At 44.9% G+C, this 144,179-nt stretch overlaps 1 protein-coding gene across 1 annotated transcript; it reads right to left on the reverse strand.

Moving 5' to 3' along the window:
- Positions 1-38,069: 38,069 nt before the first annotated feature.
- RYBP (RING1 and YY1 binding protein) lies at positions 38,070-113,138 on the reverse strand. The gene is made up of 5 exons (XM_079933982.1): positions 113,023-113,138; positions 112,153-112,278; positions 42,736-42,912; positions 42,543-42,641; positions 38,070-42,100 (listed from the first exon to the last, which is right to left on the reverse strand). The coding sequence occupies exons 1-5, from the start codon at positions 113,052-113,054 to the stop codon at positions 41,848-41,850; spliced, it is 687 nt and encodes a 228-aa protein (XP_079790108.1). The 5' UTR covers positions 113,055-113,138; the 3' UTR covers positions 38,070-41,847.
- Between the last annotated feature and the right edge of the window lie 31,041 nt (positions 113,139-144,179).

Consider the following 144,179-nt stretch of genomic DNA (forward strand, 5'->3'; position numbering starts at 1 on the left):
GAGCCACCCACTCTGCCCCGCCACACACACTTCTGTCCCACAAAGTCCCTGTGGAAGACAAACTCACACGAGAGATCAGGAAAGAAAACTAAAAGTGGCTTTTTTTATTATGAGCTGGGCTGGTGCCCAGGCAGGCAGAGCCCTTGGCCAGGACGCCGAGCTGGAGCATAGGCGCGGGCCCACGACCTCCATGGGCTTCTCCACTGAGCCCCGGCCTCACGTCCTGCTGTCTGCTGGGTGGATAAGACCCGGATGTCAGAGATGCTCCTGGGAAATGGAAAACAGAGAGGCCAGGGTGGGCATGTGGGCCCCAAGGGGGCAGCCCAGGCTCTGTTTGGCTATCCAGCCCCGTGAGGAGGGAACCAGGGCAGAGGAGAATAGACTCTTGTCTTTATAACCATGCCAGTTTCTTGCAAATCTCTAGACCTGCACTGTCCACTCAGGCAGCTGCTAACCCCATGAGGCCACTTACATTTAAATTAAATTAACTAAACGATCCCACTGCCCAGCCACACTCAACCGCCTCACGTACTCGATAGCCACGTGTGGCCCGTGGGTACTGTACTGGGTGGCCCGGATGGAGGGCACCGCCATCGATGTGGAGACTTCTAGCGGGCGGTGCTGCTCCAGGCTTTCACAGTAACTCCCAGTGGAGGGACTGCGGTGTCCGGCAGAGGCTGCCCTTCGTACTGGAGCGCGGGCAGGAGCCACAGACCTGAGTCTTCCGTTGTGAACGTGGTTAACATTTAATTTCAAAATGTCTGTGATGTGCAGTATCCCAGGAGGCCTTCGAAGGACGTCCACATTTCAGCCGCGCTTCACGGGGGCAGGGGGCACTGGCCTCACGCTGGCTGCTCTGTCCCGGCCCCATTCTCTTCTAGGGGCCGCCCTGGTCTGAAGCAAAGACACTGCCATCTGTCTCCCCTGGGTTGTCCCTTGCAAGGAAGGTGGAACCCTTTCGGTACAGGAAGGCGGAATCTGGCTTCTGCCCCTACCATTCCGCAGAGCTGCCTTGTGAGGCTCTCCTGTGAGGCCCTGAAGGCCACGTTTCTGTTCTAAGACCCTTGGCCCTCGCCTGACGTTCAGCACTTCAACCCACTGCTGGCTGAGCGTCTCAACCTCCTGTGCCTTCGGCCACGCAGCACCCCCTGTGACTCCATCCCCCAGGTTCTGCCTCAGGCCCTTTCCCTCATGATGTCAGCTGATTGCCCATGGGCTGAATCTGGCTCACAGACAGGCATTCTTTGGCCCATACCGCACTTTTGCAAAGCTTGAATAAACTATCTCAAAACAACAATGAATTTCACATGAAAATCCAGATTTCCGGCTTCCATCAACACACCAGAAGGTCTTACAAGCCCAGACCTGTCTTCCCACCTGGCAGTGAGCCGGCGGAAGCCGAGACAGGCTCCATCTTCTCCCAGCAGGGACACAGGCACTTGTGTTTGCTACAGGCCCCAGTCCTCCCTCATGTGACCCACCTGGTTCCTGGGGGCCTCTGTCCTCACTGTTCTCTCTTTGTTCTCACAGTCCGATCCCTCGGGGCTCCACCCTCCTGGGATTCCCAGGATTCTTCCATGCCGGGGCTTTCCACTACACCCCGTCCTCACTTCCGTCACTGACCTAGACCTCACTTGGACACCCCAACAGAACCTCCACCTCATCCCACACCAACACAGCATCTTCCTCTCCCTCCACAGCCAGCCAGCTCCTCCCGCTGCGTCTCCAGGGAGGGGAGGCTCCCCGCATGGACCAGAACACCAGGAGTCATCATCACGCTTCCCGCCCGCCACCAGATTCCACACCCCTCACCTCTGTCCTCACCTGGAATAGCTCAATAGTCTCCTACCTGGGCCCCCTGATAATAACAGCCAACAGCCATTCATTCATCACTTGGCAAGTATTTATTGAGCACCTACTGTGTGCCAGGCACTCTCCCAGGGGCGGTGAGCAAAACAGACAAAGATGCCTGTCCTCACGTGCTCACATTCTGGGGGACGGAGACCAGAAAACAAGGTGAATGAGAAAAAAAAGACATCAGTGTGTTTTGTGGTGACGGGTGCCATGGAGAAGAATGAAAAGGGGGAGGACAGTAGAGAAGGGGACTGTCATTTTATTTGCTTTTTGGTTTTCTGTGGTTGTTTTTGGCCGTGTGGCAGGTGAGGTCTTCGTTCCCCGACCAGGGATCAAAGCTGAGCCCCTTGCAGTGGAAGTGTGGAGCCCTAACCACTGGACTGCCAGGAAAGTCCCAGGGGCTGTCATTTTCAACAGGTGCCACCAAAAGAAGGTGACATTTGAGCCATGGCCTGAAAGAGGTGAAGTAGTGAACCACGTGGACGTCGGCAGGCAAAGCAATTCAGGCCGAGAAGCAGCCCAGGATGGGCCGGCTCGTTCTAGGAAGAGCAAGGAGCTCCTGTGATTGCGGTAAGTACAATTGGGCCTGGCGGGCATCTCATGACATGCGTCAGGGAGGAATGTAATGACGAGGGAGTCGCAGATCACGTAGCACCGCGCAGGCCATTGAAAGGACTTGTTTACGCTGACGGAAATGGGCCGTTCCCAGAAAGTCCGGGGCAGAGGTGAAAGATCTGACTCAGGTTTTATCAGGATTTCTCTGGCTGTTTTGTTGAGAAGAGACTGAAGGGACCAGGATGGGAAGGAGGGAGAAGGAATGACTTTCTGCATCCAAAGGAAGTAGCACCAGACGGATGTGCAGACATGTTAGATGGGTGATGGGAGAGGAAGAGAGCATGGCGGCTTCAAGGCAGCCCGACTTCCTTAATGAAGGTTCAAGGCTTCAGAGGCACATGGCTCAAGAAAGGCAGAGCCAGGAGGAAGCTGTACCGCCATCCTGATCTAGTCTCAGAGGTCACATCGGCCATCTCTATCTCATTCTACTCTTCAGAATCCAGTTGTTAATCCCAGCTCATATTTAAGGGAAAGAGAATCAGACTTCATCTCTTGAAGGGAGCATCAGAGGATTTTCAGGCATGTTTTAAAACCATTCTAGGACTTTCCTGGAGGTGCTGTGGTTAAGAATCTGCCTGCCAATGCAGGGGACACAGGTTCGAGCCCTGGTCCGGGAAGATCCCACATGCCGCGGAGCAACTGGGCCCGTGAGCCACAACTACTGAGCCTGCGCTCTAGGGCCTGCGTGCCACAACTACTGAAGCCCATGCGCCTAGAGGCCATGCTCCACAACAAGAGAAGCCACCGCCATGAGAAGCCTGCGCACCACAACAAAGAGTAGCCCCCGCTCGCCGCAACTAGAGACAGCCCGCGCACAGCAACAAAGACCCAATGCAACCAAAAAAAAAAAAGAAGAAAGTTAATAAAACCACTCTAACAACTTCTGTCCCTCAATTTCCCCGTCTGTAAAGTGGAGAAGATGATGATAATACCAGTCGACCTCAAAGAGCTATCGCAAGGATGAAATGAGATATTTCAGGTGAAGGATTTATACAAGGCCCCGTACATAGCAAGTACTTTTTAAAAAAAAACACATGGTTAATCATTTCATTCAGATCAAAACCAATTAACTTTCAAGCCAACAACCTGCCTTTTCCTAGATTTTTCAGGCACCCACCTAGGTTCTGGCTAAGATGCTCTGAATTCTTTGCAGGTGCCTGTCAGCCCTGGAAGAACGCCGCAGCTGAGTGGCACCTGGCTGGGCCTGGGAGTTGGGCCCTCCAGGTTCTGCTGTACACCTGGCAGATCGAGGTTAATTCACTTCCGGCTTGTTAGTGAATTCAGTTGCCGAGCATAGGTGCCAGGCTTCCAGCCAACCTCCCCCGCTCTCCCTCAAGGAACCATGTGAGAAGGGGAAAAATAATTAGTCATTAAAACAAGTGCTTCAGGAACATGACAAACGTCAAGACCCAGTCTCCCAGCTGGGTGACATCCTGACATTTAAAACAGTTCCACAGCCCCCTCTCGACACACGATGCGTCACCCACCTGGCTTCCCAAGTCATGGCTGGTGGCCCAGAGAACCCTCAGGCTGCCCTGCTGGCTGCAGACTCCATGTGCCCTGGGCTTCCGTACATACCTCACCCTTTGTCGTCTACCTGGCAGAAGTGGCGTCACACACAGAGTGCCCATGCTAACAAGGCCAAAGTCACGGACCTGTCTCCCACCCACCCAGCTGCTTATCTAATCATACACCCACCGACCCACCCAACCATTTCTCTATCTATTCACCCATCCATCCAATTATACACCAACCTACCCATCCATCCATCCATCCACTCATCCACCTATACTCCCACCCATCCACCCAGGTACTCACCCACCCACCCGTCTCTTCATCTACTCACCCATCCACCAACCTACCCAACCAGCCACTCTACCATCCAATCACCCATCCATCCACCTACAGCCCAACCCATCCAGCCATCTACCAGCCAAGTCATTTATTCACCCAGCCAGGCAAGAAACACTTAATGAGCACCAACTGGCCATTCAGGTATTCATTAATATATCCAGCAAGCCTTTATTAGTAGCTACCATCTATTCATTCATTCAACCAACACGTCTAGAGAACTTACTATCTCATTCATTTATTCCAGCAATGAGCACCTGCTCTTTATGCATTCACTTAAGAGTGATCAGGCAACAACCATTTATTCATTCACTCAACAAACATTTAAGTAACCATTATTCAGTCAGCCAGCCAGCTAGCAAGCATTAATTGAGCACTTACTAATGCCAGACCCTGTTCCGGGCACTTGCGATGCTATGAGTTAGGACAAAGTCCATGCCTTTAAGCAATAAACATTCTAAGCCCGCAGACAGACCCATCAAAAGATAGCTATTCTACGAGGCTGCCAGTACACTGATAAAGACACACATGGAGTGTAGTGTGGAATCCAGTGTGGAACCTGCAGGGGAGGCTTCCAGGGGAGTCAGGTGAGCTGTGACTTACCTACGGGCTTGAAATTCAGACCACCTTAAATCCCAGCTGTTCTCTAGCTCTGTGACTTGGGGTTATGACTTGCCATCTGAGTGTCAGTTTCCTCATCACAGAATTGAGTTAGTGACAGTGGATAGAATGTAAATAATAACAGTGCCTACCACATAGCATTGGGGAGAGGGAGGCCTATATGGTTATTCATCACTAAGCAGTCATTCTGACTACCTACACTTAAAACGTGAGTAGCAGTTAGCCACTGCTAACTGGTGGAAGTGGGGGGAGGCGAGGCAGCAAGACCCAGATCCAGGCCAGAAAGTCTTATCGACGGCAAGGCCAGGGCACTGTGGACTAACAGTGATGTAGGGCGGCTACAAGAGGTGATGCGAACGGAGAAGGAAGGGAAGCAGCGACTCGGGGAAAATATGGGCCACAGCATCTAGGGCAGCGGTTCTCAAAGTTTGCTTCCTGGAGCACAGTGTCCGCATCTTGTGGGAATTAACTAGAAATGCGAATCCTTGATTCCAGCCCCACACCAGAGCCTGGATGACAAACTCTGGGGCAGGGACCAGCATCCAGTGATTGACAAACCCTCCAGGTAACTGTGAGGTACTCAAGTTCGGGAGTCTGGAGACTGGTCTAGCGGACTGGGAGTTATACTGGGAGGAGGAGGGGCGGAGGTGGGGGGAGCCCAGCAAGCTTTCCATGGGAGAATGTTTGTCCACGGGTTTACTTTCATTACCAAACAACAGAATACCTTTAGTTGCAAGCTGTTGACAGGAGAACAAGGGGTAGAAAGTGTAGGTAACAGAAAAAACCCCAAAAAACCAAACATCTTTCCTGCTGGCAAAGCAATTCCCTGCCTGCTCCCAGGTGGAAGGCTGGGGTCAGAGGGTCCACACGTGGAGAAGCTCTTGCCTTGGGGTCCCCCTACTCCTGAAGGCGAGGGGCGGCTTCCGGCTCGGACCCAAGGGCACCAGGCTGTGGAGCTGACAGCTGTAGGGCCTCTGCCTCCCCCGTGCCCTCACCCTCTGCCTGTCACACGCGGGGATGTCACAGGAAACAATGTGCTTTCGCTAACACCCTGGCTGCGTTGGCGGAATGACTCTCATTTCCTAGGAAACAGGGAGTCGCACTTGTACCTTTGCTGGGAGCCTCCGCATTTGGAGCTGTCATGTGACTCGGGGAGCTATTTTTAGCCTCCCCCAGCCCTGTGTTGTAGGAAGAATGATTTGATGAAAATACTAAACTCATTAAAAGCCTGGGGGGTGGGGACGGGAGGAGGGGCTGCTGGAGCAGAGAAATTGCAACCTGCAAGCTTCTGGTCCAGGCTGAGCAGCGCAGAGGGAATGACAGCTGGGAGCTGGCATTTCCTTGGCATCTGTGCCCTGGGGAGGTGGGTGGGGGAGGGACGATTAACTCTAGTACCTGCTACTGCTGCTATGAACTGTGGACCAGGCACCGGGCTCAACACTTTACCTGCATCATACTATTTCCACCTCACAATACTCCTAGAAAATAAGAGCTAACAACATCCCACTTTGCAGATGAGGAAACTGAGGTTCAGAGGGGTTAAAGAAGTTACTCAGGGTCATTAACTAGGAAACTGGGAATTCAGGATTCAAACGCAGTCCACTTGACCCTAGAGCTTGCCCTGTACTCATCCTGCCACAGAGAAGTCCATCTGTTCAAAGCAGGAGTACAGAGCCAATGACCTTACAGGTGTGTGACCCAAGTGGTCACACAGGTCCTGCACTTAGAAGGGCCACGCATTCAGTTTAATGCTGTGCTGTCGCCATCTTGAAATTCTCCATCGTTTTGTAACCAGGGGCCCCATATCTTCAGTTTGCAAATTATGGAGTCCAGCAAATTATGTAACCAGTCCCGCTGGAGAATTCTCCTGCCCTCTTTGCAAATTCCTCTGAGCTGCGTGCTAGACTACTTCATCACTTGGTTTTTCCTCCTGTTCAGAATATAGCAAGACTTTCTTTTCATTGCATTTGTGGAGAAGATCCATATTGTAGAGTCACCCCCCCAGACATGGGTTCAAGCCCAAACTCTGCCACTTATTAGCTGTGTGTCCCCCCGGGAACCTGCTTCTCCTTTCTAAGCCTCAGTTTCCTCATCTATAAAACAAAGGCAATAATTGTCCCTACCTCATTTCATTGCTGCGTGGATAAAATATGATTTTTTGTGGTAAGCACTCAGCATGGTGCCGAGCACGTAGTAGACACTCAGTCAAGGCTAGTTTTTGTGAGTAAAACAGCAAAGCATTGGGACTTCCCTGGTGGCGCAGTGGTTAACAATCTGCCTGCCAAGGCAGGGGACACGGGTCCCAGCCCTGGTCCGGGAAGATCCCACGTGCCGCAGAGCAACTAAGCCCGTGCGCCACAACTACTGAGCCTGCGCTCTAGAGCCCACGAGCCACAACTACTGAGCTCGTGCGCCACAATCACTGAAGCCCACGTGCCACAACTAATGAAGCCTGAGCACCTAGAGCCCGTGCTCCACAACAAGAGAAGCCACCGCAGTGAGAAGCCCGTACCCCGCAACAAAGAGTAGCCCCCGCTCGCCGCTACTAGAGAAAGGCAGCACGCAGCAACAAAGACCCAACGCGGCCAAAAAATAAATAAAATTAATTTTTAAAAAAACTATTCTATTAGGGCTTCCCTGGTGACACACTGGTTTAGAATATGCCTGCCAATGCACGGGACACGGGTTTAAGCCCTGGTCCGGGAAGATACCACATGCCGCGGAGCAAGTAAGCCGCCCGTGTGTCACAACTACTGAGCCTGCGCTCTAGAGCCCGCGAGCCACAACTACTGAAGCCCGGGCGCCTAGAGCCCATGCTCAGCAACAAGAGAAGCCACCGCAATGAGAAGCCCGCACACCACAGCGAAGAGTAGCCCCCACTCGCTGCAACTAGAGAAAGCCTGTGCGCAGCAACAAAGACCCAATGCGGCCAAAAATAAAATAAATTTTTTAAAAGAGGCCCAATGCCTTCTTAAAAAAAAATCTGATATTAAAAAAACAAAACTACTCTATTAATTAAAAAAAAAAAAAACACGGCAACCGTCGTGTAGCTCCACCCCCACGGCACCACCAGGACCCCTCCTACTCTGCCCTGTTTTCCTTGGGTGTGGTGAGTTTCACACAGTCTTATGAACCTGCTGCCTCCAGAGTTTGCCATGGACACCCTCCCCTCTGCAGCTCCTCCTCCATCAATCTGCATTGCCTGGAGTCTCGGGAGGGGGTCCTCAATCATGTCCCCATTGCCAAGATGGCCAATAGCGTGTGTGCCTCTCTGGATCCTCAAAGGCTCAAATCCTCCAGGAACACACCCCTAGAAGCCTCGGTTCCAGGCTGCAGTGGGGGACACTCTTCAGCCCACTGCATCATTTACCAAACGCATGCAGATCTAGTGCCATGCTCACGTTAGCCCTGTGGGGTAGAGGTGAAGAACTGGCCCCATTTTACAGATGCAGAAGGATGAGCCTGGAGAAGAAAGTAACTTGTCCAAGGTCACGGCCAGAAGGTAGCTCAGCCAGGCTTAGAATCCAAGCCTGACATCAAGTGCAGTGCCGAGGTCAGGCCCCATCCTGTGCTAAGCAGACAGCTTCTCGCCTCATCCCACAGAGAAGGGCGACCTCAGTTGCTGCTTGTAGCCCCTTGCTCCGAAGGACCCAGAGCCACATGTGGGGCTGCAGGGAGGAGCTGGGGAACGCAAACAACAGGCCAGTGGTTCGTGCCCCACCTCCAGACACCCGTGTAGGAAACCTCCCTCTCCTTTAGCCAAAAATGTTTTAAATGCTCTCGTCCAAACTGGCTCCTCCCAGACCTGTCCGCCAATTTTCCAGCCGGCCCCAAATCTGCAGAGGCTCCGGTGGGATGACCTGGTTCAGAGGCTATGGGGAGAAAACGCCGGAGAAGATGGCAGCAGGAGGAAGGTGGGCTCAGACAGATACCCATCATTCTGTGGGGACATTCAGACTGTAAGGGAGGGCGGAAGACCACAGGGTGACCATGTACAGGATCATGTGTTGCCTTTGAAGGACGTCCAGAACCAGGGAGCCCTGAGAGCCCATACTGCACCCATAGGTGCTTCACCTACATCCCTGCTCTGACACCCAAAGGCTTCTCAGGCAAACACCTGGGCTCCCTGTCCACGGGAGCCCCTGGCCTCTGGAGTGAGCCTGGCCGTGCAGAGTTTATGCCCTTAACGTCCCCAGGAGCAGCCTCAAGCCAAACAGTCGGGAGGTGCGGACCGAATACCCAGCTTTCTCACACCTCACGAGGGACAATTCTCCCGGGGAACCAATGGCACTGAGCCCCAGCTGCCCACAGCAGTGACCTGTTCGTTAACGTACCCTGTCTAGGCTGCTTCCCTTCCCTGTCTCGTTTCTCCACACCCCTACCTCTGTTTTCTGGGGTCCTCCCCAATCTTGGCATCAGAGTCTGCTTCTGAAAGGACCCCAGCCTAAGACAGAAAACATTCGTTCATTCATTCGTGTATGTCACAGGTCCTCCTTGCATTTCTGCCTTTGTATGGCCATAAACAGTGATTTCAAGGAGCCCTTCCGTGGGCCCTGCCTCTGACCCAACTCCGTTTCAGGTGCCTGGGAGGCAATGGATACGCATAAAAGTAGACACCTTTACAGAGGGTGTCACGTGTGCCGGGGGTGGTCCTGAGCAAAGACCTCCACACGCACCATCTCCTTCCCTACCCGCAGTGAAGCATCCACTCTCAGACTCCGTTTTCACACAGGGAATTGATTCCTCGGGGAGGGTAAGTGTTTTCCCAAGGGGACACGACAAGTAAGTGGCACGAGCGAGGGCTGTGGGAATCCTGAGTCTGTGGGAGCTTGACGTGGTCACCAAGCTACACTCTTGGAAGCCGGTCACCATGCTGTGAGGAAGACCAAGCGGCCCCATGGAGAGTCACGCGAGAAACCAAGGTCCCTGGCTCCCAGCCCTGGCTGAGCTCCCAGCCAGCATCTACTTGCTGGGCACACGAATGAGTCACCTTAACTCCAGCGTCAGTCAAGCCGCTTCAGCATTCGTCACATGGAACCGAGAAAAACTCTCCCCACCGAGCCCTGCCCGAATTGCAGATTTGTGAGCAAAACGTATGATGGTTGTTGTTTTAAGCCCCTAGAATTGGGAGTGCTTTGTTGGCTGCAGTAGATCACTGACTCAGAGGAGGTGAAGGGACTTGCCCAAGGTCACAAAGCTGGTCAGTGGAATAAAGCCTTGAGCCAAAGTCCCCAGCATCCTGGAGCAATGCCTTTCCCTTTCACAACCCTCGTTGAACACATGGGAAAAACAGGGTTCAGAGAAATTAGGTAACACACCCAAGGTCACAGAGTAATTTTAGGGGTTGAACTGTGTCTGCCCCAAAAGATACCTTGAAATCCTAAGCCCCAGTACCTCAGAACACATACAACCTTAATTAGAGATAGGCTTTTTACAGAGGTGATTAAGCTAAGATGAGGTCATTAAGCTGAGCTCTAATTCAATATGGCTGTTGTCCTTATAAAAACAGGACATTTGGACACAGAGAGACCACACAGAAGGGAGACAGCGCAAAGACACCGAGAGAAGGGCATTTACAAGGCAAGGAATGCCTGAGGCTCCCACAAGCTAGGGGAGAGGCACGGAACAGCTCACAGCCCTCAGAAGAATCAACTGGGCTGATGCCTTGATTTTGGACTTCAAGAACCCAGAATTATGTGACAATAAATTTCAGTTCTTTGAATCACCCAGCTTACGGTACTTTGTTACAGCAGCCCTAGGCAACTAATACAGCCAGTAAGTGGGAGTCTAACCCAACTGTGCCTGAACTCCTAGCAGTTATAAACTACTGCCCCTCCCCTGAAGCATTCTGGGAAGGTTTCTTGGAGGAAGTGACGTCTCGGTCCTGAGGGCTGCATAGGAGTTGGCTAAAAGCTAATGGGAGGGAAGAGTGTTCTCTAAAGACGGGGTAGCTTGGGGTGCCAGGAGACCTGTTCCAAGGACTGAAGAAGTTCTAGTGGCTGGAATAGGCTGCATGTGACAAGGGCACAGGCTGGAGCAGTGCCCAGGGGCGGGATGAGGATGGCCTTTGTGGATCCAGCAGGCAGGCCATTTGGATGTCATCCCGAGGGCAGTGGGGAACCCTCTGCCTTTTCCTTCTACCTTGTCACCGCCGCAGGATTCCTCTAAGAGCATTTCACACTGTGGCCTGCCCCTCCTACTTGGAACCTGGAAGCGAGGGAAATGGTGGGTTTGCACTCAGCAGGGGAGGAACCGTCTTTGCAAAGCCCCCTCCTCTCGGAATTAAGGGCTTCTGACGCTGCCTTCCACCCTGCAGGCCCTGCAAAACGTCTCATCACTGCCAAGCGTGAATCGAAATAAAGGCCTCCACGGAGCTGCTGGGGACAGGAAGGGGAGCAACGTTGCTGGAGGCCACCAGACGGTCCCTTCGAGAAATCTCTCCTACAGGGCAGCCTCATCTCAGGAGGCACTGGGTGGGATCCTAGGCCCTTATTGCTAGTGGGCAAGTTTACAGATTAAGACACAACCCTCACCCCCTGCAAAGCTGGGGCCTGTAAAGAGCTGCTGTTAAGATTCCTGTTGTCTGGACCAAGGCTCACATGATGTGGCGATGTGGACGCCGGAAGCCTTTCTCCTACCACCTCCTGCACACCCGGAGGACAGCTTCTCTGTGTCTCCCAGTCTTTGCCTACATTCCTTTCATATCCAAATTCCTCAGCCAAACCAGAGTTTCTGAAGTGTCCCTGGGGCTGCCATGTCCCCCTTCCCAGTCTCCCGAGGGCCTTCTGTCTCCACTGATATCTGCTCAACTGTTCACCCACCCCAGGTCAGCAAATCTCGTCAGCAAACATCCTACCAGGTACCTACGAGATGGAGCAGAAGCCTGGTGGGGGGTGGGGGAGGGAGGCGTCACTGGGATAAGGAAAACAAGCACCCAGCCCCTCCGCAAAGGCCCCTAGCGCTCTTTCCTAAGAAAAGCTTGAGTTGTCTTTAAACCGGGAGACTGTCCAAGTGGAGGCTGTCAGGAGAGCCTAGACGGCTGGGTGGTGGTCCTGGCGGGAACCTGGTTGAACGGTGCTCCCACGTGGGCCCGCTGCACATCCCCTGCAGGACACAGGGGCTGCCTCCCACACCTACACCCAGACAGGGGGCAAGGCTCAACGGAGATCAAGGGCGTGCAAAACAGGGACTTGGGAGCAGAGAGAAGGAAGCGGGTGGGGAGATGTTTAACTGAGGCCTCTGTTTATGTATGTTTGTTTTGTCTCTGCTGCCGGGAAGGACCAGAAGGGAGGAGAGCTGTTTGTGCTGGTTCACAGTGGCTCCAGCAGGCAGCCAGGCCCTTCGGGGTGACTGCAGGGCTTGGAGACAGCCTCTGGCTGCTGTGAAATCTAGAAGATGAGGCTGGGCTCCCCCGAGGGAAGAGAGGGGAACACTGCCTAGGAAGGGGAGGGAATGGGAAAGTGCTCCGGGCACCCCCAGGGTGGTGGGCGGGGCTGGAGTGAGCACATGATGGCCTCTCCGTGGGGTCCCTAAGGACACTGATCCCCCAGATCTGATACCAACAAATGCCAGACCTGACTGTGGCTTAGAAGGAACAGCCCTGGGAGACTTCAAAGGATGGGCTGGACTTGGCGATGAGGCGGCCAGGGTGGGGAAAGGCTGGAGGCGGCCCTATCGTGCAGACAAACCCTGCAGGAAAGATGCTGGGAAGGCTCCATGGGGACTGAGACCACGAGACGATCTCCCGTCCCACGAGCATGCAGGCTGGGGCTTGGTTATCTTACAGAACATGCAGACGTGAGGGCGGCTCCTGCACACCTGAATTCACCAGAGGAGGAGGGAAGGAAGAAAGGAAGGGGGGAGAGCTGAGAGGCAGGGAAGGGAGCCGGGGAGGGCCGGGGAAGAAAGGCCGAGGGGCAGGGGAGAGAAGCTGAGTAAGGACAGTCCCAGGCCCCAGAGCTCCCGGGCAAGCACTCCACAGTCCCCTCACACTGTGCCTGGGGCTGGGCCTGAGGACTGATCCCCCTGCTGCCCCCGGCGCCAGGACTGGTTTACACGGTGGGAGTGGAGACTGAAACCCCAGTCCACACTCAGGTCCCGGGGCTGCACTTTGCAATCTACACAGAGCCAGCCACTGGCCCAGCCCTGGGCCACCGGATCCCAGGCCGAGACAACCAAAGGCTTTTTCTGATTCACAGAAAAGCCATCCTGAAGTCAAGGAGCAGGCCGACTTTGCATCCTATCAGCCCTAACACAGGCTACACACTGCGCTGCAAGGGCAGCTGGGGAATGTCATCTCGATCCCAGGGCGTCATGTGCCCACCTAGTATTTGGAGGTTCCATTTCTTAAAAAGAACAGATATTGAAGAACATGAAGCAGAGAGCAGAGCCCCGGGGAGTGGGAGCCAGAAAGAGGAGTCAGGAAGAAAGGGAGGCTGACAGCGAGGCTTCTCCGGGGAGGAAAGACCAGAATGAAACGTTGGGGGCCAGCGCATGGGGTGTGCATGTGGCTCTCAGTACAGGGGGAGGCGTCCCCTGGGCCTTAGGAGTTGGACAGTCCTGGCTCTGCCGCTCACCACTGTGGCTTTGGGCAAATGACTCCAGCTCATGGAAACTCAGTTTCTTCTTCTGTAAAATGGGCACAGCAAAAGCACGGCCTTCGTGGGGTTACTTTGCGAGTAAAAGGTTGACAGCCCATCCAGCGGCGCTGGGCACACGGGAAGCCCTCAGCGACTAGAACTGATGACAGGGCCCGCTGTGTGGTGTGTGGAACCAGGTTGAGAAGGACCATGGGAAGAATCTTCCAGGAGCCCCTTTGGCCTGGGCCGTCAGTTTGCCTGCTTAGAAAACATTAGTCCCAAGTCAGCAGGGACCTAATCCCTTTCCGTGTTTTCTTAATTTCATCCCCACCCAGACCCTAGGAGGTAGTATCTGATCTCTGAAAACCAACTACTGTGCCCAGTGTTGTCACAAGCCAGTAAGTGGGCGAGCCCAGGTGCTAGAAGGGGTCCAGAGCCGCCCTGCCAGGAGCACGCTCCACTACAGCAGGAAGCAGCCTCCGTGCCTCCGAGATGAACACTCCTCCCCTCGGGCTGAGAAATCCTGGTTGACGCCCCAGCTGGACTGGAGCCAGCGTTTGCCCAGTAATGAGCACCGCTGCCTGGCTCCAGGGAAAGCCTGAGGCCAGCACAGGAACTCAGGGAGCAGGACACCACCATCCCGGGCTTTTCCTTGTCATCCCTCTCCTCCAGGAGAGCTGGGAGGACGAGGCTTTGCAGCAGGAAAAGCTGCAACCTGGCGCCGATGCTCATGCCAGGAGTGGGTCTCATAAGGGCATCACCAGGCAGCAGAATCCATGAGAGCAGAAAGGGAGGGACAGGGCGCAGCGGGGGTCTGAGTGTCCTCCACCCCGGGCTACTTGGAGGCAGGCAAAGGAGAGAGGTGTGCATGCCTGTGTGTGTGTGTGTGTGTGTGTGTGTGTGTGTGTGTGCGCGCGCGCGCGCGTAAGGGAGGTGAGGGGCACCATGTCAAGGACAGGATCTGAAAACGGGAGAGGGGTGGGCGTTGATCTGGGCAGAGCAGGTGGGAGGTGAGGATGGAGGAGGGAGTGGTGAACAAGAGGTGGGGAGAGGCACGAGGGAAAGGAGGGCACCAGGGATGTCAGGGGCATCTCCTGTTCCCATTGTTCCCCCCCTTCCTCTGGGAAGAGCACTGGGGTGCTCCCTGCTCTGAGAAAACCCCGCAGAGCATAGAGGTGGTGCGGGTCGAAACATGTCCCAGGGTCTCCTGCCCTTTCCCACTGGCCTTCAGCCTCTCTGCCTGACAAGTGGGTTCCACTGGAGTCCAAAGTCAGCTTCCTTGCCCCTCACCACCCCCCTTCCTGACAAGTCAGGAACAAAGGCTGATTTGGGACCATTATTTCTGGACACTGTTGAAGGCGGTTAAGCCATGTTTGGGGTTTGATTTAGGATTTCTCTCGGATTTGCTAGTGATTCATTTGGTTCTGTAAGAAGCCGGCCTACACCTCGGTGTGGACAAGGTTAAGTGACTGACTGATGGTGGCCAGCTGGCTGGGACTGGGATGGACCTGGCCTCAGACCGTGGGAGCCTGCAACGAGCTACAACTGGCTGGGCTGCCCGAACTTGGGCTGATGGATGGAGCCTGACTGGCCAAGGGGCGGGGTGACCAGCGCACTGACTCAGGGACTTCGTGACTGACTGGCTCCTAACGATGGGCCTGGTGCTGGGTAGTTGGCGGGTTGGTTGCCTAATCAGACTGAATGGATAACTAGGAACTTCCCGGGACTTACTGTTTCGACTGCCTGAGTCCCGTGGCTGACTAGTTCCGTGTGGCTGGTGGCTGGTCCAGACCAGGTGACTGGGTGACTGACTGCGACCCCCTACCCAACAGCCTTGATCGGTGATCTTGCCTGAAGGACTCTGGCTGGGGGAGGGGTCGTCTCTTCCGGACTGACTAGACGACTGGATGTCTGCCTGCGACCCCAGGGCCTTGGCTGGCGCTCCTGCTTGCACCCCTGACTCTTGGAGACTGACCGACCGGCTGGCTGGTGTTTCCTTGGGGCTGGAACCGACCTGGCCACGGACGATGGCTGCCGGTGACTCAATGTTCAATGGATAGAAACTGTGCCCAACTGACTGGTCTGGCTGAGTGGACCGACTGCCTGCCTCAGTCACTGAAAAGTGACCGTCCAGCCGCCTTGACGGCCGTGGGCGGCCCGAGATGGACCGGACAGACGGATGCCCGCCTGCCTGTACAGCTGAGCCTGGCCGTGAGACAACGTCCTACCAGCTGACTGACGGGAACGTGCTCGCTGGCTGACTGACTTCGATGGGCTGTTGGAAGACAGAGGATGAAGTGACGCAGGTGATTGGCGGGCTGTTGGAGGTGGGCTGACCGACCTGGCCTTGACTGACCGACTGGTTGGCAGGAGGCCCGCTGACCACGGCTGTGACCCACAGTGTGAGTGGCCGTGTCTGCCCGGGGCAGCCCTGGCTGTACAGAAAGCAGCAACGGACTGGCCGACTGACACCGGCTGGGCCAACAGCGGTGACTGGGTGTAGCCAAGTCCGTCTGTGAGTCACGGCCCGCCCGGTGGAGGCTAGCCAGGCGCCCGGCTGAGCGCAGCTGTAACTGGAGTCCTGAGGGGCCCTGCCTCACCGTGCGGCCCTGGTTGTGCGTCGGGGGCTGTGACACACAGACCGCCTGCAGACACAGTCCCTACTTGTCCCAGAACCGTCAGGGGCCCTACAGGGAGCCGGCCCAGCCCAGGGTACCCAGCGGCTCCTGTGGAACAGCGGGAGAAGAGAACAGGCCCTGCCCAGGGCTGGGCCCAGGTGGAAAGTTCTGCATGTTACTTAGCCGCCTCACCGGGGCTGGGCCACGGGCACACGTGCTCTGAGCTGTGTGTCTGGAGTCTTACAGCTCCTTTATTAGGGGCAGGGGAACTGGGGGGAACCTGTAAAAATGCTGAGCCGATAACCCCCCCAGAGGACACCCATTACAGGAGCTCGTTGCGGGGAGGGGAAGGAGGAAAGCCAGCTGGGCCCCCGGGCTGCCGGTTATATACAGGGCTTGGACGGGGGCCACACACGGCCCTAGAAAACGCAGGCCTCGTAGCACAGGGCTGGGGAAAGCTTAGGAAAGAGCGCGAGTCTGCCAGGCGCACCTCTGTTACCGAGGCCATTCTACAGCTGAGGAAACTGAAGCCCGGGCCCGGGGCATTTCCCAGAGCACAGCCCTCCTGGGGCCACGGGAGCCCAGGGAAACAGTGAACCCCAGGCCCCTCTCACTCTCCCGCAAGGCACTGGACCGCAGGTTTTCAGGGGCAAAGTTCATGACCTTGGCCAAGGCACTCTACCTTCCTGAGCCCCAGCTTCCTCATCTGTTAAACAGGTATTTCTAGTCGGAGGCCGTTTGGTAGAACCTCGATCGGGCTCACAGAGGCCTCTGCTACTTACTGAATACGTGGTTTCCTCGCCCACCAAGGGAATAATATCAATCATGGCTCTTACTCTATAAGCTTCTCATGAGAGAAAAAAAAAACCAATCCAGATGAAGACTGCAGCGCAGGGCCTGGCACCCAGTAAACAACCGAGAACGTGAGCTTTCAGGATTAGGCGCATTCCTATCACAGGAGCGATACTGGGATCAGTGAAGATCTTTGAAGGGAAGCCGGGAAGCTCAGCCCCAAAGCGCTGGGAGCAGCCCCTCAGCCTGGCGACAGACCCTTGACGGAGCCCAGCCAGGCCCTCGCTGGCGGCCCTGAGATGCCCCCTGGGCCCCCAAAGGATCCAACAGACTCTCTGTGGACACCAGCTGCTGCTGCCACTGCAGCTACTGGGCCTGGCCCCCGAGGGACAGGGAGGTAAAAACAGGAGGAAATTCTCAGGGGTTCTCCTGGGAAGAGGCAAGGGCCCGGGGGTTTTGAGTAGCCGTGGTAGGGCAGGGGCTTCTTCCAGAAAGGCCCAGGGTCTCAGGCCCTCCAGCGCCAGGAGAAAACGCCAGGCTTGCCTCAGAGCCAGGGCAGACCGAGGGGTGGGATTTCGCCAGGAGGCTGAGCAGCGGGGTGTGAACCCAGAAACACCCACTCCCCACCCCCATGCTGCTGCCCTGTTCTCAAAGTGCTGCCGACGCGGCCTCACTGGATCTTCAGAGCCACCTGTAGCTGCGAATTCCAACCAAGCAGGATCAAACAGCCTCCAGGGCACAGCCAAGGAACTCAAGTTCCCCTCCTGACCCTTTCCTTCCTCAGTCATTTCTTCCTGAGGCTTAAGACCTCCGACTCGGGAGCTGGGCAGACCCGCATGTCTGAATCTGGCAGCTCAGCCAGCGGCTTCTCCCCTGAGTCTCACTTTTCCCATCTTAAATGGGGGTGACGGTAGCATCAATCTCACCGAGTCCTGGAGAGGACTGGACAAGATGCTCCGTCAGTGCTTTACAAACGTAAGGCTGACGGAGCTGAGAGTCCGTCCCTTCTCCCCCACACCAGCTTCCTCGTCTGCAAAATGGGCTTAACCTCACCCTGCAGGTCACTGCGGTGAGTAAGTGGTCGCTTAGCACAGTGGCCACCACCTTGCACGGCTCCAGACGGTACTATTCACAGCCTACTCGATCAGCCACGGCCTCCGCAGCTCTTCACAGCGACCCTGACTGCACGCAATAAAGGCTGTTTGTCTTCCCCTCAGAGGGGAAAGCAAAGAAGGAGATAAGCCTTTAAATACCAAGGGTGTGCTAAGGGCTGAGTTAAGGAGGGTGAACATGCCTCCACTTAACAGAGGAGGGAATGAGGAAGGACTAGACGGGTCACAGACATGTAGGGCTAACCCGAGGCCCAGGCTATGCCAGCTCGGGGGCTTTGGCAGAGGGGACGCCCTGTGAAAGGCCTGGAGGCTGGAGAGAGCAGGACATCTGGGGCCACGCGGACCAGCTAGGGGAGCCGGACCTGGAGTTCCAGGGGGACGGGGCAGGAAAAGAAGCCCTAGGTCTGTGGCTGGGGAGGGATATGGGCAGAGTGAAGGACCTCACTCCTGGCCCCCAGAAACACCAGGGGAGGGATCTCTTCCGCAGTGGCCAGGTCAACAGGCAATCTCTGGGCAGCTCCCCTGCCTGGGAAGGGGCTGCTGGGTTCCCCGCACCCCCAATTCTACGGCCCCTCAGGCAGGAGCTACCACTGTTCCATTTGACCAAAGAAAAAAGGAGCTACTTCTTAGATTCATCTGCTCGGGACGCTGTTAGAAATTGCCACAAACGTGATAGTTTAAAACAACACAAACGTACTCTCTTACAGTTCTGGAGGTCCGAGGTCGAAAGGAAATCAAGGTATCAGCAGGCCTGAGCTCCTTCTGAAGTCCTCAGTGGAGAAATTGGTGCTTCGTCTTTTCTCGTTTCTAGAGGCCAGCTACCTTCCCCAGCTTGTGGCCCTTCCTTCGATCACGCGAACCTCTCGCTTCCCTTTTCATGCTGCTTTCTATCCCGCCAATCTCCTGCCTCCCTCTTAATGACGACCCTCGTGATTAACTGGCCTCACCTGGGGAATCTCCCATCTCAAAATCATTAAGTTAATCACATTTGAAAGTCTCTGGTGACCTCAGGGCCTCTGCGCTTGCTTTTTTCACTGCTTGGCATGCTTTTCCCCCAGACAGCCTTTTGCCTCATTCCCGCACCGCCTTCAAGCGCTCGGATGAAACGCCTCACCCACATCCTGGTACTCCTCATTCCTCTACCCTGCCTTACTTTTCTCCATTCCACTCATCACCAACTGGTGTCTTAGAAATTCACGTATTTGTTTATTGTCTCCTCCAACAAGAATGTAAACTGCACAAAGACTGGGATTTTGTCTGCCCTGTTCACTGCTATATCCTCAACACCTGCAATAACCAATAAACAAATGGGGCACCTGAAGTTCAGAGAGGTCAAGTGACTTGCCCAAGATCACACAGCTACTAAGGGGCAGAGCTAGGGATCTGAACCTAGGTGGGTCTGGCTTCCATACCTTCCTGGTTTGGCTCAAGGATGCCTGTCAGCCTCTTAAAATTCACTTACGTAGATACCAGGCCATCAGGCCCTGCCCTCTGCCTTCTTCTGGCTGATGATGGGGTAATTGTGGGCTGCTGGGTGATTCACCCTAGGAAATAACCAGAGGAATAAAAATAGTTTCTGTTGGCCCAGGGCATTAGATTTCACAACAGACTGAGGGTACCGTGAGAGCAGGGAGCACGCCTGTTTCACCCGGCGCAGCGTCCTCATGCCAGACAGTGCCCGGAACATGGCTGGTGCTCGAGTCGTCTTTGCTGTCGAATGAATGGCTGTCACTTGATTGCACAGAGAAGACGTGCTCTGTATCTAAGTATCTACGTGTCGATTACCTATCTATCATCTATCTATCTGTCTATCATCTATCGCTCTATTCTTCCATCTGTCATCTCTCTCTCTCTCTGGGTTTGGGGACCACCCATTTTTCTGCCCTGATGTCCTGGCCACACTCCTTGTCTCTCCGTGCAGTCTCCTCACCTCTGCCTCTCTGAGTTTCACGACAGGGTCCCCCCCAGCAGTACCTCAGGAGGAGCCCCGCCCTACCCTGAAGTACATGTTCTCCGATGTCAGTGCCCATGGTAATGACCCCCAACAGCAAGGGGAAACATGCTGGTAAAGGCCCCACATGAGCCTCCCTGTCTCTCCTGAGCCGTCCCCCCGGATCGGCCAGAGCATAAGGTAAAGGGGCTCTCCCAGACTCTCCCATACACTTTTCTGTCTTACCTCCCCCTTCCCCAGCCAGGATTTTCAAGAAAAACAGACCCTTACCTTTCTCCGTAGTTTCTTTCCAACGAAGCTGCCGGAAAGAGAAGTCGAGAAATCTCCCATGATGAGAGAGGGGGAAAAAAAGGCACAGGAAGGTATGAACAAGGATTATGGAGTTAAACCCCATCTGCAGCCCAGAGGGGCAGCATAGTGGCAGCTGTGGCTACAAAGATATCCCCCCAAAGGGGGAAGAGAATGCAGGAGCTGGCCATGGCAGGTGAGTGATGCCACACTGAGGAAAAGGGAGGAAAACATGCAGAAGGAACGTCGTCCCCACTGAAGAAGAGGCTCTGACCCACGGCACCGCCAGCTTCATGCAATTCCATGCTCAAGCATTTCAATCAGCCACTGAAGCACCACGACGACCAGCAGGTGGTTAACGCTACTGACCCCATGCTTTCAAGCCTTCGCTTTACACATTCAACCACCTGGTTCCATGCGGTAAGAGAGCAGCCGCCGGTGTGGGGCCACCATGTGTCCAGCTCCAACCACAAGCCCAGGCTCTGCGCTCAGCCCTTTCTCTCCATTAATACTCAGACATTTCACAAATGTTTCTTTGAGGTAAGGTGTGCCCATTCTACAGATGAGACAACTAAGGCTCGGGGAGGTTAGGTCACTTACTCAGAGCCACAGTGCTCTTCTCGTTTCCACGCCGGTCCCCCTGCAACAGGAATCAGCAAACCACTGCCTGCGGGCCAGTCCAACTGTTGCCTGTTTTTTTAAAAAATAAATTGATTATTTATTTATTTATTTTTGGCTGCGTTGGGTCTTCATTGCTGCGCGTGGGCTTTCTCTAGTCGCGGTGAGCGGGGGCCACTCTTCGTTGTGTTGCACAGGCTCCTCATTGCAGTGGCTTTTCTTGTTGCGGAGCACGGGCTCTAGGCGCATGGGCTTCAGTAGTTGTGGCACACGGGCTTAGCTGGCCCGTAACATGTGGGATCTTCCCAGACCAGGGCTCGAACCCGTGTCCCCTGCATTGGCAGGCGGATTCTTAACCACTGCGCCACCAGTGAAGCCCTGCTGCCTGTTTCTGTCAAGCTTTATTGGAACACAGCCACACCTGGTTGCTTACAAGCTGCTTCCGGCTGCTTCTGTGCTATAGGACAGCAGAGCCGGTAAGTCACGACAGAGATCTGATGACCCCCAAAGTCCAGAATATTTACTCTCTGGACCGTTACAGAGAAAGGTTACCAACCCCTGCCCTGTGGTCTATTCTCTGCCCGTTCCCCAGAGGGATCCTTCAGAAAGCTCACTCGTCACGACACAACCTGTTTAAAATCTTTTGAATGAAATCCAAATTTCCTCCCACAGGCCCAGCAGGATTTATCTCCTGCTAACCTCCTCCCCTCTCACCCCCACAGGTTACACTCCAACCTACTGGACAGTTTTCCATTTATCTAATGTGCCAGGCTCTTTCTAATCTCAGGACGTTTGCACATGCTGTTCCCTTGTCTGGAATGCTTTTTCCCAGCTTTAAGTCTTAGTTCAAATTCCATTTCCTCTGAAAGGCCTCCCCTCTACTCATGCTCCATCTCCACACTCAGTCTGTTTCCTGGCTAGCAGTGATAAAAGTTCGTCATCATTTTAGCTATAGGTTCCCTTTCACTCTCGTTTTGGCCGGCTGCCAGCCCCGCGAGGGCTGGCCTCTGTGTGCTTCAGTGTTCTCTCTCCACTGCCTGGCACCTAGTAGGTGATCTACGAATGTTTGCTGAGTGACAGCAGCACAGACGTGTTAGCGTCCAGGCCTGTGGGGCTCCCGAGCCACGTTCCTCACGCAGATGCTCCCATCCCTTCTGCCTTGCCACGAGCACTCAGAAAGCCATATTCACAAACGTCTGCAGAGGGGCGAGGCGACTCCAGAGAGGTGGATGAACAGATCCGTGCCTCAGTGAAGCCCCGGGGACTAAATCCTCCCCCGGCCCAGCTCCCTTCCCCCTTCTTCAGAACTGCTGGCCAGGGAAGAGGGGCCCATGCTGGCTGCCCCCAGGTAGCCCCGCCCCAGGAAGGAGTCTGCTACTCCTCACTCAGACCCTACCAAATGTCCCCAAGACTGTCACCCCTGAGAGGCTCTGGGACATAGCTGGGCTTCCCTGGAGAAGGTGACACTGCAGGACTGCGGTCGGTGCTCGACAGGGTCCAGACCCCAGGTGTCATAGGCTGGACAGTGGCCGCCAAAGAGATAGGTCCAAGTCTTAAGCCCCGGAACCTTGGCGGAAAGGGTGTTTGCAGACGTAAGGAAGGATCTCAAGATGGGATCACCCCAGATTACCAGGGTAGGTCCTAAATCCCATGGCAAGTATCCTCTTCAGAGACAGCAGAGAGGAAAACACACACACAGAGGAGAAGGCCATGTGAAGACAGAGGCCGGGATTGGAGTGCCGTGGCCACACGCCCCAGAAGCTGAAAGAGGTGAGGAAGCATCGTCCCCTGAACCTTCAAAGGGAGTGTGGCCCTGCCTACACCTTGATTTCAGATATCCAGCCCCCAGAACTGTGAGAAAATACATTTCGGTAGCTGTAAGCCAGCCAGGTTGTGGTTAATTGGTTAAGACAGCCACAGCAAACTAATACACCTGGGAGAGGCGGGCCCACTTCTGGCTTCAGCCCACAAAGAATCACAGAGTATTTTGCTAGAAGGGACATGGGGTCTGAGTCATCCGGCATCGCTTGGCTCCAGGCAGCCAGTCTCCACCTGACCGCTGTTTCCACCTCCACACACACACGCTGCCGCTCATCCCTTAATATTTATCTTCAAACCGACCTAAGATCGTCCTACTCAGATGGATTTCCACAGAGAACTTGAGCTCTGAGTGGGGAGAACCAGAACCGCTGGCCATGTATTCGCTCTACCCTGTTACTCCCTGATTCAGTCAACAAAACATTCATGAAGCGCTGACTGTGTCTTGGGCAGTATTCAAGGCTCTGGAAACACAGCAGGGATGAAGCAGACAGGAACCGCTCTCCTGTCGAACTGGCTTTCTCCTGTGGAAGGGGCAGGTGGGGATCATTACCCCAAGAAATACAAAGCTGCTGATATTAAAAACCTTCACTGGCATGTGCCCTAAAATTGTCAGTGACCCCTGCGTGGGCACGTGCTGACGAAGTCCCACACCTTCCCTCTCAGGGAAGGAGCTGAGGGAGGGGGGGCAGGGCGGTGACGGAGAACAGGGTCCGGATTCTGGGTGTGCGCTTCCTGGCTCTAGAAGAGCCTTGAGGGCCTCCATCTTCCCTCCACCAGAGCAGGACTTCCCAGGCTCCCTAGTTCCCCGTCTCTAAGAGCCTGTGGTTCTGGAGAGGGAGAGGCCTCCCCACCAGGCACAGAGCCAGGGCGGGTCTGTGGGGCTGGGACAGCAGAATTTCCAAGATGCTGAGCCCTGTGGGCCAGGAGGACGGGCCGGAAGGATGGGTTGGGAGGATGGGTCGGGAGGACGGGCGAGAGGGAGGTTCTCGGAGAGAGGGTGCAGCTGCCACAGCTCAGAGCCCGTGCCAACCCCATCCTCCCACAGGCGACAGGAAGGGCTGTCGTGTGACTTGCGGGATCTGCGGACAAACAAACCGTGAGGCTGGACGCTGGCCCAGGGAGGACAGGAAGCCTACTTCTGAATCCTCTGGTTTTAACAACATCGACCATTCACTGAGTACCAACAACTTGCCAAACCCAGACAACCTGTTTTATATAGTTTAGCAGCACAACGATCATCAAACCGATTGTTACTATTCCCATTTTACAGATAAGGAGGCTGAGGCTCAACAAGGCCACGCAGCTCTCAGGGGCAAGGCTAGCATCTGAACCCAAGGCTGGTCTTAGCCATCTCACTCTACCACATTTAGCTCTAGTTCTGAACTAGTAAGGTGTTTTCAGTTGCAAGGGACAATGGTCCAATTCAAAATGGCTTAAGCCCACTTCCATTCCCCAAAAGAATTTATTGTAGAGTTTAGGGCTTTCAGGCACAGCTGGATCCAGATGCTCAAATGATGTTCTCGCAATTCTGTCTCATCCTTTGGTCTTCTTTTCCTCGGTGTCAGCTTCACCTTACAGTACCAGAGGTACAAAGATGACTACCCAAGTCTTCAGTCTTCTACTCTACTTCACGGAATCTCTGGAAACATGACACTCTGTTCTAATAGTTCTAGCACGAGTCCTGAGTATCAGTTGCATTGACCCAGCTTGGGTCACATGACCAGCCCAGAACCAATCATTTGGTTAAGGGGATGCAGTGTTCCCACTGGCCAGAAATGGATCAGGTGTCCACCCCTGAAGTTGGCAGGTGAGGACAGTATCCCTACCCCCAAATCACAGAGACTGAGAATGAGGCAAGGGACTCACCAAAGCGAAATCGAGAACCACTTACTAGCAGAATGGATTCTTGGCAAGTAGAACCAACAGACGTCCACTATAGCCTCTCTGTTTCCTCCTTCAGTCTTTGGTAAATTTCCTTTGGGAAATCTCCAGCCTTATCCTCATAGAAAGAAGAGGCAAAGCCTTTGCCCACTGCAGCAAGGCGAGGTGGCCTTGGTGTCAGTCGCCTTAGAATGGCAGATGGGATTGGTAGAAGAAGTACATTGTACATCTCCCCACATTGATGGTGTGTGTGGCCATTTGACTGCCTTTGGTCAGCACAGTGTAAGTGAGTGTGTGCGAGTAGAGGTTTTAAATGTCTTTGCTTCATTTCACTTGGTCTTCTGTGCTTCTGCCATTTACCATGAGACATCCTCTGGGTAACCACTTATTCCAGAACAAAGAAACACCTGGAACATACCTGACAATAGACCCAGAGCCTAAAGCAGAGCTACCCCAGAAGGCCACAGACCCAAGAGCAAGATCCATGTGTGGCTATGGCTGTAAGCTCCTGAGATTTGAAGGGAGTTGTTTGTCATGCAGCATCATCATAGCAAAATCTGACTATCACACTTTGAAAGTTTAGGAGGTTTTATGTTGAGGGAGACCACTATTCTTTGAAGTAAACAGTTTTTCAGGGCCTTAGTACTCTGGGCTGTAGCCAGTCGGTATTCTGCCAAGATGCCCTGGGAACCCAGAAAGGCACAGCCATCAGATTTTAACACAACATCATATTTCAACTGGCACAAAGGCCAGAAAGAGTTTCAGCATCTTTTTTTGGAGCCCTGCAGCTGCCCTACCCTCCCTCCAGGGTCTCTGCATGACCTTGGACAAGTCATTTGCCCTCTCTTAGCCTTAACTGTCAAATCTGTAAATGGGAATAAGACTAATCCTTAGCTTTGGAGGGGAGCTGATCAAGAGAATATATATAAAACACAGTTCCTGGTGCATAGAAATAGCTCAGTAAATGATAGCATTCTATTTATTTTTAAATTACAACAGGAGTAAAGATGCGTTTGAATGTTGAGTCTGCTCCTCTGAGCCTTGGGAACATCATGCAATAAGCATGTCTGCGCCCCTAACAAGAAGCCCCCGGTGCCTGAAACCTGGCAGAAGAAGAATCTAGAACATGACAAGGCAGGTTTTTCTCTTTTTGTTTTAGTTCCTTGAAATCACACAGTCTATTTATTTTGATCGTTCATCACACAAATAAAAATAAAACAAATCCTTGAGAACAGCGACAGCATTTGCTGCAACTCTGATCCATGAGAAAGAGCCACGCCAGGAGGAGAAGTCACAATTCCTTTCAGTGGGAAAACATTGAGTTCCCACGCTTCCTTTCCAACGGAAATTTCCCGTGAGGTGGGATTTTCATGCAATTGACAGACCAGCCTCGGTCCAGCCCTCTTGAGGCTCTGCCTCTGGGGGCCTCCTGTCCCCAGCCCTGCAGTGTGAGCCTTGGAATGCAGGTGGTGAAGCGGTGGTAGCTGAGCGCGAGCTAATTCAGGGCTTGCCGGGTGCCAGGTGCCACATTACATGCTCGGTGTGCAGGCTCACTTTGTTCTCACCACATCCTGCCGGGCTGCTGCACCTCTTATCCCAGATGAGGAGACTGAGACTCAGAGATTTTAGGTCATGTGCCCGCATCCCACAGAAAGCCAGGGGCAGCTCCAGGACTTGAACTCAGCCCTGATTCCGAAGCTTATGCCCCAAATCCCTATTTTAGGCTGCACTGCCTGGTCCTGGGTGTATGGTCCTGGCCCTCTTTGGGGAGGGATGTAGCCAGAGCTGCAGCTCCTCCAAGCCCCTGGCTGGCCACATCCAGGAAGGGCATCCTCCAAGCTACAGCCTTGTGCCCTCAGAGCAAAAGGCCCCACCCCGGGCTTCTGTGGCAGTCGGCCTTCTCCACTGCAAAGAGCCCTGGAATAAGGGGCTGCATACCTGCTTCCCATTCTTGGAACGACCTCTTCCCAGCTGTATTGCTCAGGCACTCACTAATCTCCCCGAGCCTCAGTTTCCCCATCTGTAAAAGTTTCCCCATCACACACTTGGCTCAGTGGTTTCCAAACTCTTTCAGGCAAGGACAGCACGACTGAACGAGCACGCAGACCCCCACATGAAAAGCCGATGAAAGAGCAGCTGTTGCAGATAATAGAGGCCTGGGTCTTGGCGCCCCTCAGTCTCCAGGGGAGCTGTCTGCACTCGACTATCCCAGCTCAGCTCTGTGGCTCCATTCAGCTCTGCCATTCTGTGTTTCTCAGATCCTGACACATGCCCCCCAAGAAAGATTTTTCTTACCAGATGTGTTCATCAAGACAGTTTTGCAAGTGACACAAACGATTCAAACCAAGTTGAGCAAAAAGAGAAACGTAGAGGCAGGGTCCCTAGAATTCCTCTTTGGCTTTCTTAAACTTGGCCCTCTCTTCCTTAAAGGCTTCTTGGCTTTCCACAGTCCCAGGGAAATTATGAGTGCCTTCCTTTAGCCTGTAATTCCCTGAGCAACCTGGCCCCTGGTTTTCACTCCAACCTCATTTTGAGGCTTCGTCTCCCTCCTCCGGGCCTTTGCACATGCTGTGCCCACCAAGAACTTCCCCAGATTCGTCCATAGCTGACTCATTCTCACCATGCAGGCTTCAGCTCAAATATCACCTCTTCAGAGAGGCCTTTCCTGTCCATTCCAACTTAGGTAGCCCCTCACCTCTCCCATCACCTCGCCTGGCTGCATTTCCTTATCACAGTCTGGAAGGACCTTATTATCTATGTGCTCCCATGCTTGTTGTCTATCTCCGCATTAGAATGTCCACTGGATAAAGCTCTGCCTTGTTTACTGCGGTATCCCTGACAACCAGCACTGCTCTTGCCCTGGACAAGTACTCCATAAATAGCTGTGGAATGAGCGAGCACACGGTTGACAATAACTTCATGCTTTACTGAGTCTAGACTCCTCTGCCTGAAATGCAACAGCTCACCACCAACCAGACCCTCTTGCTTCTCTCAGAGGGAAGCCACCCCCCTGCCCCCACCGGCTCTGCAAGCCAGTCCCTCCTTGGTTCCTCCCTCCCACGCCCACCCACCCATCCCCACGTCCTGCCAACTCTACCCCTGACCTCTCAAAGCCGACCGCCCCTCCCTGTCTCTACCACCACCCTCCAGGCCCAGCTCCCATCTCTCTCCTCGGGGCGCCTGCTGCAGCTTGCCAGGACCTCTCCTGGAATCTCTTCTTGCCCCAGTCCAACCTGATCCCCTCAGCACAACGTTGATTCTGTCAACCTCTGCTGAAACACTACCAAGAGCATCACCCGGGACACGGGGAGGAAGCTCAGCTGCCTTCCTGTGGGCCACAGGCTCTGCAGGCCTGCCCTGTGCGCCCACCTGTGCCTTCCTGCCCCTCTCTTTCTGCTCCAGCCCCAGGTTCCCTGGGACCCCCAGCTGAACAGAACACTTTCTGCTCCAGCCCCAGGTTCCCTGGGACCCCCAGCAGAACACTCACCAGTGTTGGTTCACACACTTCTCCTGGGGCTACTGGATCCAGTCTGCCCTCCTCTAAGCTCATCGGGGCAGGTACCTTGCCTGGCTTTCCGGGCTCAGCCCAGCCCCATTTCTGGCCTTAGGGCTGCTTAATAAATATCGGTAAGTGCATGGATGAATCAGTGTGGCTGAGTACCTACTATGTGTCAGACATGAAGCGAAAAATGTAAATATGGTATTTCATTTTCTCAGGAATCTTTTTGTTTTTGGTCACGCCACATGGCTTGTGGGATCTTAGCTCCCCGACCAGGGATCGAGCCCAGGCCCTGGCTGTGAAAGCGCCAAGTCCTAACCGATGGACTGCCAAGGAATTCCCTGAGCAATCTTTCGAAGTAAGCACTGTTATGTTCGATTAAACACACGAATGAACGAACGAACTTCTAAATGAGGGCAGGGGCACAAAACCCAAAAGCGTACAGAAGCCAGGAGGGAATGTACTTCGTGAGAGGCACCCAGTAAGAGGCACCAGTGGAAAGACAGGGCCACGGCAAATGTAGCACCATGGCATCCTCAGGAGCTGAACTGTGTCCGCTCAAAATTCATGTGTTGAATTGTACCCCCAGGACCTCAGAATGTGACCTTATTAGGAAACAGAGTCCTTGCAGATGATGGAGTTAAAATGAAGTTGTTAGGGTGGTCCTCACCCAGTGTGACTGGTGTCTTTATAAGAAGGGGGAATTTGGGGCTTCCCAGGTGGCGCAGTGGTTGAGAGTCCGCCTGCCGATGCAGGGGACGCGGGTTTGCGCCCCGGTCCGGGAAGATCCCACGTGCCGCGGAGCGGCTGGGCCCGTGAGCCATGGCCGCTGAGCCTGCGCTCCGCAACGGGAGAGGCCACAGCAGTGAGAGGCCCGCGTACAGCAAAAAAAAAAAAAAAAAAAGGGGGGGGAATTTGGACACAGAGGGACTGACACACATTGAGGGAAGATGATACAAAGAGACACTGGGAGAAGACGGCCACCTGCAAGGCAAGGAGACAGGCCGGGAACAGGCCCTTCCCTCACAGACCTTGGAGGAAACGCTGCCAATACCTTGACCTTGGTTTTGCAACCCTGAGGAACTGGGAGATTTCTGTCGTTAATCCACCCGGTCTGGGGTACTTTATTACGGCAGCCCCAGCAAAGCTATTACAGCACAAATGACATCCACACGCAGCAACACTTTGCAACTCCTGGGGGCCCAATAAGACTTGTCCGGAGGCTGCGTTCTGCCCAGGAGGGCGCAGGTGGCAACTCCTACAGCCTGTCGGGTCCCCAGAGCACACTGTCCCCAGGGAATCGGCTCCGGGGGAAACTGAGGTCAAATGGGAGTTCAATTATGGCTTGGAGACAAGTCCCCGAGGTCACAGATGAAATGAGGCCAGACATCGGAACCGGGCCCCAAGCTCCAGAAGCCGAGCGGGCGCTCCCACACAGAGCCAGGCCCGGCCCAACCTGCTTGTAAAGTACAGGAGAAAACCCGAATTAAAGGGAAGAGACAGACTGGATCAGAGACGTGCCTCTCGACCAGTACCCCCAGCATACGGTAATCAATACTCTATAAAGCACACTGGAACTTGTTTACAAGTATCTGTTAATTATTAAAATCGAATCTATTTTTTCTCCCCTCCATTTAGTTGAGAAATCTCACGTTACACAGAAAGGTTAATTACACACCGACTTCCAAGAACCCTTTGTTGGAAGCTTCTGTTTCATTTTCTCCAAGATGAATCCTTGAACTCCACGTTTGGGAATGTAGACGCAGGCCAGCTTAGTGAAATCGTTTCCTCATTCTAGCAGCCCCCAGCTGTAGCCAACCTCTCAGATGGCCTGATGCAGCTGGGATTAACCAGAAACCACTTCAAACCCCCCCCAAACCGTCTAAAATGTGGTTTTGTTGCTTTTTCCATTGAGACTGAAGACCACCATGTTTTCAACATGTTATCCTGGTTGCAAAAGGAAGAGGGTCTCCAGTCCTGGGACCACAGTGAGAGACATACAATATCCCAGTGGCTACATCAATTAGGTCTGTTTGCTCCCGGCCTTGGGGAAGGTAAATGGCCTGTTACTTGGAGGGTAATGCGTACCACATGGCATTCCTCAGCCTCGAGGAAGCCGGAGAGGCCTCATTTTCCTAGCGAGAACTGGAACGGTGCAGTAGGGAGTAGGCCCCCAGCACCAAGGCTCAGCCCTTCCCCACCATTAGCTGTGCCAGTGAGCTCCCCTGCGCACCATGATCCCTTGGCAGCCATCCCAGATTCACTTCTCTCCAGCCGCGCCTGGAAATCTCCTTGTAGCAGGTGGGGTAGTCCCAGCCACCGCCTAGACTCTCTCCTTGGCCAGTACTGAGACTCATCAGGTTGAGGAAGTTGTCTTCTTCTCCTAGTTTGTTGAGTGTTTTCATCATGAAGGTAAAAGTTAGTTTTAAAAAGAGACCTTGAGGGGCTTCCCTGGTGGCGCAGTGGTTGAGAGTCTGCCTGCCAATGCAGGGGACACGGGTTCGAGCCCTGGTCTGGGAAGATCCCACATGCCACGGAGCAACTGGGCCCGTGAGCCACAAATACTGAGCTCTGTGCGTCTGGAGCCTGTGCTCTGCAGCAAGAGAGGCCGCGACAGTGAGAGGCCCGCGCACCGCGATGAAGAGTAGCCCCCACTTGCCACAACTAGAGAAAGCCCTCGCACAGAAATGAAGACCCAACACAGCCAAAAATAAATAAATGAATAAATAAATTTATAAAACAAAAAAAAAGAGACCTTGAGGCTTTCGCATAAAGATCTCCATCTCCATTTACATTCAGCGTTTCCCAAAAAACTGTACACGCATATCATTTTGTTCCCTCTTGGCATACCATCTAAACTAGAGTCGAGGTTTTTTGGTTAGGGTTTGGGGGCGGGGGGTATTTTTTGTTTGTTTGGCTGGCTTTTTGTTTTGTTTCAGCAAAAAAACAAAAACCAAAACCCGAAAAACAAAACAAACACACACAAGTCTGGCAGAATGAAGAGGAGACAACGATAAGAAAAGGTTTTAAGCTGGGAAATAGATGGGTAGGTGGCCACCGCCTTAAGAAAGCCAAATCTTAGGCCAAGTTGCAAACCAGCAATCAATCAAATCCTTCCAAAGGTCAGGAATTTGTTCCTCATGTAATTCTAGAAGTCGAGGTGAAGGGTAGGGCTGACTTTATAATAAGGAGAACCGGTTCAAGTTGTTAAAGAAGTGGATGGTTTCCCAGATGGGCTCGCTGGGCCCACCTCTCACTCCTGGAGGCAGGGTGCCCTCTCCTCCCCGACTCCACCCTAGCATGAAGGTTTATTCCCCCAAGAAGGTGAAGCAGATGATGCATGGCCTTACCTGATGAGGACTGAGGCCCCAGACTGTTCCCGGTCGGTCTTTACTTCCAGACGGGAGTTTGGAAGGGTTTGAGACTCCTGAGGTGGGCAGACCTAAAGACATTTACATTCAGCGTTTCCCCAAAAACAGCGCCAGCACATCCCTCGACAGATAACAAGCTCTGCTCTGGGCTTGGTGTTTCAGCTTTTCAGCCCGCCCCTCTTCAATAGGAGACACCTGAGGAAAGCCTTTAACAGGGCATAGAACAAGGACCTGAACAACAGAGACTACTTCTGGGGAAAAAAAGCTTTAAATCATCATTAATTTTCTCAGAGAGACGAGAGAATATACTACAGGCATGATATAAGAAGAGGATGTGACAAAGTAAATATACAGAGAAAAAACACAACAACAAAAGGCTCTTGGAAATCGGAAACATGACAGAAGAAATGAGCTTCATAGAAGAACTGGAAGGCAAAGAGGAGGTGTGTTAGTCTCTGGGAGCTGCTGTAATAAAGTACCACAAACTGGGTGGCTTAAAGCAACGTAAACGTATTGTCTCACAGTTCTGGAGGCTGGAAGTCCAAAATGAAGACGCTGGCGAGGGTTGGGTCTTTCTGGGGACTGTCAAGGGAGAGTCTGTTTCTTGCCTCTCTCCTCACCTCTGCTGGTTTGCTGGCGACCTTTGGCATTTCCTGGCTTGTAGAAGCATCACTCCAATCTCTGCCTTCATTTCCACGTGGCATTCTCCCTATGTGCATGTCTGTCTCTACGTCCAAATTTCCCCCTTTATAAAGACACCAGTCATATTGGATTATGGCGCATACTACTGACCTCATTTTAACCCAATCCTCTGCAAAGACCCTATTTCCAGACAAGGCCACATTCACAGACACCGGGGTTAGGACATCCACATCTTTTGTGGGGACATAATTCAACCCATAGCATGAGGATGTTTCTTTCTAAGAAAAACAAGAACATAAAAAGATAGAACACGAAAGAGAAATCACAAGAAGATCAGAGGAGGTGATTCTCTGAATATCTGAATAACAGGGGTTCCAGCAAGAAAACGGAGAGTAAATGAAGGGAAGTCATAAGCAAAATATTTCAAGGAAATCTCTGAACACTGAATGACTCAAATTTGGGGTTTCAAAGGGTCCACTGGGCATTCGGGAGAGGGGTGAAAAGAGACCCACACAAAGAGCACAGCCATGAAATATCAGCACACTGGGGACACAGGAAAGTTCTGTAAGTGTCTAGAGAGAAAAAATCGGTCCTGCGCACAGGTCAGGAACCAGCCGGTTTTGGGCTTCTCATGAGCGTCACCAGCTGTGAGGGAGGAAAATGACTTCCAACCCAGAGATTGTGCCAGGCAGGTGTGAAGGAAGAATAAACATGTCATTGGTCTGGAAAGGACTCAAAGAATATGCCTCCTACACATACACTCTTTCTCAGGAAGCTGCTGGAGGATGAGCTCCGCCAAAATGAGGGAGTAAAGCAAGAAAAGGAAGACTGAGGTGATTTACACAATCAGACCCCGAATTCTCAGGCCTTTAGACTCAGACTGAATCAAGTCACCAGTTTTCCTGTTTCTCCAGCTGGCAGGTGGCAGACTGTGGGACTTCTTGGTCTCCATAACCACGTGACCCAATTTCTATAAAAAATCTCTCTAGATAGGTAGATATATATAGATATACATATCTGTCATCGATCTCTCTATCTACACTTGACCCTTGAACAACACGGTTTGAACTAGTCGGGCGCACTTATATGCCGATTTTTTTCAATAAATAGATACGGCAACACTACACGATCTGCGATTGGTTGAATCTCCGGTCGGTTGAATCTGCATTTGCAGAACCATAGATACAGAGGACCGACTGTGAGTTATACTTGGATTTTTTACTGCATGGGGAGGAGGCCTGCATCCCTAACCCTCCCGTATTGTTCAAGGGTCAACTTGTACATTTCCTGTTGGTTCTGTTACTCTGGAGAAGCCTAACCAATACAGAATGGCTTAAATAAAAGTTGAGGTCTCACCTGTGAGAGGTCAGGAGCTGGGCAGGGCATCCAGGCTGCTGTCTTTCAGCTCTTGTTATCCTTACTGTGTAGCTTCCATCCTTAAGCTGACCTCATAGGCCGAGATGACCGAGGACCAGCCATCACATTCAAGTTCCAAGCTGAAAACTTGAGGAATCAGGCAAAGCTCAAGGACGTTTGCCTCCCTCTCATCATTCAAGGACATTAAGGGTCTCTCCTGCATAACTGGCAGATGTTATTGTTCTTATACGCACTTCTGGCCCTTCTGATAAGACAGGCCTGGGCTCAGGCTGGCTGTGCCCTTTGTGACACTGAGTGAGTGTTGTCAAGACGTAAGGACAGTTCTGTTTGTGTACGGTCCACAGCAGTGGTTTAGCGGGAGGCCAGATCAGACTGTCATTTCCAGGGTGGGCTGACATCTGACAAAGAGAAAAGAAGCCAAGCCATCCAAACAAAACTCAGGAAATAAAATGTTAAGTCTTTCAACATGACGGCGGGAGGCTGGCCACCATCCCGCTCTTCCCACAGGGCCTGTGGCTTCTTGGGATGCGAGCTCCTGGCAGGACTGGTGGCCCTGGAGTGGGAGAGCCTGTTCTCCAGGAGAACTGTAAGGCGAAGCCAGAACCTTCCTTGTGGGGAGGAGTGGGGAAGGGGGGGGGAGGGTATCGGCTAGCCGCTGTCCTGGAACTGTGTCCTTTACCACCAAACAGCAGCAGAGTCAACGCTGGGCTTTGAGAGGGGGGATGGCTTCATAGCGGGAGAGACCAGCTAAGAACAGAGGGAAGTTACAGGCCGGCTTTCACGTGGTTGAGTGCCAGGCTTTTTAGAGGCACTCAGGCGGATGTGTGAGAGAAGGCCCTGGCTCTATCTGCCGACTGCCGGAGACCAGAAAACGCCCGTAGCAGGGCCTTGGAGCCCACGCCTTGTCAAATATATATTTACCGCCTTCTCCCTCCTCTCTTCAGGCTAGGCTCTGTGCGGTTGGGAGCAGAACAGCTGGCTTCCTCAAACTTTTCAACAGAAGCACCCGTCAAGGCAGCAGAGTATACGGAGAATGTGAAATTTCTTTGAGGTCCTGCTTTTACTGTGAAAATTCACGCTGAAGTACTACGTCACCAAACCCCAGGCTTCCGGAATTGGTCTTGTGAATTTCGCTCCTCCTGTGCGCCAAGCGGCCTGCCCCCGCCCCTCACTCCCCTCCAGCAGCACCAGCCTTTCCCAGGCAGCGGTGCCCGGGAGAGGGGGGGCGAGGGGGGGCCCGGCTCAGGCGGAGTGGGGCTGACGCTGGGCCCGCCAGCCCAGCACACCTCCCTCCAGTGGCGGCCGACTCTCTTAAGCAAAATCTTCAGATGTCTGGGTCGCCGGGCGGTGGGGATTTTCGCAGGCACTGAAGTGGATGGTCCCCGTCGAGAGGCTGCCAGCATCTCACCTGCTGTCAGGAAGAAAGGCTTCTGGTGTCCAGGGAGTCAAGAATGACTCACTTAAGCAGGAGTGTGACTAAGATGAGAGAGGATTCAAGAGCACGGCTGACAGCCGGAGCAGACTGTTAAATCCTCCCTGGTTAAGTGACGGAGGACAAACCCACAGGGAGAGAGCCGGCACCCCGCCAAGGCCACAATGCTGGCACGCAGATGTTCCAGGAGGATTTCCCCATCTGCAATTACAGCGCCAGAACCTTCCCTCTTCTGTGGTGGGAGTTCCGGTTTACAGCTCTGAATGCTCCTATCTCTGCAACTAATTGGTACCTGAAGGTGAGACGAGCGATCCCCTTGCAAAGCTACCGTGGGTCCAAATGTGGCCTCCATGGTGGGAAGTGGCAGATAGAGAGACAGACAGATAGATAAAGGAGATATTTAAAAACAAGATAAGACAATCACAAAACAAAACAAACCCTTCTCATTCATTCCTGGTGTTAACATCATGAAGCATTATAATGAACGTTCCGGAAAAGTTTTGCTCTCCATTATTAGAAACATAACAAAATACAAGCAACGACTGGGCCACGGGAACAGGGCAGGAGAAATTTGCTTCAGAGGTGAGGAAAATGAGCCTGAGGAAGCTGACTTGCCCAAGGTCACCCAGTCAGGTGGAGGTGGGAGTCTCACCCAGTTCTGGCTCCAAAGGTGTATCCTGTTGCTTCCAGGAATCACACCCGTTTGGTGTTCTGCCCTGTCATCTGAGAGTCCCCGAGTTGGCAGAACCGGTGTGACAGCCTGGGCAGGTCCTGCTCCAGCCTCCAGGGCGGGCCGCTGGTCTGGCACTCAAAGCGACAGTGCTCAACGTCGGCCTCCTCCTCTGGTCCCGTTGTGAACTGTGTTAAGAGTTGGTGTTGGGGCTTCCCTGGTGGCGCAGTGGTTGAGAGTCCACCTGCCGATGCAGGGGACGCGTGTTCGTGCCCCGGTCCGGGAAGATCCCACATGCCGCGAGCGGCTGGGCCCGTGAGCCATGGCCACTGAGCCTGCGCGTCCGGAGCCTGTGCTCCGCAATGGGAGAAGCCACAACAGTGAGAGGCCCGTGTACCGCAAAAAAAAAAAAAAAAAGAAAGAAAAAAGAAAAACCGAGTTGGTGCTGGGTATTTTGTTCTCTTCTTTCCGGACTCCTTCAAGCCTCTCGGCTGCCTTCTGCTTGGAATCCCTATGGCTCCAGCAAGTGCTCCACAACTGAACGGTTGATTCCAAACTGCCTTGTAGGGTTCCCTGATTGCTGTGGGTAAGGATGCCTGAGAGCTGTGTTGAGGTTTCAGAGGCTGAACTCAGCTGAAAAACAGTACCGTGATCAATCTGTGATGCCTGGCACAAGCTCGAGGTGGGGAGAACAGGGTGGGTGGTCCAGGTCAAAAGCACCCGTGCACCAATTTCAGCCCGTGCCCTTGTCTCCACACTCTGCCCTATTCGCTGTTTTTCAGAACCACGGTGGATGTGTAACCGGGCACTGGATGCCTTACAGCTTGGCTTCCGCCCCAGCCTTGCGGTTTATGCCTGGAGAGAAGGCAGGTTGACCAGGCAGAACACAACAGCTGGATGCCTACTTTCACTCTAGGGTCTACCCGGACCTGAGCCCCCTCCCTTCAATCTCTCTAGACATGGCCTACGATCTCTTCTAGAGAAATCAGAGCCTTCCCTGCAGTATTCAGTAGTTCGTTTCCACTGTGCTTACAGAGCCCAGGCTGCCGGGATGAAGACTGTCCTTTCCTGACAAACGTCATTAAGGGCAGCCAGATTAGAACCTGGCTTCTCTTGACGATTAACAAACAAGATCTTGATCAAGAGCGTTTAAGCCTAACACAATGGCTCTGAAGCTTTCCTTGCTATGATGTTAAAATTTCAGACGAGCTCTTCAGAACTGCTGGGAGGTCAAGGATGAAACAGATGCAGGGCCTCCCTGACAGCCCTCTTCTCCTCGCTGCCCTTGTTTCCATGTTACAGGACAAGGAAAGCAGAGCACGGCCTGGTCACTTCCTGGCTGAAGACATCATCCTACCCTTGACCAAGATTAATTCAGCAAGAGCTTCTTACCTCGATGGTGTCACACCCCGGCCACGGTATTCCTCAGTAGGGGTCTGGACATGCGGTATCAAGGCTGGGGTTTAGCTAAGGACAGGAGGGAAGAAGCCTTCCCCTCTCTTCTCATCTTCACAACCGGAAGGAATCCACTCTTCCTAAAAGACATCCTTGCACTTTCACTGTAGGGACCAACATCTTGCGGTACACCTCCATCTGGTGTGGGAAGCAGCCTCCGTTCTCCTCAAAAGGTGCTGCCAGTGTCACTGGCAGCAGGGACCCTCAAAAAGGACTCCTCAGGTTTCAAGGAAAGCTGACCGGTCAGGGTACAGCCCATCACTTATCTGAGAGCCCTGGGAAACATCAAAGACACACCACTTGCTCCCTGCTCTTCGATCCTTCCAGATCCTTTCCAAGATTCCCGAGGAGCCAAGAGCAAAGACAAAAAGGAATGAAGTTTGCTAAGTTTTCTTTTACCAGGACAAACCCAATTTCCAATTACAGTCCTGCACCATTTATACTCTCCTCCTCTCCGTGCTAGTTCAAGTGCAGACTCAGGCCAAAGAACAGTAATCACAGATGACTCTTAGGAGTGCTGTAAGTGACTTCCACATTCTTTGGAAGTGACTGTCTCAGCAGCAGTCTCCCTAGCCCCGGGCAATAAGCCGGCTTTGTTTGTGGGGCTTTTAGGTTTGACACTGCATTTCCTTTACGTCAGAGTCACAACTTACCTAACTGCAGTTGGCCAGAAATGGGTTGTCTTCTGAGGGTTTTCAGTCATGCACTGAATTAATCATCGTTACCCATCATCTCCACTTCCTTCCTTAAATCACTGCAACCTACCTCAAAGGATGCATTTACAGACACTAGCTCGCTTTCTTCCAAAGTTCGGCCATTCTTTGGTTCCATTATATTTTCTGCTGCAGCTCTGAGCCGTGCACTGAGACACCCAAATCAACTTCAGCATACGATAAACTCAAGTTCTTGGCCTCCTGTTCTACGGGGAATATTACACAAGTGAAGAATCTGAGTACAAAAGTTAACTGTTTTCCTATGGGCTGAAGTCTACACAGACAAAAATAAAGATTTCAATGTAAATTTTACTATTTTATTTGTGAAAAAACTACAAGCAGAATTCATAAATAGACATTTCTATTTAAAGCAGGAAAACGATAAAGTGGCTTCTAATAACATAGTCGTGCACATGCCAGTAACAGGAATATATTAACATCTTTTATTTGCTAGACAAAGAGCAGTGTCCAATATAAATTTCCCCCAAACATTTAAGACCTGTGAATTTCTGACCAGTTCACAAAACCACCGACACTTTAGCATGAAGAAAAAAAACAAACCTAACAGACTGTCAGCTCTAAAGACGTTACAGAGCAGGAACTTCCAAAAGCGTTATACAAGCTGTCTTTCTGAGCAAATGAAAAATATAGCTCGTATAATACATTAACAAAAATTCACAAGGTAAGATTATGTTTTGACATACTTAACAAGCATTCTCTATTTGTCTCCAACAAACAAAGCTAAGGAAATAATGTAACCATCTTTACACAGTAAATTAAGGTTACAAGTCATACACAAGAACAGAACTGCTTGCGCATTAAAAACTGTTCAGCTCCATTGTCATACTCTAAATGTTGGCTCTTAAACCATTTTCGGTTACATACAAGCAAAGGTTATTATATATTCAGCAATTAATAAATTTTCAATAATTTAAGATACGGTAGCTTAAAAAAGTAGACTGAGAATGGTCTTGATAAGGCAGGTGAAACATCTTAGTGGAACTAAACTCACAGAAGCTTCTGCCAATGTTTTGAATATCCAGATTGAAACTGAAAGATTTTGATTAAAATTTTTTGTGGGTGTCAAGATGTCTTTACCTTAATATTACTATTATTATTTTTTGAACTGCATGACTCAAGCAGAGCAGGTCAGATAAGCTCTGTGCGCGCACGCACGAGTGTGAAGGATTGTGTGGTATTAAAACAAATGGAAACTTGCAAGCGTAACACTGTGCTTTTGTTTGTTTTTATAACCTGCTTACTGTGCCGCTGAATACCAAGTATTTCTGGTTCTCTTTTAATATGTATCTTTATCACCTACACTAGTGTTTTTACACACTGCCTACTAATTGTAGGGCAAACTGCAAATGCAGAAAGTTACAGGAATTCCATTTCCAGAATACATGCCTGAGGGACGTCATCAATTTCAGAAATTAAAAGCCTAAAGTACCTACCACCTCACTACCGTAACAGAATTACACAACAGCAGCTAAAGGATGGGCCCAAGAACATCTGATTGCTGAGAGCAGTCCCACCATGCGCTGCAGTTTCTACCAAAATGGCCATTTCATCCTCTCACCTGTTCTAAAGCAATCCTCCCCCTTCCTTCACCCCTCCCCATTCTTTAATTTATTCTTTATCATGGAGGCAAAACTGAAAAACCAAGACATTGGCAATGACTCAATTAGCAGCCTCTGAGTAGCTGGTGAACCAGCTTTTCCCACTAATCTCGGGGTCCAATCACTTTACATGAAACTAATTTTGAAAAAGTACACAGTGTTTCTGAACAAAGTGCAAACCAACACTTACTGGTTTCAAAAGCAGTGCAACCCACATGAGTTTGGTGACTTTTAAATTTTTTTAAAAAGTTAATTAAAAAACAGCAATTCCTTACACCTCTGGAAAATAAATATGGCTGACTAATTCACCCTCCCTGAGACCCTTAATAAAAGGAATATTAAAACTTTAGAAGGAATGTCTTTGCAATACCCCACTAATATTAAAATGTGGATTTAAAATTCATAGTCAAATCACTATGTATTCTATATCCTGATGCTTACAGAAAGCATCTGATTTCCTTTGGTTCATTAATAAATACTTTAAAAATGTATTTAAAAAGGTAAGTATAGCTTGCATCCCAGATGAAAGCAGTATTTTGAAAAGAGGGGGCGCACTGTCCGTGCATCTGAGTACAGGACCACAGCAACAAGTGGCACTGCTTTATCATCTATACCTTTGAGAGCAGAATTTAAACGATGGTACATTAGTGACTACGGAATAGTTTTAATGTAAATGTGAAAGGAGCCTTCCTGTTGGCTACTCAAATCAAGCTGTTAATTTTTCTGTTTACTTGTTGCCTCCACAGACAGAAGTTACTTCTATTCTTAAGCAAACCAGGTTTTTCACACCAAAATGTGGCGTTTCATTACTAATCTGCTGCCCTCCCAGAAGTACCGTCAAATAAAGGAAGGTGACATCAAGTTCCCATGCTTGAAATGACTCTCAAGTCTATGAACTCTGCAGATATGAATGTAAGAGTCAAAGAGAAGACAGACTCTAAATCTAAACAAAGCAAAACAGAACATTTTTAAAATGAGGAGGGGTGGATTCATATTAGCGGTCTTTTTTTTTCCCCCCTGTTTTTGTTTGTTTTTGCAAGACAGTTTTTAAAAAGAGAGAGTGAAAAGAATCTTTTTTAAAAGAGAGTTTTACTCAAGCCATCTTTATGTTGAGGAAGAAAAAGATCACAGGCTCGCAGGAAGTAGGAGTTTTCCCTGCAACTCTGGCTGCCAGCACTTCAACCATTTATTCACCACTGAGTTCCTTCCCACAGCAGGGAATTGAGACATGTCTCCCAACACTGAAAAGCTCCATGTGGGGACTGGATGTACTGGTTGATAACCTTTGTTCAGTAAAACAAGACTAGATTTTAAGAAAGAAAAAGAATTCTCACAACTGAAGGGGTAGGGTAAGGGAAACGAGGGGAAGTGAGGCAAACAAAGTTCCATTAAACAGAACACCACATGCAAAGTGGAGACAAGGATTTGCTTCTTGTATGGACGAAAAATACAGGTTACACAGTTTGAATCCTAAAACTAAGAGACAATTTATCAATTTACCTCAGACATGAGTAGAGGTCTGGAAAATGGATGGAATTCGAGTTACAGAATACCATATTTTCATGAATGCTTATGTAAGAACAGCAATGTTAACATGTAACCGTAATTTACACGAATACTTGGCATTCTGGAGCTAGTTTCGTTACTTTTGACTGATCAAAGCCCTCCCAACTAAACCACTTGTGATTTGTCAGTTATTCCATCGCAAATGCAGGCTATCTGGAGCAGTCTTTAATTTGAGATCACATTGTTTAAAAAATATATATTTTTCTATCGTCCAGTACTCTTTAGACAGATGAGAAAGTCAAGTTCCCACGTGGGTTGGAACATACTTCACGTAAGACTGATTTTAACTTAATTTCAGCACTTTCATAGAAGGGACCGTCCCAGATCTGTAACTGTTCAATGTTGTATTCACTTCACAGTGTATCAAGCACCAGCGTTGCCATGGATTGGTTTCAAATAACCCTTTATATATAATTTTATATTTATATATATATAGTTATATCAAAACTGATAGTACATAGTATAACTGGAAGAAAGAACTAAACTTAAAAGGATATGCTGAAAGGATGGAGTCTGTGAACACAATAAATAAAAGCTCCCTCCCCCTCCCACCCCACTCCCCCCAACAAAACAAAAACAAAAACCAGTTGTAATGTACATGGAAAATTGTGCACAGCAGATTTTTTTTTTATATAAAAAGTAGATTCAGGAGCACATCCAATTATAAATGATTGTTAGGAAAATCATATAAAACAATGGAATACATAAAAGTGTCAAGAGTAATCGTCAGGGTGCGAAATTCCTTGGGGGCCAGATGCCCATGGCAAGCAGAAATTATCCTGGCAGCATCACTAAGAGGTCGATGTCCACAGAAGATTCTCCAGGGGTGCAAGCGGCATGGGCAGGTGGAGGATGTGAATTTCATACCCTGATTCATAGTTTTCACAACTCCATGTGCAATTTCAGAAAGATTCATCATTTACTGCTGACATGTCGCCCTTTGGCGTGGAGGAACGGGAGGAACCCTTGTCTGTGCTCTCCGACCCCGAGCTGCTCTGGTTCTGCTGTTCTGACCCTGCACTGGAGGTCACTGTGGATGAGGAGGTCGAGGAGGAGCGAGTCTTTTCCTTAAAGTCTGTGATAATGACGGTGACGTTGCCCACAGTTACTGCCAACTGCTGTGCGGTGCTCCTGTCCACGTTTTTCAGCCGGGGCCTGAAAGCAACACCACAGGGGAAGAGCCCATGAAATCGGCTACGGATGCAAAGGACTTCTGGCCCAACATCACCCCGCCACACACACAGACTGCATGACGCTGTGGCAATGAATCTAGAACGCCAGCACGGATACCAGCGCTTACTACCATATCTGCCGACTAAGAAGCGTAGCAAGAAACGAAACCGCCAATCAGTTAGCAAAGCTTCGGATCACTGCAAAATTATGATCAATTTATCTTTCTCCTGTTTTGGACTCAGTGATATAAAAGCAGCTCATATCTATGTGCATGTACTTTGAAAGTTAACAGTCCCACTGCCCCAGCTCTTCACCCCACCCCTTCTTAGCCTACAAACCCACAGGCACAAAACCACCCCTGACTCTTGATTATGAGCAGGTGAATCAGGGCAGCGATGTGGTATTTCACTCTAGTTTCAAATACCTTGAGGTGTGATTCGTTTCACTGGTCTTTGTTGTAGCATTTGCAGACTGTATACTGTTCGCTTCGCTAGGAGGATCTTTCAGAATATCGGACTTTGGTCTAAATGGGGAGACAGAAAAAGAGGCATTTAAAAGACATCTTTGATTCACCTGCAAAATAACATAGTACTGTACTGAGTTACCGAAGAACTTACTTTGTTTTTTTGTTGGTATTTTTCTTGGTAACACTAGGACTAATTTCTTTATCTTTCTCGGGTTTCTCTTTGTCTTGCTTTTCAACCTTCTCCTTCTTCTCCTTTTTAGGGGGTGGTGGAGTGGCATACTGTTGGGCCACTTGCTGGGCCACCAGCTGAGAATTGATCCGAGGTTTTCTAAAACATTCAAGAAAAGATGTCTCATTATTTGCTTTTTAACTGTTTCTTTAATTTTAAAATTTTGGTCTCATAATTTTTAGGTATTCTATTACTGGTATCCAGCAACTCAAACTAAATTATATGGTGTTTTATTATTTCCAGATAGTATGGTTAAGTCCATAAAACTTTTCCTCTTTCAAATCCACTCTCCGTACATCCACCTTTAATGACATAAACACACGCGCTCACGCAAACATACATATCCCTGTGCAGTCAAGACTTTCAGCCAATTAAAACATGACGCTGCTTCTAGGAGAAGCAGCTTCTGAGAACACTGCTTCTTTTGAGCTGTCAAGATTATACTGACTGACAGCTTTCAAATACTTCTGCCGCAGAGGGTTAATCTCATTTTATTAAATGGACACTGGTAATCCCTTGAAAAGAGAATGAAATTAGAAGTGTGACATTCACTCCTCAATCTAATTATTCCGACTTGGTCTGCTCCCCTGCTGCTCTGTGACTGGCACAGACAACACGTATCGAGCAATAAAAGGTAACTGTGGTTCATACGAGCTTCCAAGGGGGTGAAGACAAAGTCACTATAAAAACATCTTAGACAAGTGATACATTCATTGTGCCATAAACCATTATGTCTGCACCAGTCTCCAACTGACACTGGCTCTTAGCACTATTGTTTACAAATTCTAAACGGTGCCAAACGCTTCTCACAGTGCATGACCATTCGGACCCAAATGGCAAAGGGAGAAAGGAAAACCTAGGCGCTATTTCTATACAATATTAATTTTCAAAGACGTTAGCATCTAGATCGACACTTACAATATAATAAATTCTCCAAGTACAAGGTAGAAAACACATATCTAAGTGGGTTATTAATGAGGTGAAGCAACCACCTGCCATGATGTAATGATCCCCTTCAGACCCCACGTCCCCCTCAGTTCCCAACGATGAAGGCACTGGCCAGAGAAAAATAACTGGACAGACAAGGTCTGCCTCATCAATGAGAGAGCCAGCGGTGGAAGAATGGAAATAGAAAAAAATTAAAAAAAAAGGCCTACGAAAAACAAAACAGAAGTTTCTTTCTTAAATAATTCCGCCATTTTTTTTTCAAGAAAACAAAAGAGTTGCTAGGTACAGGACACGCTGGCTCCTAAATTAAGCACAGTTACTGAAGCACCTCTTGGGAGGAGGTGTGATGTGGCGAAGAAGAAATATAGGACGAGGAGGGGACAGACACCTACTCCTTGACTTCATCAAGGCCAGCCTGCTAGGGGAAGACACTGGGTTTGTTCTGAGTGTCTCAGTGCTGGCTCCACAATAGTGTGGCTTTGCAGGAAACACACCAACAAAGGAGCAATCCCAGAGCAAGTTTCCTATTGGTCTCCAGCAAACACAGGCCTTGGTTACGGCGGCATACGACGAAGCCCACAACGGGTACGGTCACCTCAGGCTGGACCACAAGCAGCCTCACATGCCACTGAGCAAGGGATTCAAACATGTGAAGTGCCCCGAGATAAAGGGAGGAAGGTACTTAATACTCTAAACTCCCGCCCCTCAAGTGAAAGGTGAAAGGTAACATTCTTTTTTCACAGGTTCTAACAAAGGCAGCAGCAGCCATTCTAACACATTCTTCTCTTTCAAAGAGGAAGTGTATCTGTTAATACTTACAGAGAAGATAATCACCACTACGAACTATTTCACAAGTATTCACAGGGAACACAAACAGACCAGCTGTCTACAGGGATTACCAAGCAGTTTAAATCAGAGTTTAAACAAACTGTCATATACTAACCAATACTCAGGTGTCAAAAAGAAATAACTCAGCCAAGTGAAAACTAACTAACTAAATAAATAAAACTTTATGAAAAACTACACCTTGAGGGAGACTTTCAATTAAGCCAGTATGTGTACTTCACTGCATGGAAGTCTGACAAGAGAAGACAACTGGACACCAGTCCAAGACCACCTGCAACAGCGAGAAGAACCAACGGCACGTGGCACACCAGACGCTTGCCCCAGAGAAACCACCCCCGGCCCCATCACCAGGCCCACCCAGTCTGAGTTAGGGGGGCCTGCCTCACTCCAGCATGTCCTACAGAGTTCTATGATGTCAGTTAGCACGCCGCACTGTAACTGTCAATCAAATGTACACTCCTGAATGGCATGACCGTGTCTTAATCAGCCTTCTCTATGGCATTCAGCACAGTACCAGGTACCCAATAAAATTACCTACTGGATGAATAAAGGATAAACGAAAATTTCAGAGAAAGACAAAGTAGGATAAGGACTGAGGAAAGGGCCCAAGCTTTGGTGATCAAGAAGTCAACTGCCGACTTTCAGGAGAGCAAGCCACACACTATCAGGGCTGCAAAGAGGAAGGAACTACAGGATGTCAGAGGAATAATCTAGAGGCGGCCAACAGGAACCCTTTTGAGAACTGTGGTGCTGAGGTAAAGGACAGCCCTGCCACTGCAGAAAGGGGTCAGCAGGGTTTGAGGATATTTCCTTGGGAACAGGAGGCTTAAATCATGTTGTACACTGAAGAGGGAGAAAGACTGAAGGCAGGCAGAAGAGAGGGGTTAGCCATGGGGCAAAGGAGAGAAAGCATACAATCAAGAAAAGCACTGGGGGCTTCCCTGGTGGCGCAGTGGTTGAGAGTCCGCCTGCCGATGCAGGGGACGCGGGTTCGTGCCCCGGTCCGGGAAGATCCCACATGCCGCGGAGCGGCTGGGCCCGTGAGCCATGGCCGCTGAGCCTGCGCGTCCAGAGCCTGTGCTCCGCAACGGGAGAGGCCACAACGGTGAGAGGCCCGCGTACCGCAAAAAAAAAAAAAAGAACAAGTGCTGGGATTGGGATTGACATGTATACACTGATGTGTAAAAAACTGATGACTAATAAGAACCTGCTGTATAAAAAAATAAATAAAATAAAAATTAAAAAAAAAGCAAAGCACTGGGAAAGGAACAGAGACTTTCTTCTGAGATGGGAGGGATGCTAGGTACTGGGGGATTATTGGCAGAATATTGGCAGAATATGGGAATGAGAGATCAGAGGAGAGATCCTGAAGCAATGGACATCAGAAGTGGTACCTGGGTTGGTGAGCAGCTGGCACTACCAGCAGAACAGAGAGCTAGGGGAGAGCAAAGAGGAAAGGAAGTCACCCTTGTCTCACAAACAGCCCCTAATGGTAGGCACCTGATGCACCTGCAAGCGGCTCTCAACCACCCAGACGCCGTGCTGATCCAAGATGGATTATCCCCTCACAGGCGGCTTGCCGAGGCCATGGGCAAAGCATGGGCAACAGGCCAGGTGCCTGTCTCGTACTCCTCCCGTGGACGACCACTCTCTAACATTTCAGCAGGGCAAGCAAACCCTCAGAATTTTTCAGTGCACGCACCACAATCCAGCATCTGTAGGACAGTATGTATACACACACACGGTGACATAAACTGCACCTCAAATGCAGCACGTGTGCACAACCGCACGGATGTCCTCACTTGTTCCTAAGAAAATGATGTCTGACTAGAATAGTGAAAGAAGTGTGCTTCCTCTCTAATGGGCAACCAAACTGAAACTTCACAAATGAAAAGGACCCAAGGCTCACTGGGATCAGATTATTACCAAGAAATATGGGATGTCTGCTAAAAGCACCTGTTTTGTTTCACAAGTACGTCTGTGTTCTCAGCGTCCTCAAATAACAACCTAGTAATTCTTCCATCATCACTTGCTCCTTCCCCACAAAAACCCTCACCAACAGGTGGGAATCTATTATTTTAATTATTAGAGTGGTTTTTTCAAACTAGTTCCCCCAACAAACCCCACAGTCCTTCTCGGATCAGGGAACGGGGTGAGGTGGGGAAACGCAACGAATTCATTTTGAAATGGTGCACTGCTGCTGAACACAATGCGTACCTTTGAAGAAGGTGAAGAAGTGAGAAGGGTCGTCGGGGGGAGACCCTCCAAAGGTGCCACCCTGCCAGAACTGCTGTGGCAGCTCCTGCCATCCGTCCCCTACTTATTCCCAGGCCGGAGCATTCTGACGGCATGAGGATGGGAACGTGCCACCTCCACGGAGAGCCATGCACGCCGCACCCCAGCTGGCCGCGTTCTCCAGGTTAGATGCTGTGAACTGCCGTCGAGCAGCAGGCCAGGACCACCTCACAGCCAAAACAGGACAGGCACACTACGGAGCCAGAGTCAGCACAGCATCCTCCAGAGCACAACTGATTGTCTCTGTTTTACCAATTAAGGAGACTGAAAGCAGAAAGATCAAGAACCTTGTCTAAGGTTCACAGTAAGTGGCTAAACTGGGATTTTTTAACCCAGATCCACCTGAACTTTTCAAAGCTTCCTCTTATTTATTTATTTATTTATTTATTTATGGCTGTGTTGGGTCTTCATTGCTGCACACAGGCTTTTTCTAGTTGCGGCGAGTAAGGGCTACTCTGTTGCAGTGTGCGGGCTTCTCATTGCAGAGCACGGGCTCTAGGCGCACGGGCTTCAGTAGTTGTGGCACACGGGCTCAGTAGTTGTGGCTCACGGGCTCTAGAGCGCAGGCTCAGTAGTTGTGGTGCACGGGCTTAGCTGCTTGGTGGCGTGTGGGACCTTCCCGGACCAGGGATTGAACCCGTGACCCCTGCACTGGCAGATGGATTCTTAACCACTGCGCCACCAGGGAAGTTCCCAAAGACTCCTCTTATGAAAGTAACTTCAAATGAGTCTCCCCACCGTTTGTGCGTGTCGGGGGGCGGGGAGGGGGCACAGGGTACTAGGGGTGGAAGACCCAGGTCAACTCAGGCTACGGTTTCAACAGATACCTGCCCAAGAATTCCAGCACTCTCGTTAGCCCCACCATCTTCACTGGGGTAAGAAGAGGACTACTTGGTTGCCCTTAAGGGGAGAGAAAAGGGCACGGGGAGAGGAGATGGCAAAGTATGTTTTCCAATGTCTTTTAACATTTCCTGTAAGGAAAGAACCCTTATCATGATATTTAACACTGCTGATCAGTGAGAAATAGTTACTTCCCACAGATTTACACTGCTCAGTGCAGTCTTTTAAGTGTCATACAACACACTGTATATAGCTCACTTAATGGGCAGAATTTCCAGCATATTGCAGGACGTCAATTCTTCAATACGGAGCTGAGAGTCTGGGGTTCTCCAAAATTACCTAAGTTTCCCAACTAACAAATCTTAAACTAGCAATTAACAGCTTTCTCAATACAGGGGAAAACATTAGATCAAAGAACATGGCTTATTGCTTCTGGTGACTACACCTCAAAGCCCATTAATCACCACCAACAAAAACAGACAAACAAAAAGCCCTATTTGACCAGAAATACTATACAGTATGTAACATGGGGCCTGGTTTCCTTTATAAGTACGTTTGCCAACAAAAGTTTTTTGCTATCTTCTTCAAAACTGTATTTTTTTAATAAAAAATTTTTAGGCTTCTGAAAATTGTTTCATACCTTTATTGTTGCTTTTCCAATAGAGTTTACAAAGGAAAATCCGCTGTGACATTTCAGTAATAGACATCAGGAAATCTTGTCTATTTATTTGCATTTGAACAGCTAATATTTCAGAGAAGAACTGATTCCACAAAGTGAAGCAAATCTTTATCAAGGGACATCCTTAATTTTTGAAAACGAAAAATTTCACACAAACACAAATGAGAGCAAAAAACAAGCTATCTTCCTGGATTGCTCTGGGGGAACATGGGCAAACCATATGTTTCCCCCATACAACACTTTCCTTCTCCACTGTGTGCTCAGGGGAACCTGAAATCTGTGATCATTTCTCACGTGCTTTTCTGTATCTCAGCTCCCACAAAGAGAAACAGGACAAAGCCATCTTCTCGTAGTTCAGGCAACAAAGAGCAATAACAAATCTTTTTTTTCCTTGATTATGTCCAGCTCTTCCTAAACTAACATTTGTGTGTTTTGTCCACTTATGGAATTCCATTTTCAGTTAAAATACCCTAAAGGCTCTGAAATCACACAATCAACTTATCCATTAAAAAAAAAAAAAGTACCCTGCAACTTACAAAACATCTTTGCCAAGTTAACTGACACTGCCCTTGAGTTCTGCCATCGCCCTTACCTCCCCCACCAAGCCCTTCCTCGCCTTGGCAATCTGTTGGTTGAAAAATTAGCAATTTCCAGGACTGAACTACTCTGAAAATGCCTGTCCATTTAGCTCACTCTACCAGGAGCCCACGAGTCTTTGAGATCACATCATGGCTCTGTAATTAAAAGGAGGCTTCTCCACATGACCCATTTCCCCGTCCCTCCAGTCAAAAGGTTATTCTACACATGCGCATTGGACTAACTAGGATGCATCTTACCTCCCCACCAATGACTGAACTTCTGTATTACTGAGCCCCCGATACACGTGCGCACACACGCACACAAACACACACCAGCTGGGAACACAGCAGAGTACTCTGCACAGCCGTTACCGACTAAAATATTTTGAAAATGAAATGGGAATAGAAAATACAACCTCAGGGAAGCGGGTGGGCCAAATGTGTAAAATGCGTTATAAACTGCACAACTTTTTTTCTTTGCAGAAGTACCTGTTAAAGCCATAATTAGGGTAAATAAATCTGATCTCTGTCTGCATACAATATGTATTCCAAGTTAAAAGAAGCTGCGAATCCATTTTCACGCCAGCTATTGCCTGTATTTAGCTCCAAGGCCATGTAAGCGTTAAGATTCAGGGTCTGTCCCAGCAACACTGCCAACCACACACTACTGGCTCCTGGCTTCGGTGAGCGCAACAGAAAAGAGGCCCTACAAGAGCAACTCGCTTTCTGTTCATTTTACCCACCCGCTGCTGACCCATTGTAAGTTACATACCAAAGATAAAGCAGAGGAGAAATGCTGTGAACACAGAAGTCAGGATTCTGGCTCCAACATCAATGACCATGAGATCTCAAAGGGTGACACAAGACTTCTTTTAAACTCTAGACATGCACAGGTAGAACAGATTTGAAGTAATTAGGCTACTTTAGGGCTCTTTCCCCTCCACCTATACTTATATTTTAGCAACTACTGCCTCACTTTATCCTCAACAATTCTAAAAGGTATGTTACACAACCACTAGTATTCTCAGTTTAAAAAGAGAGAGAGGATTTACAACTACACCAGAGACAATTAGTCTGGTAGTCTTTCAGGTGTACCATGCTAGGCTGAGAGTTTTGTAACAAAGGGTTTTAATCTCATGAAAATTTCTGTACCTTTTCATATTTGATTCACTGTTATAGTACAGTTATTACTAAGAATCACCCAGGTGAGTCAATCCAGCCCAATGAAGAATAACAGATGAGGAAATATGGCAGATAATCTAGTTTCGTAAATAAGTTCCCAGGGAGTTTCTAGGTAAGCACTTACTTTGCCACTATTTTAAAGGGCTGATCATCTTAAGAGACCAATGGACAAATATTCATCTGTTCAGTTATGGGATGAAACCACAAAAAGAGCTCCAGTCAGATTCTTCCCTGACGCAGGAAACATAAGACCTTGTACTAGTTGTCAGTCCCAGTGACTAGGATGCTCTTTCAGCTTGCTGATTTAGGCTCACTTCAACATTACTCAGACCTAGCTGGCTTTGCTTTGGAAAGATGAATACTCATGGCCTTCCTTCCCCAGAGCTGCTGTTGCCACAGAGTCAGGCCACGCTACACCAGGGTAATACGAAACTTCTATGACCCTGTGGCCTTCACTGCTACAATCATACACTGCGTGGCATTATTAAATTCTCTCTGCTCCCCAAATAGTATCTTTTCTTGCTGTTCTTTTCTCTCCTAAATAGTTCTTTGGCCTCTCATGTAAACACCTGTTTTCATGAAATTTCTCAAATCTTCTACAATGAGCCACTGGGTGGCCTGAAGGGGTCTGAGTTCATCTTCTAGGTTACTCTTTGCTGCCAGTATACATCCTGGACTCAGGAGAACCACTCTGCCTTGTACCAGAAAACTAAAATTTCCCCCTTAATTCGGACTCCAACTATCAAATTAAAAAAAAGAAAAGAAAAAACCGTCAAGCCATCCCCTTTATTCCACTTATCTCTCCATCCTCACCTTCACAGGTAAATAGGGCGAGTACAGACTTTGGAGTTAGGACAGCCTTTGGACTTTATCCAGACTCTGCTATTGAGCTTGGGTAAATTACTCAAAATGGAAATGGGACCACAACTAATATATCAGGGCTGAAATCAAGATTAAAGGAGGTAAAGTTCTCTTAGCTCGTCACAGTACATGTACACAGAACATGCAGATATTCCACAAAATAATTCCCCTTAAAAGTAATATCTACGTTTCAAAGCACTAACTTTTCCAGCTGTAGATGCATCTACTACCCTTCCACAGACACAGGGAGGGCAATGGAAATATTTACAAATAAAAGAAGCTGCTAAGCTCTGCCCTATGGAAATGGCTCTAGAGACAGAAATCCCTCACGTAGCTTAGTGTCCTAAGTTAATCATGCTGGCTGGGAGAAGAGGCAGCACTAAGGATCCTCATTGACTTAGCTGTCAGTTTTTCTGCATTACTTCAGACAGAATTTTGGTTTTGCAGATATTCCTTTTAAAAGAGAATGCCTTTAGGGGAGGCTACCGGACTTCAATTTTACAATACTATACGTGGTATTGCACAAACTCACCAGATACAACTTGGTTAGAAACAACTGGCTCCAAGAGAACTAACACAAGCATCCTTAACAGCACAATCTGAAATGTTCTACTACAGATTCAAAATTATCAATGTATTCAAATGTCTCTTATGCTCTGAAAACACACTTACTTAAAAAGTACTTGAGCACCAGTAACTGTCGGCACTGTAACTTTTCTGCAACTCCGGAACATATGTTCAGAAAGTAAAAGGAGCTACAAGTGGTTGAGGCTCTTGAAAACAAAACCCTTATTTTATAAACGAAGCTGGCAGCAATGGAGAGAGAGCCTAGTCCAGGTTGGTTCTCAAAGTGTGGCCCAGAGACTCCTGGGGGTATTCAAGAACCTTTGAGGAGGGTCCACAAGGCGAAAACTATTTCTATAATAATTACCTCCACAGTAATACTTGCCTTTTCATTTTCCAAAGACTAAATGACATGTAACATCACTGCTCTGAGAGCTAATGAAATGTATGTTTGTATATTCCTGTGTTCTAAACATTGCTCAGTTTTAAGTTCTGATGTGGAAAGTATCTACAGGTATAGCCAACATGAGCAAAAGCTACTTGGGGTCCATAATAATTTTAAACAGTGCAAGAGATCCTCTGACCAAAAAGCTGGAGAGCTGCTACCCTAGGACCATGACAAATATTTTACTGTGCAAGTCTGCTGCTTCATCACAGGTAAAGAAAGAAGAGGTTTTCTTCAGAAGACAACTTCTAAAACAACTCAAGCTTAAATTCTTGCTCAGCAAAACTGCAAAAAAACCAAACAAAAAACAACAAAAAAACCCCACCACCATGAAAAGCAGCATCACCTCCAAACGCAGCTTAAGAAAACATTTCAAAGAAAAAGAAAAAATTTTCAACTTCCTAAACACAAGCACAACTTTCAAGAACAAGGCTTAAAAGTATTTCAACCACAGACTATAAATCTGGCTTCCTTCCATTTCCTCTCCCCTGTGGTGCCTAAAATAACAGAATTTCATTGTGGTCATTCAAATATTTAAAGTAAATGTCCCATAATAAATATGCCCTTTAGATCTCTCACAGCATTTCTCCCAAAGTAAATCCACTGACAAAGAATGGACTAGTTGACATCATGTGAAGAAAAATGTTTCCTAAATTGTTTTCAAAATGGACCTTCTTTGAAGATGGCTAACTGCCATTTCTTTCCGATACCTGCCATTCCAAATTTTCAATACAAATTTTATTCTACAGTAAAAGACTTTGGTGTTAAGACTGGAAAGGTGTTTTGCTGGCTGAGGATTTCTTCTGAGCAGTGTTAGGATCGCTGCCACGCTTGAGGCAGTGTGAGAATTACAGTAGCTGCTGTATTGTGACTACAGAAGTGGTGGAGACACACCTCCCCTCGCCCGCCTCCTTGAGGAGGAGAAGTCCATGTAGGTTACCAAATCCCAACTCTCTGGGCCAGCATCCCTACTTCCGGAAGCCCATCTGAGTAAAGGAGCAGAGAGAGATGTAACATTCCTCGTGCTGTCTCTTGTCCTGGTTTCACCTCCGGCATTTGGGCTTATGTTTCCAAATTCATCAAACAGACTTTTCCTGGTGTCTACTCTATGCCAAGGCAGGCGCTCTGCACTCTGAGTACGGGTGTATGCTTCTTTTCCAAGAAGCTGATAAAATATGACGCTTTAGATTTCAACGGCCAAGATCTCTGTTGAGGGTCCCTTGTGTTTTCTGGGCTGCTCCCTGTAACACAAGTTGGATCATAGGACTTAGCAGGCTGAGGTGCCTCAGCTCTCTCCTCTGCTTTCTGTATTTATTTTAGAATCTAACTCCATGACCTTGGATGAATTACATACTCTCTCCAGACTGCAGTTTCCTCATTGATAAAAGAGATCAGAATAGAGTAAGTAAGCAATCTCTATGGCTCCTTCAGCTCAGATACTTGTATTCAATATTTAATAAAAACAATAGAGTTATTTGTTCTTAACATACAGGCAAGTTTGCGTTAAGTACATTCTACAAACTACACTGCTGGTTTAGTGACTTTGATATGACCTCTCCCAATCTCCCCAGAAGATACACAAAATTACCTTATAAATCATGCAAATGATTTTAAGAAGGATCACAAGACACTACAAATCTCTTCGCAAACCATATATCTTCAGATGCAAATAAACTTGATGATGTATCAAGTCTTTCTCCAAGAAACTATACTAAAGCAACCCAATCTGCTCTGAAAATTCCTTTATAGCTGTCAGAGATCCCATTTAAAATGCACGTAACCATTTTGAAATTACAGTTCATGTCACAAAACTGGGCACCTACAAAGCACACAGAAGAATTTGTAATTCTTCAGAGGGAACCCCCCCCCCCCAAAAAAACACTATTTAGATAATTTAAAGAAATCCAAGATCTAACAAACCAGTTGCCCTCTTCAGGTCTTGGTTTTCTCACCTGTAAAATTAGAGGGTTGGACTAAATTAAGGTAATCTTAAGGATTCCCTCAAACCTAATCCTTAAAACGAAACAAAAACATGTACTAGAAAATAAGAGTTACAACAAACAGGCTAGTTCACGGTCAAATTATAATGGGTTTCCTAAATCGCTGGTAGTCAAAACTTTCTAAAAGCCTATCATCACTTTGGAAGGATGTCTACTGCATGGTCTCTCAACCACAGCGCTGGTGGCATGTTAGAACTCGTAATTCTTTGCTGTGGGGCTGTGCTTAATGCAGTGTGGGATGTTTAGCAGCATCCCTGGCCTCTACCCACCACATGCCAGTGGCGCCCCCATCCCCAAGTTCTGACAGACACTGCCAAATATCCCCTGGGTGGCAAAATCAGTCCCAGGTGAGAAACACTGGTCTACAGAAGAATATAATATAAAGGAGTAGAAACATTTACAAACATGGGAAGGCAGCCCAGCAAAAAATAGCACTTGACCCATCAGAATTTTATCCAAAGCTATCTACCAAAAACATATATAATATATTCATCATTCTAACTGGTTGGGGTCATAAGAGGGGAGGATTTGGAAAGAAGAATCCTGAGAGCTTTTAATATGCTGATACTGTGTTGTTTATTTATTTTATTTTATTTTATTTTATTTTTTGCGGTACGCGGGCCTCTTACCGCCGTGGCCTCTCCCGTTGCGGAGCACAGGCTCCGGACGCACAGGCTCAGTGGCCATGGCTTACGGGCCCAGCCACTCCGCGGCATGTGGGATCTTCCCAGACCGGGGCACGAACCCGTGTCCCCTGCATCGGCAGGCGGACTCGCAATCACCACGCCACCAGGGAAGCCCTGTTGTTGTTTTTTTAAATAAAGTTGTATGATCACTCCTCTCAAACATTTTGCAAGTTTTATTAAAGTTGTACACTGCATAGCAGCACGGAGATATACCCATCATAAGATAGATCAGTTACAATGATTAAACAGGATGTCTTTGGTAATTCTACATAGCTAAGCATCACACATTTGGTCAGGACCATATCATTCTCTCAAGAACTTATGTAACATTATTTTAATACGCAGAGCCTTTTCTAGGGGAAAAACCCAAGGTAAAATGTAAAACAACTTCTGTGTATAATACCATAAGACCAGTCAGTTCAATCACCAAACAGATGCTTGAGGGAAGACTATCTAATGGTCTCTACACAATTTACGACTCTGACAATATCATCTTATACTTCAGGCATTTCAGGTTAATCATAGTCTTTATTTGAAGCAAGGGAAGGAAAATTTTAGGGTATTTTATTTACTTCAAATGGTTGAAAAATTAGATGTAAATGAAGGTGATGACTCTGAAACCACCAGTAGCTACTGGCTAGAGGCATGAGCACTGGCTTGGAGAATTCCTTCAACTCAGTATACATGACTTTGTTGTGCTGGGACAGGGGGACAGTGTGGCACAGCTTGAAGATGGGAATCCATATACCAATTTAAACAATACAGTAAATCTTTGAATTAAATGTTGGTCATATTTGCTACTTATGGATGAAACATTTCTCAGGATTCCAGAAAATAATTAGAATTTTTTGGATAGGAATAGAAACTTAAATAAATATGAGAATATTTTGAGGTATGCCATCAATACAGTTGTCCCTCGGTATCCGAGGGGGACTGGTTCCAGGACCTCTGGGGATATCAAAACCAATGGCTGTATTTGCCTATCTGCTCACCCCTTAGCTTCTGAAATGTCAGTTCTCATACTTCATCTGCTAAACTCATACCTACTTTAAGACCCAGCTCATATGCCACTGCTTTCCCAACTTCTCCTGGCAAATAATAGTTGGTGGTCAGATTTTCAGGGTTCCCAAACGACCGTGACATACCTCTACCACTTAATGTTCTACATTATAATATTACCCTATTTATCTGTCTCTTTCCACAAGATTATATACATCTCTGAGGCAGTCCCCACCTTTTACATTTTATGCTATACTCTCCAAACTTGCTTCAAAATAGTTACTTGTTTCCCTGACAGTACGGTCTAACAATGTGGTGCAGACAGCAGATGCTGTATCAGCATGTAACATTACGTTGTATTCTAATACTAAACAGTTTCTCTGGGCCTCAGAACTGGGAGACTTTGTATAACTCTTCTTTTATACTGCCAAGACCAAGCAAAAAGCCTCACACATGAGAGGTTCTCAATGAATATAATAACTATCTATCCCAGAGATAGAACAGCTCCCAGTTTGTAAGAGGTGAAGAAGAAAATTAACAGATGATGAAATGCGTCCTATGAGGCGGCACTGTGTTGAATGTTTACATGTATCACCTCATAATTCTCACAAGTTTTTGATGGTTTTGGTGGAATCAAAACTCAAAGGTCCTAGAGCCAATAGGCTAGAGCAGTTTACACTAAGTTTATGCTCCTTCCACTAAGCCACATGGTCCAACCCAAAGAACCTTGAGAAGAAAGGGAATCCAACTGGAGCCAGTGAAAGTGAGGAAAACAAAGGAAAACACTAAAAAGAGAGCCGGAGAAAGTTTTCATGAAGTAGTCAGTAATACTGAAAACTGCAGCAAATGAGAACTTGAAAACAGGTCTCTGAATCTGCCAGTCAAGGAGGTGCCCTTCCAAACGAAGTGTTTCTCTTCCATTCCTTCACTAGATCACATATGTGCCCCTTCACCCTTCCACCTTTCCTCTTACCTCAAATATCTCAACTACTTCAACATACCCCACCTATACTCACAACCATACAGGTATGAAAAATGCAGACTATGACATTCTGTACTGCAGTGCCTGTATTTTTAAATATCTAGGGCTAGGGAATTAGGACAAAATTCTTAGGAAGTCAAGCCTAAGTCCTTCAGGAATGCTCTTGGTCTTCTGTTTCTCTATCAAAGTAAAAAAGATCTATGGGTAGTAACAACTGACTTCACATAGCATGACATAATTAATAAGTCTGCTTACTTAACCTTAGAGAAACCACATTATCACCAGAGTAAGTACTGTGGAATCAAGTGGGATTCTCACACTACCAGCAAGCTCTCCAGTTACACAGATGTATCTAAATCCTTAGCTTATAAAAAGGGATACTTAAACTGGGACGATGGTATACTGCATACACACACGTATCTGCATCATCATTCTGTTACAGGCACTTTTTTTCAAGTTGGTATTCCACTCTGAAGCATCTCCCTTTGGCATCAAAGTAAGCGAATTTGCATGCCTTGTAGTAAGTTTCCAACAAGGTAAGGCCTGTGTGTGCCAAAAATGACTCTGAAATGTCTTTGTCTGAAAGGGACTTTTTTCTTCTTAAACTACATTGCTGCAAGTGCACTGTCATCAAAGATCTGCTGAACATCTGATTCACTAATTTGCAGAAGTACAATGGAGATTTTGCAAGGTTTCTTTTTTAAAGTCTAAAACAAAATTTTAAATGTTTCATCTTAAGCTAGAGTTGCAAAATGGCACAGAGTTCTTCCCACATACCCCTCACTCAGCTTCTCCTAATGTTAACATCTTATATAAACAAAGGATAATTATCAAAACCAGAAAAGTTAACACTGATACAATACTCTTAACTAAACCGGACACTTTTTTGGATTCGCACTCGTTTCCCCACGAAAGTCCTTGTCTCCGTCAGCCTCCCATCTAGGCATCCACACTGCAGTTTGTTTTTCCTCACGTTTAGTCTCCTCCTATCTCTGACAGCTCCTCAGCTTCTTTGTCTTTGACGGCCTGGACACTTCTGATGAGCACTAGAGTCAGTTGTTCTGGAGAAATGTCCCTCAACTTGGGTTTATTTCATGACCAGAATGAGGTTATACATTCTGACGATTCCAAAGCAAAGACGTGCGTTCTCCTGACTGCATCACAGTAAGGGGTCCCGGATGTTTCCAGGTCTTATCCCCGATGTTAACCATGACCAGGTGACTAAGGTAGTGTCTGTCAGGTTTCTCCACTTTAAAGTTATTATCTATTAAATAAAAGACTTTAAAAGAGTTACCTTGAGACTCTATATACCAATATGCTGTTTCTTCTCAAACTTTCACCCACTAACTTCAGCATTCAAACGTGGACTGCGCAAAGCTGCCATTGTCTTGTTTTGGCCCCATGGTGATTTGGTCTTCCACATTTATTAACTGGAATTCTTCTTTAAGTAAGAGCTGACTCTTCAAATTCATTCATTTATTCAATTATTTTTATCAGTATGAATTCATGGCTATTTATCTTATCTTATGGGTTAAAATCCAATTCTATCCTAATTTATCTTGTTGCTTAAATTGTTCCAGCTTTGGCCATTAGGAGCTCTTCCTTCAGGCTGAGTTCTTTTGACAAGCCCCCGCCCTTCCTTGATCCCAAAAAGTCTAGAAGTTTTTAGGATCCAATGTTCCTTGGACTATTTTACATTCCTAAGCACTATACTCAAAGAAAACCCTTACAGTCCAGCTAGAGAAGGAACAAAACAATCATTCGAAGTGATGAATCATTTACATATTATCACAATCAGCGTTATATTCCACACAGCATAACCACTAACAAAAGTTGGGTGATAGCTAAGCAAGTGAGAGCTCTGGATATCATAAGGAGTACACTTTCTCAGAATGTAATCCCTTATCTATTGCCTCTACTAACAGAAAACTTTTGTGTTCTAAAGACATACTTCATCATCAAACATTTTGTGGCGAGAGGTGAAAATTCCAGGTGGAATAAGATTCCAGTTAGTTAGACAAGTGTCCTCTAAAAACACACAATGTATTTTTCTGGCATTCTGTGGAGGGAAAGGGAAAAGATTTCAGACTCTGGAATAAGGAATAAGGGTACAAGAGCCAAGGCTGAGTGCATGTTCCAAAGAGTAAACAGCCTGTGGTGGAGGGAAGCAACGACAACACTGTTCCTTTTGACTTTATCGCGCCCTCTCCACGGCTCCAAAAGCGCTAAAGAAGAGTGGGATCTCAAAAATTACTGCCTGCTTGCTTACAGATGCCTAATCACCTGCCATCCAAACATCCCAAAAAGGGTAGGGTTGGGGGTGTGGTTGCTAGAAATAGCAACCGCTGCTGAGCTCTGTTGACTTGGACAATCTTTGCCTGGGACAAATCTTAAGGAGATACAATTTACACAACAAAACGCACGTGGTTTTAAGGGTACAGTTTGTTTTGACAAACATATAGAGCAGTGTAATCAGCACCCCCAACCGAAGTTCTTTAGTGTCCTTTTCCAAACAAGTCTTACTCCCAGCTCTAAGAGACCACGGATTTGTTTTCCCTCACTGTGGACTGAATGAGTCTTTCCTCCAGTTTCACACAAATGGAATTATACAGTATATATTCGTTGTTTCGTATGGCTACTTTCAGTGATCAAAGTATTTTCTGACATTCATCCCTGTTGCTGTGTGTTTTGTTTACCTAGGCTCCTACTGATGGACATTTGGGCTGTTTGCAGTTTTCAGCTCTCATGAATAAAACTGCCATGCACATTCACATACAAGTCTTAGTGTGGACCTGTTTTCATTTCTCTTGGCTAAAAAAACCTATGGCAAGTATATATTTAACTTTACAAGAAACTTCCAAACTCTTTTTCAAAAGTGACCGTACCGTCTTACACTTCCTCCAGCAAAGTATGGACATTCCAACTGCTCCGTATCCTCAACAGCACTTGCTACTGTCAGTCTCTTTGAGTCCCTCTAGTGCATGTACAGTAGCGTCTCAATGTGACTTTAACTTGCAATTCCCCAATGACTAAAGATGCTGAGCCAACTTTTTGTCCAGGATGCACTTTTACACAAATGCAGTTGATGGTTTCCCGGAAACAATAAGCTTTTATAGTATTTGTGAAGATCGAGAAGCTTGCCAATACGATAAGTGTGGAAGCTGAGTGATGGGCAGAGAGGCTGATGTCTCTACTTTTGTGTTTAAATTGTGTCCACTGAAAAAAAGTTAAAAATAAACCAGAAGCCTGCTGGGTTGCCTGCCCAGAGAACATCTTATTGAGGTACAATAATTACTGAGGTACAATAATTCTCAATAATCTTATTGAGAATATCTTACTGAGATACCTCAGTTAAGACCTCAATTGAGGTCTTAACTGAGGTACAAGGATTCAGAAAGAAGAGAATGAAAGTAAAGACAACTACTTGTCTAATTTAGGTACAGAGTAATGGAATAAAAGCATTTTGACTCTGAGCTATAAACAGCTTTTCAAGAACCTACTATCAACTAATTCTTAAAAATTACCCAGCTGATCCAGACGAGTAAGAGTGTATGTACGATATAAAGGTCTGTACAAACCAATGCATTAGATGGAGACACGTGGCAAGACTAGAAAGGTGAGCTGCATGGATCCCTGCCACCTTGGATGACACAATGGAAATCTGAAAGGGTTCAGTGAACTGGAATAATGGATTTGATATCAGACAATAGGATGTCACAGGAAAGCAATATTTACGGAGGTAATCTGCTTGCTGCATTTCTTAATCTGAATGTAACTGGTCTAGTGAAAAGAGTCATAGATGTTAAGAAAATGGAATTTTACTGCTGGTTCTCTTACCAATTTGCAGAATGATTTATAAGAACCACAGCCTTCAGCCTCAGTTTTCCCGTTAAGAGAGAAAATATTGGGTTGGCCAAAAAGTGCCTTTGGTTTTTAAGTAAAAACATAAGACACATTTTTCATTTTCACCAATAACTTTATTGAATGTATTCACCCTTTTGTTCCACTACCTTCTTCCATTTTCAGACAACTTCATAATTCCACCTTCCCAAAACTTTTTATCTTTTTGAGCAAAGAAGTGTTCCAAGGTGCCTTTTACAGTCTTCCAGGGAACTGAAACTTTTTTCCATTGAGAGGTAAAGACCGAAATCAATGGAAATCTGAAGGTGCAATGTCTGGTGAATACAGCAGATGAATCAGAACTTCCCAGCCAAGCTGTAACAGTTTTTGCCTGGTCATCAAAGAAACGTGCGGTCTTGCGTTACCCTGATGGAAGATTATGCGTTTTCTGGTGACTAATTCTGGATGCTTTTCACCCAGTGCCACTTTCAGTTGGTTTAACTGGGAGCAGTACTTGTTGGAATTAATCTTTGGCTTTCTGGAAGGAGCTCGTAATAGAGGACTCCCTTCCAATCCCACCATATACACAACATCACCTTCTTTGGCTGACGACCGGCCCTTGGCGTGGTTGGTGGTGGTTCATTCCGCTTGCCCCACGACCTCTCCCGTTCCACATTATTGTACAGCAACCACTTTTCATCGCCATCACAATTTGTTTTAAAAGTGGAACATTTCTGTTACGTTTCAGTTGATTTCAGAGAATCACACGTGGAAATACGGTCAAGAAGGTTTTTTTTGCTTAATTTATGTGGAACCCAAACATCAAAGCGATTAACACAGACAAGCTGGTGCAAATGATTTTCAATATTTGATATGGATATTTTGAGTATGTCAGCTATCTCCCACGTGGTATATAATGTTGATTGTTCTCAATGAATGTCTTGATTTGATCGCTATCAACTTCAGCTGGTCTACCTGACTGTGGAGCATCGTCCAGCAAGAAATCTCTAGCACGAAACTTCCCAAACCTCTTTTAACACGTTCGATCAGTCACAGCACCTTCTCCATACACTGCACAAATCTTTCTGGGTGTTTCAGTTGCGTTTTTACCTCTCTCGAAATAATAAAGCATAATATGCCGAAAAGGTTGCTTTTCTTCCATCTTCAATATTAAAATGACTACACAAAAATTCACCAATTTTGATGTTTTTTTTTTAATGCACGCTGATATGATAGCTGTCACAATTCAATCTAACAAAATTGTTTCAAACCAAGTTAAAGACAACTAAGCACTACTAGAGCCACCTTACAGAAAAAAACAAATGAACATTTTGGCCAACCAATACCTCTCCTACTTTCTTCCCAGTACAGGCGAGATAAAATGTTGGAACCAGCAAAACATACACTTGGAGGGGGCAAGTATAGCAGAGCTATTTTGGTTTTCACATTCACACACACACACTTTTGTATGCAGTCACAAAGCAAATGCAAGTTTTCAAAACTTTGGTTTTAGTAAAAACAGAAGAATGCTTCCCCAAGTTTCATACCAATATATGCCTCAGAGAGGTGATACTACATAAAAAAATCATTCAATAAGAAAAAAAGACAAGCCTTAATTGCCACACTACATTTACTGAGCACCACCAGTCATGAGCGAATTTGCCAAATAGTTCTTTTTTTAAAGGTTTTTAAAAACTGTATTCCCAATTCCTTGTATTATTAAAGACTACATGGAAAACAATTTAATTTAACCTTCTTCTGGTTACTTTAGGCTATTAAACTGAAATTCCCTGGAGAAGGGCAGACCTGCTCTAGCCCTGTAAAGCCCATACAGCTGTTTTCACGGTGTCGATCAATGATAGTGTCCTATACTCATGCCATCTCTGTTACCTAGCAGCTGTCCACTGTTCCTCCTGTTAAGAGCCATCCACACCCATACCCAGACCTCATTCTGGGAAACTGGAATGCACGTAAAATAACATGCTAGAATTGAGAACACAATTCTTTCAGAAGGAGATTACAATGTATTCAATTTCTGACCACTAATTCAGGGCCTTGTCCAAGTGTCTTTTTTTTTTTTTTTTTTTTGCACTATGTAGGCCTCTCACCGTTGTGGCCTCTCCCATTGCGGAGCACAGGCTCCAGACGTGCAGGCTCAGCGGCCATGGCTCACGGGCCCAGCCGCTCCGCGGCATGTGGGATCTTCCCGGACCAGGGCACGAACCCGTGTCCCCTGCATCGGCAGGCGGACTCTCAACTACTGTGCCACCAGGGAAGCCCTCCAAGTGTCTTTTGAAGGAACTTGTTCTCTTACATAAGTTACTACTGCATCAAATCCATCAATCATAAAAAATACATTTAAAACTTCCTCCCATACCTAACAGTTCTTAACAAATAAACCACAGCCATGTAATCTCAATATGCATGCACATGCCAAACTTAAAATCTAGTAAGGAAAACTTCAGGAAGACAAAAACTCATCAGTAGTCATACTCATGTTATAAGGAGAAAATGTTAACTCCTGGGAACAAGAAAATAGTAAATCAAGCCCAAAACCCTTCCCTTCAAACAGGAGCTAGAAAATAATACTCTTGATTGGCAGGGATACGGGTGAGGACATCAGGACTAACCATTAAAATCTTCATCAGGGTAGAGGTGTTTCCTACCCAACAAATGACTCCTAAAGAGCTAGCAAATTCAATTCAGAACTTTTAGAAAAGCACAAAACTCTAAATAATACTACCAATTTATCTTCTCTATTGTACTTTTAACAGAACTAGCTTCATTCAACCTTCTCAACTACTGAAGAATATGATGAACAGCTTGCTGATCATGTTTTGGCAAAACTATACAAACTCTGCCACAGAGTTAACAAAAATATGAACATGTTTAAAATAGAAGAAGTGATAAAGAGAGCAAGAGGGTCAATCGTGGGGGGAGGCACAGCATACAGCGACACCTCCACTCAATTTTTGAGTTGTGAAAAGTTAGTTACCCACAGTTCAAGATCCACAGGCTGCAGAGACTAGACTGGACAAGGGGGCTGAGAGCCACACTCTTTCTAAGTTCCTGAAAACCCCATCTCTTGGTCAACAGGATCTTGCCTGAAGCCCCAGCACTGCCGGTGCACAGCGAGACGCCAAGAGAGGAAATCAATGGTGCTTCGAAAAAACCAGAAGCCTGTCTCTCACTTTTGTTCCTTATCAGGGAGGATGGGGTTCAAGCGCGTACCTTAAGGGTCTAGTAAATGCAAAACTGGCCCCAAACTAGATGTTACAAGAAAATAAAGGTGAAAAAGACAGGGAGGCCATAATGAGATTCAGCAGGATAAATACCCCAAAAGGTACGAAGTGTATCAGAATTTTGTTCAAAGGGGAAAATACATCCAGTTGGTGTGACGAAAAATATGCTTAAGGGGGAGGAGGTTTCAAGTGAAATGTAGGGAATAAACAGGATTTTCAAGCTTTTGAAGACCTCGGACTTGTAGTCATAATGTGACCTAGAGCAGTTGCTAAGTAGTATTTGGTGAGGTAGAAATAGGTGTTTCTTGACGAAATAAATTTGAGAACTATACGTCCTAGTATCCCCTTTAGAGTTCACAACAGACGGTAAACACTGAAGACCAAAAAGCTCTACACTGAATCTGCATAGCATTGTTTTTACCCAATGATCCCACATTGCTTTGATCACAGAACCTTCTTTGGTTTTGCTATTTTCCCTATTACATTCATTGAATTTCTAACTTTCATACGGTGTCCTTTTCATGTTCCATCTGTCTTACCATCGAACTAAATTAAAGTATGAGGATTGGTGCTCTTTTTTTTTTTTTTTTTTTTTTTTTTGAGGAGAGCGGGATGGGGGTAGTATTTTCTGTTATCCTAAAGGAAGATGTGGTTCACTGTTTTCTCCTTTTTTCTAGTAATAAAAGCTAATTCCCCAAAGTGCTATGTGTCTGTGATAAAAGTTTGAGTTAGCAACCAATAGGGTAATGAGTTTACGCATTTCACACATTACAATTCCCAGGGTAATCTTATTGTGGTTGCATGATCATAACTGCCATCCAAGAATGCAGAGACTGGAGAACACCTGCAGAGGCTGCTGGAATACACTGGCTACTCTCTCTCCTTTGCTTAGTTTCAAAGTAATTGTTTTTTAATAATAATGAAAAATTTCCTTTATTTTATAGATGAGCAATAGGCTTAGGGAAAGCTAGTAATCTCTTCTCAAGAATTTGGGTTTAATTTGCCTCTCCACACAGTGGTAAGTGCCTAACCAAGACTCCTAAAAAATTTTCCCAGTTTTTAGCAGAAGGGTCAGTGCATAACTAAAACTCTTATGCATCTACTCCAAGCCCCAACTGACGTCACGTTTTCTTAATCTTACCAGAGGTCAAAGGGAAATTTTTACACCTCTACTTTCCAACGCCAACTGAGATGTCAACAATATTAATATGTGCCACCATGTCAGAAAGGTTAAAATATGGGAATGTGACAGAGCAGGCAAAACAGGGTGTGACGTGATTTATTCCTCTGGACCACTCTATGCCTGTCCACAGTCACTGCTACCACTGCAGTAAAAAGACATCGTGCTTAACAATAAAACTGGATTAAAAAAACTGAATCAATTTTTAAATACTCTTAATATTCTCGTTTTGAGGTCTGCTTTGATTTCTTCCCCTCTACTCCCACTTAATCCAAAATATTTAAGTATTTCATTAATACTTATCCCCTAAAAGCTTCAGACCACATGTCTATCTAGTGCCTTTAAAATAAAAATTCTCCAAATGATCCAAGAGAAGTGCTCTCCTTAAAAGGTCCTGGGGCCCAAGAAGAGAAAGGAAGCAAAACATGGGTTAATAAAGGGAATCATGAGACATCTATAGTAATAAAATTTTCCCAGAAAAATACCAGCTTGTATCCCTGGGACATATTTAGTCACTGTGCTAAGTGCTGAGGAAACAGAGATAAAGAACACTACGTGTATCGCAAATATATTCTTCAGTAGTTCTTAACTTGGGTGAGTACATGGGTACCTCTTGGAAACTTCTGCAAATATGCTAACTATTAACCTACTCAGAAAAAAGCACAAACAAGTAAACGTCTGCGTGCAATTTCAGATTTGTAGATCCCACAGTTACAACGGGTCCGGCAAATACCAGTTTGTATAAAAACAAACAAGAACAACAGGGATGACTGGCTAAGATTCCATCTGGGACTTTCAGAATCTCAGGATGTTACTGCTGAAGCTGTCTGACTTTTCCTTTATCAACTATGAAAATTGCAAATGCTGAATTTAAGTTGAATCAGTCCTTGAACAGTATCCATAAACTTAGCTAAATGGAAATGACTGAACATGGCCACACATAAATGCCATCCTACCTTTTTTCTATAGATACAGTCACCGACATTATTCGCAGTACGGTGCGGACAGAACACCCACATCCAAGAATCATCCCATCTTTCCCTCTCCACCCTGGTCCCATCATTACCATTTATTAGAGAAGAATTAACACAGAGTATAGGTTTAAACTTGCTTATCTATTCTTCAACTGAGCTTTTGCTTGTGTATTAATTTCCATAACTAATAAATGGTAAGCATTTTGTGACCCAAGAATAGTTTTTATTCTTTCTTGAAATATAAGCCTCTGTAAAATATTATCTTGAAGATTAAGAAAAATCACCAATGTCTAGTATTACAGGATGTTGTGTTTCTTTTCTCCTGTGACACCTTGGACAATAGCCCTGAATTCAAAATCTGCACTTTAAAGTCCTCTCAAAATAGAAATGTTTTGGAATATGTTTCAACATGAGGGAATAAGACTTTATAAAAAGATTTATTCGATCTCCTTCATAACTGAATCCAATGGCCCAGTTTGAAAATGTACTGGTGATACCTCAAACAGATCCCTGACTGAATTGATCGGGGCAGACTAAAATGGGGTAGCTTGGGTGAGGCAAATTCCACAGGCTTGTGTAGAAAAGCCATCCATATAAAAATCCATGTATATACATACATATATATATGTGTGTGTGTAATGAAATAATCCCAGTTCATGGACGGCAAAGGCAGCTTCCAAAAGCAGAAACGTAGCCTCTCTTGGAGGCCTCCAAATGAAATCTCAACCCGCCTGGGAGAGTGAAGAGCCTACCTTTTCCCACCAGTCAGCCTTCTTTCCTGATAAAAACAGCATCCCAGTGTTACCTTGTCTCAATTTCATCTCAGACACACCATACCCCTCTTCAGACAGACACATACACATGCCCACCCACGCCCCTTGAGCAATCCCCGAAATCCACCCCACACAAGTTCCACACCCCCCAAAAGCACATGGTCTTCAAACACACACACCATGACACCAACGAAATAAACACAAATACACCACCCAAATAAACCAGTGCTCCTAATTCCACCCAAAAGATACATACTCCTGTACCTTCCTTCTGTCACTTCACTTGATGACATGCATGTAACAAACAGAATATGACTTAAGTGATCTGAGCTGAGAATAAAGAGGGAGTACAGCTTCCTCCTCATTCTCTCTTGGACCACTGAGAGAAGCCAGAAGTCATGTGTTGAGGACGCTTACAAAGCCTTAAGGAGAGGTTCATGTGGTGAGCAGCTAAGACCTCCTGCCTTGCCTGCCAACAGCCAGCAAGGAACTGAGGCTTTCAGCCAAGTCATGTAAGGACTAGTTATCTTGAAAAGCAGATCCTCTGGCCCCAGTCAAGCCTTCAGATGACTGCAGCCCCATCCAACACCTTGATACAACCTCATTAGCCAGAACACCCAGCTAAGCCACCCTCAGATTCCTAACCCCTTTAAAAGGTGTGTGAATTTGGATAAAGGTGCTGACAAGGTACAAAATTCCAGTTATAAAATTAAATAAGTACTGAGTATGTAATATACAACATGATGCCTACAGTTAACACTGCTGCTCTATGGTAATTTGAAAGGTGCTAAGAGAGTAAATCTTAAAGTTCCCATCATAAGGAAAAAATTTTTTGTCTCCTTTTGTTTGGTATCTGAGGCAATGGATGCTAACAAAACTTACTGTGGTTATCATTTCACAATATATGTAAGTCAAGGGATGCTATACACCTTAAACATATACAGTGCTATATATACGTGTGTGTGTATACTCAGGTGTCAATTATATATCAATGAAACTGAAGAGAAAAAGGTGTGAGATAACATTTGTTTTAAGTTGCTACTTTGGGGATAATTTGTTACACAGCAATAGATAGTTCAAACAGACACCTGCTTCCCACATTTCTCAAACAGATAACAGTTTAAAAGTAAAGAAAAATGCCTATGAAAGAGGATGCATGTTCCATGTTAAACACACTGATTTTCTACAAAACCTTTACCGTTATACATTCTGATCAGATCTACTCTAGAGGGAATAATGGTTAATTCAAGGAAGCCAGAAGTGAATCTTAATTAATACAAGTAACTCAGCTCTGACCTCCTAGTCAACTCTTCAGATACTCAGTTAAATATTATCAATAATATTTATTGCATTCTTTTAGGCCAGGGGTCAAACTTTTTCTGTAAGAGGCCAAACAGTAACTATTTTAGGTTTTACAGGCCAAGAGGCAAAATCAAGACGATTATGTAGACACTTAAACCACCACCATTTAAAAACGTAAAACCATTCTGAGCTCCCAGGCTCAGAATACAGGTGGTGGGCCAGTTTGCCGATTACAAGTCTAGACTACAGAGAGCATACGGTTTCTCACACTGAAGCAAATCCAAAGCTTTCAGTGTCTGTATGTCAAAGGACTTCCCCATAGGTTGCATGTTATGCAAGTCTTAATAAAAAAGCAACAGAAACTAGAATAGCTGCTTTTTCATAAGAGAACAAGACTTGCCATTCCAAAGTTAAAACAACATCAACACCAGAGCTCTAAGAACAAAGACACACACATTCCTGTCAAACTGGAAAAAATGTAAATTTGTTTCAGTCAGGATATTAAGGGCAAGAGAACGATGGTGGTAATGTTCCCAGAAAATAAATTTATCATTAAACAAGTAAGGGGTTTGAGTAGTAAAAATGACATACTAGTTAACCAATACAACAAGGAATCATACAATTCACCTTCAACTATTGCCATTATCACATCCTCTCGTTTTAAAATTCCTCAAGTGACAGGTTTCCTAATTTATTTTTTTAAAAAAGAGCGTGCAGCTCTGCAAACTCAACATATTTGGGCCACTGGATGCCTAAAATGAGGTTAATCCTATTAAATTAGCCCTTGTAACAATATAATAGTCAGGAGACTCCCAAGTCTAGTCCTTATACTCTGTGACTAGCTGTTCAAACCTTTCCCAGTCATTTGCATTCTCTGAGATTCAGATTCTACATGATGGAGCTCAAGTTTATTACATCTGAATCCTCTGAATGACAAAAGACCATGATTCTTATATTTAAAACAATTATGAGAAAGCCTAAAATAACTTAATTCTGTCTACTTAACTGCTATTAGGCGGTAAGCAGGTGTTCTTATAGTTAAAAAAAAAAAAGGGAGAACAACAATGAAAAAAATTAAGGGCTGGACGGTACACCATTTGCTTATGTTCTTGTATTATGAAAATTTTCTAAGAAGCCAGTGAAATGTTTTCTAAAGGGAATGCCAATTTCATTGTTTAATTTGCCTTAAGACAGTGTTTTGTCTCTGTCTCTAAAATTATAGACCCATTAATCTTCTCAGTAGAAATCTTTTTCCCCCAGTAAAGGTCTCCTGTTAAATGTCCTCTCTTAAGTGGAAATATCACTGACAGTGCTTGCAATCGGTCTCGTGGGCCAATCAATGACCCTGAAAACCCCCATAGGAAAAATAACAGGATCAAGATCCATCTGCCACAAATGGGTAGCCAGGTACTCACTGGGAAATTATACATAAAGTCTTGCACTCACTTGGTTAACGCAGTTTTCCTGCTTGGTGGCTGAGAGCATTTAAGGAAGACCTCATTATCCTATCTTTGACATCTAGTGACAGGTAAGGATCCAGTTTGAATCCAAGTATACTACGTATTGAGATATTGTTTAAAGCCTTCAATATTTTACACATACTTAGCATAAAGCTGTGAATGTATTTAGAGTCCATACTGAAGTAAAATTCTTTAAAAACTGAAAAATATTAAGTACATTAGAGAAATCCAATGCTTTAAGAAAACTTACATTTTCTCAAAACTCTAACCATTATTCTACCTCCACTGTATACCACAAAGGAGGCAGTGGATTATAAATTTTCTTAACCACAGATTAAATATTTATATATCTAAAAAAATCAATACTAATGAAAACCAGAGCAGAAAATTAGGACCAGGAAAAAGAATATACAGCATTGACACTGTCACTCTAGTTACTCGAAATTCAAATTTTGGCTGAGTTTCCCATGGCTCCCTGGTACTTCTAAAAACCAATGGGCAACAGTCTCCACTTAGGGCCACTAGATCCTTAAGGGAGAGAATTTAGGGACAAATGGACTGTTCAGTCTCTCTAATCTTTTGTTATCAGTAATTTTTTTTTGGGGGGGGAACAATTTTTGGGAGAAGCTGAACAAAATGAGCTGGAGGAGGAATTTTCTGATGAGGGCCTGGGTGCCAGCAACCAGATACAGAGGTTAAGTCCTAAGGCATGACAATTGCGGCACTTAAACCAGGCCAACGACCCCCTTGTCAAGTGAACAAGCAGAGGCAGCTGCAGGCAGTCTCGTTTTTTGTTATTTAGAGAGCCCACCTCACCACATGTACAGGTACCAAACTGACCCCCCTAAAGTTCTACATGATAGGCGATGGAGGGTGATTTTTGCCTGGAAACTTTTCAGAAGAGCTGCCCACCAAGATCACAGAAAGGCCTTCATTTTACTGCCATGAATACTGTGGCTTTGCTAATGCTTTCCAGTGAGCTTAAGCCTTAGGCTTCCTGCAAGGCTGGTCATTAGCGAAAAAAACAGTGGTGAATCCCCATGTATTTTATTCCCTGGACAATTAAAAGCAGGAATTAATGGGGGGTGGGGAGCCATCTATGATTACCTTTTTTTCCTTGGTTTATGTATTACAAGGCGTTTTCTTTTACGCTGTGAAGTTAAGTCCAGACAAAAAAGAGTAGTAGTTAACCATGTTCTCTTGGTTCTTCCCTGTGAGAAAATACTTAGCTCAATTTCTTCTGTTTTACAGATGACACAAATGAAATGCAGATACCTAGCGGTCTGCCAAAGGCTTTACTGTTATGTAGTGTCTTCTGACTCCTGGGTACAGTGGTCTTGATCCTTTTATCCCATAATATTGCCTTCCTTATAAAATTCATGTAAATATTCTGAAAGTAATATTCATAGATATGTGAAAATACACTCCTAAATATTAGACATGTATCCCAAGACTCATCTGCAATTAATAAGCAGGTGATTTAATGAACAACTGGTTTGCTTGCCAATTTTAAACTTAAAAAGGTATGAATTATCCCCATTTCCTTGAAAAAAAAAGGTGCCCAGAAAAGTCGTAACTACTTAACTTACGTCCATAAATTTTGCTACCACTGAGTAACAATTTCTCTAAAAATAACCACTCTTTATAAACCACTATTTCTCCACAGTGACCCTTTAGCGTCCATCCTGCAAAGCCCATGGAGGGACACATACCCAGCACAATTTCTCTCCCTTCCAAACCCAGAGCAAACATAGCAGAGCCCAAATGGGGCTCTAGAATCCTCAAAACAACACTCCTGAAGGCTTTAAGATAAAGCCCGTATGCTGCTCAGTATCTCCAGCCTCAGAAGTCTCTGAGTTCCTATCAACTCTCCTATTTATTTGGTTCTATAGACATATACAAGCTAATGGAATTTGTGTCCAGTTACCTTGCATTTTATTCATTCATTCAACACACGCTGTTATCTCAAGCACTGTGCTAGGTGCTAGAAATACTCCATGGTGAGTAAAAACAGGCTGATCCCTGCTCTTAAAGAGCTAGGTCTAAATAGTGAGTCAAACTAGCAAATAATCACACACATACGTAGGAAATTACAACTGAGGAAAGCATTCCAAAAGACAGGAACATGAAGGGCACATTCAAAGAAAAGTGGCTTTGGGGGGGCGGTGAGGGAGTTAACCAGAATGGGGGGAGGGAAGAGTCAAGGACAGGCAGTCTCAGATAGGCAGACAGACAGTCTCAGATAGGCAAAGTATGGAAAATGGCCCTGTAGTTGGAAGGAAGATAGTATGGTAATGCGAAGAGCAAGGTGGCAGATTTGCAGAGACTGGGCACCAGAAGATGAGGCCAGAAGGACAGGCAGGGAGCCAGATCAACACTATTATTTAGGGAGCATGTGCTCAGCTACTGTAAACCCTCTGTACTGTCTACTATAGTGCTATTTAACCAGAAAGGTAAAATTCACTAGCTGAATGAAAAGTTAAATTCAACAACAGGAATATGCTGAAATACCAAGAGACACAAAAGTTGCTAAAGAAATGAACAGCTTGGTAGGCAATCCTACCAGATTCATATCACTGATAGCCAACTATGTTTACCACTAGATCAGTGACTCTCAGAACTGACTGCACATTAGAATCAACAGGGGAGGCTTTAAAGAAGAATGAGGCTCTGGTCCCACCAACAGAGACAATGATTTAATGGGTCCGAGATGGGGCCCACCTATGCAAAGGTTTTGTGCTCCCCAGGAGACTAACGTGACGTCTGCATGGAGAACCATCTTTCTTAGGGATACTCTCCTAACAAGCCTCTCAGAAATAGCCTTGTGTTTCTCATAGCCCTTCCTTAACTGCTAGACACTGCCCCCGATTCCTCCTAGACTTAACCCAACTGCTGGGGTCCCCAGACATATCTGAGGAGCTAAGTCGCAGGAACCACACTCATTCTTTCCACACCCTTTCAAACAAGCAAGTTGGTATAAAAAATGAGGTGGGGATGGAGTGACGTGCTAAGCTGGAATAAAAAAAACCAGCCTGAAAGTAAGTTCAGTCTTGAATACTCTACTCAAAACTCTTGTCTATGGGAAAGGAGTAAAATCCCTAAGGTGGCAGACAAAACAAGAAGGGTGACTTCTGTCCAAGAGAAGCTTCCCCCCAACCCACAACACCAGCAGAAAAAAAAAAAGGAAAAAGAACAGGGAAAGGGAAACCACTGGATTCGTGTCTGCTTGCTGTCTCAGGCAAAAAGGTCTGAGAAACCAACAGAGAATATTAGACAGCAGGATGCCAAGAACAGGAGGAGGAGGGCATTCAAACCTGCTCCTGAAGCTGCAAGCATCAAAACAGTCTTAGGAACTCAAACACAAGTCAATGTAGGTCAACCCTTGAGCTATTAAAATTGCCAGAGTTTAAGCAGAGAGATTTTGCCTATAGCTTATGTTTGTTATATAAGAAAATTGCTTGTCGATGTTATCTGTAATAATAGGATTCTATCCCCGAATTCTGGTTATATACAAAGATAATGTTTATAATAATTCAAAATTAAATGCAACTTATGAGTAATTTTAGATTACACTGGCAACTTTGGATTTTCCGTGCGTATCTCCTGAGTATGAGGATGATGCACAAAGTATAAAGATTTTAAGCAAGCAGTTTTACAAAGGAAAAAAAAATCAGAATTTGCTGAAAATTATCTCAAAAGATGCGATGCAATTTTCACCTTCTCTATTTTAAAAGTGAAGCCATTTTAAGAACAATTACAGGTGACACAATGAGAAAAATTAGCTCTCTCCAAGAACTTTCCATTCTAAGATGAACCTGGGCCAACTGTAAACGACACCATCCTGGCACCATTATTTGAAGTCATTTTCCATTTAAAGAGTCTCACATCAATGGCAGAAGTGCCTTTCGTTGTCTAGCCCACTTAATGCCCCCAATTTCTCCCCAGTTCCACTGGCCAGAACATACAGAGCTGACGTGAGTGACAGTGGATTACTGGGATTCTTAATGCCTTTACTTTTGCTAGCTACAGGCTGAACCCTGGGCACTGTGCCTGAACTAACATTGAACTGTCAGCCTAACATCAAGTGTCTTGAGGTGAGTCCTGAAGGAATTAATGAAATTAAAAAAAAAGGTCTGCTCAGCAAAATGCCTCTCACCTCCAAACTTCTAAGTTTCAAACATACATGAAATGTTTATTCTTTAAATCCAGGAACAAGAATATTTCATTCCACCTTTTTGATGAAATAAAAAACATTTTTCATTCAGATTTTTATTTCCTTCCCGAAAATTACACGTCGAAGAAAAGAGATGACTTAAAAATGCCATCCAATGGAAGTCCTTCTTTTAACGATGGCTGCATTCTTGGAAATGTGTCCTGTTTCATCATCACCACCACTAAGGCAACAGTATGTCTTTGTGTTTAGAACGTTAACTTAATATAAATCTTTGGACTGGCAGAAATAAGTCAAAATTATTTTATAATACATCAGGCATCTTTTACAAATACAATACTTTTCATGTGGTACTTAAAAACTGTTTCTATAAACTCAGCAATTTCATATTCCTAAAATCATATTCTGTACCTTTATATTTCACCCAATTGGTGTAGTTTAAAACACACAAAAAACACTAAATTTTTTTCTTACTAAAACCTTTTGTTTGTTTGTTTGTTTGTTTTTTTGAAGAAATGAGCCTGTTCACACTAGACTAAGCTCAATGCCGTACAAATGAAAGACTTCACAGTTCCCTTTTGGACATTATGGTCTAGACCTATAAATAAAAACATTCAGAACATACACAGTAAAAAAACGAAAATATCTTATCAAGCTAAACAGTGCATTCGGTAGACTGGTGAATAAAATAGGCAAAGGAGTACTAGCAGCAAGCTGCAATAAATCATTATGACTCCCTATAGCATAGCTGCACCTCCTGATATTATAGGAATCTACTTGATTCAAATCTCTGGGGTAACGTTACTGAGGGGAGGAAGCTGATAAGCTGATATAAGGCATTTCAGAAAGAAATGCAATTAGAAAGGAGGCTTGCAGACAGGAACAGAAAGCTTAAATAAAGTGGACTGCTGTGTATAAACCTGTAAGATCTATATAAGGCAAAGAAGTGTGACGACATCAGAGGGGGAAACGTCATCTGTCCAAGGAAGGGGCTTTGGCATATAAAACAACAGAAACAGTGGACACAGCCAAATATTTGAATGATAAAAATTTTACTTTCATTTCTTCTTCGGGTGGTTAATGTAGTTAAGTTACTCAAGTGTCAAGTTAGTTACCGGACAGAGCTCTTCGGTTTACTTTCAAACATATGTAGTAATTGTTATTTTTCTCCCCCAATTCAAAATTTTTACAATACGGTACCATCATTCATTCATCAAATGATCTCCTTAAAACAGGGAGTATGCATTTCCAAAGTGGTTAAAGATCCTTCCTCACAGTAAGGCTAATGTTCCGGATAACAGAACAAACATATAAAGGTCTGACTTTTAAATAATAATTAGTAAACAACTTGAACAAAAACACGTAATGTTTCCAAAGAAATCAAAACGAGCTTCACCAAGCTGCCAGCACCAGCTTGGGTGGTAGTTCTCCACCAAATCTGTAAAGGCAACGCCTCAAGACGCCCACACGTTAAAGGCAGTATTTCACCCCGCCCCAGCTTCCACCTGACCCGCGCTTTTCTCTGCCGTGTAACGCCTTTCTCTGCAACTCGAGTTAGGACATCATACTAACACCACGTACGTTCTGGATGGCTTATGTCTATCCTCATCTTTAAAATGGAAGTAACACTAGGTGTCTCCAGGGCTGCTGTAAAGATAAAAGTACATGCCTCGTACCAGACCTGGCATATCATGGGTCCCTCAATAAATGGTTATTATTCCACCTCCCACTGTGGATCAAAGTACAGCTCACCTGAGCTACTTCTACTACAAACCTCCAGGCCTCTAGTATTGTCCTTTCTTTAGTTTACCACAAGAGTGTCAAAGTTCATTCTTTCTCTGTCACTGATTTACACCACTCCCTTCCTCAAAGTATCAGCACGAGTTCCCACGTGCACTGGGAGCCGGATCTAAAGTTCTTACCTTCACAATCGATTGCCAGGAAGCACTGACACTTCTAGACATACTCCAGAGGATCCTTTTGTCTGGAACACTCTTCTGCACCCCAGTCCAAGCCACAGTGTCATTCTTGTTCATTATATCCCCAAGCCTCACTTGTTTCCTTGACTCAACAAGTATTTACTGAACATCCACTGTATGCAAGACCTTATGTATTAACCTCTTTGACTGACAAAAGTGGTGAAACCTAGAAACCTCTCAACAATTCAAACTTAGAATCTGTTCGGTTTCACTAACACTTCACACTTCTATTTTGCTGCTTTCTCACTTTCAACACACTTGCTCATACATCCTCCTCAAGCAATTCTCTCAAAACAACAATTTCACAAATGAGAAAACTATGAGAGGCCCAAGAATGGTACTGACCATTGGAATATTCCGAGGGATATTCAATGGGAATATTCCGAGGAGGGGGAAATATATGCAAGGGGAGAGACAAACAAGTAAGTGCGGGGAACGCCGAATAATTTGGGCAGCCAAAGCACATGATCACCGGTAACAGAAAGGACTGTAGGTGTTCACCAAGTGTTTGGGTTGCTGGAAAACTAAAAGCATATGCCAGGTGGTGAAGTCTCAAGTACAAAGAACATCTCTGCTGTGGGTTTTGTTTTGCATTTGTAAATTCACATAAGAATTGATTATACCACATCACAGTGTCCACAGCCTTTTTCAACCTGAACCACAGAACACCAAAAAGTCATTTCATTGATTATTTTCTCAAGTCTCCCGAGGATATAGATAGGAATACACACACACACACACACACACACACACACACACACACACACACACACGTATGGCTCTGAACGCATGGGAGAGAAGGTAATTCACTATCTCCAATGGAAGCCTTAGAGCAGTAGAGATTAATCCTCTTCAGAACCATTTAAGGAAGTCTGTTGGGTTTAAGAACTCTGTGCAGGCATTCTAACACTGAATACAGAATGTATAGAAACTCAACCTGAGGCTTCTGCTCTTATCTGAAAGTTAGTAGACGCTAAGGAATTTCCATTGGTGTTATAGTTTTTTCTCAGAGGCGAAAGGGGGAAAGGCAGCAAGATATGCTAGTTTCCACGGTCTGTAAAGTATTTGCAAATAATTTAATTGCTAAGCATATCAGATGATGTTTTTATTTAGAACAAAACTGGGTAAAAAAATTACAACCCATGAAATTTGAGGATTTGGAGCTGGAAAGCACTACAGAGATCTATTAAATATAAGCCTTTTATCTGATAGGTTAGAAAACAAAAGCCAGGAAAAGTTTAGAGTCACACCCTGTGCTCAGGCAGAGGCTGCATGGAGCTCAGGCCTTTGCAGGCACTCTGCATTTGCGTTCACTACCCGTCCTCTTTACAGCTGACATACACCACTTCAAAATAAAGGATTTATAATGGAGTGATAATTAGCAATTGCAACGACGGGGAAGAAGAAGGATTACTTTATAATGCTTCCCAAATTCAGCGTTTATATTCACTTGAAACACACATTGTAATAACTAAGCTTGTCTGGTTGCATTTTAATGTCAACTTTTTAAAGTCTGAAAATCCTTTTAGATTTGTTTACTTATTGGTGACACTGTTGTTCTCATCAGTGAAAAACTGACTATCAGGAGAAATACACTAAGACCCTCTAACCTGTAGATATCTAATTTTGTAGTAATTCTTGAAAATTAAAGGTAAAAATAAAATACAAATTCCATCTTTAAGGCTTCTATAAGAAAATATTTTACAAATTCAATTTTCATAACATCTCACGTCTTATTTATACCTTCAGAATGAGGAAAGTTTGAATTTACTTGGCTTAAGCCAAAGTCATTTATTTTCACAGTGCCATGGTTTTTTTTTTTTTTTTGGTCAGTAACCTGTATTTTATTTTATTTATTTATTTTTTTAACATCTTTATTGGAGTGTAATTGCTTTACAAGGTGCCATGGGTTTTAAAAGTGGTTATTACTTAACTTTTGACAAGATCCACTTAGAAACTTTAAAGTATATTCTAAACTATATAGACACCTCAGAACACAAACTTAAGTATAATTTATATATGAGTGAAATGAGCAATCAGTCAACTTTAGCCCACATGACAAATTCTAGACCAACGAAGAATAGCAAAACTTAAGATGATTCAGCCAATTTGTAAATCCGTGATGAGAAGCCACCTCAGTATTTACCTCTAGAACCTACTGTAAAAAGAGGGTCCTCCACAGCCCATGAAATCATTTCACAGGTGACCAGGATGACATATGCACCTTGGCAGCTTTAAAGGCCAAGATCTGCAGGGAGGCGACAGTGAGGATGGGCCACTCTTGCCACTCGAGAGATTCAGAAGGGTCCCCATCGACCTTTTTGCAGCTATACTAATGGTGCAAATAAAGGACGACAAATATCTAACATTTTTTCTATATTGCAGCAAATGGGATTCCATTATTTGTTAGCACATTCACTTTCTTTATGCATGTTCGTGCTTAAGTGGAATAGAGCAGCCTAGACATCTACCAGTACAAGTTTCCTGGTCAAATCAAAATTCCTTCCCCAAAAACCCTCCCTGGCGTTTGTCTGACACTGACAAACAAGTGTATCAGAGAATATTCTTCAAAAACAGAAAACTGAAACTCATCATCAGCCCTAAATGCTGCGAAGAAAACCTTATTATGTCATACAGTGAAAACACAGCCAGTCAGAGCAACACCATCACTTTGGGGAAGAGAATTAAAGACAGGAAGTTAAGTCCAGTCATCTTGTTAACTCTCCACATTTCCTCAATAGTCTGCAAAACATGCAGCCTGGTTTGTAATTGAGGGAAGGCATCCAAGCCAGGTTGGAGGGCCCTCAGCTTACTAGACTAAGTTGGTAAGGGTGAGACAGGCTGGGACCTCGGACCCTTTGCTGCAGTGCTGCAATGCTTGCACCTGGACACACCTCTCCTCCAGCAAAAAAATACAAAGAAACTGTATGGGACTAAAAATAACTGCGTGCCTGGCAGTTGGGGCAAATTCTGGACAAAAGATACAAAGAGACCAAAAAACCCAACTGCCACTTTTGAAGAGCCTGGAACAAAAGCAGGGCATCAGGAGCAAAAGCAGGGCGCTGCTCGCATGCCCCCTGCACACACCACCACCTAAGGGGTGGGCAAAACACCTAAGCCATCCCTCTGGCCCAACCCCTGGACACACCCCTACCCTCACTCCATAGAAGGAACAAGCTCACCACCCCCTGCCCCCCATCCCTCCCGGGAGCGAACAAGCAAGGGAACCTGCTGTTTGTTCCCACTCCCCCCTGCTGCTGCCGGGGCCCCAATAAAGCCTTGCCTGAATTTGTCTGGCCTCTGATCAACTTCTATTGATTAAGGAGGCCAAAAACCCTGGTAGGTAACAAGGGGACAGGATCAGATTGCCTGTATAGCTAGCTAACTGCTGCTTGGCTAACTGCAGCCTAACTGAAAGTTTGTGGTTAACTCAGCAGGACCCATCACCATAGAAGGCTTGAAAACTATTTCGTACTTGAAATACATTTCTGGCAACCTCCAAGAGAGTAGATGTTTAAAAGATTATAGCATGCTTATTAAAACACTTTCCTGTATTTTCACTTTTGTGCTATCAACTATGCTGGGAAAAACTGCACCAAGTTAATTGTTTGAACAAACAGGTGCTCCATGTCTACAAGATGAAGCTCCACAGCACAGTGTACAATGCAAAACAAAGTAGACGACTTCCAAAAGGGCACAGCTAATCCTCTGATGGGAATGATCCTGCACAAGAGCTTAACAAGTTACTCTGCCAGCACTCCGGATGCCAGGCACATTCTCCCTCATCGAATTCTCTAAGAGGCACTCAGTGAAGCAACAACTAAACTCCTACTAACTTTTCCCCCATCTTACACCAACTTTCGGTGTGTCATTTTTCTTCTTACCCAGAAAAATTCTAACTTTTACTGGCAAAAATATGCATATGAGGTAGGAAGTGCACACACAGTTCATACTAATGTGTCCTATCTGAAAGGTGATCTCAGTCCCCTCTGTTTTCTGATCTTCATTATCAGAGTCTCTTATATAGCTTGCTGTCCATACATGATGACACACTGCCCCAAAGCTAGGACTGTTCTGCACAGGGAAAATTCATAAAAGATGGTTGATGCAAAGCAGTGGAAAAAGTACTCAAATAACCTTCAACTTGTACCCATCTTGAAATCCACCTGAGAAGTTCACTTTCAGTTAAGTGTTATCATTCTGCTGCCCTCTGCATATGAAGATGATGAGTGGCTAAGGAAATTCAACTCGAATGCCATAATTAGGTGTACTGCTTGCATTCCTTCGTCAAGTTTTCTCTTTTTTTTAAACAAAATTTACTCAAGATCTACCTTGCACTTTAGTAAGTTATTACTAGTGAGCCAACGTCAAACTAAGACAAAAGTGAGATATGCAGAGAGGAAAAAGGATGATAAAAACTTGACACTCTCAAGCCAGAATTACATTGTTGTATAATTGATCTCCAGATGGCAATTTCAAAAAAGCTTGCTGCATCAATAAAATACACATTAAAAAGTTACAAAAGGAGAAACTAAAAAGCCATTTTATTTCTTCTGCTGAGTTCTAAACAGAATAAAGAAAAAGAGCTCAAACACAGACACCTGTTCCCCACTACCCTGAATTTCTAATAATCTGACGCCATTTGGTGTTAGTTTTAATATATATTGTGTATCTCAATCAAGCTTAATTACTTGTTGTTCAAGAAACTGTCTTGAACATGCCAAGGGTAGAATTATTTACTGCTTTTTCACTATAAAGTAAAATGATGAAAACCTAACTTTTCACACAAGATTTATAATACATTCAGAAGGTTCTGGGGCAAAAATATAGACAGATGTTATAAGCTGTTGTTTCACTGTTGGGTAAAAAAAAGCTAAAACCAAGAAAATAATCAAGTCAGGAACCCAGTATCATTTTAGAAACAGACTAACAAAGGTCACAATATATCATTTTTCACTAGTAAGACTGCCTTCTTAAAAAATATTTTTCTATAAGAGGATGAAAAAGATAAATTTAAAACTTCTGCTCTTCAAAAGACATCAATAAGAAAATGAAAAGGCACATATATTTGATAAAGGACATACATTCAGAACATAGAAAGAACTCTTACAATTCTAAAAACACAGACAACCCAATTTTTGAAAAGGGGCTAAAATATGTGAATAGACATCTGACCAAAGAAGATACACAAATGGCTAGTAAGCACAAGAAAAGATGCTCTTCGTTAGTGATTTCAGAATCACAAATTAAAACCACAATGACGTTCCACAACACATTCACTAAAAAGGCTATAATAAAAAATACAATACAACCAAGTGCTGGTGAGGATATGGAGAAAATGGAACCCCTGTATGTTGTTGGTGGGAATATATAAAATGGTATAACCCCTTCGGAAAGCCCTTTGACAGTTTCTTTGGAGTTAAATATACAACTACAAGTCAGCAATCCACTCCCAGGTTATCTACTCAAGAGACACAACATAAAAAAAAATAATAATAATAACCACACAAACATTTATAACCACCACAATTGGAAACGATCCTAAATCCATTAACTGGTGAATACAGAAAACGAAATACTACAGAGCAATAATGAAACAAGGTGGACAAACCTCAAAAACATTATACTAAGTGAAACCAGACACAAAAGACTATACAGTGAATGATTCCACTGCCATAACATTTATACAGAGACTAAAAACGTATCAATGATTGCCTGGAGTGAGGACTCACTGAAAACAGGCCCAAGGGAAGTTTCTGAAGTGCTGTGTTCTAAAACTGGACTTTAGTGATGGCTGTAGAGCTGCATAAGTTCACCAAAACTCACTGAATTGTTTGATGGGTGAACTGTATAGTAAATAATGCAATAAAGCTGTTAACTTTAACCCAATCCTCCAAATTTTTTAAATATAGAAGCTAATTTCCAAAATATTCTCACTCCTTATTCTTTATTTACCAATTAGACAACAGACTGTTTTCAAGTATAAATTGTATTGGAATTAAAGAAAACTCAAGATAGTAGCAGTTTCCCATTTAAGACACTATGTTTAGAAAATTCTAACATAGCATACATATTCTATCTAGTCTTATGTGTAGTGTCAAAAAAAAAAAGAAAGAAAAAAGCATTGCCCAGTAATTGTACTCTTGGGCGTTTATCCTAGAGAAACAAAACTTATGTTCACATAAAAACCAGTACACAAACATTTAGACCAGTTTTATTTGTTCATTATTCAAAACTGTAAATAACCCAAATGTCCTTCAAAGGGTGAACGTTAAAACTGTGGTATATTCATACCATGGAATACCACTTAGCAATAAAAAGGAATGAACTATTGATGCACACAACCTGAATGGATCTCAAAGGAATTATGATGAGTGAAAAAAATCCAATTTCAAAAAATTACATATGTATGACTCCATTTATATAACATTTTGAAAAGACAAAATTACAGAGCTGGAGAACAGATCAGTCGTTGCCAGAGAGGCTGGGGGTGCCGGAGATAATTGTGGCTGTAGAAGAGTAGCTGAGGGGCTCTTGTGATGGCAATTCTGTACCTTGACTTTGATGGTGGTCACACAAACCACGTGTGACAACATTACAAAGAAGCGAATATGCATGCTTTCACACCTACCACCATATGGGTCTGAGTAAAACTACAGAAATCTAAATAAAGTCTGTGGGTTGTATCAGTGTCAATTTTCTGGAAGTGGTATTAGTCATGCAAGATGTTACCACTGGGAAAAACAGGGTAAAAAGGATATATCAGATTTCTCTGTAGTATTTCTCAAAACTTCCTGTGAACCTATAAGAATTTCAAGATAAAGGTTTTTTTTAAGTTAAAAAAAAAAATCAAGGCACTATATTTGCGTTACTTCTTCTGTGAAACACCAATAAATCACATATTCTGAAGCTGCATTATGCTTAAGTCTTGCGATGTATGATTCTTTTTTATGGGGCATAAACCGCCTCATCAGAAGAAAAGTTGTGATCAAAATCAATCATTAACTTTCGACTCCTAAACACCAGAGGAAAAAAGGTATGAAAGAAATTCAGCACTTAAAACTTCTATACCAAGCAACATAAAACCACCTCTGGAAGTAGACTTAAAATTTTCACCAAAAACAAAAACAATCTTATCAATCAGAAAGGTATTTTCTACAGTGTGGTATAAGCCATGTCTTTAAAAAACTGTAAGACACACAAACAGGCACAGCTTTTGTTATGAATTCCAGGTTTACCAAGCAAGTTCAAATCACTAACCTGGATTCCCCTTAGCACCCTGACATGTAACAAAGTGCATCTGATAAGGATATCTGAGCATTCTGTTAGCAGAAAGAACTATCACCATAAACTGCCATTCTGCTTCTACCTGTCTTCTGTGTGCCTAATTTCACCTTCCTTCACCTACTATCCCTCACTGAAAGCCTGTGAAGCTCAGCCCCTGGAATCTGGTGACGTACTGATGGCACCATCAAGTCTTCAAATGGAATGGACAGCTGCCAGGAAAAGGAGGTAGAGGTGGGGAAGCCTTCCTGCCCATTTCAAAGAAAGGTGCAGCTGTAAAGTAGCCATTTGAAAAACCGTAACATTACCTGACAGTTATAACAGTAAAAAGAAAAGCAAAATGGGCACATACTGTAGTCCTTTTGCACCCTGAACTCAACAGATAACTAAAGACAAAAGGATACAAAACATGGGAAGAGATGCTAAAGGAACTAAAAGAAAGGAATGCCAAAGTTCAAACTCAGAGAAGTATGTTCAGAAGATTAAACCCTCTCAATGTTCCAACACAGTGAACAAATACAGAAGGATTTCAAATAGCTAACAAACATATGAAAAGATGTTTAACCTTCTTGATAAGGGAAATGTAAATTAAAACAATGAAAAATCCTTTCCCATCCTATAGATTCCATTCTCCCTTCTCAAATTTAAATCTGATAACCCAAGTGTTGATATTACAGGCATAACCTGGAGATATTCTGGGTTCAGTGCACAGCAATAAAGTGAGTCATGGGAACTTTTTGGTTTCCCAGTGCATATAAAAATTATGTTTACACTATACTGTAGTCTATTAAGTGTTAACGTCTTTAAAAAATATATACACACCTTAATTAGAAAATATTGCTAAATAATGCTATCAGAGTCTTCAGCGCGTTGTAAGCTTTTTGCAATGGTGACATCAAAGATCACAGATCACCATCATCATCATATAATAATGAAAAAGTCTGAAATTACAAGAATTACCAAAATGTGACACAGAAACACAAAGTCAGCAAATGCTTTTGGAAAAATAATGCCAACAGACTTGCTTGACACAGGATTGCTATAACATTCCATGTGTAAAATGCATCACCTGTGAAGCGCAAAGGAAAACTGGAATTCTGCTGCTGGCAAGAAGAGTCTGGAGGACAATTTAGTAGACAGTCAGCCCTCTATCTGTAGGTTCTACATCCATGGATTCAACCAACTGCTGACCAAAACTATTAGAAAAAAATGAAAAAATTTCTAGAAACTTCCAAGACCCAAAACTTTAATTTGTAGCATGACAGCAACTACGTACATAGCATTTACATTGTATTAGGTATTAAGAGATGACCTGAAGTACACAGGAGGATGTTAGAAAGTACACGGGAGGATGTGAGGATGTGCGTAGGTTATATGCAAATACCATGCCATTTTATTTAAGAGACCTGAGTATCCTCAGAGTTGAGTATCCGCAGGGGGTCCTAGAAACAATCCCGTGGTAATACCCAGGGATGACAGTGATTCTTAATACTGAAGAAGCTCGTATCTTATGATCCATCAATTCCACTTAAAAATCTCTAATCTAAAGAAACTCACAAACTTATCACAAGAAAAAATTTCAAAGATGCTTCCAACAGTGCTACCTGTAATAAACAAAAGGAAAAGAAATCTAAGAATAGACAAGCTATTTTACCCAATAAAATACTACATAACAGTTAACATGTGCAAGTCAGATCTAGTATCAACATGGATGTATCTCAAACAATGCTGAGTGAAAAAAATAAGATATAAGACAGGTACTGTACACCATTTAGGTTGATTTTCCAAACAAAGAAAAAAGGTTTATATTGATAATGAATTCATACAAACACGTACTAAAAACAGGAAAATATGCACGTGAATGATATATACATCTGCTTCAGTAACAGTGGTGTACTCACCATTTAAATCCCAACTAACGTACACTAAACATTTTAATTAAAATTTCCCAAAGCAAATGTAGGAAAAAATGCTAACATTTATTAACGACGGGTGGAGAGTACGAAGGTACTTTTTACTATTCTTTTGTACTTTTCTGTTAGCTTGTAGGGTTATGTTTTTTCTTAAGTTTTGAAAGGGGTTAGCATATTAGCCAAGGAAAAAAGAAGAGAAAAAGTCTCTGTATCAGGAATGAAAGAAGAGACATCACTACAACTCTTATGAACATTAAATGCATACGGGAGAATTACAAGCAACTTTACGCTTAATGCTGACTGCTTAGATGAACTATGTGTCAAGGAACTTTTCCAACCAAAGCTCACTCAAGAAGAAAGAGAACATAAATAGACCTATATCTACTAAATAAACTGATTTGTACTTAGAAACCTTCAGCAATTAAAATAACAAAACCAGAAGAACCTCCCTCTCCCCGGCCAAGAAGACTTCATTAGTGAATTTCTACCGAAAATTTAAGAAAGAATTCTACACAACCTCCTCCAGAAAAAAAAGAGGAGCACTTTTCAATTCAGTGTTACTAGAATACCAAAGGCCAGCATTACTAGAATACCAAAACTAGGCAAGGACAACACAAGGAAACTACACACCAATCTCTCTCACGAATATGGGTCCAAAACTCGTTAACAAATTCCTGGTAAACTGAATCCAGCAATACATAAAAATAATAAAATATGATGACCACGTGGGACTTATACCATGAATGCAAAACTGTTTCACTATTTGAAACATCAAAATAATTCACCATGTCAACAGATTAAAAAAAACAAACAAACAAAAAACCTATATCTCGGGAATTTCCTGGCTGTCCAGTGTTAGGACTCCTCTCTTTCACTGCAGAGGGCCTGTGTTCGATCCACTGGTCCAGGAACTAAGATCCCACAAGCTGAGAGGCGTGGCCAAAACAACAACAACAACACAACTGTATCTCAATAAATGCAGTAAAAAAGCATTAATAAAATTCAACATCCATTCATCATAATAATTTTCAAAAAGGCAGCAAACTACGGGTTCTCTTCAACATTGCCCATGGTCCTTGCCCATGGAATAAGGGGGAAAAATAAATACATAAAAAGCAAACAGACTTTTAAGACGACAAAATAAAACTGTCTTTACTCACAGTCTGCATGACTGTGTATGCAGAAAATCCCAAGGAACATACCAAAAAAATTCTTAAAAAAAAGTGAATACAAAAACCAGTTTTATTTCTACATATTAGCAATGAACCACTGGAAATCTGGAGATGAAAAAGTACCATTTACAACAGCATTAAAACACCTGCAATAGATGTATCTAATAAAATATGTGCAAGATCTGTATGCTGCAATCTGCAAAACACTGACAAGAGAATCAAAGACAACTAAATAGGGGATATACACCACATTCATGGACTGGAAGACTCAGTATTTTTAAGAACTCAATTCTCCTCAAAATGATCTACAGTTGAGCTATCCCAATAAAGTAGCCACTAGTGACATGACTATTTACACTCCAATGTAATTAAAATCAAATGAAATTTAAAATTCATTTCCGGACTTCCCTGGTGGCGCAGTGGTTAAGAATCCACCTGCCAATGCAGATCCCTGGTCCAGGAATATCCCACATGCCGCGATGCAACTAAGCCCATGCGCCACAACTACCGGAGCCTGCGCACCTAGAGCCTGTGCTCCACAACAAGAGAAGCCACTGAGATGAGAAGCCAGAGCACCACAACGAAGAGTAGCCCCCGCTCACCGCAACTAGGGAAAATCCCGCGCGCAGCAATGAAGACCCAACGCAGCCAAAAATAAAATTAAATTTAAAAAAATAAAATTCATTTCCTCAGCCTCAATATCCACATTTCAAGAAGTCAATAGGCACATGTTGTTAGTGACTACCACGTATTCGACAGTGTAGATACAAAGCATGACTATCATTACAGAAAGTTCTATTGCTGTTGGGCAGTGCTGATCTCTAGATTCAATGCAATCCCGTTAAAATCCCAGAAAGTTTCACAGAAATCGACAAGCTGATTCTAAAATTTAGACGACAAAACAATGGACCTAGTAAAGTCAAAACAATTTTGAAAAAGTAGAGCTGTCCCTTGGCGTCGGCGGGGGAGTGGTCCCAGAAACCCCCACTTAAAATCATTTCTAGATTACTTATAGTATCTAATACAAAGTAAATGCTACTCAAATAGCTGCTGACAAGGAGCAAACTCCAAGTTTTGCTTTTCTGAAACTGTCTGGAATCGTGTTTTTTTAAAAAAATGTTTTTTCAATCCATGCTTGGTTCGCTATGGATGCGGACCCTAAGGACACAGAAGGTCAACTGTACCAAGCTGAAGGTTACCTGATTTCACGCCAACTGTACCAAGTTGAAATTTCACGATTTATGCTGACTACTTGCAATAGACAGTATGGTACTGGCAAAAGGACAGACACACAGAATCCATGGAAAAACAGAGTGCAGAAATATATCCACACGTCTGATTTTTAACAAAGACACCGATATAATTCGACAGAGAAGAGTCTTTCAACAAATGGTGCAGAAAAAATTGGGATGTGCATATGCAAAAAATAAGAGACTCAATCTATACCATGCTCCATATGTAAGAATTAACTCAAAATGGATCATACACCTAATTGTAAAACCTCAAACGTGTTATAAAGCTGCCAATAAAACATAAAAGAAAATCTTTATGATCCCAGTTTAAGCAAAGATTCTTTGGATAAAACATAAAAAGCATAAGCCATAAAAGAAAAACACTGATATACTGGGTTTCATAAAAATTAAAAATGTCTGCTCTTTGAAAGACATTATTTTTCCCCCTTTTATTGAGAAATAATTCACATACATCACTGTGTAAGTTTAAGGTGTACAGCATGATGGTTTAATTTACATATATTGTGAAATGAGTACCCACAACAGGTTTAGTTCACATCCACCATATAGATACAATAAAAAAATGAGAACTCTTAAGATCTACCCACTTATCTTTCCTATAGAATAGAGTCCCCGTTTATCCACGGTTTCACTTTCCACAGTCTCAGTCACCCGTGGCCTGAAAATATTACGTGGAAAATTCCAGAAATAAACAATTTGTAAGTTTTAAATTGTGGCCCCTTCTGAGTAATGTGATGAAATCTCGTGCTGTCCACTCCATCCCACCCAGCATGTTAATCTCCCCTTTGTCCAGTATATCTCACCCGTGAGTCACTTAGTAGCTGTCCTGGTTGTCTGAGAGAATATCAAAGTATTCCAGCACTTACGTTCAAGTTAAGTCTTATTTTACTTAGTAACTACCACACAGCACAAGAATAGTGATGCTGGTAGTGATGCTGGCAATTTGAATGTGTCAGAGAGAAGCCATAAAGTGCTTCCTTTAAGTAAACAAGTGAAAGTTCTTGACTCAATAAGAAAAAAAAAATTGTCTGCTGAGGTTGCTAAGATCTAGCGCAAGAATGCATCTTTTATCCATCAATGTGTGAAAAGGGGTCGGGGGAAGAGAATGTATGCTAGTTTTGCTGTCACACCTCAAACTACACAAGTTATGGCCACCATGCATGCTAAGACAAGATGAAAAAGGCATTAAATATATACAATAAGGTATTCTGAGTGTGTGAGAGACACCACATTCAGGTACTTTTATTATAGTATATTGTTATAATTGTTCTATTTTATTACTGTTGTTGTTAATCTCTTACTGTGCCTAATCTATAAATTAAACTTTATCATGGGTATGTATGTATAGAAAAAAACATGGTGTATATATAGGGTTCAGTACTATCCACAATTTTAGGAATCCCTTGGGGGTCTTGGAAAGTATGTCCCATGGATAAGGGGGGACTACCGTGTATCATGCAGCAGTGATAACTAAAGTCATAATGTTGTACACTACATCCCTAGTGCTTATTTCTCTTATAACTGGAAGTTCGTACATTTTTAACCAACTCATTCCAATTCTCCCTCCCCACTGAAGGACACTATTAGGAAAATATAAAGCCACATACTAGAAAAAAACATTTGCAAGACACATATCTGATAAAGAACTGTTATGCAGGATACATGAAAAACTCTAAAAGCTAAATAACAAAGAAACAAAACATTTTAAAATGGGCAAAAAACCTCTAAACTCATTTCACCAAAGATACATGGGTGAGTTACATAAGCAAATGAAAAGAGGCTTATCATTATTCATTAGGGAAATGAAAATAAAAACTACAATGTGGTACCACTACAACCTACTACACAAAACGGCAACTGGCAATACCAAGTACTGAGAAGGATAAGGATGCACAGAAATGGAATTCCTACACTGCTGACGTGAATGCCAAGTGGTACTTTTAGGATGAGGAAATATTCTTTTCCTTGTTTGTAATTAAAAGACCAAGTTCAGACCTAATACATGAAAAGGTTTGATACTACTATATACAAATACCTCAATAAACCAGATTTTTAAAAAATTCTCATCTATTTTCTTAAGTATTTTCTCTAAAATATTTTATCATTTCAGTTTTCCATTCAAAAACTCTTTTCATCATGTCCTTCTAGATGGCCTTCTGAGAGCCTCATATAACCAGCTTCATCAAACCTCAACTCTGCAAGACAAGATGACTGGCTGTTCCACATCACTAGACAGTATGTTTCTAATGCACAGAAATGTACAACCAATCAGATAAGCTTCAAAAAGACATGTAAAGCATTCTACCTCTGTCAAAGTATTCCAGCTGCTCCACAATTATCTATAGAGAAAGTCATCAAGACGAGTTATCAATATGAAAGGATTGATTCTAAAAACAAAGGACATCTTACAAAGGGAAAGGAAGTGCTATGGATGTGATACAGATGGCAACTTAAAAAAAACACCGATCACTCTTACATACTTCCCACTGGGGGAAATTAGATGGGTTGAAGAACGGAAACATATGTCAAGAGAAAGTTCACGCCCCGAACCCCCTCATTTCAAATAAGAAGTCTACCTGTCAAGCACACCAAACCACAGACTTCCAAAGACAACATAAATGTTGGAAGTCGAAGATCGTAATAACTGTTTATGGACTATAACATGAATCAATCACCAGCAGACCTGCACTAACAAGAAATGTTAAAGGAAGTCCTTCAGGCAGAAGGAAAATATTACCACATGTAAATCTGGATCTACAGAAAGGAATGAACAGCACCAAAAATATATGTTGGGGAAATATATAAAACTTCTCATTATATTTTAAAATCTCTTTAAAAGGTAACTTGACAAATTAAAGCAAAAGTTAATTGTGAGAGACTACAACACATGCAGAAGTAAACCTATGACAATAATAGTGTAAAGGCTAGGTGCAGGAAAAGGGCTACTACAATAAGGTTCTTATACTATATATAAGAAGTGTAATATGACTTAAAGGTAAACTAAGTTAAAAGATGTATATATACTAAAGCAACAACAACCGAAGAGTAATAGCTGAGAAGGTAAGAAAGTACATACGTGAAATAAAAAAACAAAAACAAACAAGCAAACAAAAAAACCTCAAACCAAAAGAAGAGGGGGAACGAAGTATCAAGAATAGGTGGGAAGGGACTTCCCTGGTGACACAGTGGTTAAGAATCCGCCTGCCAATAAATGCAGGGAGTGTCGATCCCTGGTCCGGGAGGATCCCACATGCAACTAAGCCCATGTGCCACAACTACTGAGCCTGCACTCTAGAGCCTGTGAACCACAACTACTCAAGCCTGTGCCTAGAGCCCATGCTCCACAACAAGAGAAGCCACTGCAATGAAAAGCCTACGCACCAAGGAAAAGTAGCCCCCACTTGGTGCAACTACAGAAAGCCCGCGTGCAGCAACAAAGACACAACACAGCCAAAAATAAATAATAAACTCAAAAAAAAAAAAAAAAGTATAGGTGGGAAAAATAACAAATAGTAAGACAGTAGTTAAAATTTAAAACCAATAATATCAATAATCACATTTAATGTAAATGGTCTTAACACCACAATTAAAAAGGCAACGTTGTGATATCTGATCAGAAAAACTAAACCCAACTACCTACTGTCTGTAAGAAACCCACGTCAAATAAAGATACAAATATGGGAAAGGGTATGCCACGCTAACCCTAGTCAAAAGAAAGCTGGAATTACTATATTAATATATGACAAAGTAGGTAACAGAGCAATAAATTACCAGGGATAAATAGGGTCATTTCACAATGACAAAGAGCTCAATTCGTCAAAAAGACATTATTCTAAATGTTTAGACACCCTAACAACAAAATTGAGATAATTAAACCAGAAGTCAATGAGAAGGATACCTAGAAAATCCTCACACACTTGGAAACTAAGTAACATAATTCTAAATAATGCATCAGTCAAAAAGAAATTAAAGGGATAAAAAAGTATTTTGGATTGATTGAAAAGGCAAACACGTTATCAAATTTTATGGGTTGTAACTATAATAGTACTTGAGAGGGAAATATATAGCATCAAACGCCTGTATTTAAAAAAGAAGGCTCTCAAATCACTGACCTCAATTTATACCTTAAAAAACTAGAAAGGTATAATAATAGTAAAGACTAAAACAGAAATCAACAAAATACAAAAGAGAAACAAAGAAAAATCAGTGAAATCAAAACCTCACTGCGATCAATAAAATCCTGGTAAGCCCAACTAGACACACCAGGAAAAAGGGAGAAAACACATATCACCAATAAGGAATAAAAGAGGTGACAACTCGGGCTTCCCTGGTGGCGCAGTGGTTGAGAGTCCGCCTGTCGATGCAGGGGACACGGGTTCCTGCCCCGGTCCGGGAAGATCCCACATGCCGCGCAGCGGCTGGGCCCGTGGGCCATGGCCACTGGGCCTGTGCGTCCGGAGCATGTGCTCCGCAACGGGAGAGGCCACGGCAGAGGCCCGCGTACCACAAAAAAAAAAAAAAAAAAAGGTGACATCTCTACAGGTGTTATAGATATTAAAAGGATGATATGGGAATATTATAAGCCACTTTATTTCAGTGAAATGGACAAAGTTCTACATTCCTTGAAAGGCACAAACTGTCAGAGTTTGTGCAGGAAGAAAGAAGTAATCTCAATATTCTTACACCTTTTAAAGAAATATAATTTGTAGTTAAAAACTACCTATAAAGAAGACTCTAGGCCCAGATGGCTTCACTGGTGAATTCTACCAAACATTTAAGGAATAAATAACACGAATTCCATACAAACTCTTTCAAACAATTAAAGAGAAGGAACATTTCCCAACTCATTCTATGAGACTCACATTAGCCTGAATGTAAAACCAAACAAATATAAGGTAAGAAAACTACAAACCAATGTCCTTCGTGAACACAGATGCAAATATCCTTAACAAAATAATCCAACATGGATTATTGCCCTGAGAATACATCATGACAAAAAGAGATTATCCCAAAAATACAAGGTTGGTTTAAAATTCAAAAAATCAACCAATGTAATTCATCTTTACACATGAAAACCTGTATAACTGTTTTAATAAATCCAGGGGGTAACTATATTTGACAAAGTCCAACATCTATTCCCCAATAAAAACTCTCAGCACACCAGAACAGAAACTTCCTCAACCAACCAAAAGAAAACCCAACTAAATACCATACCTAATGGTAAAAGACTGAATGCTTTACTTCCTTAAAAATCAGGAACAATACAAGGATTTTCACTCTTACAACTTCTATTCAACATTGTACTGGACAAATGACCAGTGCAATAGGCAAGTCAGAAAAAACAAACAAAAAAAATCAAGGCATCCAAATTGGAAAAGTAAAACTATTAATTCATAGACAAGATCATCGATGAAAAAAACTACAGAACCTGAAAAGAACAAAACAAAAACCCTGTATTTTTATAAACTAGCTACAAACAACCAGAAATTGAAAATTTTAAAGTACCAACATTCACACAGCATCAAAAATGTGATAAACTTGACAAAAATATGCAAGACTTGCACACTGAAAACCACAAAACACTGTTGAGAGAACATTTAAGTAAATGGATAGCTACACCATGTTCAAGGATTGGAATATGGAATCTAATGTTAAGATGTCCATTTCTTCCCAAGTTTATCTATAGATTCAACAAATCCAAACAACAATCCCAGCAGGCTTTTTTGTAGAAATCGACAAGCTGATTCTGAACTTTATATGATAATGCAAAGGACCTAAAATAATGAAAATTACTTTGAAAGCAAAATTAAAAGTCTTATCAGCCTGCCTCTGTATCCAAGGGCTCCACATCCACAGATGCAACCAAGCAAAAATATTTGGGGAAAAAAAATCCAACAAAGCAAAACGTGAATTTACCATACGTCGTCAACTATTTACATAGCATTTACATTGTGTTAAATAGTAAAACTACTGTAGAAATGATTTAAAGTACACAAGAGGATGTACACAGGTTACATGCAAATACGCCATATTATATAGGGGACTGGTGCTTCTACGGATTTTGGTATCAAAAGGGGGTCCTACAACCAATCCCCATGGATAGTGAGCATCTACTGTATGCCCCGATTCCAAGACATTACAAAACTATACTAATTAAGATAGTAGTAAAGAAAGACAAACATATCAATGGAACAAAATAGAGTGACAAATACACAGTCCATTGATTTTCATCAAAGATGCCAATGCAATTCAACGAGGAAAGAATAATCTTTTCAATAAATGGTGCTAGAACAACTGGATAGCCATATATGTAAAATAAACAAACAAAAAAACCCAACTTACTTCACCCTTACAAAATTTGTATACAAGTGTTAACCCAAAATAAACTAAAGACCTAAAGGTAGTCATTATAACTATAAAACTTCTAGAAGATGATCTGAGAAAATCTTAGTGATCTCTGGCAAAGATTTCTTAAATGACACAAAAAATTATAGAAGAAAAAGGAAATTAAAATTCATCAAAATTAGTATATCTGCTCTTCAATATACTTCCAAAACATGTATCTGAATCTAGAACTCTCACAATTCATAAGTCAAGCAACCATATTTTAAAATGGAGGAAAGATATAAAAAAGATAATAAAAAGAAAATACACAGATGGCAACTAAGCACATGAAAACACGCTCAACATCATTAGTTATTAGGGAAACACAAATTAAAACCGCAATGAGATACCATCAGAAGCCCTCTTAACATTAAAAAGACTGACCACATCAAGGCTGGCAAGATGTGGAGCAACTAGAACTCTCATACACTGCTTTGGAAATTTAAAATAATATAACCACTTTGAAAAAAAAGTCTGGCAGTTTATTAAACACACCCACTGATTCTACTCTGAGGTATGTACTCCAGAGAAGTGAAAGTATACATCTACACCAAGACTTGTTCAGCAAAGTACAAAGCAGCTTTTTGTTTGTAAGAGCCAGAAAATGGAAACTCAAAGGTCCATCAACAGATGAAAGAATAAACAAATAGCAGAATATGCATGCAATGGAATATTACTCAGCAATCAGAAGTAATAAACATGGATGAATCTCAAAATAAGCATGCTGATTGAAAGAAAACAGACCCAAAGAAGTGCATACTGTATGATTACATTTGTGTAAAATTCAAGAAAATGCAAGCTAATCTATAGTGACAGAAAGCAGATTAGTGGTTGCCTGGAGACAGAAAGGAGCGAAAGCAATTACCAAGGGGCAAGAGGAAATTTTTAGGAGTGATAGATATGATCATTATCTTCTTTGTGGTGGTTTCCCAGTTTACTCTTCAAATGTGAAGTTTTTTATATGCCGATTATACCTTAATAAAACTGAGAAGGAAACACAGATGACAAGATGCTGTGCTTTTTTTCCCTGACTGCAGTGTAATACTTCTTGGTTTCTCTTAGATAATACAAAGGATTAAGTAACACAGAGTTAATACAGAAATTATACATTAGTGTACAAAATTTACACAGGTTTTACTGTTTATCATCTTTTAAAATCAGGAGATAAAAAATCTAGCTGTTTAGTACTATCTGACAACACATTCTAGAAATGCTACAAATAGATCCTCTTGTAGAGCAGTTATCTTCTCGCTAGTTTCGAAGTATTTTCAAAATACTCCATCTCCATTCCTAGTAATTTTAACTGGCAATAGAGCCTGACATTTTAGCTGTAAATTTAGTATCAATACCATCATTACCATTACACACACACACACACACACAAAACACATCCTATAAATTATAACATGCATCTCTTCAGGAACAATCTGCACTGCCAGAGTTTCACCAAGGCATAAAGTGGTTTTCCTGATGACTGGAAGAGGTCATAAATCTAGCTTGTTTACAGCTTCGTGTCGTGTATTTGGGGTCGCTATGCTATTTCTCACACTCCCTACAGTAGAGTAATCCTACTCTTCTTATCTCCACATCAGTATCTGATCCAAACAATTTCATGTCCAGCACAAGAAAAGATATGAAAGGAACGAAACACAGCCAGGCTGAATTTACTGAACGGTCAGTTATCTAGTTAGCTCTTCCCTGCTTCACGTCACCTAAAACTTCTCATGGGGCTGGACACGGAGAGTTGGGACTTCTTTCCCTACTTTTGAATCCATGAGTCTTGAAAAGCCAGAGGTTAGCAAAGAAAAGTATGTATCAATTTCCACTTGCCAGAAGCCTCGTGTGTTCTAATTCCAGGGTCTGCTGTTTGGTGTTTTGTTTGGGGATTTTTCTTGGGGGGGAGGGGCGGGGAATGATAAAAAGGTTGAAGCTAAAATGAATTTGGGGGTTAGATGAGGAAATTCTAAATCATATAAGACAACTGAAAACTGGCTCTAATGTTCTGCATTCATCACTCTTACTGTGCTTCATCTCATAAAGCAGAAGCAGGGGAGGCCAACTAAACTGGTTCCTCTGATTCTAAATGCAGCCAAATGGAAAGAATTGAAAAAGTGTTCATTCACAGGTAATAAAATGTATTCCACAAATATTTGCTAAACTGAAAGTCAAACTGTATCCTCAAGAACAGAACTATAGAAAAAGTCTGATTTATCTGCACACTACAAATATTCTGACCCTAAAGAACAATCAGTTAAGTCCAAAAGCCTATTCTTTAAAGGAAAATATAAAGAACACAAGAAAACCACATACTATACCTTACTTTCTACAATCCGGATAGGTTTACTCAATTACATAAAGGTAAAAGTGTTTTAAAATGAAATTCACAGTAGCAGACACCACCATGAAGTCAAAGTTAGAGTTAGCTCTGACCTATCGAAACTCTCATTCATTAGCATGAGGGTTAGAAAAGTTAAAATGACACAAAAATATATATGTCATTATGTCAGACTTTGAAAGGTTTTCCACTTCACCACATTGCCTATTACTAAGAAGCTGGAGAATAAAAACTATTGTAAATTTGAATTTTACTTTATAGACATTTGAACAAGAGTTACAAACAATTTCTAAAGCAGTATTTCATAGAAAACTATAGAGCCTGGATAAAGGAAAGGGGAATAGGAAAAGATAATCAGGACCTGTTTACTTGACAAAATCACTGAACTGGAAATAAAACAAACTTCCAGGGACAGGAAAACAAAGCTAAAAAGGACACTTTAAAGATTCTATTGGTCACTGAGAAAAACAAAGCAATATCCTTATACCAATTTTCTGTGAGCATGTTACGAACAAAATTAATTCTGAAAATACACCTCTCAAAACCACAAGAGGATCACAATGACTCGCCAAGTTAGCATAAATTGATTAAGTATTAGGATTAACTCTAATACTAAGTTTAGCAAGTTTCCCAATCTACTGAACAGCTTGGTTGCTGTGTACTAAATTTATTCAATTTTGTAAAGACATTTCTTGCTTGTAAATATTCTTTAAAACTAGGTATTGATTTTACAGAAGTTTCTACATTAACATCTATTTAGAAACCTTAGTCTCTATTTTCAATGATAATTTGTTTATTCTCAAAATTCACACTATAGTTATTAAGTGCTTATTAATAGCTAATAGTTTTATTTAAAATGCAACAGGGCTTCCCTGGTGGCACAGTGGTTGAGAGTCCGCCTGCCGATGCAGGGGACACGGGTTCGTGCCCCGGTCCGGGAAGATCCCACATGCCGCGGAGCGGTTGCACCCGTGAGCCATGGCCGCTGAGCCTGTGCGTCCGGAGCCTGTGCTCCACAACGGGAGAGGCCACAACAGTGAGAGGCCCGCGTACCGCAAAAAAAAAAAAAAAAAAAAAAAAAGCAACAAATTCACTTTTTTACCAAAACATCCCAATTCATTAGGAAAAATATCTTCTCACATGAAATTCATTACTCACATGAAATTCATTATTAGATCAAAGATTTCTGAAAATACTAACAATTCAGAGGCTCTGTTTATAAAACAGTACCAGCTGAAAGGGAAAGATCCAGGACTTCACTCCTGAAAAATAATAGGTAAAATTCCAACATGTCTAAATTATTAAACAATTCAAAAAATTCTCTAGCCTACCTCTTGAACATCCTTTTGCTAAGAGAATTACGATCATTCTGAGTCCTATGTAGCTGCAAAATTTCTAAGAAAAATAAAGACTTCACGATCTTGTCAATTTTAATCCTCCTTAAGCCATACTCTTGAGCCTAGTAGACCCTCTAGTCACTGTTTTACAAACCTTTAAAGATAGCTCTGTTTCTAAAACCTTCAAGCAGAATGGAATTTAAGAGGAGGTCATTCTTTAGGAGTTCTCCTGAGAAGGATCACCTTTTTAAAAGATACTGCTTCAGAAGAATTCTATTTTGCAATCAATTGTTGTCTCAGCTGTGAGCAGAAAAGCAGGTATCAACTTGAAAGAGAGATAATCAAGGGACCTATCTAAACAGTAACAACAGAACAGCAACAACAGAACAGTAACAACAGACTATGCAAAGAGTAATGTAAAATTAGAAACTAAAGAGAGGAAGTAAATTAGGGTTAGCAGTATTTCCAAGTCATTTACCAAGGTGTTTTCTTTTTTAAATGGACATACCCATTTGCAGAGAGGGTTAACCAATATACAGCACAATCATTTTAAAAAGGAAACAGGATTCTTAAAAGGGAGATTAGGAGAATGGATTACACTCTAAAGGGTTTCATGAAGAATACAACAGCAGCAGCACAGAAGACCCTGCCTCTGAAGACATAACAGTATGTCACTGTACCTGCCCATGAGGGCTTCAAATGTAAACTTGGGGCAACAAACGCAAACAAGAAGTTTCGGTACAAAAATTATGCTATGCTATGCTAGAGATGCATACAAACTGCTTCAATGATCACAGAAAAAAAAGAATCAAGAAAGGATTCCCAAAAGATCTGACATGAGCTATGTCTAGAAGCAGAAGGTGGCATTTCCTAGGCAACAGTAAGAGGTAAGAATATAGTTCCCTGTGCTATACAGTAGGACCTTGCTGTTCATCCATTCTACAGAGTCTTTCTTTTAATTAAACGATATAATAAAGACCAAATAAGCATACCCCTAAGGCTGCAGGACACCTGTCTGTACTTAAAAAAAAAAAAAAAAAATTCATCTTCCACACCAGGTGTTCTGTCTCGAAGCCCTTATCTTAAAGATCCTTAATAGGAGATTAAATGAATCTAGTGTTTTGGTCAGTCTGCAGTGAGCTTAATTTATTTGGGAAAATCAGGGACAAGGATTTATTAACCCATAAATGAAGAATTTAAAAATAAAAAGATTAACTATAACTTAAATAGGAAACTATTTAGTTACACATAAAGTTGACAATGCCAAAAAGTTTTAACAAAGTTTTCCTTTTCGAGATTCTGAAATGTGTATCTACTGATATATCTTGGGGGTGGAGGGTAAGACATTACAAATACATTATTTTCTATATATTTTAAGACAAGTTATTTGGCATCATGATATTCAAGAGTCATTATATTAAAAGCTAACAAAACTGACATAAATCACAGTGTTTCAAAACTGGAGGAAACATAGACATCATCTAGTTCTGTGAATTTCAGGGAATTTCAAGTGTTAACTGCAACCCACAGTTTTACATTCCAACCTAGCTCACAAATCTGTACATATATATTTTACAATATATTATTTTTAAAATATATATAATTGTAGTAGCGGACATCGTGTATAGTGAAACTTTTAAGAAATCCTAGGCATTAAGATTGCCCCTGCCAAAACAGTAGACATCTTTGTAACATGATTACATCAAACTTCATCCCCAAAGTCAATCAGGATAGCTACATTCCACAAACCTCACAACTCTTCAATAAAGAAAAACAAATACCAAAGCAGAATTTCATGTTGTAAGACATCACCAAGATCAGAAATGATGAGTCTTTCGTAGGAGTTCTGATGGGTTCTTTGTGTAAGATTTACAGCCCTTAACTATATAAGGGTAAAGGCTATATAGACAGGAAGAGAGGCACTGTGAGGCAAATCATGCTGAGCCAAAGTAAAACTATCCGAAAAGGCAGAGAGAAAACCAAGGGGCAAAGAACATTCCACCTACCTCCCCCTGTCATCACTCGGTCCTGAGCACCAAAACATAACTTCCCTTCTATAAATATGCTTCAACGATGCACACCAAAAGTACTTGTGTCAAGATGACTTGATAGTTTACTGTCACACATTCTGTCCCAGGGTACCCAGCAACAAATTGGATGTCCTGTGACTTCCTCAATTTTCTTAATTGAAGAAGAAACCAGAAAAAGGTCAGCAATGCACACACTGAAAGGAGAATCTACATATTAGAACACAAAGAATGAACACCTGATGATATATGCTGCACCTGACTCTGCCCAGGAGACGACTGCCTTGCACTGCACCACCGCACTGGGAGAGTCAATCATTCACAAACTGCCTCTCACCACTGACTTTCAATGGTGGCATGCAATGTTCCTTCAAAGAACTGTTTAATTTTCTGAGTAAGTCAAGCAACGAACAGCACTTCAGACGAATAGCACTTCAAATAATCTGATTTTAAGGCAGTCGGCGTATATAGCATATTCCTAGCCCATTTTTATGGGTATATTTAACCGAGAAACAGAAAGATAAACACTCAACTTCACAACAAGCAAAATACATCACCTAATCTACACAGACTTGTATTAACTTTTTACATCACACGTAACCTGATTAGGCTAATAATAATGACGGAATAACTCTGAATCAAAAGAATACAGTTAGGGCTTCCCTGGTGGCGCAGTGGTTGAGAGTCCGCCTGCCGATGCAGGGGACACGGGTTTGTGCCCCGGTCCAGCAGGATCCCCCCATGCCGCAGAGTGTCTGGGCCCGTGAGCCATGGCCGCTGAGCCTGCGCGTCCAGAGCCTGTGCTCCGCAACGGAAGAGGCCACAAGAGTGAGAGGCCCGCGTACCGCAAAAAAAAAAAAAAAAAAAGAGCACAAAACATTTTTTTCTTAAATGTTTTAGTATTTTTTATCCATATTTATTGGAGTATAGTTGCTTTACAATGTTTTGTTAGTTCCTGCTGTGCAGCACAGTTAATCAGCTATATATATACACATATATCCACCCCTTATTTGGATTTCTTTCCCATTTTGGTCACCACAGAGCACTGAGTAGAGATCCCTGTGCTATACAGTAGGTTCTAATTAGTTACCTATTTTATACATAGTAGCGTATATATGTCAATCCCAATCTCCCAATTCATCCCACCCCCATTTCCCCCTTGGTATCCATACATCTGTTCTCTACATCACTGTCTCTATTTCTGCTTTGCAAATAAGTTCATCTGTATTATTTTTCTGGATTCCACATATAAGCGATATTATACAAGAGCACAAAACAATTTTAAATTTACAAACACAACATATTTTAGAGTATACAGATATGTTCCAATAATAACAGCTGTTTTAATACTAAGTTAGTGTAACCAATATAAACAAAACTTTCAAATCCCTTAATCTAAAATTTGATTTTGCTTACTTAAATTTCAATATTCTAGAATTAGATTTTTTTTAATTTCCTATTGTGAAAATTGGTTTTTCCAACCGCAAAACTGATACCAACTCATCCACACTACAGAAATCACAGAAAAGCACACATACAAAAAAAACCCATCATCCCACCAAGCAGAATTAGTATTTTGATCAGTCATTACTTCTAGGTATGTATATTAGGTGAAATGGTATGAAATATTATTTCAAGTGGGATTATATTGTTCATCATTTTGTAACTTGCTTTCTTTCAATATATTAAGAGCATTTTCTTATATTAAATATTATTTCTAAATGTGTTCTTAAATTTTTATTTGGAAATAATTATAGATTCACAGGAAGTGGCAAAAATAGTACAAGGTCCCAAATAACCCTTACCCAATTTCCCCAAAATTGCATCTTCTTGATTATAGTACAGTATCAAAACCAGGAAATTTACATCGGTATACTATATGTAAACAGTTCTGTGTCATCTTATCACACGTGTAGATAGATGAAACCATCACTACAATCAAGATTCAGATCTGTTCCATCACCACAAAGACCTCCCTCTTGCTACCCTTTTCCAATCACATGCATCTCCCTCCTTTTCCCGCCATCCCTGACCCCTGACAACCACTAATCTGTTCTCTCTGTAATTTTGTCATTTCAAGAATGTTAATGGCATCCTACAGTAGGTGACCTTTAGAGATTGACTTTTTTCCCTCAGCATAAGGGCCCTTTGAGATCCATGCCAGTTGTATGCATTGATAGTTTCTTCCTTTTTAACTGCTGAGTAGCAGTCCATGGTATGGATGTACCATTCACATACTGAAGGACATTTTTGTTTCCAGTTTCAGGCTATTGCAAGTAAAGTTGCCATGGATACTTGTGAACAGATTTTGTGTGAATGTCAGTTTTCATTTACCTGGAATAAACGCCCAGGAGTGAAATTCCTAGGTCACATGGTAAGTTTTATAAAAAACTGCCCAAACTGTTTTCCAGAGTAGTTGTACCATTCTACATTTCCACCACCACTTGATAGAGATCTCAAACCATTTTTAAGAGGTGCAAAGTATTTATGGCTATTCGATAGTTTCTAACAATTCCTTGTTGATTCCTATATAAGTAATTTCATTTTTTGTTAAAATAACGATGCAATTAATATACATAACACAGAATTTTCACATGCAGATCACACAAATTCCTGTAAATTAAATTGTTGGGGAAGAGGATACAAATATTTTAAAGGCATTTGCTACCAACTGCTGTGATGGCCTTTGGAAAATTTAAATCAACTTACACACCACCCACCCAAGGGTCTGTAAAAATGCCCATTTCCTAGCCTCACTAAAAATTTTTTTTTAATCTTTAATTTTTTACTTGCAAAAAAATGTTACCTTGTTTTGTATTTATTTGAATAATGGGAAGGTTGTATACATTTCCCACACCTCCTAACTTAATTTGCAGTTCTTTCATAAATTACCTGTTCATGTTCTTTGCCAACATTTTACTGGAATGTTGGTTCACTGATTTTAAGACCTGGTTCTGTCTCTCTAACTTACGTTGCAAAGAAATAGGTTTTTAAAATAAACGTCTGAAATTCAAGCCAAGTATTAGTAATGCAAGATAACTGCTGATTTTAGGATGTAAAAAATAGTTTAGTTGATATGGTCCCCCAATTTATCAATTCCTATACTTCACACAACATATTTATTAATTAAGGAATCACCTCTAATGCCAGCTCTGGATTAAAAACATGGTTCCTAGAACGTTGATCACTTACTTCTCTTAAGCTCACTTCAAAATACTAAGACATAATTTTTCCATAACAGACATCAAAAACGATCTTCACCTTCATGAGGAAGCGTGGCTGGCTTCTCTTTAAAGGAGAATTTAAGGTCATCTAAACCAGTCTTCAAAGTGTGCTCCCCACACCAGCAGCCATCAACATCACCTTGGACTTGAACTTGTAAGAAATGCAAATTCTCAGGATACCCCAGACCTACTTAATCAAAAACTCATAGCCTACATATGAAATCTGATCCGTTGTTAGAAAACAGTCACCAGGTTTGTTTTCGCCCTCTGAGTAACCACCATGCACTTTTGTGTTTAAGACCCAATAAGCTGATGAAACTGGCATCCTATATCACCCTTAATTTCTTGTCCCTCCCAAAGGCTATCAAAGTTTCCTCTTCAATTGTATTGCTTATGATCTGAAATTACAGAGAAAATGTTTTGAGCAAGTTTTAAGATGCTTCTTTTACATCCCCCTTTCCTAGTTTCTTTTCCCAGCCAAAGGATAATTTAAATAGATTTTCTAAATTGACAGAGAGAGGAAAGGAGAGGAGGAATAAAGATCTAATTGTATTTAAAAATAAAAATTTCACCTGTTTTACCTTGTGATTTCAACTACAGGTGGTCCCTGACTTACGATGGCTTTTTCAACTTTACAATGGGGCAAAAGTGATACACATTCAGTAGAAACCACACCTCAAATTTTGAATTTTGATCTTTCCCTGGGCTAGAGATATGTGGTACAATACTCTCTGGTGATGCTGGGCAGAGGCAGGGGCCGCAGCTCCCAGTCAGCCACGTGATCAGCAGGGCAAACAACCAATGTACTTACAACCATTCTGTACACAGACAACCAATCTGTTTTTCACTTTCAGTACAGTATCGATACATTATATGAAATATTCAGCACTTTGTTAAAAATAGGCTTGTGGGCTTCCCTGGTGGCGCAGTGGTTAAGAGTCCGCCTGCCAATGCAGGGGACACGGGTTTGAGCCCTGCTCCGGGAAGATCCCACATGCCGCGGAGCGGCTGAGCCCGTGCGCCACAACTACTGAGCCTGTGCTCTAGACTCCGCGAGCCACAACTACTGAAGCCCGTGCGCCTGGGGCCTGCGCTCTGCAGCGGTGGAGGCCATCACAATGAGAAGGCTTCACGCCACAACTAGAGAAAGCCTAAGCGCAGCAACGAAGACCCAATGCAGCCAAAAATAAATTTAAAAAATTAAAAAAAAACCCCAGCTTTGTGTTAGGTGATTTTGCCCAACTATAGGGTACTGTAAGTGTTCTCAGCACGTTTGAGGTAGGCTAGGCTAAGCTGTGATGTTTGGCAAGTTAGGTGTACGTATTAAATGCATTTTTGACTTACGGTATTGTCAACTTATGACGGGTTATCTGGATGCAACCCCATTTTAAGTCAAGAAAAATCCGTACTTATGATTTCTGAGTAACACGGGAGTTTATCTGCAATGCCTTTACTGAGAATTCATCTTTGGCACCACAGTCTGTGTCAATCACTGCACAGAAGTGAAAAAATAGCCACATAAAGAATGAGTCAAGACTTAACAGCAGTAATTAATCCAAATAACAGTAATGTATACCACGTATAAGGTACAACTATCAAGTTATGGGTATGTTAAAACACAACAGACCTTAACACAATGAACAGCATAGCAAAACATTTCCAAGAACACCCAAGATGTTCCGTAGCCATTTTTAAACTCCCTTTAGGTGCCAGCTTACAAGTGCACCCACCTAGCTCCTTATCACATCTCAAAACTGGTTTCCACAACGTGACTGATCCTCTGCTTTATTAGCACACTTTTCGACATGACTTTTGGCAGCCTAAATCACCAAATGGGCAACAAAAAAGGAAAAAGAGTCATCACTGTTATTTAGTTAAGTGTGCTAAAGCTCTGAAGCCCAAAACCACTCCAGGAAGTACTTTAATTGCATGGTCCAAGGTCTCCAAGGTTGTAAACTCTGTGTTTAATTTCTAGAACATGTTTAGAAAACAAAATCAGAAAAATGAGAATACTACTTCTTAAGGACATGCTTTATAAAGACAAATTTCCCGTAATCCAATAACTTTACAGACAAGACGCAAGCCCTAAAGTGCAATACGTATCAGAACTCTTAGCTGCAACAGTTTTAAAGGCGACTCCAAACTTCCAGTCTTCATCTATTCTACATACATTGAGTGAACACCTACCAAGTGCCTGGCACTGTAACAGACATAGGAAAAGATATGGAAAGAAAGATCGTGCCCTCAAAAAAAAGGTGGAAACATAACAAAGGTAATCAAACAAAAATGCGGTTCAAATGTTATGAAGAGGTATACATGATCTTAGGGCGTTGGAAAAGGCTTCCAGAGACAAATAAGAGTCAGCCAGGCTACAAGGAAGGAGGAGCATTTTAGAAGAAATCCAGAGGAAAAGAACGTGTGAAGGTATGGAAATGAGACATCATGGTCCATGCTAGGAAAACACCAAGCAGTTCGGTATGAAACACACACATGCTGTGTGTGGAGGGCAGACAGGGTGGTGGCAGGCTGCTTCCAGAAATTCTAAAGAAACGGTAGAGGACCATGAAGCCCCTTGTGATGCTCAGGATTTGGACTTTAACCTAGAAGCAATGAGAACCAGGAGATAATTTAAGCTGTCCAAATGGAGAGGCCCAAGAACCAGTCGGATCTGTTTGTCACATGTATGTGTACATGGGGATGGTGACAGGTGGTTAATAAATAGTATCTGGGAATTACCAGCCTGTGAACAGAAGTGGAAAGGTACGGGTGACATCTAAGGAGAGTGAACAGTTAAAAAGGAGGTAGGAGGAGGCAAAGAACTAACTAACTTGTATCAACCTGTACAACAAACCCTACATCCAAGAACGAAAAAGGCCTAGTTCAAACCTCAGATTCAGTGAGGCCTTCCCCAACACACCCCATATACTGTCTCTACCTCCTCTAAAAAGCACTTAGGGTCTCTACCAGGTACCCGTTCACTCCATGCCTACCATGGTATTCACACCACTGGCTATCTTTTTATGGTCTTATCTTTTCAACAAGTTTGTTAGGTTCCTTGTTTATTCAACCAGTGCCTTGAAATATAAATGACCAATGAACAATATTACTCATGAGAGCCAAAAGTTTACTCCATTTGCATACTCCAGAAAATTCCACACACCAGGTTTTATTCCTTTCACCTAATGATGTGTGGATTTTATGCTGCTGCTGGGAGGAGATGACTGTGTTCAACTGTGTAGGTAATGAACAGAAGGTGCAGAGAGATCCCATCTCTCGAATGTGTTAGGGGTCTGTATGTAGAGTTAAGCTCTAAGATATTCTTAGGATAAAACAGCAGTGGTTGACTACACAAGAACCACACAGAACATGGATATTCACAAGCATAACAATGAGTGAAAAAAGCCAGACCCAGAAGTGTACATACTGTATGACTCCACTTAAATAAAGTTCAAGGGGAAGTGACTGCAGCGTGAACAAGGGGCATCTGGGGTCCTGGTAATGTTCTGTTTCTTAATCTGGGTACTGGTTACACAGGTATGCTCACTTTGTGCAAGTTCATCAAGCCTTACAATTATGATTTGTGCACTTCTCTGTATGTATGCTACAGTTCAAAAAGTTTACTTAAAAATAAACAGGCAAGGCTTCCCTGGTGGTGCAGTGGTTGGGAGTCCGCCTGCCGATGCAGGGGACGCGGGTTCGTGCCCCAGTCCGGGAGGATCCCACATGCCGCCGAGCGGCTGGGCCCGTGAGCCATGGCCGCTGAGCCTGCGCATTCGGAGCCTGTGCTCCGCAGCGGGAGAGGCCACAGCAGAGAGAGGCCCGCATACCGCACAAAAATAAAAATAAAATAAACAGGCAAAAAGAAAAAAAGAAAAAACGGGAGAGGAGATAGTGTTAGGAAGTATAAAGGAAGATGTCGCAAAGAGAAAAGGCCCTGGCGATGGGACAAGAGGGCAAATGAGAACCACAATGACTGTAAAATGTTTTACTTTAAGTTGTAAAGGAGACTTTTGGAGACCCACCATTTCCTAAAGTACTAAGGAACCGAATTAGTGCTAATAAGTATTTTCATAAGCTACAGCCACTTGGAATTTCTTCAGCATCTACGGAAGCACACAATAAATACATGACGCATGAAAAAATACACACTGAATCCATTCAAAACCTCCCATCCTAGTAACAGCTGACCCTTGAACAACATGGGTTTGAACTGCACAGGTCCACGTATACACGAATTTTTTTCAATAAACACATACTATAGTACCATAGAGTCCGTGGTTGGTTGAATCCACAGATGCAGAACTGCAGATATAGAGACCAACTATGGGACTTGAGCAGCCAGGGAAATCCGTGACAGGTCCTGGAACGAATGCCCCTCAGATACCAAAGGACAAGTGTTACGTGGATTTTCAGCTATGCACAGGGGGGTAGGTATCAGCGCCCCTCACCTTCCAGTTGTTCAAGGGTCAACTGCAACAGGATATACTGGCACGTTAGCTGGCCAGACTTTAGTCTACGATGTGTAGCTAAAAGTTGAGCAGCCTATGCAGAAAGGCTCGAACTTTAAACTGTCCCCCACCAAATGAGCTAACTGGCACAGGTAAACCTCCAGAAATAACTATCCCCTTGCTCCAAAAGAAAGCAGCTTTAGTGTTTCCTAAAAAGGCAAATGCGTATCTCGACACTGCCTACAAAGCAGTCGCTCTGCCCAGTACTCACCACTCTGTAGTTCCCTATTCTGCTCTAATTTCTTCAGAGCACTGGTCTCTAGCTGAAATGATCTTATTCTTCTGTTCGCTTGTTTATTTTCTTGTCCTCGCCATAGTACTTTAAGCTCCACGGGAACAAAGATCTCATCTGTCTGTACACCACTGTACACCCAGAGCCCAGATGTCTGTGTGCTCAATAAAAACTTGTCAACTACCCAGGTAATTTACTTTAAGGTCACCAAGTATACGTAAGATCAAGTCAGTACTAATAAATCAGTTAAGTCCAGTGTAACAGCAAACACAAAATAAATTATCACTCCGTTTCTGGGTAAGAGTGATCTCTAAACCTGTACCCGCTTTTGTATCAGCTACGAGGCCGAAAGGTTTGACAAGGTTTGATGATTTGGAGGACCGGTAATTTTTCTATGTATTTTATGGAGAAATTTTACAAAAGACAAACACTACAATAAAGCCAGTGTGGCCTAAGGAACAGAACCACTGTGGCGAGTGACCCAGAACTGCGGGGAAGGGCCTGGCTCCTCTCTAGGTCAGGCACCCCTCTGCTTCCTGGGAGGTTTCCTATCCGAAAAGTACCACAGGATGATGCTCTTCTGAAGCTTCCAGCAAAGATCAAAACTTTCACGTTTCACTAAATATGTGTGTTTCCCCCTAAAACTTCTAAAGTACTTCATGACTAGTCAAGAGACTTTCAACTATCAGGGTATCTGAATTTAAGAGGAGAAAAAGTCCAAAGTTACAACTGCGAAGAATCAGGGAGTTCCTGGACAAGGAAAATATTTTACACACAAACAACTGAGTACTACCAACTTCCCATTCAATATCCTGAGTACCAGAATTTTTTTTTTTTAAAGCCACACAATCTTATTACACATCTAAAGCAAATTCTTCACTTTTACTTGTCTGTATAAACTCTAAATATGGTACATTTTTCAGGGGAATAGTATTCAGTGCAGCACTATTATCGAAGAACCACTAATCAAGAAGAAATGCAGCAATATTTCAGTAATTTTAATTTTACAATAGAGATCATTACATTCAGAGAAATAACAAAACCAGAAGTAAAATATACTTCATTTATCACCATGTCTAGGAAGTTACTCTGCCCAATACTAAAAAACTTCAACTTAGCAGAACAACGGTTAGGTAAATTTCTGAGTTTGTGGTTTTGTTGGTTTTCTTCCTTTTAAAAGCTGATATCCTCTTTCATGAGACAGGCAAAGTGGGCTGGGAAATAGTACTTTGGCTATCACCTAGGGAAGGGGTAGTGTTTCTTTCCCACTCACCACCACCTTCCATAGACACTCCTTTATTTACTACCTTGAAAGGCTCAGAGTACATCAGCATGGTGGGGAGGCGAACTTCTCAGCCGCAGGTACCTCCTCCATGCTCTAGTGTTAAAGACTTCGTAAAAGTGTATCACAGAACAGGCATGAGGAAGCCATTCAATGTGACAGAAATGTACTAAAACTGGTTTGTGGTGATGGCTGTAAAACTTTTTAAAATTTCCAAAAATCACTGAATTGTACACTTATACAGTTGATGCATCATATGGTATATAAATTATGTCTCGATAAAGCTATTAAAAAAAAACAACCAGCAGGGTATAAAGTGGAACAGTATAGGCGGAAAAAGGACTGTATTTAAGAAATAAACAGACCCAAAACAAAATTGGTAATACATCCAAAATAAAGCTCTCCACTGCCCCGTGAACCTCCAAGTAGCCTATTAAGTGTTGTCTCCTTCTTCCCTTAACACGTTCCTTTCGAGCTTCTGACCCTCTGCTCTAAGCTGCTACAGAAAGAAGAAAAGACCTTCTGAAACACTTTCATGACTCCACCCACAGAATTAAATTTATCTAGTACACATGGCAATAATAGTGAAAGATGGCAGGTAATTCTGTAGAAATCAATTCTTCTTATCCAGAAGAATTGAGGGGAGGGGGAATTCTTCTAATTGATGCCCAAGCCAGACTGCTCAGACCTCCCACAGCACTTTATTTATACCTCTCTCAGAGCCTTTATAACTTGGATTACAGCCATTCCTATACATGTCTTACCAACCTTTTAACACCCTCCTCCTATCCCCAATGTCTTCAGCAGACTCTTTCACACCCTAGTAATTTAATAAATGTTCTTTGGATGAGTGGCAATATTTTCCTAATGAAACTGAGGAGTATCAGTTCTATTCTCAAAGAATACAGTTCTATGTCCTATTGAACTATCACTAATTCAAAGCTGACTTCCTTGCTTGATTGGTAGATAGATGATGGCAACGACAGTGACAACAGTGATGAACAAACTCCAGAATTACCACTGGCTACCCAACCAGCAAGGCTGTTGTAATACAAAACATCAGCTCAGAGCAATAAAACCCAATTTCTATGCCAGTCAACAGCCTAGAAGTCCTTTTATTACTTAAAACTTATTCTAAAAATCACTGATTTTTGCCTATTACCCAGTATCCAAAACCCACCAAGTTTTCTACTGTCATCAATACCAAGTCTGATTAAAACTATACAAGGCAACAGATGTCAAATCTTTGTTGTATCAAGAAAATTACACACACACACAAAAAAGGCCCAGGAAAAAAACAAAGCAGTAGTAACTAGTGTCACAGAAAAATTAACAACAGTTAATACACTGGATAACACAGGAGGAAAATCTGTGAAATTCACCCTTTCACATGAAACCCATCCACAGCATAAGAAAGCCAAATGTTATCTGCCTTTTGATCAATGACTTCTAGAACATAATCTTTTATAAAGACTTCCAGATCTAACACATGAAAATACTGACAATAACCAAGATGAAATTAAGTTATGTAAAAGTATCATAAGTTGGTAAGAATTTAAATCCTCAGATCTCTAAAATCTGTGTTCAAATTCTACACAACCACAGACCTAAAAAAGTCACACTCTTCAAGATAGTAGGTGAGTATCCTGTTCCTGAAACATTTTCATTATTAGTAATTTAATATATTTGTTAAAAAACAATTCCAATGTTGTCATCTGTGACTCTGAAAAAATTTTAAACATCTATATTGTTTTTAAAATCAAAACCTTACACGTGCTTCCAAAGAGCTGATGAGTCAGATTTTTTTATATGTGTAGAAACTGAAATGCACTTTATTATGAGATAATTATTCCCAGCAATACACTGGATGTAAACTGAATCTGCTTTAAGTTTCTCTTCACCAGTAAAGTTCTCAAGTTCTTAGGAGTTTCCTAGTCATTTACTTTAACATCATCTACGGTAACACTCAAAGCAAAACCACAATAAAGAGGTTTGGCCTCTGAGGGATTCTACATGTAAAAAAACATTACTCAAATAAAATACAATCACTATTGCTTTAAATAACAAATACATTTCTAAACTTTCATGGCATTTGATGGAATTCCCTGTTTTAGATAGCAAAACAAAATCTACTAAGCTCCCAATCTGAATCTACTAATCTACTAAGCTCCCAATGAGTGTTTCTTATTTTAACTAAATCTGCTCTATGATAATACAGAATATTGATATGAATTTACTTTAAAAAGTACCTATGGGGAAATAGGTACTTTTTAGTTCTGGAATACTTTTATTCAAAAGTCTCACTATTTAGAGTTAGTGGAATTCACAGAACTGTTCCACCAGTAATTGGACAAAGTTGCCCAATATCCTATTTATTCCCAGGTATAAATAAAGCAATGAAACCCTAAGAGGACACATTCATTTAGCCAAAGAACAATAACCAGTTAGAACTGTGCAGTGCTACTACACGGTCATGTTGGAATGCCACCAATTCAAAAACAAGTACCTGATGAAATAAGACTTTTGGCAATCAACTTTAAAGATCCCCAAGGAACTCACTCATTCTGTCTTGCTTTCTCTCTCTCTCTCTCTCTCTCTCTCACACACACACACACACACACACACAGCCCCCCCCATGTCTGCCCATTAAATGACATAAAGAATAGTTTTTAACTTCAAACTCTAATCACTGAAACAAATTCCAGTTACAAGTTAAAAGATGACCGGAAGACTACAAAATCAGCTTCCACATTTCATTCAAGAATATCTAAATGTTAAATCTGGAGTAGTTCAACTCGTTTTGATACCACACAGTTTACCACCTTCACTAAAATGAGGAATTCCTTCAACATTCTTTGCATTTTAATAAAGCTCTAAACACAAACTTCAGTATAATCACGCTATTCATTCTACATTTTGCAAAAATCGTCCTCCATCACCATTTCTCATAAGCTAATCAGAAACATACACACACACACACACACACACACACACACACACACACTGACAGTTCAGTCTTCCAAAAAATGCACTTTCTTTATCAAACCCCAGCATTTATCTTCAAGTGCAAGGAAAACAAAAAAAAGACATTTGCAGTTCAAGACAGGAAAAGCACAACCACCGCGTTACTGTACAACCACCACCAAATTTCTCAGGGAAGAGAAGAATAATTCACGACAGGCAAATTAAAAACATTCTGCACATGGCAAAAATAAAAGGTCCAATGTCCTACAATCCATAGCAAAGCTTCCTCTCTTTTGGAGCCAATACCAATAAGCCAATGGATACAAGTGTCAAATAAATCCAGCGTCTGTTTGAAACAAGACGAAACCTGGAAAAATTCCCTCCCATAAATCAGTGAACATGAGGCTTTGCACCCAACATGAAATATACACAACCCAAACCGACATCATCCCCCCCCACCCCACCCGGCACGTACAGAAAAAGCCGTAATCAACAAGTTGGAAAGAAAGCAGAAAGTAGAGCTCACAACCCTATAACCCCGCCTTTAAAAAAAAAAAAAAAAGTCCTATAACAAAAGGTAACACAGATCTTCAAGTACCTGGTGGAGGTGCCTTTCCTCACATCGCAGATGCTGCATTTAAAGGCTTCCGCGCTGTTTCTGAAGGTGCAGACGCTACAATCCCAAAAGCCTTCGTCTGCGGCAGGTTTTGCTTGTCTTTTTGGCCTTCAGAGGAGTGAGGAGTGGGGGAAAGGGGAGGGAAGAGTCAAGGAGCAGGAAAAAGGGGGAGAGACAGCAAAACACAGGCGCTGGTGAGCCGTCGTAATTTCGCAGGAATCCGGCGCTGGAAACTTCGCCCTGGCGACCACCCACCCACCCTTTTCGGGGCCGAGAAGAGGAACCGGGGGAGGGAACGGGGCGCCCCCACCGGCACCACGCAGCCTCCGGGCCCGGGCCGTGCTGCCTCGCACAGTAGGCGGCGGCGGCGCCCCGGGAAGGGCCGCGGCGGGCGCAGGAAGCGGGCGGACTTGTGGACTTGAGTGGGGCTGGGGGGGCCGGGAGGGGAGCCGCGGGCCGGATCTGGAGGGGGCGCGCAGGGACAGCCCGAAGCCGGCGGCAGGGAGTGGGCCGGCTCCTTCCCTCTCCCCTCCCATGCTCGCGTCCTCCCTCCCTCCCCACCTGGTTAAATCTCCCTTTGTCTGGGAGGAGTGGCGGCGGCGGCGGCGGCGGAGGGCGGCTGAGGAGGAGCCGCCATGGCTGCGGCGCGCACGGCCGCCGGCCCCGAGCGGGAGCGACACCGCCTCCCGCCGCCGCCGCCACCGCCCGCCGCCGCCGCCTCCCCCCGCCCCCGGATCTCCATCTTAGCAGCGCCTCCCCCCGCCCCGGGTGGCTCCGGGGCCTAGTCGTCGCCGGCCCCCGCCCGCCCCCAGCCCTCCCTCCCCTTCCGCCCCCTCGGCTCGGAGCAGGTACCTGGTCGGGCTCTTCTTGTCGCCCATGGTCATGGATGGGCTGTACCCCCGCCCCCCCCAAAGCCGAAACCGGCGCTGCTCGGAGGAGAAACGCCGTCCGGGGAGTCGTCGCGGACCGGCCCCCCTCCCTCCCCCGCGCCCGCCCTCAGCCGCTGGGGCTCGAGCTCCGGCCGCCGCCGACGCCGCCGCTGCCAGTCTCCGGACGAGACTAGTCCCCACCAGCGCCGCCTCCGCCGAGTGACTGACGAGGGGCGGGGCCGGGCGCCGCGCGTCACGCGCCGGGCGGCCAATGGGAAGGCGGCGGCCGGCGCCGCGAGGGCGGGGGCGGGGCGCGGGGGAGGGCGGGGCGTGGCGGACGTGGGCCGGGCCGTTGGTGTGCGTGCCCGGGAGTGTGTGCGCGCTGGGGGCGCGCGTGCCTGCCGGTGGCCCTGCGGCCCGGCGCGGTGGAGCGTGCGAGGCCGGCGGGGCGCACGTGGCCGCGCCCGGGTGCCGGGTCTGGGCCTCTGGCCTCGCGCGGCCGCCTCGTGGGACTGTCGCCGGGCCCCGGGCCCCGAAGCCGCCCCGGGGAAGTAGTTGGGCGCAGTTTGCGCGCGCCGCTGGGGCTTGCAACAGCCGCGACGCTCGCAACGCCTCGAGGCTTGCGGTGCCCCGGGAGCCGGCAGGGCCTCTTTTGGCCCGGGTTCCCCCGCGCCCTTCTGCTCCTCTGCCACGCGGACCTTTGTATCTGCCTCTCGTGAAGTCCCTGTTTCCAGCCGATACACCGCCCCGAAGCCCCTTCCCAGGCCCCTGACGCCGGAGGGAACGTGCGGAAAGGGTGTGGCGCAGCTCAATGTGCCCCAAGGCCCGACACTCAGCTCCTGCTTGAACCCCCCGAGAGCCTAAATAGGGCGTTTCCCCTAGGGAAGCTGCTGTACAGATCCCGGCAGCCACATGCCAACAGTTTAAGCCTTATGTCTCAGCGCCTTCATCTCCAAAATGAGGCTAATAATCATCCTCCATAGGTTCTTTGGAAAATTCAGAGACGTAATGCACGAAAAGCAGGCAGGTCAGCGCCTGGCACTTAGGAAGGACCAACACAAAGTAGTGGGTTGAGAACGATTATAACTGGGCCTGGGTTGTGCACCATTTCGCCTGCTTCAGAAGCTTCTTAGAGGCAAGGAACAAGTAGTACCCTTTACTTTCTGCCCTGCTCCAAGGACGCTTGCCAAATTGACTTGAACGTGACTCAGGCCCCTCTGGCCTTAGGCAATGGGGAATCGTGGTAGGGGGAAAACCACAGATGATAAGATAAAAGGCTTGGCTGGGCTAAAGCCCTGGGTGGGGTAAGGGACAGGCTCAAGGGATAATGCTAGAAGTTGGGGGGTGGGGATAGGGGTGTGGAGGGAAGATAAGACGGGCCCTCAGCTTCTACTGAGACAGCCCCCCTCCCCCCAGTTTATATGCAAACACAAAGTGGGTTGCTGTCAAGACTGCCCCATAAAAGGGAAGCATTCCAGGGCAGTAGACCAGGGAAGCTCACTTCCCTGAGACAGAGTGCCCAGGGAGCAAGAAGTCCTAGGATCAGTCCAGGGATCAGAAGGGAGAGAATTAAAGAGGGAGGGAATGTGTCAAGGGATAAGCTTGATAAGCACACGCTGTCCTTCCCAGGCAGGCACACCCTGGAGGGCCAGCACGAACAACACTGTTCAGCCAGGGTCAGCCACCTCCCGCAACCCTCCAGGGAGGAAAGGAGGAAGAGGAGGGCCAGCACGAACAACACTGTTCAGCCAGGGTCAGCCACCTCCCGCAACCCTCCAGGGAGGAAAGGAGGAAGAGGAGGGCCAAAGAGGCCAGAGGAAGGCAAGGGGCATGCACACAAGCCATGGTACAGTGCCTGCAGCCTTGGCCTCTGATGTCTGCCTGGCATGCTCCCAGGATTCTGCCCCTAGCGTGAAGGTACTGCGAGAAAAGGGGCATTAAGAAATCCCGGCTGAAGAAGTGGCCTTGTGGGACGGAAACTTGGGTAGCTGGAAGCCACAGGTAGTGGGAAGGAGACGGACTTCATTACTATTTACCAAGAGTAAAACGCACGAATTGTTTTGCAGCTCCGTGAATTTTTATGTGTATCCACTGCACCTTTGCATGCACCATCTGGATCAAGATACAGAATCTTTTCATCTTTCCGGCGACTTACTCCTCTCCCTGCAGATTAGCTTTGCCTGAACATCGTACACATGGGTCACACGGTATGGACTGAAGTGTCTGGCTGGCACCTTTTGCTCAACAAAATATTTGTGATATTCATCCATACTGTTGGCTATCTCAGTAACTCATTTTTTGTTTGCTTAAGGGTGTGAAATTCCATTGCCAATACACGGTCACTTAGTTATCCATAGGAGACTGACTCTTTTAGTGTATTTGTGTGTGTGTGTGTTTGACCTGTTTTATCTCTTCAAAAAAAGACAAAGTTTAAAAACTGGTTTGAAGAAAAAAGAAGTTCCAGAATAGAGAACTAGTTTCTAGGAACATATCAGACCCACACATCACCATGTGGTTGTAACTGTAGAAGCTCTAAGTTCGTTCACATGTTGGACGTAAATATCTACTGGAAGTCTCCTTGTAGTTACAGGAGCCAGACAAGACTCCTTCATGCTGGAGAACAGCATGACTCTAGGCAGAGCCTCAGACGATGATCCTAGAGCGGCGGTTTCAACCTGAGCTGCGTGGGGAATAAATCTTCCTCCACAGCGTAACCTTGAACCAGTGTGGGGTGAAGGGATGAGTGGGAGTTGACAGAGAGCTGCCTTGCTGCTCCTCTGTTTCCTATCTTGAACTTCCACTTCGTATTTCATTGGAAGGAAGGGTGCTACTGCTTTAAAATCTACGAGAAACCCGTGGTTTTAGAACAGACGCTGGTTAGAAGCACTCCCCAAGAAATGTCTGGTGTAAATGAGTCCATGGATACACAGGGCAGATTAAAAGACCACATTTGGACATTTTGCCTCCTTCCCTCTCATTCACTCCACTTCAGTCACATGGGCTCTTCCAGGAACAAGTCGTGCTCCCACCACAGGGCCTTTGCACTTGCTGTTCCCTGTGCTTGGCAATGCTCTTTTCCCAGATAACCACATTTTCAGCTGCCTTGCCTCCTTCAGGTCTTTGCTCAAAAGTCACATTCTCCGTGAGGTTTTTCCTGGTCACCAAATCTAAAAGTACCGTCCACCAGCTCCCTGTGTGTCCCTTAACTGCCTTTCTTTTGTCTCCTTTGCACTTATCACTATCTGACATACCATGCTGTTTGCTTATCTTGTTTAGCAGATCTTTACCCAGTAGGATAGAAGCTCTGTAACCGCAAGGATTTTTTTTCCTCTTTTTCTCCTCACCACACCCCACCCCCCCTCCAAAACACACACACTGTGATATATAAATGCCTAGAACAGTGCCTGGTAAACATGCATCGAAGAGGATTTCTTTCATTTAACAGTAATTTATTGCACAGCAACTCCATGCCTTGCCCCATGCCAGGGATGGGAAGATCAGATAAGCAAGATAGACTTAATTCCTGATCTTTTGGAGTTTACATTCTACTTCAGCAGGCAGACTTCATCAAAGTAATTAATTATGATTGTGACAAATGCTACAAAGTACGGGAAGCAAGGCAAGATTGCCTAGGAGAAGAGAAAGGAAGAGCATTCAGGGATGTGGGGCTTTGGAGGAGACAGAGGTGAGCAGCTGTGCCAGGAGCCCTGTGAGAGAGGAGAGATGCGGCCAGAGAGGTAGCCCCTGGCTACGTCCTGTACGGCAGGGTGGGCTGAGATGGGAGCAGGGTCTTTATCCTGAGTGCCATGGAAACCACTGATGAGTTTACCAAGTCTCTCTGTCTGCCTGGGACTGTCTTTGGTCTGCCTTCAAGAATGAGGGACTGGGAGAGACAGACCCCTTAGAGCAGGGAGGCAGGGGGAGGATCTTTAGATTAGCTTGGGAGTTGGACAGGGAAGGGCAGTTCGAAAAGAGCTTCCCCCCTTTCTTATACTCCAGAAAGAAGCAAAACCTACTGGTGCCTGTCAGAGGAAGGGTCTGGAACGTTATCAACTCAGCTTCCTCCTGCCTTTACATTTGCAAGTGCTACTCCAGGCAGAAAACCTAAACACTAAGACTGGGGCTCTGAACTTCAGCAACACCCAATAAGGGTATTACGCACAAGTGAGAGGAAAAAAAAGCCTTTCTCCAGATACCTTAGGGCTTACTCCGCCCCGCCCCCCCCCCATGTTACACCTTCCTATGGTCTGAGTCCAAACTGTGGTTTGGGGTGAGGTTTTCACCAACCTGCAGTGAAATGAGAAAACTAAAGGGGAAATGTATGAATACTTTCCTACACTCAAGTAAATTACCAATTAGTTGGTTCTCAGCAAAGACTATTTTTTATTCTGAGATTACGTCCTTCCAAGTTTTTTCTTTTCTTGTAGGGTTGGGTAACTTAAATCCTCCTTTTTCAATGGAGCGGTGGCAATAGTAGACGGTACTTGCCTTGCTTAGAATGTCCTCAGTTGACCAAATCACAAGTGGACAATTCTCTGTTGGCTTCCTAACCCCCTCTCCTCATCCAGTTTTATTCTTGATGTTTTAAGTGTACCAAGATCTAAATAATTGTAATGAAACTTCTCAAGATGGTGTTATTGAGGGGAACAGTAAGGAAAAAACAGTATCACTTAGTGACTGAAAAAGTCACCCACGAAGGACGGAAGCTAGGAAGGTTAAGATTTTGATCGTAATTGCAAAGCTTTAATGCCCTACTTTGCACTGAATGTTCCTTCAGTGGTTTAAGAGAGAACATTGTGTCTTGAAGCATCTAACTACCTGGAGTATCTTAGGAACTGAGGAAAACCTAGCTCATTTCACTGAAAAACCCAGGCCTGTGCTGAGATCACTGGCGACATCTGTGGAGCTGTTACTGAAGACAGGATTAACTTCTAAAGAAGCAGCCCTGGAGTCAGAAAGAGGTGGAGCTTCCCTGACCGTCTGTGTTTGAACCTTAACCAGATTTTGCAATGAGCCACACTGTCACCTGTGCATGTGCTCATCAGAGATAGGAAGTTTTATTGATCTGCTTCTTGCGCAAGTAGGAAGTATCACAAGTCACATTTGCCCTGGGTTATGCCTCACACCATTTACAAAAATTAATTCAAAATAGATCAGAGGGCTTCCCTGGTGGCGCAGTGATTAAGAATCCACCTGCCAATGCAGGGGACACAGGTTCGAGCCCTGGTCCGGGAAGATCCCACATGCCTCGGTGCAACTAAGCCAGTGCACCACAACTACTGAGGCTGCGCTCTAGAGCCTGTGAGCCACAACTATTGAACCCGCATGACACAACTACTGAAGCCCGCACACCTAGAGGCTGTGCTCCGAAACAGGAGAAGCCACCGCGATGAGAAGCCCGCACACTGCATCCAAGAGTAGCCCCCGCTCGCCGCAACTAGAGAAAGCCCGTGCGCAGCCACGAAGAACCAATGCAGCCGTTAATAAATAAATAAATAAATAAACAAAACAGATCAGAGACCTAAGTGTAAAACCTAAAACTATAAAACTTCCAGAAGAAAATATAGAAGAAACCTTTGTGGCTTTGGATAGAGCAAGATTTCTTAGATATGATACCAAAAAAACCACATGACCCATAAAAGGAAAAGTTGGTAGCTTGGACTTCATCAAAATTAAAAACTTCTGCTCTTTCAAAGACACTTTAGAAAATGAAAAACAAGTCAAAGACCGGGAGAAAACATTTGCAAAACACATAGTTGATAAAGGAATTGTATCCAGGATACATGAAGAACTCTTAGGATACAATTAAAAAACAAGCAACCTAGTGAAACATGAGGAAAAGATCTGAATGGACATTTTGTCAAAAAAGAGGTATGAATGGTTAATAAGCACATGAAGAGACACTCCACATCATTATTCATTAGGGAAATGCAAATTAAACCACAGTGAGATACTACTGCACATTCAAATGGCTTAAATCAAAAATGCCGGGGACGACATGGAACCGCCTTCAAACAACACCAGTGGGAGTGCAATACGGTATGAGTCCTCTGCAACAATGGCTTGACAGTTTCTTACAAAGTTAAACATACACTTACCATATGAGCCAGCAATCCCACTTCTAGAAATTTACAAAGGGAAATAAAGACATATGTTCATACAAAAACCTGTACTCAGATATTTATTCATCATCACCAAAATTTGGAAACAACCCAAATGTCTTTCAGCTGGTGAATGGGAAACAAAGAGTGGTAGGTACCTCCACACCATGGAATACCACTCAGCCAGGAAAAGGAATAAACTATTGACACATCTGTGCAGCCCGGGTGAATCTCAAATGCATTCAACTAAGTGAAAGAAGCCGCCTCCAAAGGTCCCACAGGGTGTGATTCAATTCATGTGACATTCTGGAAAAGGCCAAACGACAGGGATGGAGAACAGATCAGTGGTTGCCAGGCGTCAGGGGTGCAAAGGGAGGAGCAGCAAAAAGCGAATTGGGGGCGTGATGGAAGCAGTTTACATCTTGACTGTGCGGGTGGTGACAAGACAAAACGAATTTGTCAAAATTCATACCTAGTCACCCCAAAGAGCACATTTCACTGTACGTAAATTATGCCTCAATAAATCTGACTCTTGATCGTTTTGGGTTGAAAAGGTCCCAAAGCCTCTACATTCTACATTGCCTGCTCCCTTCATAGTACTAAGCAAAGAGCTAGCATTTTGTAGCTCTGCTGTGCACCTGGCGCTGTGGGTAACCCTGCGCTGTCCTGGGTGCTCTTTTCAGTAAGTTACTCAGGCCATAATCCCTGGAGTCATCCGTGACTCTTTACTTTCCCTTATACCCTACCTCCCGTCCGTCAGCAAATCCTTTGTACTTAACCTTCAGTATATCCTGAACCTGACCACTCCTCATCCTCTCTGTTGCTTTCACTCCAGTCCAAGCTGCGATCACCTTCCAGCCTCCTAACTGGCTCCCTACTTCCTCTCTTGCTCCTGGTACCTGTTAGGATAGGTTAGGTTAGGTTATGGTACAGCTCCCAAATCTTCATGATTTATCCTGACAAAGGTTGACTTCTTGCTGAAGTGATGTGCCCACTGCAGGCCAGCTGCAGCTCTTTTCGGTCTCCTCCCCCTGCAACCCAGGCTTCACCTCCAACATTACTGGTTGCCGACACAGAGGAAAAAGGAACTCTGGAGGGTCTCGTACTGGCAACTGAGTGCCTGCCCTGGAAATGACACTCGTGGACTTCTGCCCCCAGCTCACTGGTCAGTTGGCAACAGGAAGTGCAGCCCACCATGTGCCCGAGAGGTGCAGGAAATATTTGGCGATCAGCTTGGTGACTACCATGATTCCTTAAAGTCTCTTCTCCAAACAGCCACCAGAGGATCCTTCTAAGATGTAGATGACAAAGTCACTCCCCTTGCTGAAAATCCTCCAATGACTTCTCATGACACTTTGGTTAAAATCCAGAATCTTTTCTTTTTTTCCTCTAACATTTTCCTTCTGTCTTTACATTTAATATTCTTTATTATGTCAATATAAAATGTATCATGGATGTTGATCTTTTCTTCTTAATCAATTTTGAGATGACAGAGTAAATGTTCTGTTTTTATTCCAACCTCACAGTGCATAAAAAATTAATAAATCATACATTTTCCTGAGAGATTCGCGAGCTAAATGGAATTAATAGCTAAACATTACCTATAATGCTTAGAGGTTATAAAATCCAGAATCCTTTTTTATTTTCAGCTGCGCCATGTGGCTTGTGGGGTCTTAGTTCCCTGACCAGGGATCAAACCTCCGCCCTCGGTAGTGAAAGTGCAGAGTCCTAACCACTGGACCGCCAGGGGACTCCCTAAAATCCAGAATCTTGACCCTAGTCTTCAAGGCCCGCTGACTTCATCCACTCCCAATTCAGCTCCAGGCACACGGGCCTCTTGCAGTTTCCTGCCAAGTGCAGCCACCTCTTAGGGCCTTTCTACGTGTTCTTCCCCCAGATATTCCCATGGCTCCGTGTCTCTCATGGTTCAGGTGGCTGCTAAATGCTCCCTCCTCAGGGAGGACCTCTCCGACTGAGCCATCGTACATGGTATCACCCCGTCAGTGCCATCCCCTCATCCTGCTTTATTTTTCTTTACATCCTTATCATGACCTGGCACCGCATGGTGCATTGTTTTTGCCTGACTCTTCCACTAGAATTTAATTTCTCTCAGGACGATGGCTTTGCTTCGTTTCATTCTGTATCCTTAGTGCCTAGAACAGTGTAGGAGATGTTCCTACACGTACCAGGAGCTCAGAAATTATTGGTGGAATGAATGAAGCACTTTTACACCTGTTACCCCATTGAAATTGCAAATGATCCAGTGAGACAAGAACTACTATGACCCTATTTGACAGATGAAGAAACCGAGTCAGTGATGTGCCCAGAGCCAGGAGTCAGTGACGTGCCCAGAGCCAGGGACAGGGTTTGAATTCAAACTCGGCGTCTGACTCTCCGACTCCATCCCTTCATCTCTGCTTCTAGAGCACACCTTGCATTGAAAAAGAACCAGTCGGTTTTGGAGGGAGCCTGAGGAAGGTGGACGGACGTGGAAGTTCAAGTGGTCTTTTTTTTTTTTTAGTGGTCTTTGTTGACCGAGCATCCCGGGGTCCTCTTAAAGACAAGTAGGTTTTCTGCCCCTTGCACACCTAGTTAATGGGCCCACGTTACTGGGAGTTCTTGCCAAACCAGACAAGCCCCATGTGCCAGAACCCAGGGACTGAATGATACACACGGGCACTGCTGCAGTTTGGGCCTTGGGAAGATGCGGAGTGGGAGCTTCCCTAAGATGGGCGTGGTTTCCTTCATTGATTCAACAATATCTGCTGATGCCTTGGGCCCAGAAACCGCTTCCCCAGCAGCTTGTTCTTGATGCTTGAATTTCCACCCTTAGAATCACAGTCATAGAGTTTTGAGGATGCAAAGGAGAATCAAGACGATCCATCTAGTTCTGTCTTTTTAGGTCAGAGGCAAAAACCTGGGGATGTGGAGATTGTGGAGGGTTTCACCCACACTGCACTCTTGGTCCTCACAGCCACCCTCAGACCCATGAGCAGGTTTTAAATTGGAGCTTCAAAACCTGCTTCTCTGAAAGCGGGGTCTCTCTACTAAACCACGAAAGAAATCCCATCAACCCAAACACCCTGGGATTCATTAATCAAGAATTAGGTTAAGAAAGAGGCTCCCCCGAAGAACAGACGTCTAATGGTGGGGTTTCTTTACACGTTGTCATGGACTGAATTGTGTCCCCCGCTCAAATTCATATGTTAAGCCCTAACCCCCAATTCCTCAGAATGTGACTATTTGGAGAGAGAGCTTTTAAAGCAGTGATTAAGCTAAAATGAGCCCGTTAGTGTGGGAACTCATCCAATCTAACCGGTGTCCTTATAAGAAGAGGACGAGACACTGGGGATGCATGTGCACTGAGGAAAGATCATGTGAGGACACAGCAGAAGGTGGCTGTCTGCAAGCCAAGGAGAGAGGCCTCAGGAGAAACCAAACCGGCAGACACCTTGATCATGGACTTCTAGCCTCCAGCACTGTGAGACAATGAATTTCTGCTGTTTTAAGCCACCCTGTCTGTGGTATTTTGTTACAGCAGCCCAAGCAGACTAATAAAGTGTCATGAGTTTGTAGGTAGCTAAAGAGAGGCCACCGCGGGATCATGATAACCAAGGTACTTGGAGCGCTTACAGGCGAGGTGCTGAACAATTTAGGTTTGTTAACTCAGTGAACGCTAACAATAATCCTGTGAGATGGCTTCTATGATGATGCCTCTTTTTTTTTTTCTTTTTGCGGTACGCCGGCCTCTCACTGTTGTGGCCTCTCCCGTTGCGGACCACAGGCTCCGGACGCGCAGGCTCAGCGGCCATGGCTCACGGGCCCAGCCGCTCCGCGGCACGTGGGATCCTCCCGGACCGGGGCACGAACCCGTGTCCCCTGCATCGGCAGGCGGACTCTCAACCACTGTGCCACCAGGGAAGCCCGATGCCTCTTTTATAAACAGGAAATGAAGACAAAAGTCCCTTGCCCTGAGCTGCATATTTGGAAAGTGGCAGGGCTGGGATGTGAACCCAGGCAGCCTGCGTCTAGTTATCATCACTCCCATCTTCCGGATGAGGAAACTGAGACTCAGAAACCTGTCCAACTTCCCACAGCCAGGGCATGGCAGAACCAGAATTCCAAATTCTCTGTACTTTATCACACACGGAATCCCTGGAACTCAAGAATCCTGAAAGTCATTCACTGGAGGGAGAGTAGGGACCCACCTGGAAGGGTCAGGGCACAGACGTTTGGGCTCACCAAATGCACCTGCAAAGGAGAGGCGTCTGATACAGAAGTTTGGGCCACATGACTAGGGTGAGGGGAGACGATAAAATTGAGCCAGAATGTGGGCAGGTGAGGAGGAGGGGACGTACAAACGCCAGGGCGTTAAGGAGCACTGTCTCTCACCTCCTCTTCAAGTCCTCGCCTCCCCGTGGCTACTGCCCACAGACAGAGCTGTGGAAACTGGCCCCAGGTCACACCCCCAGGAAGGCAGCTGGCAGGATTCATTCAGCTCTCCCTGGCTCCAACGTCTACTCTCGTCTTACTTTTTTAGCTTTAGATTTGACAGCTGTTTACGAGGCACCTACCATGTGCCAGCTTCCAGGTGCTGACAACCCCTGGGAAGGGGAGGCCACGGCGGGCCTGGGCCGCTGGAACGCAGGGGCTGGGAGAAATGGGCCAAAAGCCAATAATGACAGCAGGGTAGGGAGGGCAGCAGTGGCCAGGTGATTGTAATGGTCCCTCTGTGTTCTTCTGTCTCCTGGCATTTTCCTCTTTCCCAAGCAGTTAATTCTCTGTCTGAAGGAAGCGACGTGATACAGTACAAGCAAATAAGGCCTGTCAGTCTCTGCCTCTCACGTTCCCTAATTCTAAGCCCTCCACGTTCCCACAGGGGAGCTTAGGGGAAGTAAGGAATAAGCAAATGTTCGGAAGAAGAAAGCAGATGGAAGTGCTTTTTTGAGACAAGAAAACTTCCCAGGTGCTAAGGGAGGGAGAGATGGCAAGGAGGTAACGAGATGGAGAGGGCAAGGGCCAGAGAGCAGGGGTGTCCGTCCACAAACCCCCAGGAAGGTGGCAAGACCTCAGAGCAGGCAGAGGGGTGCCTATGCGGGCACAGAAAAAGCCACCTTGTAGAGATTTCAGGGACCCAGCATGGAGTGGGCATTGCCAAGATGACTCCTGGACTGGAAGGGGCCATGAACAGAAAACCAGGGATGTCTCTATGGCAACCTGTGATGAACAGATGCCCTGAGACCAGGCAGACAGGTCCCTCAGCACCCTGACACTTGGATACAATGCCGGAGAGTCTAGAACTTGGATACAATGCCAGAGAAAGGGGAAGCACCAAATGGACCAAGACTGAGTTGGGATGGGGGTTCAAAATAAAAACCAAGGGGAGAGAGATGAAAATAAGGCAAGCTATTTCTGGCATGCCTGAAATTCACACCTGCTATGTTGTATGAGTGGCAAGCCAAGGTGCATAAGAATCTACTGGCCAACCAGGATTGTCCAGGGAGACAAGTCAGGGAGGACATCCCAGGTCCATGGAACCACACATGCAGCGACACTTGGCTCGTGGACCATAAAAATCAGTGGGCTAGAACTTAGAGCATGTGTGGTGCGGTGGGAGTGAGAGTTCAGAGAGGTAAGCACCATCTTGAAGCATCTTAGAAACCGTGTGGATTGGATGGATTTCATCTTGAAGACAAGGGGACTGTCGACACATTTTAATCAAGGAAGTTGCTGGATTGGTACTGAGTTTTAAAAGTCTCGTTGGGAGCAATATAGATGGTGGTGGCTTGAGTCAAACTGAGAAACGGGGCAGAAAACCAGTAAAATGGCAAAGAACTGAAAAGAACAAGGAGAGGGTAAATGGAAAGAAAACACGAGAGATTTTCAATAGTAGAATCTCCAGGACGTAATTCATGATCGCACTTTTGGGGGTGAGGCAGAGTGAGGAGTCAAGGATGATGTCCAGGTTTCGGACTTGGGTGAATGAGTCAACCATGGTGCTATTAACAGAGATAGAGGCATAGGAGGGGAGGCTGTTTGGAGGTGGAGATAATGAGTTGAGTCGTAGATATGATGAATTTGATGTGCCACTTAGTGTGCTTTTGGCTGCAAACAACAACAAAACAAAAACAAAAACCCATCCAAACAATGAGAAAATGTGTTATTTAACATAGCTGGAAGCCCCTGTCCCAGTAAGATACAATCAGCTGGTCATTTAGGACCCAGATTCCCTCCTTCTCTTGTTGGATTCAACCTACCCCTCATGGTTGCTGATGGCTGTCACCACTCCAGTATTACAGGGCACAACATCATCTAGAAGAAGAAAAGGAACCACTTTTCATGTGTCTATTTAAGAGAGCGAATAACCCCTTATCGCTAGACATTCCCAGCAATCTCTCCTGGCTGAATCAGGTCATGCGCCCACTCCTTAAGCAATCACGGACTTTGGTAAAACATCGGGAATGGAATGGTCGTTAGTGAGCCCACCATCACCACCTCTACAAGGTGACTGTGGCACATGCAAATGGGGAAATCTTGGGAACAGCTGGAAACGTGGAGCACAGGACAGGTTTTGGCTATATTTTGAAGCTGTCATAGAGGGGCTATGGGAGGAAGGCTGTAGATGAACCTCTACAGGGATGGGGCAGACAGAAGAAACAGGGGCCAAACACAGAGCTCCGGGGAACACGCCTATTTAGGGGGCTACCTGGGGAAGATAAACGGCACTGTGGTCGCTGAGAATTTGACTGCGGATTCAAACAAACCTAGATGGGAATTCCAGTCCAGCTACTTATCAGCTGTGTGACCTGGGGTGAGGATTGCTTCGTCGCTCAGAGCCTTACTTTCCTTGTCTGTAAAGTGGAACCACTAAGCCCTACCTCCCAGGGTTGCTGTGAGGAGCTGACAAGAAAATGCACACAGAGCCTGCGCCTGCATGACCTCGGCACACGGCAGCTGCTGGTAGCCGTTGGTGGAAAAGAAAACAGCCTAGAGAGGGTCTAAGAGGGAGGGACAGGGAAAGCTAGAGTATAACCGGGATGGGATGGTGTCATTGAAGGCTCAGGGTGAGAGGATTTCAAGGAGGAAAGAGTGGGCAATTATGTCATCTGCTGAAGAGAGGTCGGGTCAGAAGTGGACTGAAAAATGCCCTTTGGATTTAGCAATTAGAAGGTCACTGGTACCCTTGACAAGAGCACTTCGAATGGAGTGCTGGGGGTGGAAGCCAGGAAGCAGGGGGTCAGCGGTGAAGACCAGAATTCAAGCTGCCCGACTGCCAACGTCAGCGCCCTTTCCGCTATGCCAGGAGCTGCTTCGTTCGGAAAATTCCCGTTTTTTTAAAGTCTTGCCTCAAAAATACTCATTCAGAGAGCAGTAGACAGTAGGATTCCACAATCTGTGAATGAAACGGCCCCTCTTCATCCTTTTTAATTTTTTTGTGGATCAAGCGAAGGTGGTTGTTTCCTTTCATTAGAAATATGTTGCATCCTTTCGGAGGGTTTGTGTTTACATTACCATTTTATTGCTATATGGTTCTTTTTTATATAACATATTTTGCAACTGTAAAAACAAACAAACCAACCCCAAACAACATGTGTGCTTTGCATTAAATTCAAAAAGTTCAAACCCCTCTCACTCTGCACATTTTTGAGGCAAAGTGTGGGACTTGGAAAACCCTAGAAGAACCATGCAGTTTGGCAAGTCCTCCATTAATAAATGATAGCAGTTGCTTTTGAGACTGATTTGCTCATACGGATCATGTTTGTCAGGGCTGTCATTTAAAGCCTAATATTTTTCCCATTGCAGAATGGCTCCAAGTAATCCGAACGAGGGCAGCGGCTGAGCACGGTCAATTTCATGACCTCCTTCCTGCTACCCACCTCCCCCGCCTGGCTATTTCAACTCCCCAGTGGATGATCCCTCATCCCTAGCAACAACTGCAGCTGCTACTGTTTCTTGACTCTAGCGAGGAAAGTGGGCTCGGGGCCAAGTCTACTGTCCAGGGCTCCCCATGGAAGATGCTAGAAGAACACTGCACACTCTCTCATCATCAGTGACCCAAGTTCATCACCTCCGCTGAACATCTGGATTGCTACACAGTGAGTTCAAAGGTCCAGCGTGTGGGTCTGCACCTGGCCTGGCTGTTTAAACGGAGCTGACCTCAAACCAAACACCGGGCCCCCGTGCTGCTATTTATGTGGAGGATTGGGTGCCAAATATAAATATTAACTTCGGCATCTTCTCCCTACAGGCCTTTGTGACTAAAAAATGCATATTAACCGTCTACTGTGCAGAAAAAGCCACCCAACTCTTCTCTGACTCCTGATCTCTTTTCCCAGGCAGGCTGCTCTCCTTTTTGACCACCGCTTTGTTCACCTGAATACTACAAGGCTCCTTTCCAGCGTGGAGCCCACTGTAGCCTCTTGCGTTTCAAGTCATCAGGGATGGGCATGCTGCAGAGGTGGTCTTTCCCATCCCATCTCCCAGCGGGAGAGGCTGCGAGCGAGCAGGGCAAAAGGGGGCCTTCAAGCGGAAGTCGCTGCTTCTTTCTCAGCAGCTCTGAGACCGTCCTCCTCTTTGAAGTCAGCCGAGGAAGATGGATGAGGGTGTATGGTGGGTGTGGCTGAGAGCAGCCGGGGGCAGAACAGGTGTAGCAGTTTAAGGAAAAGGGAGACCATGCGATCCCTGGGAACAGGAATGGACCTAGTTTTCCTGTTTCTAGAGAAAGGCCTGAAGAGAGAGAGCATGGTTTAATTTCTACCAACATTTCTTAACAAGTTGGTTGTAATTATCATTCAGTGGAAAGAGTGCTGGAGGACAGGGGCATGCCCAAAATATTACAGGGTAAAGAGAAGAAAAGATTGTAACGTTCACTCGGAGACTTAAAAGTTTCGCAAGGAAACTAGTGTTTGGATGGGATCCTTCGGTCGTTCCTTCACTCAGCAGATATTTATGAGCGCTACTGTGAGCTAGCACCATGCTGGGCGCTAGGCAGAGGACAAGCAAGGTTGCTCCCACCATGGAGCCGTCTCTTTCATGAAGCTACACTGCATGCCTAGTGGGTGCCAGGCCCTGGGAGATGCCCTCTTGGAGATAACAGTCGGTTGAAACAGATGAGACAGACGAGTCATTTTAAAAATGCGCCATGGGTGTTATGATCGGGGAAAAACAGGGAGCTATGGGGTGATACGCAGGGAACTCAGTCTAGTTCAATGGTTCTCAAGGAGGGTGGTGGGACGATTTTGTCCCCCAGAGAATATCTTGTAGTCTCTGGACGTGTTTTCCTTGCCGCAGCTGTGGGGGAGGGGAGCTCCTGGCGTCGAGCAGGCAGAGGCCAGGGACGCTGCACAACACCCTGCAGTGCCCAGGACGGCCCCCAGCAAAGAGCTAATATCCAGCCCTGAACGTTAACCGTGCCGAGGATGAGAGACTCCGGTTCAGTCCGAGGCTCAGGGGATGCTTTGGGGAAGAAGTGCAGTTTGAGGTGAGAACCAGAGGATGCTAGGAGTTCAGAATGCTGGGGAATGGGGGTCTGGCGCCCAATCAGAGGGCACAGCAGAGGGAAAGAGGAGTCCCCGGGAGGTCGAGCTGAGGATGCAGGGAAAGTGGAGGGGAGACGGTAGGAGACGAAACACAAAATGCAGTCTGTTCCCAGAGTGACTAGAGGGTCTTCTGTGCCATGTTTTAACGTGTGGACTTTATTTGGAGGGCATGATGGGCTGATACAGTCTCCCCACCCATCCACCTCTCACACACACATTTATCCGCTTGGAAAATTTCAAATCCAACAATCTGATTCAATCTGCTTTTAGAAAATCCACTCTAACAGCAATGCAGATGATTGGGAAGGGAAGAGATCCGAGGTGCACGAGAGGTTTTTGTGATACAGAGATGACGAACAGAGGCCACGGCCGTGAACATGAGGAAGCTGCCACAGACGCCTGAGAATAGAGACATTCTTATACTTGGTGGTGATTAACTGGATGTTGGGAGGGAAGGAATTGCTGAGGATGACTCTGAGGTTTCCAGCTGAGGGCTAGTGTGAGTGGCGAGGTGTGTCATAAAGGACAAGTAGTTTGTAGGGGACATAGTTCAGTTTAGAAATAATGGTGTCTATAGTGCTGAGGGGACGTCCAAGTGGGCACGTTCTGTGCACAGAGAGATAGGTGGATCTGATGCTGAGGAAACACCTCCATGGGAGACACAGATGTGGGGGTCCCTCGGGCCCGTGGCGGCTTAGAAGTGGAGAAAGCATTCAGGGAAAGCGCCTAGTGAGAGATGAGAAGGAAAACGCAAAGGGCAAAGTGTCGGGGTTCATCCGGTTGAAGGGCAGAAAGAGAAGGGGAAATAGAGGGCCCAGAGACGTAGAAGGAACAGTGACATCTGCCAAGGAAGGGACTCACTTTAAGAATAAGAAAGTGGTCAAGCTGTCCAGTGGATCAGGGGTTCAGCAAGATGTGAAATTAGATGAAGCTGTTGGACACGTCAATCAAGAGGTCATTGGTGACCTTTTCAACAGCCTTTTCACTATAATGGTGAGTGGAATTTATTTAAAGACACTTGATTATCCAAATATAGAGGAAGAAAATGGGAATTGAATGTCTTTATATCTGGGCAGAATTTATACAGCAGTCATTTTCCAGACTTGGCAAACAGAAAAGGAGGGTATCAATTAAGCAGCGGATAATCAGAGTCACAATAGGGCAAATCATAAGAACAGTTATTGTACACTAAAACAGAAGTTTGGAGGCAAGCATCCCCAGAGTCAGCCTGGCAGCTTAGCGGTGTCATCAAGAAGCTGGCCTCTCGCTATTTTTCTGCTCTGTCATCCTCATGCTTACAACCACGTGGTTACAAAATGGCAGCTGTACCTCCAAGCATCACATTCTCACCTGACGGTACCTAAAGCAGGAAGGAAGACAGCAGGGGCCAAAATGAGGCTCACCCCACACTGCTCTCTCCTTTTAGTGGGAGACTTTCCCTTATATCTCACCGGAAACTCAAGCACATGCCTTCTCCTAGACCGATTAAGATAAAGGCAAAGGGGACAGCCAGAAATGGCTTACACCAATTATGATTCCTCTCCTGGGGCCAGGCACATGGCACGTGGCTGCCTGAACAGAATTGGTCTTCTATTCACAAGAAAGAAGGGGGACAGGCAGTTGGGGTGGTAAGCAGCAGTGTCTGCCACAGGAAAGCATCCTTTCATAGGGTGAGCATGGGCCGTGGGGAAGCAAGCCAGAGAGCTCACAGAATGGGACAAGCCCTTAGAGAGCTTTGAAAAGAATGATTACATTTCATAGTTGATATTCACAACAGAGATATGACATCCACCATCTATTTACCAACTTTGGACAGAAGGCTGCTTGCTTTGCAGATCATATACTGAGTATCACCAAGATGTAGGTAATAATTACGATGATGCTGGCCACAAAGTATACCTACTGAGTGCTTACTGTGTGCCAGACACTTTACATTCATTATCCCAATTAATCCTCAAAACGTAAGTGAGATAGGTGGATGCTATTAATATTTCCATGCTATAGAGGAGAAAACTGGGCTATATAGCGGTTCAATAACTTGCCAGAGGTTCCTAGTAGCAGCTAACCAAGGGCTGCCTCATCCCGGCATCCACTGACTGCCTCCTTAGATTAAAAAGAAGCCACTGGGAAGTTTTGTCTTATCCCAGACAGAGAAGCAGTTGTGCATAAGAATGGAAAATCTGCTGCCACGAGCTCTGTCTCTCCACCAGTGCCCTGAGTTTTCAGTATTTCATTTTTCCACACAACTTTGCAACTAAAGTACGTCCAATGGACGGCCCATTCCTTTCAGCTTTGCACCCTTGGTGACAAGCTCCCTGGCCTAACACTGCACTTCTGGGGCCTGGAGACTGAGACAGAGAGGCATGCTGACGGCTAAGTGCACGTCACGGTAACCAGAACTTCTTCCTGGTGGGAGTAACGACGCGGACAAGGTTTTGGGAACTAGGATCGAATTCTGAAAGCATTCACACAGAGTACAGGGGGTCCTCCAACAAAAGATGACAAACACTGTCTCAGGTGTTCAAGTTCTCAACCAGCATTTAGCTTCCCATCTCGAGACGTGAGAAGAACTGGCATTTACGGGTGCTGTGTTCTCGGCCCTGTCCTCACTGTTTTACATGCATTATCTCATGGAACCTCACAATGAGGTTATGGAGAAGAAACTTATTATCTCTGTTTTACAGATGAGGAAAATGAGGCCTAGAGTGTTTAAGCAGTTTGCTTAAGGTTATACGGCTAGTAAGTGGCAGAGATAAGATCTGAACCCACCCAGGTCTGTCCCTTCAGATTGATTGTTTTTTCACCACTATGCGTTACTACCAAGGTAATGCCGCGTTATAAATATCTTCAGGTATCGAATGAGCCTGGTGGAGGGGCAGGAGGAAGGGGATCTTGAAACTCATCATCTCTCTGTTTCTTTAAAATCCTCTCTCTGTTCCAAATATATTCCAGTGTGTATATTTCAGGATGAGCACACATGCCTAACTTAAATCATGGCAGCATGTTGGAAAGGCATCTTAACAGTATCTAGAAACAGAAGTAAAGAGGGCATAAATACTATGTAACCCTTTAGCTGTGCCTGTAGTGTCCTGGGGGTTGGGTGGAAGGACTTTCAGATTCCTCAGAAAGAAAGAGCTCTAAGGCAAGCCAGCCTCTCTCGGGGTTAACACTGGCCTGCTCTAAGGCTGGGACCCGTTGTTTTGCTAACTGAGTTTTCCATTTCTTTCCCCACCATTCCCAAGACTGCTAAGATTACCCACTGTGGCTTGGATTAGGGTTGTGGGTGGAGAGACCAGCTGGGAAGTGTCAAGGAGATGACCCCGCCTTCCCACCAGCATGTGAAAACTCAGTTCTAGGCACCAATGTCAACCCCTCTCTCCCTTGAGAAAGAATTTGGATTCCTCTTACCAATACAGAGATTAGAGGTATTATCCAGAAATGGCATCATCACAAATCATAATCCGAACCTAAAGCAGGGGGGGATCTGAAACAATGTTAAATCCATTCGAGGCTGCCTCTGGACCACAGTGCACCCACAGGGTGCCCTAGCATGTGAATTAGAGTAGGGTACCTCTCCCTCTAAGCAATACAGCCAGCCTGGTGCCAGGGTACATGACTTGATGAGTGGAGAGCAGCCTGGATTTTAGCCCTCACTGTGCAAAGCACAATAAAAAATGACGGCCCTGATCCAGGTCTTGTCTCGGATTCCCTGGAATGTTTTCCAGTGGTTAAAAGCAGAAAGCTGGGGGACACCTTCTCACCCAGCTTAAAGGGGAAGGAAGAGAATTCTGAGGACTCTTTTCTTGTTGTTGAATTACTGAAATCCTGCAGCTCAGCCTGGAAAGACTCAATTAAGAAGAGTTGTAGGAAAACCTCAGAACCATGAAAGGTACAAGGCCATGTTCAAAAAGCTTTCAAAACCTGTTAGCACAGAACAACTTTGTTTTGTTCACAAAATTGGCATTGATTCAGCCAACACCTCTCCTCTTAGCTTCATCTCTCAGCCTCATTCACAACTCCTCCTGTCCCAGGAGGAAGGCAAAGACAGTGTTTAAGAGGACAGGGCTGCTGGTGGGAATGTGAATTGGTACAGCCACCATGGAGAACAGTATGGAGGTTCCTTAAAAAACTACAAATAGAACTACCATATGACCCAGCAATCCCACTACTGGGCATATACCCTGAGAAAACCATAATTCAAAAAGAGTCATGTACCAAAATGTTCATTGCAGCTCTATTTACAATAGCTCAAAGATGGAAACGACCTAAGTGTCCATCATCGGATGAATGGATAAAGAAGATGTGGCACATATATACAATGGAATATTACTCAGCCACGAAAAGAAACGAAATTGAGCTATTTGTAATGAGGTCGATAGACCTAGAGTTTGTCATACAGAGTGAAATAAGTCAGAAAGAGAAAGACAAATACCGTATGCTAACACATATATGTGGAATTTAATAAATTTTAAAAAATGTCATGAAGAACCTAGGGGTAAGACAGGAATAAAGACACAGACCTACTAGAGAATGGACTTGAGGATACGGGGAGGGGGAAGGGTAAGCTGTGACAAAGTGAGAGAGTGGCATGGACATATATACACTACCAAACGTAAAATAGATAGCTAGTGGGAAGCAGCCGCATAGCACAGGGAGATCAGCTCGGTGCTTTGTGACCACCTAGAGGGGTGGGATAGGGAGGGTGGGAGGAAGGAAGACACAAGAGGGAAGAGATATGGGAACATATGTATATGTATAACTGATTCACTTTGTTATAAAGCAGAAACTAACACACCATTGTAAAGCAATTATACTCCATTAAAGATGTAAAAGAAAAAAAAAAAGAGGACAGGGCTATAGATCTAGGTTTAGAATTGACCATACTTCTTTGGAGCTATGTGACCTTGGGCAACTTACTGAACGTCTCTGAACTCCACTTTCCTTATAGGGTTATCATAGCAAATAAATGGGGTAATGATGTATAAAGCACTTTGCATTATGTTAGGCTCTTGGAAAACGGACAATACATAATAGTTATTATTAAGCTAAGCAGTGCTAGAAGAAAGAATGCAGGAGTGCTCAGCCTACCTGACCCTGCTTTTCTTGCCTAAACACCCAGATGCGTTAAGACCAGCATGGTAAGGACTATGAGAAGTACATATGACTGGAAGTTGGCATGAAAAACTTTTTTTTTTTAACTTATTGAGCATCTTTATATAAGGCACTGAGCTAAGTATGGTGGTGAAGACAAAGATGAGAAAACCCCTCTACCCTTAAAAAGTTTGCAGACTGGTAAGAAAAGAAGTAGCAGAGAGGCATCTTCTATTACCAGTTCAGAAAAAATTCTGGAGGCATCATTTTCTCCCTGCCCTATCCACCACCTGGAGGAGCCAGGCCTTCATGTCTTGTGACCCCGACTCACCCTGGGTACAGCTGATTGGACCAGAACTAGACACGTGACCACACCAAGCCAATCAGATTCTCTCCTGGGAATTTAAATTGAGTGGATCAGAATTCAGACTCAGGATGGAGTTCATCATGATGGTTATGGGTACAGAACTCACAGTGATGTAAACTCAAGGCTAACAGAATTCTCAGCCTTGCGCACACCAACTAGTAAGCAGAGAATTCCACAGTAAAGCAATGAGGGGAGGCCAGGCGGCTCCAGAAAGAGACAGAGGCAGTAGCCCTTTTGGATTCTTAATGGCATTTCAGTGCCTTGGAGGCTCAGCTATCCTTTCTTCAAGAGGGTTTCATGAGTCTTCTCTTCCGATAAACCCCTTTTCACCTGAGCAATCAACACCCCCTGGTTCCACAGAAGGGCTAACTGTGTGGGACCCACTGATTAGATACAGAAAGCTGCCAAAGGTCATTCAGATATGACTCCTTCCATCAGAAGAACTGCCTCTTGAAAGCCTGATTAGATTAACTATTTGGATTTAATCCAAACAACTGTTTGGCCATTGATCCCATTTGGACAGACCCAGGAAACCAGGAGGATCCTCCCCTCTTGCTCAGAGCACCACAATGTTATGTGACAGCAGACCATTAGGAAGAGTTCCTTGAAAAACGCATACTCCTGGGGAAATAAAATTCCGAAAGTTGTAGATACAAGAAAAGTGCAGTTACGGCTCTTTCAGGCTCTTTCAGGCCTGCCTTGTGATCTCTAGAGGGGGGCAACTGCTTGCTTTCAGGTCTTGGGCTTGCAGGTATGTACTTGTTTTCACGGCTGACTTAAGAGACGGTTTATGCCAGCACCACCCAGCTGTGTAGAAGACAGGAACAGCTGGCCATCAGTCCAAAGGCAGTGTCCATCCAAAACATCTTTTTAGAAAGCATAAATACAATTTCTTTCATCCAAGCACACTTTCTAAACATTCTGGGCTTGCTGGTACATTAGCAACATTATTTTGCCATGGCTAAAGCCTCTAAAATTTATTTCAGGGAAGTCTTTGAAAGGGATATTGCATTTGAGGAATATGTATATTGCCTGTACATCAATTGGCATCTTGGGACGGCTCTGGGGCACAGAGGTCAAAGCTTAGTGATGCATGGAGTTGTCGTCCTAATGGTAAGTATTGATTAGTAGCCTCAGAAACAACCAGCAGGCACTCAGTCTTTCTCCAGCCAGACGCCGGGCTCCCAAAGAAGGAGTGTCTTTCCCAGAGAGCCTTGAAAAACAATGCATGGAACACTCAAGCCTGCAGTACAGAGAGGCACTGAGATAGTGAATGAGTGCTTCAGTGGGATAAGTGGAAAATCATAAATAGCATGGTGAAACATCTGCATAGCTATGATACCTGATAGGAGAGTACTCAAAACCAATAAATATCATAGCCATATAATTACATTCGTTTTCTATTGCTGCTCAAATTACCCCAAACTAAGTAACTGAAAATAACACAAATTTATTATCCCACACCTCTGTAAATCCAAAGTCCCAGTTGGCTGGACTGGTTTCTCCGTTCTGGGTTTCACAAGGCCAAAATGAAGGTGTCAGCAGGGCTGCATTCCCTCCTGGAGACATTCTGGATAAACTGCTTCCAAGCTTGTTCAGGTTTCTGGCTGAATTCAGTTCTTGACAGATGTAGGGCTCAGGGACCGCTTCCTTGCTGGCTGTCAGCTGGGAGCTGGTCTTTGCCCCTAGAGGCTGCCCACATTCATTCTCATGCTGGTCACATTGTCCCCTCCAGCAATGGCGGGGTCCCTCTCACACTTCAGATCTCTCCAACTTGGACTTCTGCCAAATCTCTCCTACCTGCAGCCAGAGAAAAGTCTCTGCTTTTAAGGGTTCATGTGATTCGACTGGGCCCACTGGATCATTCAGGATAATTTCTCTACTTTAAAGTTTGTAACCTTAATTACATCTGCAATGGTCTTTTGCCATGCGTCCTAACATATTCACAGATTCCAGGGATTAGAATGTGGACATTTTGGGGGTCCTACTATTTGATCTATCACTATATATATATATGTGTGTGTGTGTGTGTGTGTGTGTGTGTGTGTGTGTGTGTGTGTGTATATATTCTTTCATATCCTGAAAAGCGGAGTTACAGCTGGAGCAACAAGGGGGGGGTCTGCACTGCAATCTAACTAAGCAAAATGCATTGGATGGTGTATTAGTCACCTATTGCTGCATAACAAATTACCCCCCAAAATTTAGCAGCTTAAAACAACAAGACTCCATCATCCCACAAATCACATGCAGCTCAGCTGAGTGTCCCTCGGTCTCTCATGAGGTTGCAGTCAAGCTGTTTACCGGGGCTACAGTTTCTTATGAAGACCTGACTTGGGGGTTAAAGATCCACTTCAAGTTTACTCACAAGTTGGCAGGCCTCAGAAGATTCACCTCCAAGTTCACCCAGATGGTTGTTGGCAGGCCTCTACTCCCCACCACATGAGTCTCTCCATAGGCTGTCTGAGTGTCTTCCCAACATGGCAGCTCATGATTTGAACGAGAGCCAGAGCCAGAGAGTGAGCATACCAAGGGGGAGTGAGAGAGCCTGAAATGGAAGCTGCAATCTTTTTTTTTTTTTTTAAAAAAACCATCTTAACCATTTCTAAGGGTGCAGTTCAGTAGCGTCAAGTATATTCACATTGTTGTGCATCAGATCTCCAAAACTTTTTCATCTTACAAAACTGACACTCTATCCTCATTGAACAGCTCCCCATTTCCTACTCCCCTCAGCCCATGGCAGCCACCGTTCTACTTGAATTTGACTGCTCTAAGGACCTCATATAAGTGGAGCTGACAGTTATTTGGTTTTTCTGACTAGATTACTTCACTTAATCTAGGAGGTCTTCAAGTTTATCCGTGTTGTAGTATGTGATAGGACTTCCTTCTTTTTTAAGGCTGAATAATATTCCAATGTATGTACATACGCCATTTTCTTTATCCATTCATCCATCGATAGGCATTTGGGTTGCTTCTACCCCTTGGCTATTCTGAATAGTGCAGTTGTGAACATGAGTGTGCAAATATCTCTTCAAGACTCTGCTTCCAATTCTTTTGGATATATACGTAAAAGTGGGGTTGCTGGATCAAATAGTACTTTTTTTTTTTTTTTTTTTTTGCGGTACGCGGGCCTCTCACTGTTGTGGCCTCTCCTGTTGCGGAGCACAGGCTCCGGACGCGCAGGCTCAGCGGCCATGGCTCACGGGCCCAGCCGCTCCGCAGCATGTGGGATCTTCCCGGACCAGGGCACGAACCCGGGCACGAACCCATCGGCAGGTGGACTCTCAACCACTGCGCCACCAGGGAAGCCCTCGCCATTTCTCTTTATGGCTGAATAATATTCTATTGTATGGATACACCACATTTTATTGATCCATTCATTCGTTGAAGGACCCAAGAGATGCTTATCAGAAGGCAAGTTTGAGAAAGGCTGCCAACTAAGTTTTACAGGGAGATCAAAAGCAGTTTGGATGTCTCAGATGCTCATGAAAATGCAGATTGCTAGACCCAACCCAAATCTCCTGAGTGAGAATCAGAGGAGGGCCTAGAGATCTGTATTTTAAACCAGCTTTTCAAGGAGATTCTTTTGCACAACGAAACTCAGACTTAGAGCAGGAGTGAGGTGCGGTGGGTAGCAGGAAAAGCGACTATTCCCTACAAGAACACTGTTCCCAAGGGGCACCTTTTCAACAGTTTTTAAAGGTAACGTGATGAGATGAACGCTCATCACTGAGCAATATGACTATGATGCAAAGACCTAAACAGAAGCTTCATGAACACAAAATCCTGAGACACACACAGGAGGTAGTCAAAGATGAGGCCTCTTACTATTTTTCTTATTTTCTGTTTTATCCCCCTGTAGACCCTGCCCTCTGGCCAGGCCTCAACCCCAGACCAGTTTCCTCTGATATAAGAATTTAACTAGGGCTTCCCTGGTGGCGCAGTGGTTGAGAGTCCGCCTGCCGATGCAGGGGACACGGGTTCGTGCCCCGGTCCAGGAAGATCCCACATGCCGCGGAGCGGCTGGGCCCGTGAGCCATGGCCGCTGAGCCTGCGTGTCCGGGGCCTGTGCTCCGCAACGGGAGAGGCCACAACAGTGAGAGGCCCGCGTACCGCAAAAAAAAAAAAAAAAAAAAAAAAAGAATTTAGCTAAATAGGTGTCATGTCATAGATTCTCAGAGCCGAGAACTTAGGAGCTTATCTTGTTCAATGGCTCCAAACACAGGTGATCGTCCAATCAGCTTTCAGGATTCTTTTAAAACTCCTTCTTTACAACACTCCTCTCCCCTCCCAAGCTGTCTAGATTCGGTAACTCTAGGATCTTGCAATCTGTGGCTTTACAAAGCTCTCCAGGTGTACCTGATGGTCAGCCAGCTTCGATAACCACTGGTCCAACACCCTCATTTTTCAGAGCAAGAAACTGACTCAGCATCAGACAACTGCAGGAAGGAACTTTCCCTCGAACTTAGGCCTCCTGAATCCTCATCAATATTCTTTCAAACCTGCGTTGTCAAAATCTCTAATCGTTGGAGTAAAGACCACATGGAATCTGAGAATTTGTTTGTTGATGCTGGGGTACAAGTCTGTACACAAACAGACTGTCAGGATTTCACTCAGTCCTTGATGTTGTTATGTTAACTGGTCGAGGACATGAAATGGTGAAAGAATGAATGATGGACGAAATGGTCACTACCAATTTAATACCCTTTGGAATCAGCAGCCATTAGTATTTCAGTTCCAGCTATATCTCCTGGTGGTCTGATTATCACTAAGATGTAGAAATTAGAAAACTTGGACTTCAGTCATATCATCATTATGGATAAAATGCTCACTCGCATATATTTACCATAAACCTGGAAATAACAACTTTCCAGCTCAGTGGTTCTCCAATCTTACTGTGTATTGGAATCACCTGGGAGAGTTTAAAAATAGACCCTTGCCCAGTCCCACCCTCAAGACCTCCAGAAACAGAATCTAGGTCCAGAGCCCCGGGTCATACGTTTTTAAATAAAGCTCCCCAAATTATTCCGATGCATGGCCAGGGGTGAGAACCACAAGCCTAGCTCCCTGGATGTCTAATAAAATGAAAATAATTAGAAAACTTTAAAGTTTCACATCATATTCCTGAAAAACATTTTCACCCTGAATGGGCTCATGAAGGATCTCATTCTGTGCTCCTACAGCCGAGGAATTATAATCAGTAACATTTGTGTGCTGTTTTATAATTTACTAAGTACTTTCACATACATTTCACCACCCAGTTACGATTATTTATTAAGTGTCTATCATACCTTTTCTGCTAGAAATTTAAGATGGTGGATTCTCCTGCCCATTCTAAAAGGGACTCCATTAATGAGGCTCTTCTTTTTAGAATTTTAAATAAGGCAAAGGAAAAAATGTCAGACACAGAGTAGAAATCTTTTCCACTGGAAAACTGCACTGCATGTAATGACACTGGGACTCGAACGCTGCGTGTTGAGATCGTGCTAAATTCAGCCTCGGAGGTTCACAGACCCTTGGAGTTAAAGTAATAGTGGGAAAGGAACCAGGGGGAAAAAGCGAGTTCTGGACCAGGGCTTTTCAAAGTCTAAATGCATATGAATCAACTGCGGATCTTGTTAAAATGCAGATTCTGTTTCGATAGGTCTCAGGTTGGATTTGAGATTCTGCATTGTTAAAAGGCTCCCAGGTGACACCAGTGCTGCTGGTCTACAGATCACAGTTTGAGTGGAAAGATTCTAGCACTAGGGACAGGCAGTTGGAAAGGGGTCAGGAGATCTGTACCCGCACCCCTACCCCACGTTCTGCCACAAAGTTACCAAGGGACTTTGGAGAGGTCATTTCACCCCTCAAATTCTTAGACTTCTCATCCATAAAATGGGGCTAGGACACCGGTCTCGAACAAAGACGACAACTACTTAACATTTGTGACTGCTTTTCCAGATGCTGTGGAAAGACGGGAAGACCCCGGAGGCGGGATGGACACGATTTCCAGTCCTCCCGCCCGGAGAATTCAGGTGGGATCTGCAGGAAGACCCTAGTTAACCGTAAGTTGTCACACCTTGCAAACTGTGACCCAGTGACTTTTTCACATGGATCTGATTGTCAAAGCAGTTAGGTTTAGCGAGTCATGCTTGGTAGCGATAATTTGTGATGGGGAGAGAAGAAACCACAGTGAGAGGGCCTGAAGCACCCAGAGTCCCTTCGACAGGAAATATGCCCAAAGAGAGGGAAGGAGTCCAGCGGCAGGGGAGCCACAGGGCACTTCCTAATGTCCTGGTTCTGGGATTATCGTCTGAAACCTTGGACTTCAGCTTCAGCCCGCAAACCTGGACTTCTGCTAGAGAAGGGACTCTCCAACCCAACCCAAGCAGAAAAAAGGGGATCCCTGTAGTCAGAGCCTGCTCATTTTCTCCTTCAGCCCTGACTGGTCCTGACTGGTGCTGAGAGAGGGTTTCCGGAACTTCCAGGAGGGCCACTCAGCCTCACTGCCTGGAGCTGTGCTCCAGCATCTTCTAATCTCACGAGGAGATGGTTCTACGTCCATGAATAGAGATGCAGTTTAGTGGGAGCTGTCCAGGGGCAGAACTGATCGATGCACTCCTCATGCAAAAGCTTCAGGAGTCGTGTAGGTGGCACTGCTTTCAGATTTTCAAGGTTAAAGGAGATCTTCCCAGAGGGAAAAGTATATATACTCAGACCCAGACAGTTTGCCGAGGCACTAGGCCAGCAGCTCTCACTGAAGTAGCTCAACACTGAAAATTGAGTGTTGCTGTTCCCATTTCACAGATGAGGAAACTGAGGCTCAGAGAGGTCAACCAAACTCCCTCCACTCACACAGCTGAAATGCAGATGACACGGCATTTGATTCCCAGGTCATCTGACTCCAAGTCTGCTGCTCGTAACGCTGCTTCTCACTACCTCCTAGATGCTGTACTTGGAGGATGGAATCTGCAGAAGCTGTGACTGACTCCATTTCATCAGTCTCACTCAATTTTATTCCACCTCTCTAGTTGGGGACAGACAGGTGCATAATACATTGGAACACTTCTTACAGTTCTTCAAAGAAAAGATGTAGGCCTGCCTGTTCTGTCTCCAGGTGGTGGCCATCTGACTTTGGTGGGTCTGTGTCACAAACAGATGACGTAGAGAAGGTGCCTGGGACACTGACTGCCCCCTTGAGCAGGATCTAGTTCCTAGTAGATATGAATTGTGAATGCCCTTGGCAACTCTCTTGTGTATACCCCCAAACCCTGCAGTCAATTCAGACATGTTTTGAGTACGACAACCTGCCAAACAGAGCGGCAGGTGCTGGGAGGTAGGTACAGGTGAACAAGGCAGATGAGGCCCCCTCTTGGGGGCTGACCCTCTGGTTGGGGGAGGGGCAAGGGAGCAGGTCACAAATAAGACATTTTACGTGTAAGGAACATGATGAAAGGGGGCCTTGCGGTGCCCTGGGAGCACATAGGGCCCCAACCTCTCAGCGGGCAGAGTAGAAGGCCAAATGGATAGAATTAAACTGAAACAACCTTCTCCTGCCTGGAGGAACTTGAACCAAACCAGAGGGTGAGCCACTTTGCCGCCCGGAGCCATGGCTGCCCTGCCTCTAGCTTGAAGAAACACTCTCTAAGGTTGTAATAAATCCCCCAGCAACTTGGCTAAGTGCTGGTGTGCCAAACCTCCCTGGCCTGGACAGAGAAGTACCAGGCGTGTACACAAGCACGCTCGAGAGAGCGCGCGCGCAGACACACACACAGCCCACCGCACTCACGAGGTCATATTTCACATCCTTCCTCTCCTCGGGCAAAGCCAAGTGGATGGGGTTTCCTTCAGCGTCAGCCCTGGAGATGCCGTAAATGTAATGCATTTTAAAACCGTTTCCTTTGTTCTTAGGGGAATACACGAAGATGTTAACAGTGCTAGATCTGGGTGGTATTATTATGGGGGAATGTCTTTTCTTCCTTCCTTTTCTAAAAAATCATTTTTTATTTTGTAGCTTTTCCAAATGAGCATGGATCAGCTGTGTAATAAAAAAAATTAAAAATAAAAAGGAGATTTCCTTCACTCCACTACAACTGCTCTCCAGTTCACATCTGCCCTGGAAGATGGGGACACATGTGGTGTCTTTGAGGCTTGGTGGCAGCTGTGTGGTATGATGGCAAGGGCACTGGATTAGGAGCTACAACACACAAGTTCAGTTCCCAGGCTTCTAGAACCTTCTAACTTTGGGACACTGGGCAAGTCACTTTACTTCCGTGAGCCTTCATTTTCTCACCTGCAGCATGGAGCAGAAATAGCTCTCAGAAGATGAAATGAAGCACAAATGTCAAGTGGGATTATCATTTTCACGTAACTGAAAACTGGGTAATTTCGCATTCCTGTAGAAAGAAACAACAAGTGTATCTGTGAACCGTAGCTTAGTCAGTTTCAGTTGACACCTGGGAGTGGTAGCCAGCCCTGGATGGCCTCGGTGATTCTCACTTCCTGGCATTTATGCCCTTGGATTCTCCCCCATTGAGTAGGGCTGACCCGTGTAACCAATAGAATACCGCAGAAATGACAGAGTGTGACTTCTGAGGCTAGGTCATAAAAGACACTGTGGCTCCGCCTTCCTCTCTCTTGGATCACTCACTCTGGGGGAAGCCAGCTGCCATGTCTTGAGGACACACAAGTGTGCTTAGGGGGAGGGCCTTGGAGCAAGGAACTGAGGCCCCCTGACAGCACCAACTTGCCACCCATGTAAGCGAGCCACCTTGGAAGCAGATTCTCCTGCCCCAAACCTTCCGATGATTCCAGCCCAGGGTAACATCCTGACGGCAAACTCCTGAGCAACCCCAAGCCACCACCACCCAGCTAAGCCACTGCCTATTTCCTGACCCACAGGAACTGTGTGAGAGAATTAAGGGTTTATTGTTACTCTAAGCTACTGAACTGTGGGGTGATCTGTTATCACAGCAGCAAGAGGTAATCAGCCCTTCAGCTGGCAGCCATCTAGGAAGGTTAGGGACTTGCATGGCTTTGGGAAGGGCAATTCATTCCAAGCCAATTTCATTTCATCACTTTCGTGATGGAGTGACCTGGCATGTGAATAGGGGAGGGGTGGGAGAGAGCAGTAAGTGTATTTCTCTGACCTCAGGAGGGCTTTTAATTTGATACCACAGGCAATGCTCATCAGCATGCCTGGAGGCAGGGTCTTGGTGGTTCATTGATTTGGCCCCAGGAAAATGGATGCAGGAGCTAGTCGAGGACTTGAGGGAGGCAAAGGAAAAAAGATACTGATGCCAATACCAATATCAATGCTAAGAGTAATACTCTTCACTACTACTCATACGAGCACTGCTAATACTTGTCACCCGGACACCTCCCCCTTGGAGAGCCCCAGGTTCTTTGGAATTCAGTAATCACCCTTTCCTTTAACAAACTGGGAAAACAGTTTCAACCTCCATGGTAGTGCTTTGACAAGTCTCCTTCAAAACCTCCACAGATTTCCAGAAAGATCTACCTTCTCAGGTCAGTGAGGGCTGCAGCCTTGGTCACTACTGTTCCCTGGTCCTTAACCATCATGCATTGCTCCTGAGGCTGCCGCCCCCTGTCCTGCTCTCTGTTACCCCTGGACCACCTCACTTCCTTCACGCCTCCCAAAGCACCACGGACACAAGGCTGGTTCCCGAAAGCTTGTGGATGACGGGAGGGGAGTGACAGTCCTGCACAGCGCATCGGCTAAAAGGGAATCTCCAGCAGCCTGGTCCTGGAGTTCCTCGGCTGTCAGGGTTTCTCTTGCTCTGCATATGCCCTTGCTGATCACTGCTCTTCCGAGATGCTTTTTATACCGCTCTGGACCCTCTCCCCTCAATCCCTCCCTTCCTCCCTCCCCAGGCTCCCCTCATTTCCTTTTCACTGGCTCGCAACCCCCAACTCCAAATTCCCATCACCTTTTTTGCAGACAGGCTACCTCCGCTATGTGTCACTTTTCCCACCAGGGTAATAGAGACATGATAAAACACATGGGCTCTGAGGCCGGAAGAGATGCCCCCCGCTCCTCCCC

This window comes from Stenella coeruleoalba (assembly GCF_951394435.1).
Source record: "Stenella coeruleoalba genome assembly, chromosome: 10".
In the NCBI taxonomy this organism is placed as follows: Eukaryota; Metazoa; Chordata; class Mammalia; order Artiodactyla; family Delphinidae; genus Stenella; species Stenella coeruleoalba.

Bases quoted from the DNA above. Each gene is read 5' to 3' on its own strand.
- RYBP (XM_079933982.1), bottom strand. From the start codon at position 113,054: ATGACCATGGGCGACAAGAAGAGCCCGACCAG. The intron at 112,279-113,022 runs GTACCTGCTCCG...ACTCCTCTGAAG, and splicing joins GACAAGAAGAGCCCGACCAG to GCCAAAAAGACAAGCAAAAC. The intron at 42,913-112,152 runs GTACTTGAAGAT...TGAATGTTTTAG, and splicing joins AGGAAAGGCACCTCCACCAG to AAAACCTCGGATCAATTCTC.